General features: G+C 42.9%; 3 protein-coding genes across 10 annotated transcripts in view; 2 read left to right on the top strand and 1 right to left on the bottom strand.

The window, feature by feature from the left end:
* The window catches only part of ldlrap1b (low density lipoprotein receptor adaptor protein 1b), a 46,916-nt gene extending 32,425 nt beyond the window's left edge, over nucleotides 1–14,491 (top strand). For 2 of the 3 annotated variants that reach the window (XM_078423179.1, XM_078423177.1), the window contains 6 exons: nucleotides 198–312; nucleotides 1,525–1,597; nucleotides 3,195–3,287; nucleotides 5,102–5,214; nucleotides 7,347–7,381; nucleotides 10,395–14,491. In XM_078423179.1, the coding sequence (XP_078279305.1) occupies nucleotides 198–312; nucleotides 1,525–1,597; nucleotides 3,195–3,287; nucleotides 5,102–5,214; nucleotides 7,347–7,381; nucleotides 10,395–10,539 (574 nt within the window). In that variant the 3' untranslated portion in view covers nucleotides 10,540–14,491. Of the gene's footprint in view, nucleotides 1–197; nucleotides 313–1,524; nucleotides 1,598–3,194; nucleotides 3,288–5,101; nucleotides 5,215–7,346; nucleotides 7,382–7,503; nucleotides 7,536–10,394 lie in introns of all 3 variants that reach the window. The other variant, XM_078423180.1, reaches the window with a different exon arrangement.
* Nucleotides 14,492–35,487: 20,996 nt separating this feature from the next.
* On the top strand, nucleotides 35,488–46,378 carry kop (askopos). The gene is made up of 5 exons (XM_078423118.1): nucleotides 35,488–36,519; nucleotides 38,996–39,108; nucleotides 40,721–40,815; nucleotides 43,765–43,855; nucleotides 46,258–46,378. The coding sequence occupies exons 1-5, from the start codon at nucleotides 35,488–35,490 to the stop codon at nucleotides 46,376–46,378; spliced, it is 1,452 nt and encodes a 483-aa protein (XP_078279244.1).
* Nucleotides 43,291–139,758, bottom strand: fndc5a (fibronectin type III domain containing 5a). Of its 6 annotated transcripts, none has more exons than XM_078423120.1 (7): nucleotides 139,375–139,758; nucleotides 110,114–110,229; nucleotides 99,508–99,700; nucleotides 84,744–84,836; nucleotides 79,538–79,649; nucleotides 67,035–67,117; nucleotides 65,973–66,148 (listed from the first exon to the last, which is right to left on the bottom strand). In XM_078423120.1, exons 1-7 carry the CDS (start codon nucleotides 139,451–139,453, stop codon nucleotides 66,114–66,116), a joined length of 711 nt encoding a protein of 236 aa, XP_078279246.1. In that variant the 5' UTR covers nucleotides 139,454–139,758; the 3' UTR covers nucleotides 65,973–66,113. The 6 variants fall into 6 exon arrangements, with proteins under 6 accessions (XP_078279250.1, XP_078279245.1, XP_078279246.1 ...); XM_078423121.1 differs by having other exon boundaries at nucleotides 66,097–66,148; nucleotides 79,538–79,671; XM_078423124.1 differs by lacking the exons at nucleotides 65,973–66,148; nucleotides 67,035–67,117 and adding an exon at nucleotides 43,291–43,309.
* Between the last annotated feature and the right edge of the window lie 4,421 nt (nucleotides 139,759–144,179).

Raw genomic sequence — 144,179 nt, 5'->3', positions numbered from 1 at the left:
AAGACATGGTTCCTTTATAGACACACAATGCTGGAGTAACTCAGTGGGACAGGCAGCATCCCTGGAGAGAAGGAATGGGTGACTTTTCCTGCACATGATTCCCATCTAATTCACTTTTCATTTCACTTGTTATTTCATTGTTTGTCTTAAATTTGCCTTCTAACCCTTTCTCTTAAAATTTTTTTTGTAAAAAACAGGATATCCTATTGTACAGCAGACAAAGTACATGATAAAGTGTTTGCCTACATTGCTCAGAGCCAGTTGAACGAGACGTTGGAATGCCATGCCTTCCTGTGTACAAAGAAAAAACTGGTGAGTTCTTGTGTCCTCATGGATGATCCTCTTTTCTTCCATGCTCGCTCCTGTTTATAAATATTTACACTTTTTAGTTTAGTTTAGATTTACAGCAAGGATACAGGCCCTTCGGCCCACCGAATCCGCACCGACCAGCGATCCCTGCACATTAACACTATCCTACACACACTAGGGACAATTTACACTTGTACCAAGCATCCAAACCCAAGCCAATTAACCTACAAACCTGTACGTCTTTGGAGTGTGGGAGGAAACCGAAGATCTCAGAGAAAACCCACACGGTCACGGGGAGAACGTACTAACTCCGTACAAACAGCACCCGTAGTCTGGATCGAACCCGGGTCTCTGGCGCTGTAAGCCAGCAACTCTACCGCTGCGCCACCGTGCCGCCCACAATTTCACCCTAACTAATAGTATATGATATGCAGTTCTAAGCAATCTCCAGACCCTACCACCCTTCTCCAACCCTATTGCGGGTTTGTTTCAAAGGTCACCAGTTGCTGTCCAAGCTGTTAGTTTCTGTGGTGAAGAGCTAAGAATGATACTGTTGAGAGAAAAAAAGCTTAAAACAAATCTTCTCTGATTGTCCGTGTCCTCTGGAGATTCAGTACCGTAGCAGAGCTTTTCGTTTGATTTTTAATTGAATTGTATAGAATGTCTAAGGACACCACATTGTTATCAAGAGAAGATCCCTTGAGAACGGATCAATTTCTGTGCTTGCCACTAATGAACCTTTCAAAGTGTGTCAGTAAAGAGGTAGCAGATGCTGACATTAGTAGCAAAAAGTTCTCAAACTGCAGCTGATGATGTGCAAGCGCATTGGAAATGTTTGTCTTTCTAGGTTCTAAGGTTATTTGTATTCAGGTTCCGTTTTCTCTGAAGCGCAAACCTGGTGAAATGATGAAACTTAAATAATTTTATCTTTCACTTCATTGGTCATGACATCACCAATCAACAATTAAATTTAGGTTCATCTCAAGTTAAGATCTGACATTTTCTCTGTAATCTAAAACTCTGGGTTGTTCTGAATGCGGCAGAAAGTAGCAGCGCTAAATTTAGATCACGTTGTCTGCTCTTTTTGGTCAAACCCACAAAAAAGCCAGATTGAAAAGTTTGTCATGAAAATGCAAAGAGATTTCTTTATATCCATTCTGCCTGTTCTGGATGGGAATTCTACCTGTCTCTAAATAATCTGTTGTCTCCTCCTAGGCTCAAGCAGTGACATTAACAGTGGCGCAAGCTTTCAAAATAGCTTTTGAATTCTGGCAAGCAGCCAAAGAAGGTGGGTTGACTTTCGGGTTAAATCATGAAAATGGACATTTTTTTGATTTTCCTATTTAACTGCCTCATACTTGCAGCAAAATTGTTTTGAAAAACAAGCCGCCCCTTAATTCTGTGTCATCCCTTGTGGTAATTGCCACATTTGGAATATGGTTTTTTTGCAGTGTTTCTGTAGAGTTGCAGCTGCCAGACCCACTGCCTCACAGTGCCAAAGACCCGGGTTTGATACTGACCTCGGGTGCTGTCTGTGTGGAGTCTGCACGTTGTCCCTGTGACTGAGGGCTTCCTCTAGGTGCTCCGGTTTCCTCCCACATCCCAAAGACGTGTGGGTTTAGGGGTTAATTGTGTCTATAAATTAACCTAAGTGTATGGGGGATACACGGATATGAAACAGAACTAGTGTGAATGGGTGATTGATGATCAACATGGACTTGTAGCACCTGCTTTCATGCTGTATCTTTCAGTCAATCCAAAGCATTTCTGCTTCCTTCATCATGTGTGTAAAAGCCCTCTGGTGGAGTTCGTTCCCCAACAGGCTGAGGCTCGTGTTACTCTGCCTGATGTTGTATGCAAGTAAATTTCTGATGCCTCCCATACATGAAGGATGATGTCTTGCCCATCTCCAGCTCTGCCTTTCGAAGCTGGTGTGAATAATTTTTGAGTTTGACACATAATTTCTCTCTCTGCGAGAGGTGGTTAGTGAACAATTGGAGTAAGAGCCATTAGGTCACTGATTTTGCCCAAGTTGTGGATCCATGCTTTGAGTAAAATGAACAGGCCCGCAAAAAATATTCCCACTCTGCTTCTGCCTGTGATCAGTGGTGTTGAGTAACCACAGCTGATGCAATGTATTCTGCCATCCCTGGGGCAATGAATCATCTCTTGTCTCGTCAGTAAAAAAAATACCGATTGTCGTACAATTTCCATTTACTTCCCCTCCCCCCTCCAAAAAAAACAAAGTCCATCCACGAGGAGACAGTTTTCATCCTTTAAATTTTGACATTGACTTTGTGGTAGCATCTTTAAGGAAACAAAGCTTTTTTTCCCTTGCCAGCTAGCTTGCATGTTTGTCACACATTTTGACTTGTTTGTCACACATTTTGACTTGTTGCTGTTTGTAATTGTTTTCCTCGTCTGAAGGTCAGGGTTTAATGATACCGCACTTCATTGATGGGCTGTACACTAACCTTGAACAATAAGTTATAGCTCAAGCCTATTCCTTTGTTCCAATATATTGTTTTAACTTGCTGTTTGTTTTAGTGGAGAGAATAGAACTGGTTCAATTATTATTTTTTCCCTCTTCACTAGTTTGAAGGTCCGGTCGGATGCTTTGAGGTAATTACCTGATGGAGTTGCTTCTGGGTTTCGTTGCATATTTCTTGTTATTATAATTATAACATTTATATTTGTAATTTTCTAATTGTACATTTGCAGTTCTGTTTAGTGTGCCTCGTGATAAGTTTCCACGGTATGCCCTTGAGAATATAACGAGTCTGCCATAGAACGATGTCTATAACGGGTGAAATAGGTAGTCGTTTCTTTTCTATTGTGTCAAGTTTGTGTTATCCTGTACAATTGATCACTTAATCTCTTTGCAGAGAAAGGGAAAAGAGCAGTGGTTGGGTCAGCTGACAGTGGAGCGACTGGGAAAACTTGTTCGGAAAAATCCACCAATAACCATTTCAAAAACGGTGAGGCCATTTTTCTTCTTAAAGTGGTTTCGTTTAGAGATCATACGAATCATAGTCATACTTTATTTGCTGTATATTTTGCAACATACGGGGAATTTGATTTGCCATACAGTCATACCAATAAAAAGCAACAAAACACACAAAGTGCATTTTAACATAAACATCCACCACAGTGACTCCCCCACATTCCTCACTGTGATGGAAGGCGAAAAAAACAAAAAGTTCAATCTCTTCCGTTCTTTGTCCTCCCGCGGTCGGGGGCCTCGAGCCTTCCATTGACGGGACGATCTTGGCTCCCGTAGCCGTTGGTCGGGCACTCCGTATCGGGGCGATCAAACGCCCGCATTGGGGGGATATCAGCTCCCCTGTGCCGGGCGATCGGACCCCGGGTCGGGGTTGGTCGAGCCTCCTGCAACTTTGGAGCTTCCCGACATCAGTCTCTACCCGAGACTGCGAACTCCTCGATGGTGAAATCCGCAGGCCGCGGTTGGAGCGTCGATCCCAGGCAAGGGATTGCAGACTCCGATGGTAAGTCCACGGCCCCGTGGTGGGGCTCCACGTCAGTCTCGAGCAAGGCCGCCAGCTCCATGATGTTAGGCATCAGAGCGACCGGTGATACGACCCAGAAAAAAAATCCCATCTCTGGCAAGGTAAGAGATTGAAAAAAAGTTTCCACCGACCCCCCCACATAAAACAAACCAGAGAACATTAACACATACTTTTAAAAACACACTAAAAATAACAAAAAAGACGAAAATCAGACAGACCGTTGGCGAGGCTGATGGCACCATCTGATACAGCATGGAAAAGGGCCCTATGCCCCACTGAGTCCAAAACCTGTACACGTTTTGGGTGACGCAACGGTAGAGTTGCTGCCTTGCAGCGCCAGAGACTCGGGTTCGATCCTGACTGTGTGCTGTCTGTACAGAGCTTGAATGTTCTACCTGTGACCGTGTGGATTTTCTCCAGGTGCTCTGGTTTCCTCCCACATTCCAAAGATATGCAAGTTTGTAGGTTAATTAACTCTGCAAATTGCCCCTTGTGTTGATAGTGCCAGTGTACGGTGTGATCATTGGCCAGCGCAGACTCGGTGGGCCGAAGGGCCTGTTTCCATGTTGTATCTCTAAACCAACCTAAACTAGTTCTATAATATCCCACTTTCTCTGGCTTAGAAGCAGATCGTGTGCAATAATTGCAGCATATGCAAGATGCTTTGGAGCCCGAAGGTCATAAAACTTTGAACTTACGCTCCACCGCACAGGAAATGACACTGCATTTGTGGATGTGTACCTGAATTTTGGATCCTCCTGAAAAAGGATGAATCAGGCCAGATTTCTTTCAGTAACTTTATTTGAGCTATGTAGTTTAACAGAGACTTTATCTCAACAAAAAAAAAAATCGTTTTGTGTGCTCCATCTGTGCTTCTGTGTCTTGGAGTTGTTCGAGGAATAGACTTCATTGAGGTGCTGGTTGTTGAAGATATTGATCCTTCGGCAGATGTTTGGCAGTAAAACTGATCCTGTTCACAACCATTGAACTGGGTAGATACTGGGCTGATTGAGGGAGGTGTGAATTCTTTTGCGCACAATTAATTTAAACTTTGGATGTGAAAATGTTCTTGTCTGTGGTTGAGCTGCTTTGCAGCGGTGTTCACAGTTGCATTCTTTGTCTGGCAATCTTTCCAAGGTGAGAGAGGGAACTAGGAAGGTCGGTGTTGAGATTCTGTGCACAGAGTCTCATCTTTTGATTCCTGTTGCAGCTGGACTATTTGGTAATAAATAACAAATTAATTATCTTTTTTAACTTCTCTACAGAAGTAGCCACAGGGGATTTGTTGGATTTAACAGAAGGAGCAAGACCTGCAAATCGTAGAAGAGAGCTGTCCGATGCAGATAAAAATTACTCTGTCAATGACAACCTTGTGTGGGTAAGAACACTAGTACCGAGCAAGAAAGCATTGTTATTAATTAACCTATAGTTGTAGAAAGGGACACAAAGTGCTGGACTAACTCAGCGTGCCAAGTCGCATCCTTGGAGAACATGGATAGGTGACGTTTCGGATCGAGACCCTTCTTCAGACTCTCGTTACAGGTCGAGACCCTAATTGAGATCTCAACCCGAAACGTCACCTATGCATGTTCTCCAGAGATGCTGCCTGACCTGCTGAGTTACTCCAGCACTTTGTGTCCTTTTGTGTATTAACCAGCGTCTGCAGTTCATTGTTTCTGTAATTGTAGAAATCTTGCTTCATTTTCATAAAAACAGCTTGCGCATCGATTAAAATCCTTGCATCAGATTGTATAGGACAGTAAGAATCCAGCTGACCAGGTGTGCTTTGGGTGCAACCCTTGGACACGTTTCCGTCAATCCTGATAGTATTCCTCGGTGGTGTCGAGGTAGATCCCCTTTCCGTGGGCGGCACGGTGGCGCAACGGTAGAGTTGCTGCTTTACAGCGAATGCAGCGTCGGAGACTCGGGTTCAATCCTGACTACGGGTGCTGTACTGTAAGGAGTTTGTACGTTCTCCCCGTGACCTGCGTGGGTTTTCTCCGAGATCTTCGGTTTCCTCCCACACTCCAAAGACGTACAGGTATGTAGGTTAATTGACTGGGTAAATGTAAAAATTGTCCCTAGTGTGTGTAGGATAGTGTTAATGTGCGGGGATCGCTGGGCGGCGCGGACTTGGTGGGCCAAAAAGGCCTGTTTCCGCGCTGTATCTGAAATATGAAAAAATATCTGTAGGGTTCATATGATCCTGAAACAGCAACAGAAAGGAAAGTTTTAACCCAGTGAACGAGCACCTGGAGTGTAAATGGGGTGGAATTCTCAGCAGTTGGCACCTTAGAACCAGCTTGCTGAGTTTTACGGAGGCAAATGAGACGAGCCAAGCTGCTCCCAAGGGCAGATTAGCATTTATAATGTAATATGTTGCATTCTAACGGAATTGGTCATGAAGTGCCTGCTTTGAGAATTTCACTCTGAGCAGCCAGTTTTCCCAGACCTGGGGATACATCATGGGTTAAGTGAGAAGAGTAAAGTGTTGGGGGGGAGGGGGGAAGAATTTGAGGTTTGGGAGCGATTATGCTGTCTGTTCTCAGAGCCTCCACCATCACTGCAGTCTGCTTTCATGCACTCCACACCTGCATGTCGATCAGTTTGGCTTGTCGGATACTCCCACCCACCCAATACCTTAGACTTTAGAGATACCGTGCAGAAACAGGCCCATCGACCCACCGAGTCCACGCCAACCAGCGTTCACCCCGTACACGAACATTATCCGACACACTAGGGCCAATGTTCAATTTTACAGAAGCCAATTTGCCTGCAAACCTGTACATCGTTGGAGTGTGGGTGGAAATGGGAGCACCCGGAGAAAGCCCACACGGTCATAGGGAGAACATAAAACTCTGTACAGACAGCACCGGTAGACAGGATCGAACCCGGGTCTCTGGCACTGTAAGGCAGCAACTCTACCGGGGCACCACAATGTCGATCCTGCCATTATAACACAGCTGAGTACGTATCCGAACCCTTATCCCCAGGGTGGCTTTGTGTTCAGTTTACACCGTTGTCCCTGAAACTGTCGGCTACTTCCTTCAGATACGTACTTGTTATTATTTCCTCTCCTGCACACGCCGTCACGTCCCACAACTTGTGCTACGTTGCCAACCCTCCTAGTTTAAATGTGGTCCTTTATTTGAATCCCTGAGCTAGACACAAAATGCTGGAGTAACTCAACGGGTCAACAGCATGTATGGACAAAATGGATAGGTGATGTTTCGGGTCGGGACCCTTCTACAGATGGATTGTAGTAGGGACGGAGGGAGGAGGGGGGGGGGATGAAAAACTGGAAGGGAAAAGAGGCAGAACGAATTACAGCTGGCCTCAGATGACCTCGGGCGAAAGGGATCCCAGATAGGCAGATCGTTGGATTCTACTCTTCTCCAGTTACTCTAACATTTTGTGTCTATCTTTGGTATCAACCAGCATCAACGGTTCTTTTTTATTCCATTAGTTGAATAGATTTGTATAAAAATTATATTTTTGTTTTATTTTCAGGAAATAAATGATGATCTGGATGAAGCTTTTGCAAGGTTAGTTCCCTTTTGCTGTTAATATTTCTACCCTCTGTGTGAAATGTCTGACGGGGCAGCACAGGTTGACCAAAATGATCTTGCCATGTGCCCACCTCATCTCTCCTTTTGACTTTTCCAAGCTGCAAGTCGGACAGCTTTAACTCGGCTAAAGGTAATTGCTGTGAATGCATGCTTTGAAACTCTCAGTCAACCAACTCTGTGTCACCTCATCTCTGCACGGAGTGTAACGACAAATGTACGCACCAGAATTCCGGTTCACTTGACTCGGGTTTCACCCTGCTGAGTTTAATTGCCTGTTGCCAATCAGACTAGGGGAATCATGTTGTGCAGAGAGAATGTGCCACATCTTTGTGACTATTTATTTTGCATTGAAAAATCCTCTTCGCCACCACGTCATTCATTGTGCATTTGGGAATGCATTGAGCATGACTTTTCTTCTTTTGCCTGAAAATATGTCATTAGTAAATCTAGAGCTAAATAAATTGAGAATGCATCATCTGTATCGATAGTAACAAAAATGTGAACGCGCGTTCCTGACGTATGGTCTTTCTTATTTTTGTCGTGATTCTGTTGATTTGCCGTTTCGCACGAAATGTTGTTTCTTACAAAGACTCTGCCAGTCTTGCAGTGTTTTCAGTGTCTACGGATGGCGAGGCAGAGGTAGTGTTACACGGCACTGAACCTGTATCAGCGTTTCGATTTCCAGTTTCTGCAGCATTTTGGAATTGATGATAGCAATCCAAATCATCGTTGGTTGGGGGAGGATGTTGAAAAGTGTACAGTTGCCAAGTTCGGATAACTTTCGTGCTCCTTGGCAGTTAAATTGCGATTCTTGCACATTCATTATTTTTAGTTAAAGAACAGTGAACTAAGAACAGCGGCTATGCAATAACTATGTATCTGTTAAGTAGTGAAAGGAGCTTTTACTTGTGCAGTAATTGTAGTGTAACAACATTATGGCAGTATTTAGCAGCAGAGGAAGCAGGCAAGTTAGATTTTAAAATGCAAACAGAAGAAACTGGGTACAATGTTGATCACTCTTTTGCATAGGTTTAAGGGGGACGTTAGGCAGGTTAGGACTTTATTCCGTGGAGTGCAGAAGGATGATGGGTGATCTTGTAGAGGTGTATGAGGGGAATAGATAGGGTGAATGCACAGATTTTTTTATCCAGAGTATGTGAATCAAGAATCAGAGGACATGTTCAAGGTGAGAGGAGAAATATTTTATATCAGCTTGAGTGGCAACTTTCTCACACAGAGGGTGGTGAGAACATGAAACGAGCTGCCACAGGAGGTAATTGAGGCAACATTTCAAAAACATTTGGACAGATACATTGGATAGAAAAGGTTTAGAGGGATATGGACTAAATGTGGACTAGTGAAGATGAGGCATCCTGGCTGGCATGGGCAAGTTGGGCTGAAGGGCCTGTTTCCATGCTGTATGACCATGACACTATGACTGTATGATTCTGACTCTTGTGTCTCCAATATATTAAATACCTGTGTAAAAAGAGCTGTGCTTTTGGTGACAATGTGCCAAAATAGTTGTTATTGTTATGACACGAGGAAGCAATGCATTTTTCATTGTTTTATTGGGTTGCCTATTTGCTTGATATTCCACTGCTTTCAATTGTATTCCCTTCCTTCTATTCTATAACATTTGCCATTTCAATGCAGTGCATAGATCCGTTGCAGATATGGGTGCAGAAATGGGAGATGGAGTTTAATTTGAGCAAGTGTGAACTGTTGCTCTTTTGGCAGTTGAATGTTAGGGGAAAGTATACAGTCAATGGCAAGACTCTTAACAGCATTGGAGTACGAAGGGATCTTGGGACCCAGGTCCATGGCTCCCAGAAAGTGGCAACGCAAATAGACAGCATGTTAAAGAAGGCATCTGGTAAGCTTCCCTTCATCGGTTGAGGTATTGAGTAAAAAGGTAAGAAAGTCATGCACCTCTATAAAACTTTGGTAAGTCGCATTTGGAGGATTGTGTGCGGTTCCTACCACCCCATCACAGGAAAGATCTAGAGGCTCTGGATAGTTGCCGGAAAGGTCTACCAAAATGCTGGCTGGATGAGAGGCTATTCAGATATAAGGTTGGACAAAGTTGCATTGTTTTCTCTGGAGTGTCAGGCTGAGAAACATGGATCTGATAGAGGTTTGCAAAATGATGAGCGGCGTGGATAGAATGGCCAGTCAGAACAACTTTCCCCAGTGTGAAAATGGTGAAGACTGGAGGGTATAGGTTTACGATCAGGGGGAAAGTTTAAAAGAGATGTGTCGGTAGGTTTTTTTACAGAGTGGTGGACACATGGAGAGCGTTGCCAAGTGTGGTGGTGAAAGCATGCACGATAATGTTTAACAGGCATTTGGATAAGTACATGGATATGCAGGGAATGGAGGGATATGGACCCATATGCAGGCAGAGGGAAATAGTTTAACTTTTCATCATATGGGCCTGTTCTTGTGTTGTACTCATCAATGTTCAAAATTGTCTTGAGCATAGAGTACAAAATTGTCTTCAAAATCTGCCAATCCACAAATTGGCAGATATACATCATTAGGTAAATGAGTGAAAACTCCAGTAGATGGCAACCTATCAATGCTAGATGCCAAAAATGCTCTTGGGTTGCTGGCTGACATGCTGAGTTACTCCAGCACTTTGTCGTTTTGCTGAAGATTCCAGAATTCACAGTTCCTTGTGTTGACATGCTTTTGAGTTCAGTCTGAAGAAGGGTCTCGACCCGAAACGTCACCCATTCCTTCTCTCCAGAGATGCTGCCTGACCTGCAGAGTCACTCCAGCATTTTGTGATACCTGCTTTTGAGTTGTGATGTGCTGGACTCCCTGGTGGAGAGCCTGCAATTGTTTTGTGATTTGCTGTTGCAACCGCGACTGCCGATGGTGGTAGTTTTCTTCGAAACCAATGAACATTTCTGTACCTTGGTCATTTTTTTGTGTCATGGCGAGAGATGTGAAATCCTGATCCGTTCCCACCTTTGTCTTTCAGGCTGGCTCAGTCTCGAACAAACCCTCAGTTTCTGGACATCGGGATGAGCCCCCAGGACATGCAGGCAGAAGAGCGTTTAACTCCAACGGACTGGGAAAAAAGTGACGTTGGAGTCACTGAAAAAGATGACCTGTTTGGGCTCTGATACCTCGAGGGCCATGGAGAACATTTGGCTTGGCCCAAAAGTGGAACTGACCTCCCTGTGTGAGACTAAGCTCAGCCCCCTTCTGACTGTAAGACGAATACTTGAAGGGTCATTTATGGAAAGGAACTTTGATTTGAGTGACTGTGTTGTTGCAGGACTGAAACAGAGGATTCATCTTCTCAATCTTGTGCTGCTGCCTTTAAAGATGTCCAGACCAAAGCTACCAAACGGCCTTGAAATCAACCCATTTCAACCAGTATCTCACATTCCATCCTTGGTTGGTGTTAATTAGGATGTACGTTGCCTATGCATTTGAAAAGTTACTGGTGAAAATAAATTTCATAAAAGACTACATGTAGATAAATGACTTGCAGTAAATATTAACCACTTATAAAATGCCGTTTTACAATAATTATTCTCACTAAATGAACAAGCATGTTATTTTCACTTGGATTGTTCACCTCAGTAACTAAAGTAGCACAGATTCGCACTTGGTAACTATTTTTGTAACCTTTCAGGTCTAATCTTATCACTAAAGATGTTAGGAAAAGTAAGAAGAAAAGTATTGCAGATGCTGGAAATCTGAAAAGAAATTAGCAGGTGCTGGAAACACTCAGCAGGTCAGGCGGTATCCATGGAAAGAGAAATGGCCGTGGTTTCAGGTGATGGCTTCTCTCTCTTGACTTGGGTCTGCATTGTATGAGCTCAGATGATGGGACTTTCAATGGAGTTCTTCCTTCTTCCTGGCTTCCCTTCTACCATGGATGACATCTCCCATGACCACATTTTGTACATTTCCCACATCTTTGCTCTTACCCCTTTTCCTCATGCACAGAGCAATGATGGATTTTCCTTGCTTCACAATTTCCATCCCACAAACCTCTTCATCAACTGATCGTCCTTGGCAGTTTCTGCCACCTTTCTACTGAAAGGCACAATGCTGGCCTTCCTTTCAGCATTCTAACGTGACCATCCCCTTTGATTGTCTATAATTCAACCAAATTCCCCGTGCAACCGCAGGAGATACAGTACCTGTCCTTTTACCTCTTGCCTCCCCATCATCAAGGGATGCAAACAGTCCTTCCAGGTGAAGCAACAATTCACTTCCGCTCCAATGTAGTCTTATTTCATTCATCAAAACATGGTATCCTTGACAGTGGAGGCACCGAAGGTACAATGTGGTACACCTGTGCTCAATGTAAATGGATAACCCTGAACTTCCTATTGCCTGCCACTTTAATTTTCCTTCCTGTTCCCATTGATTTGTTTGCCTTTGGCCTCTTGTACAACTTTAACAAAGCCCAACTGAAGCTTGAGATACTGCACCTCAACTTTCATCTTCAGTTTGGTGTCAATATTGAGTTCTGCAACTTTGGATAACTTACTTGCCTTTTTACGTTGCATCAGAACTGGTCAGTTCTGCTGTAGGAAATATTCCAGCAAGATTATGCCAGAGTTCAGCAACTCTTTGTGTGCTCTTCCCAGAAAAGGAACTACCATCATCTGATTCAATCACTCCACTCTTTTAAATCTCTTCTCTAGTTATATTCTGCACTCTGTATCTTCTATCTATTATAGTCAAGTTTGACTTGATTGTATTTATGTATAGTATCTGATCTGTTTGGATAGCATGCAGAACAAACTTTTCATTGTACCTCAGTGCACATAACAATAATAAACTGAAACCTATCATTACCTCAATTTTTCCCAGCATAGGAAAAGACAGACTGATGTTGTCCTGGGCATTTTCTCCAGTTTAGAACTTTATTGCGTTTACTTTCCATTGTTTGAGTTGTTTTTGAACATTTTCATTAACCTATCAACCCAAAGACTTCATCCACCTATCAACCCAATGACTTCATACAAGGAACTGCAGGTGCTGGAATCTTGAGCAATGGACAGGTGATAATTCCGGTTGGGTCTGAAGATTAGTCCTGACCAGAAACGCCACCTGTCCATTCCCTCTCCAGATGCTGCCTGACCCACTAAGTTCCTACTTGCATTAACTTGCATCTACCACACACTTCCATGGCAATCCTGGCTTTGTCCTATCAGAGATTCCCTTTGACCTACCCATCCATCCCCATGTATTTGCAACATACAACTAATTGCATTCATTCCTGACTGTGCTTCCAAACTGACAAAACGATTCTATTTCTCTCTGCTGAGTGTTTCCAGAAGGTTTTTTATAACCATATTTTGTTTTTCCTTTTGTGTATTACACCGATGAGCCAAAACATTATGACCGGACGAACCAAAATATTACGACCACCAGCCTAATATGCTGTTGGTTCTCTGTGCAGCCCCATAATCAGCAGGGTGCGATGCACTGAGTATTGTGACACATTAAAATGTTCTGTGACTTGTGGCACAATAGACCTTCTGTCGGTTCGGACCAGACGGGATAGCCTTCATTGCCCTCGCGCATCGATGAGCCTTGGGCGCCCAACACCCTGTCGCCGGTTTGTGGTTTGTCCCTCCTTGGACCACTGTCGGTAGGTACTCACCACTGCTGACTGGCAGCACCCCACAAGCCTTGCCGTTTCAGAGATGCTCTGACCCAGTCGTCTGGCCATAACAATTTGGCCCTTGTCAAAGTCGCTCAGGTCTTTACTCCTGCCCATTTCTCCTGCATCCAACACGTCAACTTCAAAAACTGACGTTCACTTGTTGCCTAATATATCCCACCCCTTGACAGGTACCTTTGTAACAAGATAATCAATGTTATTCACTTCACCTGTCAGTGGTCATAATGTTTTGGCTCATCGGTGTATATAGCTAATGTATTACGCAATGCTATTAAGAACATTTCATGCCCATTACATTTCCAACTCCTTATCGCCTTAGCTTATGCTGAATAACAAAATTTCCCCCAAAATGTTTGAAGGGTGAAAACAGAATTTATTCTTCAATCTTTTCATTCCTGTTGTAATAGAATCTGCTTATCACTTATTTAAAAGTGAAGATCAAAAATCGGGCGGCACAGCGGTAGAGCTACTGCCTTACAGCGCCGGAGACCCGGGAACGATTCGGACTACGGGTGCTGTCTGTATGGAGTTTGTACGTTCTCCCTGTGACCTGCGTGGGTTTTCTCCAAGATCTTCGGTGTCCTCCAAAGGGGGAAACTCCAAAGATGTACAGGTTTGCAGGTTAATCGGCTTGCTATAAATGTAAATTGTCCCTAGCGTATATAGGATAGTGCCAGTGTGCGGGGATGGCTGGTCGGCGTGGACTCGGTGGGCCGAAGGGCCTGTTTCCATGCTGTATCTTTAAACTAAACATCTGGTGAAAGCCATTTTCTGAAAATATGCAAAAGAAATAGCAACACTGCAAAAGTGACACTGTCTGTGGAGTGGAGTACTTTTGTTGTAAACCACTTCATATACAATACAGAAAAAGTTATACTCTACAGAGTTGTATTTGGAAGGTAGTTTTTTATTTGTCAATAATTTTCTAATCCTGTTGAGGTTAAAAGATAATTGGCACCCAAATTAATAGAGCAAATGGAATAATTAGACAACTTGCATTTGTAATGATACATAAATCCAAATCATCTTTAAGTTGTTTTCTTTGCACTTATTGGGAGAAAAGGACACTTCACCGCTTTGTCTTCTGTTCTAGAGCAAGCAAGCCAAAGTAGATTACATTTCATAATGTAGCTATGCAATTCTGGTTCATCAAACTGTTCAAGAGAAAAAATTATCTGGAGCAACAAAATGGCCAACATCATAACTGGACCAAACCATCTTTCTTCATCGAATAATTTCCACTTCAGTTATTGTGATTAATTTATTACAAATGACATTTCCAAAAAAACACAATGTGGTTCTCAACTGTACCAATCTTATGATAGACTTTTAATGGATTATGTTTGATAAAGTGGGTTCAGTGGTGGACTTTTTAAAATTATTCCTGTTGTCTGAGTTATTTGCAATAGCCAGTATATGACCTTGGAATGGTGATAACATTGTTGCCATGTCTCACAATGCACAATAAACTCACTGCTGCCAAGTTGGTTGTTTGATAATATTGTAAAAAAAACTGTCTCGTGTACATTTTGTTAGATTGGATTAGCTGGTGTTTAAATGGTCCATGATTCATACTGGATGTTCCTTCGATTTTCTGATTTTATGTTGCTGTTCTAACCTCTACTAGGGAGAGGGTTATATAAACTACAGACTCTGGTTTTTAGTCATCTGTTAATGCTTTGCTTCGGCCATATTGGCTCTGTAGCATGATGTTTCTTGGAGGAGGGTGGTGGTGGCGGCTGCATCCTCACCATTGCCTTTATCTCATTGACCACCAGGGGTCTCCAGCAACCATTTGGCGTTTGTTCAAACGATGAAACAAAGAACTGCAGATGCTGGTTTATACCAAAGAGAGACACAAAGTGCTGGAGTAACTCAACGGGTCAGGCAACATCTTTGGAGAAAAAGGATGGGTCATCCCCTTTTTTGAGTTTGTCCTTTCCAAATGTCCAGTACCTGGGAATATTGATCTCACAATCTTGGTTACAAACTTCTACAGATGTACCATATAAAGCATACTGTCCAGCTGCATCACGGCTTGGTCTGGGAACAGCTTTGCCCAAGACCGCAAGTAATTGTAGAGAGTTGTAGATGGAGCCCACACAGACCGACCGGGTTTCCCATCATTGACTCCATCTACACTGCACGCTGCCTTGGAAAACAGCCAACATAATCAAAAGACTTGTCCAACCCTGGTCACTCCTCCTCCTCCCTGCTCCCATCCAGCCGAAGGTACAGATGTTTGAAAGCATGCATCACCAGACTCACGAACAGCTTCTACCCCTTTGATACCAGGCTTCTGAATGGTCCTACCATAAGCTAGAGTACTGTCCCATAGTGGACTTTGCTCTGTAATGCTAAGAACTATATTCTGCACTCGGTATCTTCCCCTTTGTTCTATCTGTTGTACTTGAGTTTGACGTGATTATGTTTGTGTGTGTATATATATATATCTGATTGGTTTGGATAGCGCAAGCCTGGTTTCCACTCTGTAGAAACAAGAAACCGTGGATGCTGATTTACAAAAAGGACACAAATTGCTGGAGTAACTCAAAGGGTCAGGCAGCATCTCCGGAGAACATGGGTGGGTGATGTTTCTGGTCGGGACCCTTCTGAAGAGATGCTGCCTGACCTATTGTGTTACTCCAGCACTGTATCCTCCCTGATAGTTGCACTGATCATTTGATTTCCTCTTTTTTAAGTTTAGTTTAGAGATACAATGTGGAAACAGGCCCTTCGTGCACTGTGTTCATGCCAACCAACAACCACCCATACACTAGCTCTATGATATACACCAGGGCAATTTACAGAAGTCAATTAACCTACAAACCCAACACTTTTCCTTAACATAAAATGCTTTTATTCAAACAAACACACACAGAGTAGTAACAAAATCAAGACTGCCATTGGCAGTTTACAAACAAACAGTTATCAAATTAATATATGATCAACTTTATCTACTTGACCCCCTGCGGTGACCAGTGTTCACGGAAGGCCTCCAGAGTCTCCATGGACATCCACACATCTCTGGAGTATGGGAGGTAACCCAGAGCACCCATGGAAAACCCACACAGTCATAGGGAGAACGTACAAACTCCATACAGGCAGGACTAGTGGTCAAGATCGAGCCCATGTCTCTGGCGTTGTAAGGCAGCAACTCTGCCGCTGTGCCACGGTGCTGCCACAATGCAGTAAAATGCCTTGAGGAGCTTCACAGCATTGTAAACATACAAAAACAATGCGACTGATTCCTTTGCTCTACATCAAGGTGTAAAACATGTAGGCTGCTGTAGTAACATGGTTTAACTCTGCGAATGTAGCCCCAGAAACAGCTGGCTCCTGGAATTGACCATCAGACTGTGGGAGGAGCTGCAAAATAATTGTACAGCTCATGTAAAACGAAACAAATTGAATAGAAATATAGGAATATGAAAACCATGCTGAGAAGTGATGTGTGGCTGAGCAGCTGTGCGTGGGAGCCAAGGTAGGTTAAGCCCCACTGCTGGCAAGGGAAAGGCTGATTATCTCTGCGAAGAGAGGGGTTACTGCCCTGGTGTGAGCCATTAACCATCAAGAATGTTATGCTTTTCAAACAAAGTCTTGTTTATTTTTGTACTGGAAGCTGAGACGCAAGCTGGGAAAAGCAGCTGATCAGGGAATGTTATTAATGGTATTTGTTTAGAAGGCTTGACAAAAGGGAAAAATTGCTGCCTATCCGAGAGTATTGTGAATCATTTTAAAACCCAAAGTTGATGTAACAGGATTTAGTTTAACATCTTATCCAGATGAGATTACAACTGGAACCTGACTCAGATATAAGGACATTACCAATGAAAACAATTGGGATTCTAGTCCATATCCCTCCAAACATGTCCTATCCATGTACCATGTGTTAGAAGAAGGGTCTTGACCCGCAACGTCACCCATTCCTTCTCTCCTGAGATGCTGCCTGACCCGCTGAGATACTCCAGCATTTTGTAAACCAGCATCTGCAGTTTTCTTCCTACACATGTACCCCGTCTAACTGTTTCTTAAATGATGTGACGGTCCCAGCCTCGATGACCTCATCTGGCAGCTTGTTCCATACACCCACCACCCTTTGTGTGAAAAAGGTACCCCTCGGATTCCTATTAAATCTTTTCAACTTGAACCTGTGTCCTCTGGTCCTCGATTCCCATACTCTGGGCAAAAGATTGTGCATCTACCCGATCTATTCCTCTCATGATCTTATAAACCTCCAAAAGATCCCCCCTCATCCTCCTGCGCTCCATGTAATAGAGACCCGGTCTACTCAACCTCTCCCTATAGTTCACACCCTCTCATCTTGGCAACATCCTCGTAACGTCTCATGTAAATAGTTGGTGTCAGAAACAAAGTGGCTTGTACTGTATAGTAAGAGAAAAAGGGCACAAAGTGCTGGAGTAACTCAGCGGGTCCAGGCAGTATCTCTGGCGAACACGGTTAGGTGACGTTTGGGGTCGGGACCCTCCTCCTTGTGTAGTGAGGATGCCTTTCTGAGGGTGTCGTGTTTCCACACTGAACAATTGTGTTTCTTTTTCAATTGAAGACAACAGTTTAAAACTCTGTTGGAATGTGCGATGTTTAGTATTTGCATTGCAATGGAAATTTTAAATGTGTTTGAAAATTCGGTTTACAGGTAGCTTGCTTCCACAAAGTAGATGCAAGATGGCCTGCACACCATTTCTCATGGTGAGGACAGCTGATGGTCAGTTTAAATCAACCCATTTTGGCGCAAACTCCTCCCCGTGACATTTTACTTCACTACACTTGACACATCCCTTCAAGCCTACAAATGAGGTGTTTTGGCTGGATGATAAGTGTCAGTTTTGATTCAATAGGTGTACTCTTGCTTTTCGGGAAGTAGATTGTAGGTTGGAGAACCTAGACAGTAGGTTGGACCCAGTAGGCTGGACAAGATCCAAAGGACCGCTTCAGTAAGTTTCTGCTGGACTGTTAGAGGTGTAGCTTCGCGGACAAAATGTTATAACAAGGCTCCATCTGCCATCAAGCGTAAAACATGTTGTGGTACTATTCAAGTTACCAAAAGGTACAAAAGTTACTTGTTGCCAAAGCAACAATCTGCTCGAGGAACTAAGCAGGCTGAGCATCTTTAGACTTTAGAGACGCAGTGCAGAAACAGGCCCTTCGGCCCACTGAGTTCGTGCCAACCAGTGATCCCCGTACACTAGCACTATCCTGCATGCTAGGGACAATTTACAACATTACCAAAGCCAATTAACCTGCAAACCTGTATGTCTTTGGAGAGTTTGAGGAAACCGGAGCACCCGGAGAAAACCCATGCAGTCACAGGGAGAACGTACAAACTCCGTACTGACAGCATCCGTAGTCGGGATCGAACCCGGGTCTCTGTCTCTGTAAGGCAGCAACTCTACTGCTGTGCCACCCCTGTGGATGAAAAGGAATGGTTGACATTTCGGGGCAAAATCCTGAAATGAGGGTAGAGAGAGGAGATAGATGGTATAAAGAGAAGAGAAGGAGACTGCAGATGTTGGCAATTTGAGCAAAAAACAAAGAGCTGGAGGAACAAGTTGGTTCAGGCAGCATCTGGGGAGGGAGGGGGTAGGTGACCTTTTAAGTTGGGACTCCTCTTTAGATTCGTCCTGACCCAAAATGTCTCCTGACCATTCTCTTCCCAGGTGCTGCTGGAGCTAGGAAGGTGCTTGGTGGACAGAGGAGGGGTGAAGGATGGTTGGTGTATGGAACCAGGCAGGAGAGGGGGAGGTATGGAGTTGGGAGGTAGAGGCAGGTCGATGATGAATGGAGACAGAAAGAAGAGAGAGAAAACAAAGATGGCAGTGGGGAGGGTGACAGGGAGACAGCTGCTGAAAAGTGGTTGGCAGGAACGCAAAGGCAAACAGTGCAGCAGTCTGGTAAGTAAGAAAGGTGATATTGGGAGACATTGCGAGAGAGGTGAATGATAGATGGAAACAGAACCAGAGGTGGTGGACAGGATGTCGGGGGAAGAGACTGCAGGTGAAATAGGTGTGAAATCAGTGGATGGAACAGGAGGAGGAGCCTTGCACTCAACGGCACAAGATAAAAGAAAGACACATTGTGCTGGAATAACCCAGCGGGTCAGGCAGCATCTCTGGAAAAAAAGGATGGGCTATGTTTTGGGTTGGGTTCTTTCTTCTGAAGAAGGGTCCTGACCCGAAACAGCATCCATCCATGTTCTCCAGAGATGCTGCCTGACCCCTATGAGTTACTCCAGCACATTGTGTCATTCTTTGGTATAAACCAGCTTCTGCCTCAATTTTAAAGGGCGTTCCTATTAGCTTGTAACGATGTCCCTTTATTTGAGACTGATCATCACGATCTAGTCTGCGCTCAAGTTTGTCAACAAATGGGTGGATGGTGAAAAGTTTCAGTCAAATGATGCAACTATTGTCTTTGTATTGTGAAATTGGAAGCTTACATCAGTAAGTATGGCGTTGAATTAAAAGTTGTCTACCCGTCTCTCCACGTAACCTCTAGAAATAAGGGCTATTCAGGGAATGCCCTGGTGAGGATGGCCTGTTTCATCTCAAACAGTGAGTAGCACAAAAAACTAGTCACTGCAAGTTGGTTTCATTTACGTTTTCCTGAGTTTCATTTTCTTTATACCTGAGTTTCATTTTCTTTATACCGGAAGTGCAGAAAAACACAGTGCTGATGATGTGTTTTCTTGAAGCAATGTACTTTATGACTTGTCTGTTGAATGTTTTTTTTTAACAGCATTGTAAGCCAGTTGGAAAGTTTGAAGCTATGAGGTGGCAGAATTAGCTGCCATCCAACTTAAATTAATCTGCAAGTCAACGTCATTTTATTTCACTGAGATCATTGGCCAAGGAAGAGTCGCCCAACCCAACCAGAGACAGTTGGACTCGCCTTTTGCTGCTTTTTGGTTTAAAAAACCCCCAGAAATCGACAGACAGAAGGTAAGACGAGCGATCCCATGGAACAGATCATTTATTTGGTGCTTCTCGGGGCTTGCGTTTATAACATTTGAGAGGGTGCAGAGGTACTGTAGTTATTGGTATTTTCTTCTGAGAGATGGAGCTGCTATGCTGATGGCTTTGGGCATCAAATGGAATGACAGCAACTGCTGCCTTTTCCTCAAATGGACACAGAGTGCTGGAGTAACTCAACGAGTCAGCATCCCCAGAGAAAATGGATGTGGACTGAAGAACGTGGAGTCGCGTATTGTCTTTCCGCTGGCTGGTTAGCACGCAACAAAAGCATTTTCGCTGTACCTCGGTACACGTGGGAATAAATTAAACTCAAACTCGCAAGGTAATGTTTCGGGCCAGGAGCCTTCTTCTGAATGGTTGTAGTGGAGGGGAAGAAATCTACAAGATGGAAGAGACAGGACAAGTTCTGGAAGGTAACAGGTAAATACAAACGAGGTTTTTTTTTTTGATAGGCAGATGGTTAGAACAAAGGCTGGAGATGAAATCTGGTGTCCGCAAGGTAGCCTCCTGTACACCGGCGAGACCAGGCATGGACCGGGCGATTGTTTCGCCAAACATTTGTACTCGGTCCACCAATGCCTACCAGACCTCCCAGTTGTTCACCATTTTAACTCCCCGTCCTATTCCTACATTGACATTTCTCTCCTGGGCCACCGCCATTGCCAGAGTGAGGCCGCATGCAAATTGGAGGAACAGCGCCTCGCATTCAGCTTGGGTAGCTTACACCCCGACAATGGGAACATTGAATTCTCCACTTATTGGTAACCGCCAAACACCCCCCCCTTCTTTTACCCACCCGCAAACCTACCCCCCCTCCCCCTTTCTTTTCCCCACCCCCCAAACCTACCCCCTCTCCCCTTTCTTTTCCCCACCCCCAAACCTACCCCCCTCCCCCCTTTCTTTTCCCCACCCCCAAACCTCCCCCCCTCCCCCCTTTCTTTTCCCCACCCCCAAACCTACCCCCCTCTCCCCTTTCTTTTCCCCACCCCCCTTTCTTTTCCCCACCCCCAAACCTACCCCCCTCTCCCCTTTCTTTTCCCCACCCCCAAACCTACCCCCCTCTCCCCTTTCTTTTCCCCACCCCCAAACCTACCCCCCTCCCCCCTTTCTTTTACCCATCCCCACCCGTGTGCCCCACTTGGGCTTGTGCCTATTTCTCCCCTCCCCCCTCACCCCCCACACACATTCCTTCCTCTGGCTTTGCAATGTGCAACTCCTATCACATCTTCTGATTTGATTTCTGGCCTTTGTCCACAATCTGCCGATCAAAATCACCCTTTCCCTCCCTCCCCCCCCCCCCCCACACACACACACACGAGTATCCACCTATTTCCTGTCAGCCTTGTCCGGCCTCTCCTCACTCCCAGCTTTCCTCCCCCCATCCACAATCAGTCTGAAGAAGGATCCTGACCCGAAATGTTACCTATCCATGTTCTCCAGAGATGTTGCCTGAGCCGTCGAGAAACGCCAGCACTGTGTGTCTTTTTATGTAATCCAGCATCTGCAGCTCCTTTTTTCTACCTTCTCTTCAAAGGTTTCAAAGGTCTATTATTGTCACATGTACCAATTAAGTTTCAGTGATATGCAAATTACCATACAGCCAGGCAAGTTACCGAACCAGGCCATGATGCAACCAATCAATATACTCTCTACTGTACACCTGTAGAAGTTCAAGAGAATCTTCTCTGACATACCAAATTTCCGTAATCTTCTCAGGAAATTGATGCGCTTTCTTTATAATTGCATCAGTGTGCTATGACCAGGATAGATCTTTGGAAATATGCACGCCCAGGAATTTGAAGTTTTTGACACTCTCCACCATCGTCCCGTTGATATAAACAGGATTGTGGGTCCTCTTCCAAAGTCCACAATCAGTTCATTGGTCTGTGTAAGAAGGAACTGCAGATGCCTACGAGATGAGATGAGATGAGAATGTCTACGAACCGAGATGAGATGAGATGAGATGAGAATGCCTACGAACCGAGATGAGAAAGTTTTTTTTCACACAGAGAGTGGTGAATTTGTGGAATTCTCTGCCACAGAAGGTAGTTGAGGCCAGTTCATTGGCTATATTTAAGAGGGAGTTAGATGTGGCCCTTGTGGCTAAAGGGATCAGGGGGTATGGAGAGAAGTCAGGTACGGGATACTGAGTTGGATGATCAGCCATGATCATATTGAATGGCGGTGCAGGCTCGAAGGGCCGAATGGCCTACTCCTGCACCTATTTTCTATGTTTCTATGTTTCTATGCTGGTTTAAGCCAAAGATAGACACAAAAACCTGGAGTAACTCAGCAGGACAGGCAGCATCTCTGGAGAGAATGAATGGGTGACGTTTCGGGTCGAGAACCTTCTTCAGTTCATTGATCTTACTGTCATTGAGAGCCAGGTTGTTGTGCTGGCACCATTTGGTCAGTTGATCGATCTCACTTCTACACTCTGACTCATCACCATCTGTAATTCGTCCAACAACGATGGTGTCGTCGGCAAAATTGAAGATGGAGTTTGCACTGTGTCAGGCTACACAGACATGAGTATAGAGTGAGTAGAGCAGGGGGCTGAGCACACAGCCACGAGGTGCTCCCGTACTGATTGTTATTGAGGAAGAAATGTTATGCACCCAGCACATGTCGTTTTGTGCAAAAGCCATGCATGGTTAAATCATGCACACAGCAGGCATGTATACATCATACATCGAGTAAACATGGACATATCATGCTGTGGGTGGTCTCCGTTACCATGGCTTCAGTAAACGTGGAACATCAGACCCCTGGAGAAAATGTCAATCCATGTACTCAGTTCCTTGTGGTTGACATCTACTTTGCTAGTCTTGTTATTTGGGTCAGGAATATCTTGCATGTTGGCCTGTCGGTGTTGTTGGAGTTGCAGGTTTGAAGGGATTGTTTATAGGGGCTCCACCTGCAACCATTGACGGGGTTTGGACGGTTCAGTGGAGATCTGCGCCATTTTGTCCCTGAAAGAGACCCTTCGGCCCACTGAATCCACGCCGACCCAGCGATCCCCGCACACTAACACTTTTCCACACCCTAGGGCCAGTTTACAATTTTTACCAATGCCAATTTAGCCTACAAACATGTACGCCTTTGGAACGTGGGAGGAACCTGGAGCTCCCGGAGAAAACCCACGCAGGTCACGGGGAGAACGTACAAACTCCGTACAGACAGCACCCGTAGTCAGGATCGAACCTGGGTCTCTGGGTTGCTGTTGTAAGGCAGCAACTCTACCACTGTGACACTGTGCCACACTTTACATGGAGTATTGAGGGAAACCTTATCTTTTTGGTTTAATCGCCTCTTGAGGCAGTCGGTTCCCAACTCAGCAAATAATTGGTCTCTCTGGCAGAAGAAAGAAAACCACAAAATTCTTTGAATTGCAGCGTCAACGAAAGGTGTTTTACAGCTTCCCTCGTTTTGTCTATAAATCTATTTTAAAAGATCAAAATGTTTCTTTTTTGAGTATATTCCCATCTACAGATTTGTGAAAACTGAATGTGCAGAGTGCAGAATCTCTAAAACTCAAAAATAAATCACTGGGGAAAAAAATTGCAGTGTTATCGAAGTGAACAATGCTCACCGATACAAGGGAGATATCTCAACACCTCGATCCTGTGCCACAGGAAGGGGGAGTTTGCTCTGAGACGACCGACGCTGACCACAACTCGATGAGACAGATTTTGACAAACTCCCTTGGGCTTTGTTAGAATGTCTTGATACACAAGGCTGTGGATGCAGGTGTCTCTCTGGCTCTGATCCAGATATCAGAGTCCTTGAATCATGGCCAGCAATTGGATTTTTTGCCAACTCTTGATTGAGGGTAATTCGAGCTCTACAATGGTCTTAGTGTCATAGAGTTGTTCAGCACAGAAACAGGCCCTTCGGGCCAACTCGCCCATGCCAACCAAAATGCCCCTTTTAAGCTAGTCCCATTTACTGCTGAAACAGTCTGGAGTTATGGTGAGAAGGCAGGAGAATGGGATTAGGAGGGAGAGATAGGTTGAATAGCAGAGTAACCTGATGGGCCTAATTCTGCTCCTATCACCTATGAACTGTCATTTGGATCATATTTCTATCAACCTTTCCAAACCAAAAGTCTTTTAAAGGTTGTTATGGTACCTGCCTCAATTACATCCTCTGGCAGCTTGTTCCATATACTGCCCCTCGTGTTTCTAATAAATCTGTCCCCTCTCACTTTAAATCTATGCCCTTGATACCCCTACCCTAAGAAAAAAACTCTATTACTCTATCTATTCCCCTCATGATTTTATACACCTCTATAAGATCACACCTCAGCCTCCTTCACTCCAACGAATAAAGTCCTAGCCTGTCCAACTGTTCACTATACCTTAAGCTCTCAAGACCAGGCAACATCCTCATAGATTTTCTTTGCAGCCATTCCAGCTTAACAGTCAGTGTCTTTCCTATAGCAATACTCCAGGTATGACCAGCATGTTGTACAACTGTAACATAATGACCCAACTACTATACTCACTCAGTTCCTTGACTGATAAAGGCCAGTATGCCAAAAGCCTCTTTCACCACCACATCTAGCTGTGATGCCACTTTTAGGGAATTATGTTTAAGTTTAGTTTTATTAGTGTCATGTGTACTGAGGTACAGTGAAAAGCATTGCTTTACAGTATATCCAAACAGACTAGGTACGCCATACATAAATACAGTCGTCAAGCTCAAATACAATAGATAGACCAAAGGGTTTTCAAATGCTTTCAAACCAAACAAGTTAGGGCAAATATTCAGTTCAGTTCAGAGATACTGTGCGGAAACAGGCCCTTTGGCCCATGGAGTCCACACACGGACCAGCGATCACCCCCGTACACTAGTACTATCCTACGCACTAGGGACAATTTACCATTTTTACCGAAGCCAATCAACCTGCAAACCTGTGCGTCTTTCAATTGTGGGAGGAAACCGGAGCTGCTGGAGAAAACCCACGTTGTCACGGGGAGAATGTACGAACTCCGTACAGACTGGATTGATCCCAGGTCCCTACAGCTGCGCCACTGTGCCACCCCGACTCTCAAAGTTCAGTCCAACACATTGGTGACCATGACTTCATTCTTGAAGTCTCCTGACGGAGCAAAGTTGTTAAGATGTTCCAGCTGACCCCTCGTGATCGGACTCATCAGTTGTTGTTGGTCCACCTCCCTATTCTTCACTGACGCTGGCTGTGCAGTTTCCTGGTTTTAGATTTCTTCAGGACGCCAACCTATTGTGATTCAGGATCTCACTGTGATGCACAGCCTGCTGCCTGAGCTTGCTCTGTGATGTCATGGTTTGGATTTTCCTCATTCACCAGATTATTTCTGAACGTGGCGGGCAAAATGCCGTGGGCTTTAGATTAAAATGTTGATGCAAAAAGCAGATTTCCACAAGGCTAGGAAAGTTTTAATTTTTATAGTTTTAGTTTGAGAGATACAGCCTGGAAACAGGAACGTCGGCCCACCGAATCCACACAGACCAGAGATCACACCCGTACACTAGTCCCATCCTACACACCAGGGACCATTTACAGAAGCCAATTAACCTACAAATCTGCACGTCTTTGGAAATGTGGGATCAGACCGGAGCACCCGGAGGAAACCCACGCGGTCACGGGGAGAACGTGCAAACTCCATACAGACAGCACCCGGAGTCAGGATGGAATCTGGGTCTTTGGCGCTGTAAGGCAGTAACTCTGCTGCTGCTCCACTGTGCTGCCTGAGATCACGGGCAGTGATGGTTGTCTTCTCTTGGTCGAGGTTGGCAGCAGTTCTCGAATGAGCTCCGAACAGCATCTCAGTTTTTGGGTTTCGGAGTATGGGAGATAATACGATATTATTTTATACATTAGACATTGTACTATTTTATACATTGTTACTGCTTGGGCATTAGGCCTCTCTCTGTAACTAATGAAGGCGCTCTAGACATTCCTTGCCCTTGACACGTGTCTGTAACTGCTCAGTGGCATTCGACAAGATTCCTTTGCTTTTCGCCTTTTACCTACCCCCTGTCAAACGATTATTAATGGTGGAGCGAGGAGGAATAAACATATGAGTTGGAATGATGGATGAACCAGAATAGAAGATATAAGGGTGGCAGAATGTGAAGAGATACAGGCATTCATTAATGAGTGGGGTGAGACTTGGAAGTTTAATGGTGGCAGGGTGAAAGGTGAAATGTGAAGAGATACAGACATTCATCAATGAGTGGGGTTTAATGGTGGCAGGGTAGACAGGGTGACTGCAAAACGATGAATGACTGTAAAAAGGAGTATGAGTGCGAGATAAGGTAAAGAAGATAAGGCTGGAAGAATCCTATAAAAGTAGGCTGCCCGATGTACTAAGTGGGCAGTCAGATGGTTGACATCCTGACTGTTCCAGCCGTTGTTTGCAAATAAAGGCTTTTAACTTCTTGAAGAATTCTCCGTGTCATCTGCTTCATTTTGAACACCGGTAACCACGACAGGAGCACCTTGGAAAATGGTAGCTACTTCAGGTCACTGGTGTGGAAATCCAGGAGCAGATCTGCGACGGTGCTGGAAACCATCCACCAGGCCCAACTGCTGCACTGTCAAGAGACAGGGTAGCTGGGAGTTAGTTGGGAGGGGCTTAAATCCAGCTCTCGCCGCACTGAACTTCAGAGGGAGACTTTCCCGAGAGAGTGGCCACGAAAGATAAAGCAGTTCTTTTAATCTCTATTATGTCTAGTGGGAAATTTCTTCACAGGGTGCAGTTCAGTAAACAATTCCAACTCTTGGCTAGCTCCAAACTATTCTGAACCAGAGATAAGAAGACTACCGATGACAAGTACTGGTCTATGATTAAAGAACAAGGTGGCGTGCCACACTTGAGGGAGGGGAGGAGCAGTTCTGCTGAGGGAGTGAAAATAATGCTCAGTAACCATGTTTAACGGTTCCAATTCCCGTTACTAAAGGCACAGGAGAACTACCTTTGTTGGAATAAAGGCTGTGCATGCATCCGTGTTACTGTATCAATCAGCTCACATATTTGGGACAAGATAAATGGGGTAAGACCGAGCTCTTCAAATTCTCCACTTTACAGTCTAATGTTTTGGCCAACAATGTTCCCATTGTTCTCATTTCAAACCAAAACAGCTCAGATGTTTGCACTGCCTTCACTCCTGGAATAGGGTCTCTTCCCTTTCTTGAGCACGAACTGGCCGCAAACTGGTGTACCCAAGGTAGCAGCCTATTGTGATGTGTGTGATGTGCAGTGGAAGGGAGAAGCTTCCTCACTGATGTCACGGTTTGAGTTGTTGCATTACACAGACCACGTGCCGATGTAATCTTGCTTGACAAAATCTTTGGACTGGGAAATGTCGTGCTGCAATAAAAGTTAACGAGCAGCCAGTGAACAGGGTGCTGGGCAGAGTTGGGTTTATTTCCATTCTGCAAATTAAATAAATGATAATGGCATGGTGGTGTAGCAATAGAGCTGCTGCCTTACAGCACCACAGACCTGGGTTCGATTCTGACTATGGGTCAGAATAGTTCCTCTGTCCCTCTCTTCCCCTCCTCCTTCCCAGATCTCCCTCTATCTTCCTGTCTCCACCTATGTCCTTCCTTTGTCCCGCCCCCCTGACATCAGTCTGAAGAAGGGTCTCGACCCGAAATGTCACCCATTCCTTCTCTCCCGAGATGCTGCCTGACCTGCTGAGTTACTCCAGCATTTTGTGAATAAATACCTTCTGACTATGGGTGCTATCTGTATGTAGTTTGTACGGGTCTCCTCGTGACCGTGTGGGTTTTTTTTCAGGTGCTCTGGTTTCCTCACAATAGACAATAGGTGCAGGAGGAGGCCATTCGGTCCTTCGAGCCAGCACCGCCATTCAATGTGATCATGGCTGATCATTCTCAATTAGTATCCCGTTCCTGCCTTCTCCCCATACCCCCTGACTCTGCTATCATTAAGAGCTCTATCTAGCTCTCTCTTGAATGCATTCAGAGAATTGGCCTCCACTGCCTTCTGAGGCAGAGAATTCCACAGACTCCCACACTCCAAAGACTCCACAGACTCCCACACTCCAAAGATGTACAAGTTTGTAGGTTAATTGGCTTTGGTTGAAAGAAATTGTAAATAGTCTCATGTGCAGGATAGTGTTCGTGTGTGGGGGGGGATCGCTGGTCGGCGTGGACTCAGTTGGCCGAAGGGCCTGTCTCTCTAAAATCTAAAGTCTAAATGCATATATTTATAACTTCAGGATGCCTTTGGAGACATTTAATCAGATCATAGTCAGGCATAACCACACTTCATTCTCCACAACATTACTCATGATTACACCTCTCTCCCGGAATGTAGAAATGATCCGTACTCCCCGTTTTCCATGGCCAAGTGCTGCCATCACTCCCTTCTCTCAGTGTCACATCTCAAGCAAGCAGTGTAAGGGCTGGTTGGTTTTGTCACAAAGCTAAGTGATTTATGCAGCTGGTTACAGTGTCCTCCCTTTCCCCCTGCAGCTGGGCCAGTCCTGCCTGTGACCCTCTCAAGGTTGTGAACAAGGCCTAGGAGAGGTGAATCTTAAGCTGTGAACTCATTGTTTACTGTGATGTAGGTTGCTCGGATACTGTTTGTCAAAGGCACTTCTGAATCAAGGCATAAGCTTGTATTAAATTTTAGGGACATTTTCCTTCACTATGTCAATCGATTGTCGTGGTCTCTGCATGGCAGGAACACCCCTAGAACAAGTCTTGAGTAGATATCATCAGAGATTTCTTTCTAAAACTTTACTGAGAATTATTGTGGAATGCTTTGATATAAACGGCTACAGTAACTCAGTTCATTTATTGCATTGGTACTCTTATGTTGATGAAATCTGGTTTGGAAGTGTGCTCCTGTGAAACAATAGGAGATTATTCTCCAGTAATTCATTTTAGAGTTATGTTTGGATACGTTCTACATTAGTTCCACATTACCTGAAGTGACGGAGTAAAGATTTAAGTTTTGGTTTTACCTATTGAGGCTGTTGTCGGACAATTAATGTGTGTGAAGATTGTATGAGGAGAGTGAAGTTTCATGTAACAATGGGGGTTATTGTGCAGTTTTCAAAATGTAATCAACTGTATCTACTCCACTCTCCAGAGTTTAAGAAAATTATTTTGAATCTTCATTAAAGTTCTTTAACAAAAATTCTGATCCCTCAGCTCATCGCTGTATCCTTTTTAATTTTATTTTCTTCCAGTTTGTTAATAATCAAAGTTGTAATGGATAAAGAGTAATCATTTGCATTTTTGGGAGATTTTTTGTGTATCATGATCAGCAATATAAAGACCACTATCGTTAATGGTGATATAATCTAATCTTTAATCTGATCTCAGGTGTGACTAATTAATTACTGGTGTGTTGAAGTGACAAAACCTTTCTTGTGTAGAGTGTTGTGTTCAGTTCTGGGCACCGTGTTACAGGAAAGATGTTGTCAAGATGGAAAGGGTACAGAGAATATTTACGAGGATGTTGCCAGGACCAGAGGGTCTGAGCTGTCGGCAGAGGTTGAGTAGGCTGGCACTCTATTCCATGGAGCGCAGGAGGATGAGGGGGTGATCTTATAGAGGTGAATAAAATCAAGATGGGAATCGATAGGGTGAATGCCCATAGTCTTTTTCCCATGGTAGTGGAATCGGGAACTATGTTTGAGGTAAGAGGAAGAAAATTTAATAGGAACCCGAGGGGCATCTTTTTCACACATATACTGTTAGGTAATTGGAATGAGGTGCCAGAGAAAGTAGCTGAGGCAGGTAAGGTAATCACATTTAAAAGACATTTGGACAAGGACATGGATAGGAAAGGTGTAGTGGAATATGGGAAATATTCTGGCAAATGGAACTAGCTTAGACGAGGCACCTTGGGTGTTGTGGATGAGTTGGGCTGAAGGCCCTGTTTCTGTGCTCTATGACCCTATAACTTTTGAATCACTTTTTTTCTAGATGTTAAGCAGTAGTGTAATGAAGTTTCCAGTGAGTCAGGTGAGTTTAATGGGACCATGGGAACCTTGCCCCATTGGGTTTAAAAGAAATTGGTTGCATTTAAAGGGAATGTAGAAGAAAAACAGGTGAGCCAAATGCCAAACCAGCAGGATTTCTGATAAATTGAAGTTTTATTACAGTGGGCATACGTGTGCGAGCTTTGGCAATCTGTGCAGTCATTGGAACTTGGTCTATGTATGGTCATTTGTCTAACATATTTTTGTGTTTTTTTACCAAATTTCAAGGGTGAATTATCAGCCCTTTTTATTAATGGTGTTTTATATTCACCAATTAACACCCATTTCCAGATGCTATTTTTTCCTCAAATATTGATAACCTGAATAATTCACATGTGAAAAAATGATATGTATATATGTGTATGTATGTATGTATATATCTATGAATACTGACTTCTCTAAATTCAAGTAACCCTTGCTTTCCCTCTCTCTCCAACCCTCCCCTTCCCAGTTCTCTGACCAGTCTGACTGTCCCCTTGATTAAATGTTATCTGTTTTCTTCGCTGTCACCTTCTTCTAGCTAACAATGATCTATTCTACATTTTCCTTCAACCACATCCCCTTTGATGTCTCGTTTTTACACACACTTCCTTATCTCTGCGTCTCCCTCTCCCCTGACTCTGTCTGAAGAAGGGTCTCGACCCGAAACATCACCCATTCCTATCCAGAGATGCTGCCTGTTCTGTTGAGCTACTCCAGCATTTTGTGTCTATATGTGTGTATCTAATTCTATATTTTCTACACACACACACGCACTGAGCTTTTTTTTCTCGTTTATTATATTGCTTACAGAGTACTATGTTTACATATTCTGTTGTGCTGCTGCAAGTAAGAATTTCATTGTTCTCTCTGGGACATATGACAATAAAGCACTTGACTCTTGAGAATGGAAATCTGTGACTTGGATTTCTGATGACCTGTGAGTGAGGTGCCTTTAAAATAACAGAAAGGTGAGTCAGTTACTAAAGGTGAGAAATGCTTGTGGAATTGGAAGTGTTGTCTTTAATTGCACCCTGAGAACAGCCTGGAGCCACCATTAGTGGTCATTCGTAAGACACAGGTAAAGCAGGAGCAACATCCCTAAATACAATTAAGTTCCTTTTATGTTGATTTTGAACATTTTTACCTCTATTTCAATAGAGTTTTGATGCAAGGAAAATAAACCTCGTCTTTTTAAAAAGTAGATGCAAAGGTGAAGCACTAAGGATAATGTAACTCAGTGCAAGAATTAGAAGCAGGAGTGAATCTGCTTTATGTTCAATAAGATCATGGCTGGTCTTTTACCTCAGGAGCACTTTTCTTTGCTTCATTAAATATCCAAGCATTGATCAAGCTAGTGTACTGTATGGGTGTATCTTTCCTTCAGTTCCCCAACACTTAATCCCTTCTCCAACCCCCGATCCCCCACTTGTTAATGCCCCCTACTAATTAACCCCCCCACCCGTTCCCCCCCGTCTCCCCAAATCCCCCCCCCCCCCCCCACTAGCTTAGATGAGGCATCTTGGGTGTTGTGGATGAGCTGGGCTGAAGGCCCTGTTTCTGTGCTCTATGACCCTATAACTTTTTTATCACTTTTTTTCTAGAAGTTAAGCAGTAGTGTAATGAAGTTTTCAGTGAGTCAGGTGAGTTTAATGGGACCATGGGAACCTTGCCCCATTAGGTTTTAAATAAATTGGTTGCATTCAAAGGGAATGTAGGAGAAAAACAGGTGAGCCAAATGCCAAACCAGCAGGATTTCTGATAAATTGAAGTTTTATTACAGTGGGCATACGTGTGCGAGCTTTGCAATCTGTGTAGTCATTGGAACTTGGTCTATGTATGGTCATTTGTCTAACATATTTAGACAGAGTTGGGCTGAACGCCCTGTTTCTTTCCCACCCCTTGAACCACTTATCTCAAGCACATAATTAGGATTGCTGGCAACAGACAGTGCAACATGAGTTAGTTGTAATTGCTGGAGTACATGCAGTTTCATTCAGGAAAATTGCTGCAAACAAGAAGGTTGTTGGTGAAGGGGATCTCAATCAATGCGATGACAATAATCAGCCATGATCACATTGAATGGTGGTGCTGGCTCGAAGGGCCGAATGGCCTACTCCTGCACCTATTGTCTATTGTCTAATTGGCGGCACAGTGGTGCAGCTGGCGGGGGTACATACAGTCTCACAGCACCAGAAACCTGTGTTTGATCCTGACTTCAGGTGTTGCCTGTGTGGAGTTTGTACATTCTCCCTGTGACTGCGTTGGCTTCGTTTGGTTGCTCTGATGTTCTCCCACATCCCAAGCATGATTTCCTCTTCATAAATCCATGCTGACTTTGACCAATCCTGTCACTGCTTTCCAAATGCGCAGCTATAACATTTTTAACGATCGACTCGAGCATCTTTCCCACTACAGATGTAAGGCTAACTGGTCTATCATTGTAAAGACCTACAAATGACCTACATTTGTCTGGCAGCATCACTGAGGGGAAAAAAGGATGTGTGGCATTTCGGGTCAGGACCCTTCTTCTGAAAGTACAGAGTTGGTCCATTGAGTTTTGCTGGAGCAATTAGAGGTCAGAATCTGAGTGAGCAAAGAAGGACTGTACTTGCGATTTGTAGTTTCAGCTAATTCCTAAAGCTTTTATTTGAATATGCAGAGTATGTCTCTGCGGGACATTTTGATGTATTTTATATTATATTATAATCTCAGGTAATTTTTTGTAATGTCTCATGTTACAGTAATGCAATTTGCAAAACAATAAAGTATTTGTAACATCTGCTCAGTTTTAATACACGCCTAAGAGAGTTATGGTTGTGCTGTCTTGCGCTCCCTGCCATCAAAGGAGTCTGCGTGAGTCGCTGTCTCAAAGGCAGCCGCAATCATCAGAGACACACACCATCCTGGCCACATCCTCCTTTTCACTCCTGCCATCGGGAAGAAGGGAAAATCTGTAACACCTGGTTCAGAAGGCCCGAAAACTGTGACATCCGTGTTCACGAGTAGCTTCTTCCCAACAACTGTCAGACTGTGCAACGCTGCAACCTACAAATAAGCTCTGAACTGCGTAGACTTTGGGACATTGCTTTGACCTTTGTACTATTATTGTTTGTTTGTGTGGTTATGTATATGTATGTGTGTATGCCAACAAGAGACACAAAATGTCGGAGAAACTCAACAGGTCAGGCAGCATCTCTGGAGAAAGAGAAAAGATGACGTTCCGGGTTGGAACCTGAAAAAGACATATTTTTCTCCAGAGATGCTGCCTAAAATGCTCAGTTACTCCAGCATTTTGTGTCTATCTTCGGTATAAACCAGCATCTGCAGTTCCTTCCTGCACATTTTGCATGTGTGTGTCTGTGTATACCCACTATGTATGTATATACGTGTATATGTATGTGTATACATATATTCACAAAAACTGTTTGCACTCTTTGTCATTGATTTGCTTTACTGAGAATACTTCTGTCCTGCCACATGCATTTCTTATTTGCCTCCATTCATTATGTTCAAGTAAATCATAAAATAACTGGCTCATCATTCATTGATGTTGGTGATTGGAGCAATTCTAATTGTAATTGGACCCTGGGGCATCCTGACATTATAAACCTTGCATATTTTAATTGAATGTCAAGTTTGTTTTCACCTTACAATGATCTTTGTTGAAATTTGTGTCAAATTTATACTGGAATATACAGTAATAGTATTTTACTGATTTCATCTTTGAGAGGTCTTTTGAGATTTGCATGTCACTACATAGATTGTCAATACTTAATTGTTTCACATTGACAGTGTGGCCATTTTTACAGTGTTAGTAGAGAAACAGGCCCTTCAACCCACCGAGTCCGCACCAACCAGTGATCCCCGCATATTAATACTATCCTACACGCACTAGGGACAATTTTACACTTATACCAAGCCAATTAACCTACAAACCTGTACGTTATTGGAGTGTGGGTGGAAACCGAAGATCTCGGAGAAGACCCATGTGGTCACAGGGAGAATGTACAAACTCCCTGCAGACAGCACCCATAGCCGGGATCGCACCCGGGTCTCTGGCTCTGTAAAGCAGCAACTCTACCGCTGCGCCATAGCTATACAGCAAATTTTCTTTTGGAAAGAGTTTACATTTGAGGGATTAAAATGACAATAAGATGCAGTCAACTCCACATTCCAGCCTAAAATGGACGTCCAAGACCTACTGTGAGACAGATAACTCCCAACATGTCGTTCACTACACTAGGCTCCACATTGAATCCAGCAACAAATCCCACTCTTGCTTGATGGTTCACGCCTTGACATCACTCCTTGAATACGGGCTAGACCTGGCAGAACATTTGAGACCGCACGTTTATTTATTTCTAAAGTTTTTAACGAACTACTTTTTTACTCGAATGACAGGTCATTTTAATTTTATTGTATATTTCAATTTTTATAATTTGTAAATGTCTCAGAATGCAAATGATACTTAATAAGTTGAAGCCTTAGAATCATACCGCATGGAAACAGGTTTTTCAAACTTTGACGGAAGGCTTTGCCCCAGGAAAGACACAAAACGCTAGAGTAACTCCAGCATTTTGTGTTTTTTCCTTGGTGAACCAGTATCTGCAGTTCCTTGTTTCTACATCTAGGCTTTGCCCCAGCTTTGCCTTCTCTCTAAACCTGCCAGGAGTGTGTTGGGAGGAAAGCACCTGCATGACCCCACCAAGGGGTCACTAGAGACCATCCATAGAGATCAGCCTTTCACATCCAGACAAGGTGAGCATTTGGGTGAGTGGAGACCATCGGTGGTTCCCATTGTGCCTGCGTGGTATCTGTACTTTGGACACCTCAGCTGTGCCTCGTATTATAAAACAGTTGCAATGTAGAAGGATCTCTTGGCGAAACGCCAATCTACTCCTTCTCTCCAGAGATGCTGCCTGACCCGCTGAGTTACTCCAGCATTTTGTGTCTATCTTCAGTTACAATGTAGTAGTGGGCTATTCAGCCAATTGTGTGAGTACCAGACATAAGCCACAATAGTGAATGGTTCAGCTTCGAACTAAGCCAAGTTTGTCAGATTCATGCAGCGAGTTCAACGTTGCAAGCGTCTCTGATATTAATTACTCACTATTAACACCTTGCATCCCTCTGACAAAGTCTCCTCACTGTCAACCTCTCTTTAATCACCTTCCCTTCATGAATCCCACTTTGAGTACACTATTCTCACCTAATGAAATCAATGTTTTTTAGAACATGAGTTCGTATACAGTTTGACAGAACTCGTGTGAAGAAGTAACTTGGATTATTTAACTTTGGTTAAACGTGCGATATAAATGTAAGTTGCTGCTAACACAATATCTGTTTTTTGTTAAAAGCAATATGATAAATTTATCAATGAATTGTGTATATATATATATATATATATTGTTTTAGGGGGACAAAACAAATCCACTATGAAAGAAATAATGGATGGAGCTCAAGATGGTATAATTTGCAATCTGGAATTGAAGATTGAAGATAATGACAATGCATCCGCTGGTTCTGCTGCAGCGAAAGAATTGCGCTTTGCTCGATGCAAGAGAGGGATTCCACCCATTCCTCACGTACGCGCTGCGTTCAAGCGACCAAGAGTCGTTGAAGAAATGCATTCGTTGCCTTGCGTTAAGAAACCTCGTACTAAAAGCATGGAATCTCTGTTGGGGTGGCAACGTTCTTTTCAGTCCCACAACTGGAAAGGAGATGCTGGTGCAATGGTGGCCGCAGACAAGGGACAGGGCACTTCATCTCGTGCGTTAGATGAGAGCGAAGACCTCGATGATTCCTTGCTGGAGCTGGAGGAAAACGAGATCGATGGGGACGATCTACGTAACCTTACATCTGAGGAAATCGATAAGTTTCTCCAGGAATCAGACAATGACATTGTTGATAATTCTGATTCACTCAGATTTGGCGATGCACTTACTGAGCATAAACATAGGGATAATAGTCAGCTCTCTGTGTCTCTCCCAAATATATCAGAGTTGCCCAAAAGCTGCCTTGTTGGTGATGAATTGGAAACAACTTGTTCAGGTAATGTCTTGTTGACAGATTTTACTGTGTTGAAGTTGAACGAAGAGGTTAATCAAAGTCTCGAGTCTGAACAGCGTAATCTTAATTCTCTTTGTGAAAATACTGAATTAGTGAAATCAAAACAGCCTTATTATCTATCGGCTATCGAGGTAGCTGTGATAAACCCTAAGCAAAATGGTGTAGATGAAGAAAGTGAGAGGGAAAACCACGAAGCAAGCAGCAGTGAAGCAGAACCTGATGTTCAGGATAAGATGCCCAGAACAGTCTTGACGAGCTCTTCACCAAACGTGCTCAACGCCAACAATAAGTTAACGTTGAGAGAGCAAAATATTCCTGAAGAAAAGGCTGATGATGGAAGGATAAAAGAACCCACCAGCATTCCTGGATCGAGTAAAGAAGTAATTCCTGACCTAAAGGTAAACAGGCTAGATGTGATTTTTATGTCTTTGCATTACTTAACAAGGTTCTATTGGTTACCTAGTGAGTTTGTCTCACACAGTTAGAGTAAATTAAATAATATGTGGAAGTCTTCATTGTAGAATTTTATCATAACCATCACTGCATTTAATATGGTTGATTTGGCACACATTTTTGTACAAACCCAAGGACAAAATTGAAGGTGAGAGAGAAAAATACGAACACTGGTTTATGTGACATTTTGCGTAAACAGATTTGTTCATGTGTCCATGTAAACGATCCCAAGGCCCTGTTTTGAGAAGTGCAAGAGTGTTAACAGTAGGCAATATTAACCCTCGATATCACTCAAATACGAAAGTATAAAGAAGAATTTATAAATTAGATCTAAATTAAATGATAGTTGTGAAGTCAATTCAAAGATTAGAAGGTACAAACATTTAGAAAATTGCACCTCCCACATTGTGCTGCAGAATCGCGAGTCACATCTGTTGTGGGTCTAATGTGATATGGGATCCATGTCTCCATTGAGTTTACTGTTACTTATTTAATTGTACTGCTAATAAATGTTTTAGCTCTGTGTTTAAAAATGATGAAAACCTCTTGAAAAATAAGTTGTCCTTAGCTACTTAATTTTAAATTGTTTTTTAAGTTTCTCTTAAATGTTAATGGCAATCAAAAGATCATCTTTTGAAGACCATCTCCATCTTGTACAGCTAGTGAAACAAGTAGGGAGGGGCAGGGCAGCAGCCAAGCAGTTTGAGGACTGGATCTTATCTGTTAATTCATCATTGGAGTCTGGGAGGTGCAGCGCAAACCAGTGTAGTTGCCGATTCCTCGTTGCCCTTGCGAAGGAGGTGCCGAACCAACTTCTTGAACTAGGGGCAGCACGGTGGAGCAGTGGTAGAGTTGCTGCCTTACAGCGCCAGAGAGCCAGGTTCAATCCTGACTACGGGTGCTGTCTGTACGGAGTTTGTATGTTCTCCTCGTGTCCGGAGTGGGTTTTTTCCGGGAGCTCCAGTTTCCTCCCACACACCAAAGACGTACAGGTTTGTAGGTTAATTGTACAAGGCTTGGTTAGGCTTGGTTTAATTGTAAATTGTCCCTCGTATGTGTAGAATAGTGTAGTGGTGTAGAAATGTGGGGATCGCCGGTTGGTGTGGACTCGGTGGGCTGTTTCCGCGCTGTATCTCTAAAGTAAATTAAACCAAACTAGTCCAGAGGAAGGGAGTTCCACTGTTCAAACCCAGCAGGGATGAAAGACCAGCAATATATTTCCATAGACCAGCGGTATATTTCCAAACTAAAAGATTAGAAATGACAAAAGATTAGAAAATTGCAAGCATAACTTATCAGAGAACCTGCAGATGATGCACTATCTTTATCTTACTATCTTACTATCTTTATATCTGGTGGTAGAGATTGTGGATGTGAGAGATGCTGCAGAAAATAACACAGGCAAGCTGGTGTGGACTGCAACTACTGTGTACCAGAAGTGCAAGGAATGAATATTTAGTGTATTTTTTTAAGGTGTCAATGAAATGAGTTGCCTTGTCTTGGATGGTCATGTACTTAAAGAGAGATGTAGCATGGAAACAGGTCCTTCAGCTCACTTAATCCACACTGAGGATCATGCATGGTATCAAACCTCAGGGGCGTCATCAAGGCAAGTGGAATATATTCCATCACTCTCTTGATTTATGCCTTGTAGATGTTGAAAAATGCCTTGACCCAAACAGTCTGTCCAGGTGAGACAGAGGTTTATCTGCACCTCCTCCAACCTCATCTATTGCATCCGCTGCTCTACATGCCAACTTCGTTACATCGGCGAAACCAAACGCAGGCTCGGCGATCGTTTCGCTCAACACCTTTGCTCAGTCCGCCTTAACCAATCTGATCTCCCGGTGGCTGAGCACTTCAACTCCCCCTCCCAGTCTGTCCTTTCTGTCATGGGCCTCCTCCAGTGCCACAGTGAGGCCCACCGGAAATTGAAAGAACAGCACCTCATATTTCGCTTGGGCAGCTTACAACCCAGCGGTATGAACATTGACTTCTCCAACTTTAGATAGTTCCTCTGTCCCTCTCTTCCCCTCCCCCTTCCCAGTTCTCCCTCTATCTTCCTGTCTCCACCTATATCCTTCCTTTGTCCTGCCCCCCCTGGCATCAGTCTGAAGAAGGGTCTCGACCCGAAACGTCACCCATTCCTTCTCCTGAGATGCTGCCTGACCTGCTGAGTTACTAGAGCATTTTATGGTTTCAGGTGGTGAGTAAACAGCACGGACAAATGCATGGCACAGGCCCGGTGGGCTGAAAGGCCTATTTCCATGCTCTCTCTGGAGTTAAATCTAAAGTCTTTATCTTCCCCTATTTCCATTGTTCTTGGAGATGGGCGGAATATGGTGAGCGTGGTGTTGCAGTTTGTGTGTTATGTTTTTTAAAAATTATCATGATGCAAAACTCTCTGTCGTTTTGTGCCAGGCTGTCAGTCGGCATCAGCAGAGTATTGCAGAGTCTCCAAAAGCGAAGGCATCACGGAAATGTACGACAGCTACAACGCCCAGAGTGCGTCCAGAAACAAGACAGCAGACAAGGTAAACAGTCGCACGTGAACTCACAGAATGCAGGAAACGTTGTTGTTATTATATTTATTGTAGACTGCATTCACCCGGTAAACCACAGATTATTCACTTCACATCAGCAAAGGGTGATAGTGGAAGAGTGGGTTTCTAACAGGAAGACTGTGACCAATGCAATGAATGAATGAATTAATTCATACTTTATTGCCAATTGTGGCAAGTCACAGTGATTTTTTTTTGCCTGCATACCCAAGGTATGCAAATGGTCATCAGATAAGGGCGCTGACAACGTAACAAAGTGTACACAGTATCCACGGCAGCTCCCCCTTTGTTCTCCCCTTTCCCCGGGTCCTCCATTGCCCATTGTTCTCCCCCCCCTCCCCCCTTCCTCACGGCGCCCCCCACACCGGCTCCTCCATTGTTCTTCCCCCTCCCACACACCAGTCCCCCCGCGCCGGCTCCTCCTTTGTTCCTTCCCTCAGCAGCGGCTTCCTCACTCCACGTGGTCCGTCCTCGTCCGTCGGTAGGCGCCCCCTTTCATTGCCGCACCGACCTCTCCACTATTGCTGCTGGGTCCTACCCGGACACCTCCGTGACACCGACCCAGGCCCCAGCCGCATGGTTCCCTCGACTGGCCACGGGCTCTGCCGACCCAGGCTCCATCAGGCATGGCACAAGCATCTGTGCTGGGACCATTGGTATTTGTTATATGTCAATGACTCCGATGAGAATGTAGGTGGACTGATTAGTAAGTGGAGTGGAGGTTAGACAAGAAGATTATGTAAGGATACAGAGGGACAGAGATCAGTTGGGAAAGTGGGCAAAGTGATGGCAGATAACGTTTTATCCAGCCCGAGCGGAAGGATTTTGGGACATCAAATACTAACAGGATATGTATGATGAATAGCAAAGACCTCAAGCGTGGTGATGTACATAGGGACTTCGGAGTGCAAGTTCCTAGCTCCCTAAAAATGGCAACACTCTAGGATGGAGTGGTTAAAAAGACATTTGGCAGGTTTGCTTTCATGTGCCGAGGTGTTATTGAGTTGGGACATTTGACATAAAACAGGCAAGTAGGATGTGCAAATAGGCTTCATGGTCGCCATGGATGAGTCTTGCTGTTCAATTGACCATAAGAAAGCAATTACACTGCTTTTCCACTTTTTTGATCTCGATTTAGTTTGGAGACCAATATTTGTATGTCATCAATGAAACCGGTGGGCAGAGCTCATCTTACAAGAAACATTTTTTTGGGGAGTTTATTCCCAAACAATAAACTTTTAAATACTGTATTATTTTGATACTTTTTTTGATTCCCACATATTAACGGAAATTTAGTTTATTCTCTGTCTTCGATGATTGCTTCCAATATTCTGGGCAGCCTCTAGATGGAAGCATTGCATTGTTCATAGCCTGGAGAATTTACTGGCGCTTCAGTTGAGGCTGATATATTGGCAGTAAGTTGCTAAGTTTCTTTTGCATTCCTCACACGCACATAGTCTAGGCTATTTGTTTGGAATGTTTCCAGTCGAGATTGCCATGTTTCCTCAGAAAACAATAATTGAAAGGGAGAAAAGAAACAAGTCTTTTGACCAGGATGATTAACCGGTTTATATTTTCTTTTCAGATTGAATACAATATTTGATGAGGAGATAGAAAGGCAGAAACATACATATTTTAAGCATGTTTCAAACCACTTGAACGAAAATTATAAGAATCAAGGTAACCTGTAGTGTGTGGAATAACAACAATTTGTTGGAAAAGTTTGAAATAAAGTCTGTGAATTCCTGAAATGTGTTGTAATTTTGAATTGTCTTCTAAACAACTAATGCTGCACTATTGTAGGAGGTGGAGATCAAAGTATAATCTATATATCTAACATGGAAATCTTCCATTTGTAAAATGATTTATAGTTGTTGGCGGGAGGCAAGTTTCATTGTTACAAGTGGCAAAATCAAGATGCACAAAAAAAAAGCAAAATCACATTCTTTGCAAATTGAACTGCACAGAATCTAAAGAGGAAATACATTTGCTTCAATATTTTCTTGGTCTTAATGGTCCATCTCCTTGTCCTTTTGGGCGATCAAAGCCTATTCATTAAAATGCAACTTTCGATGCAAACAATAAGGGGAATAATTAGTAAGTGTATTGCTTTCTCCTTCCCTGCATTTTATGCATTATTGTTCAGTTATTTCTGATCTTGCACCATATCAATGTAATTTTAGAATGTTTTACATGGGTCCTGTTTATCATTATTACAGATAATGTAATGGTAAGGAATTTGGACAACAGCAATAAGATCCATATCTATTTCCATAGCTGCCATGGACATTTTTGTTGTTGAAAGCAATCTTGTTTGTCAGCATCCTATGTATCTCAAACATCAGACAATGGCGGTGGGGAACAGGTTGTCATTGATCCTATTGAATAATTTTGCTTATGGAAATGTCGAAAACACCATTGGACCATTTGGCGTTTGAGATGACAACTTTATGTAGTTCACTATGCTGCAAAGATTCTACTACTGTCACAAAGAACATTTTTGATAGGTTCCCTTCCCACGCCATTGACACTGTCCATTCTTCCTCTACATTCCTGGCTCCATCTGCCTAACTTTTTTTCTTTATCAGTTTCTTTCTATTTCCCACCAACCTCTCTCTGTCTCTTAACTCCTCTCCCAGTCTCCCCCACCTGGCTTTATCTGCTCATCCTCCCCATCTCCCTTGGCGACATCCAACACCTTCCAGTCCCTGTTTCACTCCTCCATCTCAGTTCATTATACTGGCTCTCTTCCATCTCCACTGTCGGGTCTTCACCCGAAATGTTGACCGTCTCTTTGCCTCCACAGATGCTGCTTGACATTCTGAGTTCCTCCAGCAGTGTGTGTTTTTTCTTAAATCGAGATTCCAGCATTCTGCTTTTATATCTGTCTCCTCTCTGCATTTCCTTGTTAACCAACTGTATGCTCAAATGCCACCATTTGTCATTATTATAGGCATCACGAGAGGAAGAAAATAAACTCTGTTGTCACTTAATCTGCATTTCAGTTTATTGAAAGTACTGTTCACATTTTAGTGAAGTTCTTTTTGATAGTCCTGATGCCTTAAGTCATACCTGTGGCCTCCAAGACTCCTATAGTTGTTGCTTATCCAAGTTTACTGACATGATATAACCCTAGAGTTCAGAAACTCTTGGTGATAATGCTTCCCATGCCCAAAGCAGTGGCAAAAAATACACCATAGACTTTTGATAAGAGATATGATGTTACTTTAATTAGCTACTTTAAACGTGTTGCCATTGAATGGCTTGTGCTGCAATGGTGTGCACACAATGGGAAAACACATGAGAGAATATCAACAACTCTGACAATATAACAACATTAAACATTGATGCTGTGGTTGGCATTCAGACTAAGGTCTTAGCATTTACAAAAGATATCTTCACTTGTCCCTAAATGAAGTGTGCAAAGCAATTGTATCCCTCCAGTTCCCTCCATCCCTCTGTATGATTAGCTGATGGACAATGGCTGTGGATACCTGGTCAATGTCCCTCTGTACTCCACTGGCCTTGGATGTAATTTTAAGCAGGGTAGCTCTGGAAGTTAATCAGAGTCTGAAGAAGGGTCTCGACCAGAAACATAACCCATTCCTTCTCTCCAGAGATGCTGCCTGTCCCACTGAGTTACTCCAGCATTTTGTCTATCTTCGATTTAAACCAGCATCTGCAGTTCTTTCCTACACATGGCCAATTCCCAAGTCAAGTTGGAAGGAGCATATTTAAATTATTGACCCAACTGAAGAAGCTGAAATAAAGGGATCAATCAAATAAATGATTTGAATTCTTGAACTTGGGTTCTGAACTGATATTAAATTTATCAATCAAATATTTATCATATTCCTGTCTCATCTTGTTAAACAATTTCACTAATTATATTGACAATATATGGCTCATTTAATTGATTTAATTGGTGAAAGGTGTTAGATAATTTGCTTTACAGATTGGAATATTCTCCAGTTTGAAATATAGTCAGGTGGTTTTTTAACATACATGGGGATATTTGCTTAGTGAATGTTTCTTTGCTTTTTTTAACCATTTGGGTTCAGCGTATGGTAGCCTTTTAAAACATATGATAGCCTTTGTCCACCATAGATTTTATTGTTCAAGTGCTTGAGTGGGTCTTCAGTTGGTGTTGTCTACTACCATTCATTGTATATCCCTGGGGAAACACAAAGTTAAAATACATGAAATATTAATCTGACTTTATCAAAGATTAAAAGTTTTTTCCGACAAAGTGGAGAACTGTTTGCAAAACCTAGCACACACGCACACAGACACACAAACACGCGCACACACGCACACACAGACACGCACACAGACACACAGACACGCGCACACACGCACGCAGACGCACGTCAAGCAGCATAAAGAAGTGCCTAAGATATACAAATAAGTGTGAACTAACTATGCCGTGAGAAACACGTGACTGCGGATTCGAAACGCCTATTCTATTCCGTGAAGTTCAACAATAATTGGGTTTCTTTGCTTGCCTGTTACAAGACAACAGTTTCAAGCATTTCCCAAATGACTGCTTCGTCTTGACACTTTGGAAACCTGATGAAACATGAGACATGATTGTAAAATAACCTCAGTTTAACAGTATTTATTTTGCAGGATCGATACCAGAATTACTCTCTTTGATGGATGAGGTGGCGATTGAAAATCACTTCAGTTTTCAGCAGCACCCTTCAGACCTCACAACCAGGTAAACCTGGACTGTAGAAGCATAATTTTTAAAAAAAACCATTTAGAATTAGACATTTTATTAGGTGGCACAGCAGTAGAGTTGCTGCCAGACAGCGGCAGAGTTGCTGCCAGAGACCCGGGTTCGATCCTGACTACGGGTGTTGTCTGTACGGAGTTTGTACATTCTCCCTGTGACCTACTTGGGTTTTCACTAGGTGCTCCGGTTTCCTCCCACACTCCAAAGACGTACAGGTTTGTAGGTTAATTGGGTTGGTAAAATTGTGAATTGTCACTAGTGTGTAGGATAGTGTTAGTGCGTGGGCATCGCTGGTCGGCGCGGATTCGGTGGGCACAAGGGCTTGTTTCCGCGGTGTATCCCCAAACTAAAGTAAACTCATTTTGTTACATTTAGCAGCATTAACTGAAACCTAGTTGCCACCTGCACAGGAGTGGACAAAAGACAGGTTTGAGATATAATTGGTTGAAAGATGGAAACAGGCCCTTCGACCCACCGAGTCCACGCTGACCATCAATCACCCGTTTGCACCAGTTTTATGATATCCCTCTTTCCTGACATCTCCCGAAACAATACGGGCAATTTACAGAGGCTAATTAACCAACCTACTAACCCTCACATCTTTGGGATGTGGGAGGAAACCGAAGAACCCAAAGGAAACCCTAACTTTGCAGTCACGTGGAGAACATGCAAACTCCACACAGACAGCACCCGAAATCAGGATTGAAGTTGGGTTTTTGGCACTCTTGAGTTTACCCGCTCTGCCACTATACTGCCCTTAAACTAATATTACATAATACATTAGAAGCGATGGCATCTCTTGCTAGCTCAAGATCTGGTACAAGGCTCATGGATGTGGTGTTCTAATGAGATCACAAGGAACAGGAGAGGTCTCTTGGGTCCCTCAAGTGTGCCCCCACACATCATCACGGCTAACCTGTCCCTGACGTCACTTCTTATTTTGTGCCAGTTCCCTGTGGCCCTCAGTTCCCTGATCTTTCAAATAAAATGCCAACCCCCTTAATTAAGCCAAATGGTCGAGCCTCCGCAATCCTCTAAGGTAGAGGACTCTCGAGAAGAAGTGTCCACACGTCAGATTTAAATGGCTGCTCCCTAACCCAGAATTGTGTACCCTTGTTCGAAATTCTCCCTGTTGTGAAAACCTCCTGATATTTGTTCTGTCATGCCCCTTTAAGATCTCAAATGTTTCAATACAGTTTACCTCATTCTTTAAAGCTCCACACTGTAGATCCAATTTGATTAGTCAACTTTGCAAAGAGGGCATTGCTGATTCTTTGAAAGATAAACGAATGTTGATAATAATTGGCTGGAAATTGGCAGATTAAATATAATTGCAGCAAACATTAAGCAGTATATTTTCAGTAGAAATTAAATTAAGTGAATTTGGTGTGGATATTCAGTATGATTAGAACTGTCTATTCTCAGGGCATTGATGGTAGTATCTCTAATAATTGTGAGAAAAGCTAGTGAAATTGAATTTTATTGTTAGCTATAGTGTGTATATAACAGTATAACAGAGCTTTATTTGTCGTTCGGTACCGAAGATCTATATACACTATATATATATCTATATATATATATATATATATATATATATATATATATATATCTATATATATATATATATATATATATATATATCTACTAATATAAAGCAATAGTGCCCAACTATGCTGTATTGGGTTTCATATTGCAATAAAAATAAAAATCCTTGCTTTTGCACACAATGCTTTGAGTTATAAGATGAAGGATATCTCCTCATTTTAACCATGTTATCAATCTTTCTGCTGCTCCCAGAAGACAGACAGCATTTGTGGAAAGTGAAATACAGTTAACCTTCGTTTTGCAGACACTTTGTCAGAGGGTCTGTGTCTTCCACAGATGCTGCCCGACCTGCTGTGTGTTTCCAGCAATTTCTTTCTATTTATTTTGGATTGTCAGCATCTGCAGTATTTAATTTTGATTTTTCAGTGCTATCATCTGTTCCTGGAGAGTAGGATATGTTTAAAATCTCGGTCACTATGTTACATTATGTTAAATGTTGGATCATTGCTGCTAATTGGATCTGTGTAGGCCAAGGGAGAAAGAAACAAAAGTGCGTAAAAACAGGAAAGAAACCGAGACTCTTCAATGAGAGAAATCCTGAAAAAGTCTATGACTTTTTTAAAAAAAAGTCACTTTTCAGATTTTATGGACATGTGGTCTTGAAATTGTGTGCAGTGATTTTCCATAACGAATTGGCAATGCAAACAAATAGCTTTAATCCAGAGTCCATGAATTTGAGGGGTGCCTAGAAACATCCTATTGTAGCTGCTGTGTTTTATTTGCAATGAAATATTTTGCAAATCTCTTTTAATGTTGGAACGCTTGTTTCTATTTTTCAGAAATTATATGGAACGGCATAGGTTTGTTGAGACTGATCTCCATGAATGGGCAAGAAGGAATGGGGATATTCCCCGTTTTGGTGACATTGCATTTTCTCTCCAGCGTGACCCTCTCCCTTAGTTGCCCTTAGTGTTCAATCGGTTACATCTCTAGGACTTTCAAAGCACAGAGATTCAAGTTCGATCTGTGTGGATTTGTTTTTGGCAAGTTTCGACTGGATGTTTGTACTCTGCAGTGTGATCCTGTGCTTATTGGAGAAAACACCGTATTTAGTCTTAACAAGGTGTGTGTCAAACTGAGAGTACAGCTGTTTGCAGGAATTGGAGGAATGGAGAGATATCTACTGCTGCCTGGCTAGAGAATCAAAAGAATCCCTGGAAAGTTGTATGAACAGGAGCAGTTGTAATTTTAGTTTTGAGGCAGTTTACACAGTTATAAGCCTTCATTAATGTCTAAATTTGATTGCCAGCTGAAAGAGTAGGCAATCAAGAGACATATTTTAATGTGTTGTGTTTAATCTGGAACACAATAATCACAATAATGATAGACTCAAAATGCTCGAGTAACTCAGCGGGTCAGGCAACATCTCTGGAGAAAAGGAATGGATTATATTTTCTATTCCTTTTCTCCAGAGATGCTGCCTGACCTCCTGAGTTACTCCAGCAATTTGTGCCTGTTTTTGGTGTAAACCAGCATCTGTAGTTCCTTCCTGCACAATAATGCCTGTACTTGCAAATGATACCCTCCAATCGTAGATTGACTGAAATATTTGAGTCTGTATATGAATGAGGACATTTAAGGTAAATTTACTGTGCATTTATAAGCGAGGGTTGTACAAGTCTGAAAGTTGCTTTTCATCGTTTCACTATTTCGTGAAAATACAACTGACAATACAGTCAGTTGCTGTCTATATGGAGTATTTACAGTCTCCCTGTGACCACCTGGATTTTCTCTGGGTGCTCCGGTTTCTTCCCACATTCCAAACACGTGCGGATTGATGGGCCTGTGCCCACACTATACTTCTAAACCCTAAACTACACTCTAAACATACCACGATTCTGAAGAAATTTTGCAGTCCAGTGTTGTGATAGCGTATTGATTTATGTCACATAATTAGTTTACAGTAAAAAGTGCTTTGCATGCAAGACTAATTTATCTTCAGACTTCACTGAGAGAACTGAATGTACAGGAAACTCTATTTAGTGTGCCTTTAGCGAAAGAATTATGCATTTTCTATGTTTTGAAATGTCAAACAGTTCATTTAAATTGTTAAGCTTTTATATTTTCTATGACAACTGATTAACAAGTCATTAATTCACACTCTTAGTAACTGCCAATAATGTGAAAAGTGCTTAATCTTCGATTATCTTACCTTTTTCTTTCACTCATAATCTATCTTCAAGCTGCATTTTCTGGCAACATTTTAATGTCATCTGTATTTATGTATCAGCTTTTAGCTGATCGGATTGATAGCAGCATCGCTGAGAAGCGGCTTTGCATTTTGCAGGTATTATTGGAGTACAATTTAAAGGTTCAAGATTCCAACTATCATCTGACACTAAATCATGCATTTGTACTGTAAAATTCACTTTTAGCATACTGTGAACCAAAATGAAAATAGATGATGCACACTGGCATCAAAAAGTTTAAAAACTAAATTTGGTAATTGTGTGGGTGATTAAGGTACCGCGCTAAAGTTTTGTTGTAATATTGCAGTGTTGTGTAGTATTTTAATTATTGGTAGGAAAATAACTGCAGATGCTGGTACAAATCGAAGCTATCACAAAAGAAGGGTCTCGACCCGACCCATTCCCTCTCTCCTAGATGCTGCCTGACCTGCTGAGTTACTCCAGTATTTTGTGATACCTTCGATTTTAATTATTGGTGTCATTTATTTGGATGTGAGTGGTGCTGTTATATTACTCCAGTCATCAGCCCCTGAAGGAAGAATTATATATCATTAGAACAGTCCTCAACAAGTTATCCGTATGGTTCCAGATGCAGTCTAAGATTCAGGCTTCCAACTCTTATCCTCACCTACTTGAATTTTTTCACATTTTAATGTAGAGAAATTCATGATCTTGAGAGTATTGTCAGAATCAAGAACAATCATTCAAAGTGGGTTGGAATCTCTTCCTGGGGCATCAGAGAAGTGGCGATTAGTGGATCAGCCAGGAGTAGTGTTCCTGTCAACGGGGGAACCTGGAATGGTGCAAACTGTCCTAGCTTTCAGTTGGTCCAAGACACTTCGTGATTATTGTGAAAGGAAGGCAGTGAAGCCTGCTGATTTTGTGAAACATTTCAGTATTAAGTTACAATTGCTTTGATTGTGACTCGTGTACAAATATATTGATAAATGACTATACACTCAGAAGGAACGTTTAACTTGCTCGTTAGCTCGGCTTTGCAGTTCAGATCCCAGTTTGAGATGAGCATAAGTGTTTAATGTGCCTGCACGTAATCCACGGTTGGGAGTTATTTGAGTGGAAATTCGTAACATCACAGAAAAGGCAGAGAAAGGAGTCGTACTCCCACAGTAAATAATGTGCTGGTTCGAACCATTAAAGGCGCTAGAGGAGGTGAGTGAGAGATATGCAAGTTTGAAAGATAGTTTGAAAATATGTTTGAATACATTTCACTTTTGAGCAATTTAATGGCACTTTGTTTGAAGTGAAGATTTGTTGCAATTATTTAATGCTTTGATGCATGTCCTGGCAACAACGTACGTTGATTAGCAATAAAGGGCTTGCTTTTTGTGCTGGCAATTCTAGATTAGCTTCCAGAAAACTACTTGATCGGCTGTGAAATGCAAAGGGTTTTATTTGAAGATGCCATTTGTCAACAATACAGATTGTGTGATGAAAACTTGCCATTGCAATCCTTCATTGATAACAGTTTCTTGTTGTTTCTGTCAGTTTTATATTTTTTCAAATGTTAAATTAAAGAGGTTTTCATTAAATTTGCCTTGTGTATTTTTCAGCTGTTAACTGAATAAAACCTTCTGTGGTTTGCAACAGTTTATTCTGACCAAATAGTTTTGTCAATTTACACTCTGATAGCCTTCAGTGTGATGGATTACTGCAAATAAATCAAAATTTGCATCATCCAAAGAAGCTACAATTGTTGTGGCGGCCATCTTGATTGTAATCACGTATAGTCTTTCCCCTGACTAGATAGCACGTAACAAAAAGCATTTTCACTGCACCTCAGTACACATGATAATACTAAACTAACCTGGGGCAGCACAGGAGCTCTGAGGTAGACTTGCTGCCTTACAGCGCTTACAGAGCCAGAGACACAGGTACGATCCCCACTGTTTTTTTAAAATATATATAAAAATGTTATTCCAAAGAAAAACATACAAAGTGAAATGTGATCAAACAAAAGCCGCCTGTATCGGCAGTTTACAAAAGAAGCAATTATCACATTAAAATCCCGCCATCTCTGTCAACAATACATTCGACCCCCCGCGGCGACCAGCATTCATGGAAGACCCCAGAGCCCCCAGTGGACACCGTGTGTTCCCTCTCCAGGGACACGCGGGCACGGACGTAAGCCCGGAACAGGGGTAGGCAGCCGACCTCTGAGAGGCCATCGACTGCCCGCTGCCTGGACCGCGGATGGCCATCTTGGCCAGGCCCAGGAGCAGACCGACAGGGAGACCCCCTCCTCCCTCCCGACCCTCCCCCCTCTGTACCGGGTGCCCACAAATTAAAAGCGTAGGGCTAAAATGGAGCCAGAACTTGAGGAGCATCCCCTTCAGATACTCAAACAGGGGCTTACGATCCCCACTGTGGGTGCTGACTATACGGCGTTTGTACCTTATCCCTGTGACCACGAGATCTTCGGTTTCCTCCCACACTCCAATGACATACAGGTTTGTACTGTAGATTAATTGGCTTGGTATAAAGGTAAATTGTCCCTAGTGTGTTAGGTTAGTGTTAATGTGCGGGGATCGCTGGTCGGCGCATACTCGGTGAGCCGAAGGGGCCTGTTTCCGCACAGTATCTCTAAACTAAACTAAAACTAAATCCGTAGCAACTGTTCCCTGGGACATGACATTCATGAGGATCTCCTGAGATGTTGCTCGTAGTGACTTAGAGCATGCAGTTTAATGAGTTTCAGTAATTCCTTCCGTGACACTCTCCTATTTCTTGTTGCAGTTGTTTCAACAGGCAGTAAAAGTAAAAATATCTCCCCACAACTAAAATAATGTTTTTATCCGTATGCTTCCTTCGGTACCACGTAATGCATATCCATCTTGTACTTTGTGCCTTTTTCTTATGTTGAGTTATCAATGTTCCTTACCTTACGTTATTATGGTTCATTCTGTCCTGAAGTCCATCATTTTCTCACGTCGGAAAACTCGTGGAACTATTGTCAATAGAGCCGGATAAATAAATACGCCTGCATTGAAAATCTGTTCATTTGAGTTCTTTAAAAACATTTTAATGTGCTGTGAGTTGTGGCCGACATTAACCTGCTGCCCTTAAGGGTCCCGACCTGAAACGTCATCCATCCATGTTCTCCAGAGAGGCTGCATGATCTGCTGAGTTACTCCCGCACTTCTTGTATCCTTTTGCATTAACCCACTGCTGCTATCTCCTAGCTCTCATCCTAAGACACTTGGAACTCATGGACAAATGCATAAGTCCAAACTTGCAGGTGATGCTTTGCCAGCTATTTCCATGCTGAACGTCAACTTTGAGTTCCTTTGCATTACAAATCAGCTCTATCACGAGACATGGAAGAGGAATTGTGAGTCATTCACTTCAATTGGGAGTACCTGCTATGGAGGTGAGTGAGTAAAACCAAATTCATATTTCCTTTAAAGTAATTGATTTTCCTGCAATGTATTTTTACATTTTCAATTGATCTGTAATAGCATTTCAGAGATGTTCCGAAACATTCATAATCCTTGCTAGATTTGACAGCTGGCAAAGCCTAGATCATTGGTTAGTATCTGTAAGTGGTGAGTGATGGTGCCTCACAGCCAGCAGGAAATTCTGGCACATTGCATGTGACCCCAAATGACTCTTGGTCAACTGATAAGGTGTGATTGACATAGGTTGCAGTAAATGGGTATTGGAATCCTCTCAATTTTTCCAAAGATAATGCTGGAAAAACTTACAATGATGGGAATATTATATTAAAGCACTAGGCATTTATCGTGGGACTCATTACTGCAATAACTTCCCTATCAAAACGATGGACAAATTATATATGGTATTATCTGATTTATTTGGATAGCATGCAAAACAAACCTTTCCACTGTATCTAGGGACATGTGACCACAATAAACCTGAAATACTGTAAATCAAAACACTGGGTAGTTCATTAAAGCATATGAATGCAGTAAAGCAAGTTTATTTTTCTAATTGCAAGTTTTAATTTTATTCCGGTTGTATTCATACTGTCCTTTAACTGCATTTCCATATTCGGTTACAAGACCATACAGTTCCAAATTATAGTGCCTACAAATTCCCCAAATGAATAACCGAATCAGAAGTATTTGTAGTTTATCTCTTGATGTTTGTAAAGGGCGGCACGGTAGCGCAGCGGTAGAGTTGCTGCTTTACAGCGAATGCAGCGCCGGAGACACAGGTTCGATCCTGACTACGGGTGCTGCACTGTAAGGAGTTTGTACGTTCTCCCCGTGACCTGCGTGGGTTTTCTCCGAGATCTTCGGTTTCCTCCCACACTCCAAAGACGTACAGGTATGTAGGTTAATTGGCTGGGTAAATGTAAAAATTGTCCCTAGTGGGTGTAGGATAGTGTTAATGTACGGGGATCGCTGGGCGGCACGGACTTGGAGGGCCGAAAAGGCCTGTTTCCGGCTGTAGATATATGATATAATATGATATCGTGCAATCATAAGGGTGGATTAGGGTGTCAGGGGTTATGGGGAGAAGGCAGGAGAATGGGGTTAGGAGGGGGAGATGGGTCAGCCATGATTGAATGGGGGAGTAGGCTTGATGGGCCGAATGGCCTAATTCTGCTCCTATCACATGACCCTATTATCTTATGAGCACAGTGGCTATATTAAGTCCTTCAATAACTGTACAATGTTTTCTGTGTCAGATATAATAGTAAACTGGGATATTAGTTGCAAATATTGCATGCAAGTAATCTGATATACAAATGATATATTTGTTTGATTTTGATTTCAGTTACAATTCATTGCAGTTAATCATGACCAAGCAGATTGACAATACTTGTCAAATAAATCTCTTCTGATGCATGACACTAGCATCAATGGTCATCATATCTACTCATCTGAAAGTGAGTCAACATGCAAGAGTTGAGTAATAAAGCTTTTTAAAAAAAGATTTGTCTTCACATACTCTTACTACCACAATTTTATGAAACTTCAAATTACACCGACAATATAACTCCAGGCAGATTAAAGAAACTTTAGCACTTATCTTTTAAATAAGAATTATAGATTGTCAATGATGAACATTTAAGATAATTTCTAAGATGTCTAAAGTGAGGAAAAAATAGATTAACAGTAAACACAATAAAATTGTATCATAGTTTTTATTTTGAAAATATGCTCATACATTTGTATCATTTTACAATATGTAAAGTTATTTTTAAAAATGTAAAATCCTCTAATTTATATACAGCAATAAATAATCATGCTAGCTCTCTTTAGAATTAATAACACTTAATATATTATTTGCAAAGTATAAAACTCTTGATCCCCTTACATTTTTGTTAAACTAATTTTTGTTTGTTTAGCCATCATGCCAATATTGTTCTTGACAAACAATTCAGATATCAGATGCAACTTTAAATGATAGAAGTTCATGCATCAACTTATGGAATGTACATCCAAGTTCGGATACATTGGTCAAAGATCACAGAAATGGAAAGTAAACCTTGGGACTTTAAGAGAAGGTCATTTCTGTTATCCAAGAGATTCAAATGATCAAGTTTAATTACATCCTTTTGCTTTGTTCACTGTGCATTTTATGTTATAATGTATTTATTTAACAGTCAAGAATATTATTGAACTTCCTCCTCCATGTTATTTGTGGTAACATATGATTGTAATAAGCCATTGGATGCTTTTTGTCTACCAGTTTGTTCTAATCCTACATTTTGCCCCTCTTGTAATTGGTTCAGTGATAACCTTTCAAACAAATTCTTTAATGAGTTTGAACACTTCCGCCAGGACTTCAGCTGACTCTAGTTCCCGATACAAGGACATGAACTCCATTCTGAATGCTCCTCCATTTTGAGCAGTCATGGGCCAGAGATTCCAAAGAATTCCTGAATTGCCACTGGGATGTTGCATTTCTCTCAAGAAAGCTTTGTGCACATCTTTAAACCTTTTCCTCTGTATGTCTGATTGTCTCTTTCCCTCGTCACAACTCAAGACAAAGTAACTCTTTTGAAAAGTCTGCTGCTGGTCATGTAAGTTCATAAATGGTAGGAGCAGAATTAGGCCTTTCTGCCCATCAAGCCTACTCCACCATTCAATCATGGCTGATCTATCTCTCCCTCTTAACCCCATTTTTCCTGCCTTCTCCCCAATACCCCTGACGTATTAATCAAGAATCTATCTATATCTGCCTTAAAAATATCCATATATCTATAATATATAAATGACGTGGTCTGGCCAAAAAACCAACCATCAATGTGCTAATCAACTAAGCCACCAGCTGGAGAGAGAATTCCAAAGATCCCCTACTCTCTGTGTGAAGAAATTCTTTCTCATCGCTGCCCTGAATTGCTGTAATAAGCCATTGTATGATTTCTCGACTCCTAGTTTAAGATTCCTCTGGTGGTGGAAATATCAACTCTGTATCTTCCCTGAGGTTTCATGTCATCTCTGTCCTATAGCTTTTCATAAGGCCACCAAACAATTTTTCTATGACTAAAATATAACTCTGGTCTGCAGCTAGCAAGCTATTCCCCCCTGTCATTTTTTGTTTTTGTCTTTGAAGAACATTACAGCATTTGCCATTCTCAACATCTTTAGCTTGATCCCTGTTTTTTTTAAAGATACTTTAGAAAGTTACTCCTGGTATGTGTTGTCAAGCCTCTCTTTAATGGGTGACCCTGAAAAACATTTTACCCTTGAGGCTTCCTGCATAACTTTCTAAAGGTTTTGTTTCATGTACGCCTTGTGAATAAATGCTTGCATAGCATCTTTTCCATGCTGGCATTATTCCTCAGTCATTTCTTTGATCTTACATTTAAAAGTCTTCCTTGTATCTTTACATTGGCGACTATCTTAAAGTAATAATCATGACTCTCCTATTTGTATGTTCATTTCTCCTCCTCTTTTATGGGTAGCAGTGTTTATTTGTATTACCCTAATTTAATCTCCTTATTTATACATAGTTATTTGGACATTCATGCCACCATGTCATACCTGGTGAAGATATTCTCAGCTTTGCCACCTGATCACCATTGCATCATAGAGCTGTACAGCATGGCAACAGGCCCTTTGTCCCACCTTGTCCATGCCGACCAAGTTGGCATACTAGGCTAGTCCCATTTGCCTGCATTGTGAGATAATTTAACGGGTGGAAAAAATCTGATTCCCTTTATACAAAGGTTTTTCCCCTGGTAAGATGGTATCTGAACCACAAGCCCAAGAACATTTTATAAGGGCAGAGTAATTTGACTTATAATACCATCAGAGCAATGTGAAACTAGTACAGCTTAAAGCAGAGAACAGTAGCCCACTTTGCAGCAGATGAGAATTTCCTCAGACGTGTTGTCCACCAGCTTCTCTGAACATGTAATTGGAGTACATAAAGTGGAGTTTCCTTTATCAGGCAGCTCTGGAGAAATCACATTTTGGACAATCCTAATGCTTTAACTTAATACATCACCCGAAGGACTAGGAACGATCATGTATCGCACACGAGGACCTGAACTGATCCAAGCACAACTCCTCATAGTGAGATACAAAATGCTGGAGTAACTCAGCAGGACAGGCAGCATCTCTGGAGAGAAGGAATGGCTGGCATTCGGGTTGAGTCAGGATGGGTGTATTAGGAATTATAGTTTGGCATCCATGTACTTTCTAGGTACTCTGAGAAATACTCTCATTCTGTTATCTGTAAGCAGTAACAAAATAGCTGAAAATAACAAACCATTCCCTTTAAGATCAGTAGTAGCTTAATCACGTGGAAAAAATACTCTATTTCCAAATGGCAGCATACTTTGCAATGCAATCTGTTTCAATAAAAGTACTTTTGTTTTGCCAGCTACAGATTGGTATCAATATTACTATGCAAATAATATTAATACCACAGAGATCAGATTTGAATTAGAAGTAGCTGTCTCCATTTTAATTGCTGCCATTTTAACAGCATGGACCATAAGAAGTAGAAGGGGTCACTGGTAGAGATGAAGGAAGGCACTTCATGAGGAGGGTTTATTGTATATGAAACTATTTAATTTTGATCTCCCCTGAAATGTCTACCAGAATAATTTATTTATTTTAATAGAGGGAATTTGCATGGAATTTGGGATAACATTTGTGCAGGTTGCTGAGGTACAAAGTGTTTTCCATTTGCATTTTCCTTCAATTATTTTCATGAAATATGACATTTTTAGATTTTAGCATCTGCATTGACTTCTGGTCCTGTGTACCGTGCTGTAGAATCCTCTGTTCATTCTTTCCAACAGTCATAAATTCTAACACCAGTGAATTAAAATTCTTACATTAATATCGAAAATTAGGATCATGTTTTAATTGTTTCAATGAACTTTTTTATGTTTCTGCCTGCTATTATTTTGTAATTTGACTCTTACATTTGCTGACATTTTGAATAGGTTCCTGACAGAATCTCTCTTTAACATGTAGCTGTAAGCAATGATTATAAATATGCAAACGTAACCATTGTGCATACTTGTATGGGATAATTATCCAGCTTCTGAAGGAAATTTAAAAGACATTGGGAAATATTTTGTGCTTGATAGTAGTAAAAAGTTCATAATTGGACCATATTTTAAATTTAATTTACTCTTTACCCTTGCTCTCTGGAACATTAGTATTAGCTTTCTGTGCAACACGGTCATTCCATGATGATGGTCTGTGCTCGGGTCTTTACCATTTTCACTTTGAAAGGAACTGTTCGAATCAGCATTTTTTGAAAGGAATTGTTCCATGCTGCAAGGCTTCTATGACTATAGGTTTAGAGGAATATGAGCCAAATGCAGGCAGGTGGGACCAGTGTAGATGGGGCATCTTGGTCAGCATAGGCAAGTTGGGCCAAAGGGCCTGTTTCCATGCTGTAAGACACTACTCTGAGTCTCTGCTTGGAATTAATCTGCAGCAGCACTGTTCAGTGATCAGGTAAGCAGGAGTTGTAGGTACTAATGCCAATTATTAACAGGACAACATGAAACTGAGTGCCACCAGACATTTGATTCTCAAATTGTCTAGATTATTTTTCAAATACTGTAAAGTGCAATTAGTTAACATGAATTATGAGTATAGTGGGGTGGTTTTCAGGGTTCCAACACAGTCCATATACTGTGGCGAATATAAATAACTTGTAGACCTCCTTAACGGACCCTTGTGCTTCTGATTTCTAAGAACTGTCAATGACTTCCTACAAATCTTATTCCCTCAATGGAAGTGAGAAGTTCATAAAGTTAGGTAGTATAAGATAAAGATGCATCTGCATTGAGGCTGGGACTATACTAGCTGTAGTGTTGACCTGTACTTGGTACTATATTCTCTTGGATAACAATTAACACATCTTCCTGATATTGAGGAGAAATCCGTGACTGGTCACCAATGCCAAATGCGTGCATGAGTATTGGCTGCCAATTGACTCACTTTTGCAACTACCTCCACTGAAGTGCATGAAATAGAACTGCCCAGGGGGCATTCTTATGTGTGCACAGTAATGGCAACACTAGAGACATTGTATACACTGGAATTTAGAAGGATGAGAGGAGATCTTATCGAAACGTATAAGATTATTAAGGGGTTGGACACGTTAGAGGCAGGAAACATGTTCCCAATATTGGGGGAGTCCAGAACAAGGGGCCACAGTTTAAGAATAAGGGGTAGGCCATTTAGAACTGAGATGAGGAAAAACTTTTTCAGTCAGTGAATCTGTGGAATTCTCTGCCTCAGAAGGCAGTGGAGGCCAATTCTCTAAATGCATTCAAGAGAGAGCTAGATAGAGCTCTTAAGGATAGCGGAGTCAGGGGGTATGGGGAGAAGGCAGGAACGCGGTACTGATTGAGAATGATCAGCCATGATCACATTGAATGGCGGTGCTGGCTCGAAGGGCCGAATGGCCTCCTCCTGCATCTGTTGTCTATTGTCTATTTCAACTTCAAATTATCCAACCAAACAATGTTTGCTACAAAGTACTAAGAGAGCACAGGAAAAGCATGTATGTGCAGAAACCTTAATAAATAGTTTAGATTATCTAGAACTGTGACAAAGAGAAGTACAGCATGGGAACTGGCCCTTTAGCCCACTTATTCTGCACTGACCACTCACACTAATCTTATGCTGATCCTACTCTCACTACTTCTGTCCACTCTCCAAATTCTACCACTCACGCACGCACGCACAAGGAACAATTTGCATTTGCCAATTAACCTATTCCTTCTATCCAGAGATGCGGCCTGTCCTGCTGAGTTACTCCAGCATTATGTGTCTACCTTCGGTGTAAACCAGCACTTGCAGCCCCCTCCCATGCAAACCTATCAAACCCTCTGTCTTTGGGATGTTGGGGGAAACCCAAATGGTCATGGAGAACTTGGGAACTTCACACAGTGATCCCCAGGATTGAACCTGGATATCTGTTGCTGTAAGGCAGCGGCTCTACCTTTGTACCACCCCTGCATGTCACTTCAATGAGTTGTAAATTTGAAACATCACGTGGATGTGTACTTGAGCCGTGACCTGCGATGTTTATGGACCAAGTAATGGACGATGGGTACAGAGGTATCACTTGCTGAATAATCTCCTTCAATGCAAATATCCTGGCTGGCTGGAATAACCTCCAAAGCCTCACGGCATAAAGGTCAATTGGAGTCTGTACTGCAATAGTACTGCCATTTTCCCCACTATCTGAGTTTGGTGATGCAAACTAAAGCAAGTTTACCGTTTTACTACCTTTTCTCCAGAAATGCTGCCCGACCCATTGAGTTACTCCAGCATTTTGTGTCCATCTTCAGTGTAAACCAACATCTGCAGTTGCTTCCTACACTTACAGTTTATATATCTATTTTTGAAGACTGAAAAAGGGTTATATTTTGGATATAAAAAGACTCATTAAAATTTATCTTCATTATATCAAGATATAGGATCTCGCAATGTGCAAATTGGCCACCATATTACAAACAGTATTCACACTCCACAAGCTGTAAAAATGCGCTTTTTTTAAATGAAAATATTTTCCATAGAAATTCATGAAAATACTGATCGGGAAAAAAATCTTGACAGATATTAATAGCATACAATCTGGAGTGAGTGAAATATTAATGAAAATCTACTGTTGAATTGCATTAATGCAAATGAAGCCCTCTTGTATTATAAATTATAAAGCTGGACATTTTCCAGCTAACATTGTTAAAACTAATCGAACTGGCAGAAGTCATACTCTGCAATTTACAAAGCCCGCAAGCAGTGTGTAATCAGTAGATTACCACACCAGACACCAGTGAAATATGGCCTTTTTTTTTGATGACTCGTGCAAGCTCCATCGAACAAACTGCAAACCAGTCTTAAAAACATGTATACAACATCTGTTTTTAGGTCATGACTAATGGTCTGGAATATTGATATGTTAATAAATATTTCAAAAGATATTTGGTCAGGTGTATGGTTTAGGGACTAGCTCAGAATGCCATTTTGGTCAGCGTGGATAAGTTGGGTCAAAGGGCCTCTTTTCCATGCTGTATAAATCTATGACTCTGATAAAATATTAGCAGATTTTAAAGGTGTTGCAGGAAATCTTTATTTTATCTTGTAAACATTACCTGGAAGAGTTTGGAAAGTGTTATGCTTATGGTCTTTTTCATTCCCCTCCTGCTGTGTGCTGCAGTAACTGGGATCTGGTGCAGTTTCTGAACTTGCCTCAGATGCTTGGGCAGATTAAGCTGTCTACCAACCCCTCCCCCCTCCCCCCCCCTGCCCCAACTCCTGTCAAGTAATTAATGAAAGGCATCTGAAACTGTGACTGAGTCAATCATGTATCTGGAGATAGACACAAAAAGCTGGAGTAACTCAGCGGGTGAGGCAGCATCTCTGGAGACCTCGACCCAAAATGTCATCTATTCCTTTTCTCCAGAGATGCTGCCTGTTCCGCTGAGTTACTGCAGCTTTTCGTGTCTATCTTCGGTGCAAACCAGCGTCTGCAGTTCCTTCCTGCACATGTATCCGGAGAGATGGTTTTCCTAAGTACTCAGCAGAACCTTTTAATATATTTCTTACAGAATTAATAAAATGTCACAATTTTGACCAGGTAACGTTAATCTCCTCTGGAAGGCAAGCAAGAGCTATAAACCAAAAGTAAAAGTTGACTCCTGTGCACTTACAGAATGGATGTTAAGATTTGATACATCAATAGTCCATCTATTCCACAAACTCTAAAGTATTTCTGCTGAAGGGAAATATTGGTCAAGATCTTACATACATAACTCATTCGGATGGATGTGCATAATTATGATATATAATAAAAAGCTCATAACACTAAAATGAGCAGAGTTGATGTCAAATTATTTTGTTCTGGTTTCTAAAAAACATGTCCGTGTTTCCTTTTAAGCCTTAATCTCTAACGATTGAAGAAGGCTGGAGGAGAGAGTCATAGATAATCACTGAACATGGTCATGCAAATAATGAGACTCAGTTGAGATGACAGTTGAAAGAACACAATTCAGTAACAAGGAACTTAAATGAGAAATGACAGAAATGACCTTCAATCTATTCCAAAAAAAGACACAAAATGCTGGAGTAACTCAGTGGGTAACTCATGCTGGAATAATTCAGGCACAATCTCCAGAGAACATGGATAGATGACATTTTGGGTCGGGATGGTCCCAACCCGAAACGTCACCTATCCACGTTCTCCAGTGGTGTTGCTTGATCTGCTGAGTTACTCCAGCATTTTCTGTTTTTCCTTGATATAAACCAGCAACTGCAGTTCCTTTTTACTACATTGGTTCTACCCTTTTATTTTGAGTGGCAAACATTCCTTGTTTTCTCAGTTATATGGTTTGCTTAAGCACATAAATGATAGAAGAAAAATGATCTGCAATTGTTGTATTTACTGCATGCAATATAAATTTCAGAAATTGCTCCAACACAATTTTGAAGTGAATTATGTTGTCTGGTGTTATGCAGTGAGGCAAATATAATTTTACTACAAGTAGCTCGTTCATCAGAGATATTTTATCCTGCACATATTTTGCTCAAAGGTATTTTGTGCGTAACAGCAATAATGTGAATGACTGCAAGGAAAATGGTCCATTGTTAAAATAATAGCTTTTGAGTGGAGTGCTGTAACATTATGATATAGTTAAATCTAAGTTATCTTAAATCTGAAACTTTGATGATTATAATCAAGCTTTGTCCCATTCTTGAGGAAGGAGTGTTGTTTCAGCGAAATTGGATTTGAAAAAATAAATATTTTATTAAAAAAGAAGTATGTTTGGGAATACTTCAATTATTTATGCTTGGTTTTCTAGAGGTCACACTTTCAGAGTTTAAATCAATCATAATGCAATGGTGTAATTTTGCCTCGGGAAAATTTAAATAATAATAATACGATGTTGCAGGACGATTCAGTAGGAATGTGAAAAAATAAGCTAAATCTCTTCCAAATTCTCAACAGACACATTGTGGACTAGGTTACAGATTGCCATGTCTACTGGAATTATCAGCAACATTTTTGTGTGAGATTCATGGAAAGCAGCTTGCATTGAATACAGCTGGCTCACCTTTTTCTGAAAATAATTTACATCGTACACAGACGATGCAAATGATTGGCATATTTGTAATACTTTTGATTAGCATTATCATGCGTATTTGAGGAAGGATTAAGATTTTTTTTAAATAGCACAACACCTAACTGTGACGTTCCCCAATTCAAAAGGATATGGAATCCTTGTTTTTGAACTAGGGGTTTAATATCAAGAGACAAATTGAGTTTACAAAGAGTTAGTCGTTTTCCCATAAGTTGATGCTATATCTATTTATGAAGCCATAAACTGTAGACACAGGGAACTGCAGATGCTGGTTTACAAAAAAAAGCAAAGTGCTGGCGTGGCTCAGTGGGTCAGGCAGCATCTCTGGAAGACATAGATAGGTGACATTTCAGGTCGAAAATCTTCTACAGACTAATTGTGGGCCTCGAGCTGAAATGTCACCTGTCCATGTCTTCCAAAGATGCTGGCTGACATGCTGAGTCACTCCAGCACTCTGTATTTTTTTTATTTATGAAGCTACATCGTTTAAACAATTTCACCCCTTCTTTAATGTTTGTTTCATTTTAATCCACTGTAATCATACGGTGCATTTTCATTCTCCTGCATCTAGTTGATCAGAACTCTGAAGAGTTCTACTTGACTACAAATAAGGAAAGTGATATGTGGGTGTTTGGAAAAGGTGTGTTTTGTGGACACCTGCAAAGAAGAAAAATATGCATTCATCTCCAGTACACATCCAAAGTGTTTCCTGGGTTCCCCTGGCAATGCAATGTTGGTCTGCACAGACTCACCATGTGTAGAAAATAGGTTTCACTGAGATACATGAGAAAGACAAGAATCCCAGCCTCCATCTTTTGTGTGTGTGTGCGTGTGTGTCAAAGGATGGTGTCTCTTAAGTTGATAAGTTATAGGAACAAGATTAGGCCAATCGGCCCATAATGTCTACTCCGCCATTCAATCTTTCCCTGTCAAGCCCATTCCCCTGCCTTCTCCCCGTAACCCCGGACACCCTTGCTAATCAAGAATCTCTTCATCTCCGCTTTAAAAATATCCATTGACATGGCCTCCTCAGCCGTCCGTGGCAATGGATTCCACAGATTCACCACCCTCGTGGTGGGTGACCTTTGAAGGTCAATTCAGCTATGTTTTATATTGGTCTGAGGGGCTTGTTGCCAACAGCTGGACTCCAGCAGCAGACCCAAGTATGGGGCATACCAATGCAAGCGATGCATCCCATTAAATAAATTGCCGTGCACAGGAAAGCAGCAGGTCTCTTCCCTCTGTCATTCTGTAAACATCGGACATGGCCATTCAGTCACAAGAGCTGCTTGTACCATTCCAGTAGATCTCGGCTGATCTACACCTGGGCTCTATTCACCCAACTTTGGCCATAAACTTAGGGCGGCACGGTAGCGCAGCGGTAGAGTTGCTGCTTTACAGCGAATGCAGCGCCGGAGACTCAGGTTCGATCCTGACTACGAGTGCTGCACTGTAAGGAGTTTGTACGTTCTCCCCGTGACCTGCGTGGGTTTTCTCCGAGATCTTCGGTTTCCTCCCACACTCCAAAGACGTACAGGTATGTAGGTTAATTGGCTGGGTAAATGTAAAAATTGTCCCTAGTGGGTGTAGGATAGTGTTAATGTACGGGGATCGCTGGGCGGCACGGACTTGGTGGGCCGAAAAGGCCTGTTTCCGGCTGTATATATATGATATGATGATGATATGATGATAAACCTTGCAATTACTTATCCTAATTAAAGGCTTCAGCCAGAAAGGCAGTCCACACTTGAGGAAAACAAAGTGCAGAATTGCCACTTTGAATTCCGTGTTTTGATGGACTGTTCTGTACTATGAATTTAAAACTTAGTTTAGTTTAGAGATACGGTGCGAAAACAGGCCCTTCGGCCCACCGAGACCGCGCCGACCAGCGATCCCCGCACATTAACACTATCCTACACACATCAGGGACAATTTTATTACACTTACACCATGCCAATTCACCTTCAAACCTGTGTGTCTTTGGATTGTGGAAAAAAAACAAAGATCTCAGAGAAAACCCACACTGTCACGGGAAAACTCCGTGCAGACAGCACCCGTAGTCAGGATTGAACTCAGGCGCTGTAAGGCAGCAACTCTACCGCTGCGCCACCGTACCTTAATTTAGAACGCTCAAAATGGAATTTGATGTCCCTATTTAACTATTTGTCTGCCATTTTAACATGCAAATTATACACAAAATAGGAGCAAGAGTAGACTACCTTGCCCTTGTCCCTCCGTGACCGTGGCTGACCTCAATGGTTCAATGTTACTTTGCCACATTAGAGCCCTGTTCCAAGCCTCGTTGTCTTCTGTGCCACCAGCACTGAGTCCTCGATTCCCTGATCTTTCAAAGCTTTATCTACCTGCTCTTTAAATGCCTACGGTAATCTGGCTCCCACAACCTGTCGGAGTGGAGCTTTGGAGATTTTCCACCCTCCGCAACACCAAGTCAGTTTTAAAAAGATGCCCCTCATTCGAGACTGTCTCACGAGTGGAAATATTTCAACATCTACCAACTCATGATCTCTTTGGATGCTGTATGTTTCAATAAAATCAGCCCTCATTCTTCTAAACTCCAAAGAGATCTTAAAAAAAAATTACTATCAAGCTTCAGTATTTTTGTATCGACACTTATTGCTCATCAACCACATAAATGTCAATGAAATGGTAGGCAGCACAGACATCATCACAATTCACTTGTACTGATAACTACAGAAACATACTGTGGACAGCACCACGTCGAAGAGGAACATTAATGCAGGCCTCAAAAGCATTGGTAGTTTTAAAAGCATAGCAATAATTCTGTCCAAAGATCCCTCCGATTAATAATTCACTTCAATGAATTAGATGTTACTAGTTTGCCATTTACTTACGGGTTATGTCACGGGAGACGGCCATTCGGCCCATCAAGTTCATGCTGGCTCCCAGCTGAGCAATCCCATCAGTCCCAGTCCCCTCCTTATCTCCCCACAGGCCTGCAACTTATCCCCTGTCACGTGCCCGTTAATTTCCTCGGTTCAGGATTAAAAGAAAAGAAAGACAATATGTATTTTGAGATCACTCTATACGCTGCAGATGTGGTGTGAAATATGCATCGGGTCCAGAACCTAAATTGCATTAATGGCACTCTGAAATATGACCATGTTGCTTTAATAATGAATACAAATCAGGAAGCCTTTACCGAGTCTTCTCCGTTCTCTAGTTTGGTAAAGCTTCACGCTGCTGTTAAGAAGGAAAAGATGAAAGAAAATTCTCAGCATGTCTATTTAGTTTCACATCTACGAGTTTGGTCACCTTTGACTTTAAACAGTGCTTTTTTTTAATGACGGTACAATATACCGACATCATTCAAAATTTAAACATCATTTTTTCATTTTCCGGCCACGTATGTCTATTAATCATGCGTACCGATACCTTTTTGGGTACAAAAAAAGACCCATCTTTAAAGCTTCATTGATATTGGCCATAAAAATAATGAAATAAATCACGTGAGCTCTTTGCACTGGCCGATGCTAATGGTTTGTTGGCAGAGAAGACTGGAAATTTTAAAATGTGCCATTTCTTTCTAGATTAAATTTCATTTTTCACATTGCAGACCTTACGTTATAGGAAATAACTTGCTTGCAAGCCAGAAATCATTCGTAAGCAAAACAGAGATTGAATCCCATTGAGTACCATTGGGACTTTACATCGCTGGTGCGGCTCGGCCGCTGGACTTAACAGTGCCCGGTGTGGCTCGGCCGCGGGGCCTAACATCGCCCGGTGCGGCTCGGCCGCGGGGCTTAACATCGCCCGGTGCAGCTCAGTCTCGGGACTTTTCATCGCTGGTGCGGCTCGGCCGCGGGACTTAACATCGCCCGGTGCGGCTCGGCCGCGGGGCTTTACATCGCTGGTGCGGCTCGGCCGCGGGACTTTTCATCGCTGGTGCGGCTCGGCCGCTGGACTTAACATCGCCCGGTGCGGCTCGGCCGTGGGACTTAGCTGCGCAAGGCTCGGTCGCGGGGCCTTCCATCGCCCGGCTCGGCCGCAAGATGTTTCAGTGCCCGGTGCGACTCGGCCGTGGGGACTTCCACCCCCTTGCGGGGACTGTGCGGGTCGGTCGGGGACGAGCTGTCTGTCCGTGGGCGTGGGGAAGAGAGTGGAAGTTTTGTTGCCTCCATCACAGTGAGGGGGTGTTTGGAGTCACTGTGATGGACGTTTGTGTTGGGGTTATGTGTCTTGTGTTCTTTGTGTGACTGCTATGTAGTTTCGTTCGGTACCTTGGTACCAAATGACAAATAAAGCTCTGTTGAACTGTATGGGAATAGAAATATAATGATCTTTGCAACAAAAAAGTTCTCGATGAACTTCAAAAGACGTCTCGCCACGATCCGATCCTTGCAGAGAAGTTTGCTTGTGCGGAGATCACGAAGTGCTGTCACCACAGACAGTGAGTGGTCCAAGTCATATTCCTCATTGTACCTTTACCAGTGTTTTAATATCCTGTTGTTTGCATTTCTTTCTGCGATGGCTTGTGTCAACTAATAGTTCGTCCAAAGAACAGTCAGTGTGTGAACGTTGAGGCTTTGCAGCCATTTCTAGCAGTTTGTTTCTGCGTTGGAATATCCATCCGTTCACGGGAATGTAGAGGTGAAACCTTGGGTAAATTACCTTTTGCTGCAGCGTACAGAAATCCTCAAAACCGTTGCACCTTCTCCACATGTGAGGAATTAAAATGCCCCTTGCCCTTGTTGAAGATGACCATTCCCAGGAACTCTTGATTCAAGTGTGCTTTGAAATCTGTTCATGAAGCAGGGCGCGCACAGTGTTCCACTGGAGGTTGCTGCTTCTTCCCAGGAGAGAGTTAATGGGTCAATTAAACCATCCTCATTGGCCGCATAAAAGTCAGGCTTCAATGATGTGCACAGAAGGCTTGTTCTTCGGGAACTGAATAAAAGGATGAAATTGTTATTTAGGACAGCGTTTTGTTAGCATGTGACGTTATCACGACCGGTTCCATAGATGAGGATGGTCTGCCCAGTGACTGGGAACATCTACTCCCCTTCCCATCCCCACATCGACCTTTCTGCCCTTGGCCTTCTCCACTGCCAGACTGAGGTCAGATGCAAACTGGAGGAACAGCACTTCATATTCTGCTTGGGTAGCTTACAAGCCAACGGCATAAACAGTGAATTATACAACTTCAAGTAATACATCCCCCCATTCCCTCTTTCTTCCCCGCACCCAACATCCCCATCCTGGTGCACTTCCATTTCTCCCACTATTTCCATCACCCTAGTCCCCCCCCTTCTTTTATACACTCATCTTCCATTCCCAAGTCCCTCATTTCCCTCCCCCCCCCTTTTTTCTCCCCCTCTTTCACCATCCTCCTGCCCCCTTCTACCAATATCCCTCCCTCTGGCTTTACATTTCATCCCTCCTTTTCTCTCCTTATCTTTTCCAGCTCTTTTCCTCCCTTCAATCAGTCCGAAGAAGGATCCTGACCTAAAACATAGTCTTGTATTTTAATTAATTTATGAGCCGTATGTAAAAACATACAAGGAATTTGATTTGCTATACAGTCACACCAAAAAAGCAAGACACACAACTGCATGTTAGGCCGCAGTGCGGACGGAGATATGATACGGAAAAAGTCGCAGGAGAGAGATTAAAAATAGTTTCCCCCACAAAACTAAAGATACACTAAAACATATATTTAACAACAGACTAAAAACAACGAAAGAAGAAAAGGACAAGACAGACTGTTGGCGAGGCTGCCATCGTACGGCGCCACCCTGTGGACAGTCCAATCCCTCTCCAAACGCTCTCTGACCCGCTGAATCACTCCAGTGCTTTGTGTTTTGTTCAAGATTCCCGCGTCTGCAATCTCTTGTAGATACAAGGTACTGCAGATGCCTGTTTGTACAAACAAAAGACACAAGTGCTGGATTAACTCAGTGGGTCGGGCAGGAGTGTCTTGTGTATCCGTAAAACAAAGTTACATTTCTTTGGTCATTCCTCATTGAGACCCTAATTTATCAAGCAGTTCTACAGAACAATTAGAAGCCTTTCAATGATAATCTGATATTGATATTCTTTAACAATTTCAGATTGAATGATGATAACAACATAGAAAATAGGAGCAGGAGTAAGCCATTCGGTCCTTCAAGCTTGCTCCACCATTCAATTTGATCCTGTCTGCTTTGCCCCCATCCTCGTCTCTGCCCGATGTGTCAAAAATGTATCTTTTCCCTCTTTAACTACTCCTTCCCTCCCCTCCCCGGATCTACCCATCACTTCTAAAGGTTTCAACCTTTATCATTTGCTATTCCTTTTTATTGCTAATCATAAACAATGACTTTTAAAGCGTTCATTTACTCCCCCTTTGGGCGTGTACGGGCATGTGATATTACACACCTTCTCAGCTTGAACAGCTGGACAACATTGAACGACGTGCAGCCCAAGATTCGCTGAGACGACATCAAAATTGGACTTGTATCCACCCAAGCATTCTCCTTCTTAGAGCCACTATCCATGCGTGAGGCAGATAATCTGACTTGACTGACTAATGTTCAGATTTGGGACTGGTCAATACATTCAATGAGGAAGCCAAATTAAATTTCCAAAGTATAGAATAGAAAGCAGAAGTCACAGTGTCCTGAAGAGCTGCTTTAATTATTCCCTATTCTATCAATTGCAGCAGATGGCTGGTATAGTCATTTTGTTTTTACGCTTAGCTAAGCAGAGCACAACATACATCTAATTTTCAAACTGTCATAACAATTATAATTCATGTGAAACCAAGGCGCACACAGTAAAAGCCTTGACTGTTTACATTGTTCCTTCTTCTCTTTGCTGACAGGGTGATACCACCGGTAACAAGAGCATTATTTTAGGATGTCACATTAGCAGCATTAATGCAACCTGCATACCCTTTGCGTTATCAGTTTAAACAGTTAATGGCTTGCAATTAGGTCTATTTCTTGGAACTTGTAGCTGTTTTAAAACAAGTTGGTCTTTATATTATACAATTCAGTGTAATCTAATCTGATCTTAATATAAACAAACAAAGTGATGATTTCTGTTTCTAATGCTACATTTCATTGCATTTTGACAAAAGATCTTTTACCTTAAACGTTAATACATCTACGCTACGATTTGGCTGCGCCTAACGGCTGCGGCTCTCTGGCAGTCTGTTTGTCTTTTTTTCTTTTTTTTGTTTGTGTCGGTGTTGGGATGGTTTTTGTTTCTGTTTTTGGCTGTGTATGTGTGGGGGGGGGGGGGGGGGGGGTGGGTGTGTGTGGGGGGGGGGGGGGGGGGTGGGTGTGTGTGGGGGGGGGGGTGGGTGTGTGGGGGGGGGGGTGGGGGGGCGGGGGAAACCTTTCTTTTATTAGGTCTCTTCCCCGGGGCGCAGCTCGCCCGCGGGGCCTTCCATCGCCCGGCGCGGCTCGGCCGCTGGACTTAACATCGCCGGCGCGGCTCAGCCACGGGACGTTTCAGTGCCCGGTGCGGCTCGGCTGCGGGACTTAACATCGCCGGCGCGGCTCGGCCGCGGGACGTTTCAGTGCCCGGTGCGGCTCGGCTGCGGGACGTTTCAGTGCCCGGTGCGGCTCGGCTGCGGGACGTTTCAGTGCCCGGTGCGGCTCGGCTGCGGGACGTTTCAGTGCCCGGTGCGGCTCGGCTGCGGGACGTTTCAGTGCCCGGCGCGGCTCGGCTGCGGCTCGGCTGCGGGACTTAACATCGCCGGCGCGGCTCGGCCGCGGGACGTTTCAGTGCCCGGTGCGGCTCGGCTGCGGGACGTTTCAGTGCCCGGTACGGCTCGGCTGCGGGACTTAACATCGCCGGCGCGGCTTGGCTGCGGGACGTTTCAGTGCCCGGCGCGGCTCGGCTGCGGGACTTAACATCGCCGGCGCGGCTCGGCCGCGGGACGTTTCAGTGCCCGGCGCGGCTTGGCTGCGGGACGTTTCAGTGCCCGGTGAGGCTCGGCCACTGGACTTAACATCGCCCGGTGTGGCCGCGGGACGCTTCAGTGCCCGGGGCGGCTCGGGGCGGCTCGGGGCGGGGCCTTCCATCCCCTTGCGGGGGCTGTGCGTGTCGGTTGCCCCGGTAGGGGTCGAGCTGTCTGTCCGTGGGTGCGGGGGGAGGAGAGGGGAAGTTTTGTTGCCTCCATCACAGTGAGGGGGTGTTTGGAGTCACTGTGATGGATGTTTGTGTTGGGGTCGGGTGTCCTGTGTTCTTTTCTTTTTTTGCTGTGTCTTGTGACTGCTGAAATTTCGTTCGGTGTTGTGCCGAGTGACAATAAAGTTTTGTTATGTTATGTTATGTTATGTTATGTTATTATCATTCATTATATTTACTTTATTTACAGGCCTGTTGTGTTGTTGCTGCAAGAATGTCACTGTTCTGTTATCGGTACATGTGCCAGTTAAACCCCCCCCCCGTGACTCTCCTCTCAAGTTCTGGTGAATTAATTCTCAAATTTTCTTTGCTTGTTTCAAAAAGTGCATTGTTTATGTTTTAAATACCAAAAATACCAGAAGCGTAGCCACACGTGAAAGCTGATTGCCGTGCGGGTTTGATGCTTGGCCTGGACCCTTTGTTACTTCAGCTGGAGGAAAGGCCCAGGTGTACGTGAGGTAGAATGGGCCATACACATGCAACTGGGCCATATGGACCATTCCCCTGCAAGCTCCTGCCCTTCTGGTGAAGGGCGATCACAGAGACAATGTGGTGGGCGGCAGATTGAGGGTGGGAAGGAGATGATTACCAGCAAAGATGGGAAATTGGTAAGAGGGTCCCGACGGCAGTTTTGGTGTAGGAGATCAGAGGGGAAATAAGGTAGATATGCGGATTAGCAAGATGAAAGGAAGAAGAAACCCATCTTTACACAGATAGGAAATCTAAGACTCATCAATATTGACCAGGTGAGGATGGCAGTTTTAGGTCATTCCAAATAGCCCTCAACCATCTGGTTAAGCCCTGCTTCAGTATTCAAGGGAAGGCACAAAGTACTGGAGTAATTCATCAGGCCATGCAGCATCTCTGGATAACATGGGTAGGAGTCATTTCAGGCTGGGAACAGACACAAAATGCTGGAGTAACTAAGTGGAACAGGCAGCATCTCTGGAGAGAAGGAATGGGTGATGTTTCGGGTCGAGACTCTTCTTCAGACTAATCTGTCTGATGCTGGCTGAGTTACTACAGCATTTTGTGTCTGTCGTCGATTTAGACCAGCATCTGCAGTTCCTTCCTACACGTTTCAGGTTGGGACCCTTCTTCAGACTGAAGTCTTGAAATGTCACCTATCTATGTTCCCCAGAGATGCAGTCTGATTCACTGATTTACTCCATAGGAAAATAACTGCAGATTAAGGTATCACAAAATGCTGGAGTAACTCAGCAGGTTAGGCAGCATCTCTAGAGAGAAGGAATGGGTGACGTTTCGGGTCGAGACCCTTCTTCAGACTGAAGAAGGGTCTCGACCCGAAACGTCACCCATTCCTTCTCTCCAGAGATGCTGTCTGGCCTGCTGAGTTACTCCAGCATTTTGTGATACCACTGATTTACTCCAGCACTTTGTGCCTTTTCTAAGATGTCTAAATGGAACAGCATCTGCAGTTCCTTGTATCTCAGCATTCAAGGCTTGTGCAATTTCACATGGTTGGATTTTGTGCAAACGACAAGACCCATGGGTCTTTCCCTGGCTGATGTCCCTGCAAGCATCCAGCAGTCTTTGTAGTTGCATCCTATTTACATAAATGTACCACTTGCACACAATGTTTTAAACATAATCGAGCTTTGGAGAAAATTCTCTTGTGTGATGCATAAAAACTTGGCATTGCCTGAGAGAAATTAGTGTTTTTATCTTTTAAGCATTTTACTGGAAATATTAGCTTAAATATCCTTGGGCAATGGTGAAAGATTTTCTTTTGATACAAGTATATTTATCTTTGGTTTTACAGGTAAGAAGGAGAGATTGTGAGACAATTACTTTAAGTAGCTGGAGAGCCTGATACATCATCTATCCTAAATGGTTTGTCTATAGAATTCATTCTTTCCATTATTCTACCTATGCTTATTTACTCTCTGATCTTGCTACTGCAGTGTTTCAAGCCATTGGCAATGATGGTGCTTCTGCTTGGGTACAGTACATGGCATTGTTGACATAAGGAATTGCAGATGCTGGTTTACAAAAAAAAACGCAAAATGCTGGAGTAACTCAGCAGGTCAACCAGCATCCCTGGAGGACAAGGATAGGCAATGTTTCAAGTTGAGACCCTTCTTTAGACTGATTGTAGTGGGGTCAGAAAGCTGAAAGAGAGGTGTGGTCAAAGTCAGGCGAGTCATTGATGGGTGCAGATGGGGGGTGGGGTGGGGGTGGACTGGGATTTGGGTGGACAAAGGCCAGAGATGAAAAGACCAAAGACTGTAAGGTAAGGAGTGGAGTCAAATGTGAAGAGGAAGGAATGCAGGTGGAAGGAGAAAGGGGAAGGGGACAGGATAATTGCCATTGTTGTTGAGTATAGACACAAAAAGCTGGAGTAACGCAGCAAGACAGGCAACATCTCTGGAGAGAATGAGTGGGTGATGTTTCGGGTCGAGACTTGACCCAAACCATCAGCCATTCCTTCTCTCCAGAGATGTTGCCTGTCTTGCAGCGTTGCTCCAGCTTTTTGTGTCTATCTTCGGTTTCAAGTCAAGTCAAGTCAAATTTATTTGTCACATACACATACACGATGTGCAGTGAAATGAAAGTGGCAATGCCTGCGGGTTGTGCCTGGGGTTATAAAAGTTGACAGTCCTGATGGCCTGTGGGAAGAAGCTCCGTCTCATCCTCTCCGTTTTCACAGGGTGACAGCGGAGGCGTTTGCCTGATCGTAGCATCTGGATCAGTCCGTTACTGGGGTGGCAGGGGTCCCTCATGATCTTGCTTGCTCTGGATCTGCACCTCCTGATGTATAGGTCCTGCAGGGGGATGAGTGTAGTTCCCATGGTGCGTTCTGCCGAACGCACTACTCTCTGCAGGGCCATCCTGTCCTGGGCAGAGCTGTTCCCAAACCAGACTGTAATGTTGCCGGACAGGATGCTCTCTACAGCCCCAGAGTAGAAGCAATGAAGGATCCTCAGAGACACTGAATTTCCTCAGTTGTCTAAGGTGGTAAAGTCGCTGCTTAGCCTTACCCACCAGTGCGGCAATGTGCGTTGCCCACGTCAGATCCTCTGCGATGCGGACTCCCAAGTATTTAAAACTGCTCACCCTATCCACAATAGACCCATTTATCTCCAGTGGCGTGTTCGTCCTTGGATGTTTAGCCCTTCTGAAGTCCACAATCAGCTCCTTTGTTTTAGTGACATTCAAGAGGAGGCTATTGTCCTGACACCAGAGTGCCAGATCAGCCACCTCCTCCCGGTAGGCCTTCTCATCATTGTTGGAGATCCAGCCCACCACCACAGTGTCATCAGCAAACTTGATGATGGAGTTTGAGCTGAACCTGGCCCAGCATCTGCAGTTCCTTCTTACACATTGTTATTGAGTTCTTCTCTTACTCTAATACTACTGCTCTGCAGGTGTTCGTAACTTTATGCCTCCTTAAAGGGTGCATTGAACCTCTAGAAAAGTAATGGATTGTATTTCAGAAGGAATGTGTCAGTTTTGCAAATGATCTCAGATGCAGAAATGATATTGTCTGAAGAAGGGTTCTGACCCAAAACGTCACCCATCCTTTTTCTCCAGAGATGCTGTCTGACCCGCTGAGTTACTCCAGCATGCTGTGTTTATCTTTGGGATAAATCAAAGATGGTTTCATATGCAAAACTGCCAATGAAATGTTCCACTTATATAATATACTTTGCACGTTATATTATGTATGTACTATATAAATACACATATACCATAAACAGGATCTCTGACAATGGAGGAGTCCCAGGACAGAAAGGTCAGCGTGGGAATGTTTGGGGAGTTAAAGTGTTCCTGATCTCCCAATTGCTGAACAGGTTTAACTCCCCCTCCCATTCCCACGCTGACCTTTGTGTCCTGGGCCTCCTCCATTGTCAGACCCAACGCAAATTGGATGAACAGCACCTCGTATTTTGCTTGGGCAGCTTACATCCCAGCGGTATGAATATTGACTTCTCTAACTTCAAGTAGCCCTTGCTTTCCCTCTCTCTCTCCATCCCATCCCCTTCCCAGTTCTCCAAACAGTCTGACTGCCCCTCTGATTGCATTGCATCTCTGTCTGTTTTGTTGTCACCTTCTCCTAGCTAACAATGGTCTATTTACATTTTCCTTGATCTGCACCTCTCTTGATCTCTTACACTTCCTTTTCTCTGTAACTCCCTCTCCCCTGACCCTCAGTTTGAAGAAGGGTCTCGACCCGAAACGTCACCCATTCCTTCCATGCCTGTCCCGCTGAGTTACTCCAGCATTTTGTGTCTATCTTCGGTGTAAACCAGCATCTGCGGTTCCTTCCTACACACTATCCATGTACCTGCCTAAATGTTTCTTAAACGTTCTAATTGTTTCTTCGGCTGTAACCCAAAAATGCTGTTGTGGCAATCGGTTTGCATGATACCAGTTTCATTATATGTGAATGTTTTCACAATTTCCTTAAAAATCATAAGCCGAGACTATTTTCTCATCATTCGCCTGTCACCACGCTGCCCCAATGCCAGAGAACACACACTTTTCAGTTTGTATACAAAGGGATCGCCAGTTCTGCAGTTAGCAATGAAGGACATAGCCACAGGAAAGCCACTGACCGAGTATGGAACAGATTGTTGCTCTTCCCACATGGGTCAAACTCAGGATGAGTCTTGTCCTGTACAGTAAATGGATTCACCCTGATGCACTGCACATTGTTCCAATAAACAACAACAGCTTGGATTTGTACCGCACTACTAGTGCAATAAAAGCTCCCAAGGCAACTCGCAGGAATTTTATCAAACAAAATATCACACTGATCATCTGTTGCATTACTGTAGATGATAAAATGCTTTGTTAAAGAGAGATTTTAAGGGGCAATTAACATGGGGCAGAGCCGGAAGATATTAACTGGAGATTATTCATTGTCAGCAAGTACAATTATCAATGTGACATAAAGTATTTATTTATGCTTTTATCCATCATTTGCACAGTCAGGAAAACAATGCTGAAATTCCTTTTTTGTACAACACAAACACCACCCCTTTTATTAACAATGCCAATGATTACTGTGTCCTGGCAATAGACACTGGAATCAAAAAATCTCAAGGCTGCCGCCCAGTCTGTTGCTGGTAATCATTTTGACAAAAATATTTCTTTTCTGGAATATGTACACTGTTTTGTTGATGATGTGCAGTCTTGCTCAAGAAATCAGACTCGGATTCACAGGTGGCACTCGGATTCACAGGTGGAGAGCAAGGAGGGGTTTGACAATCTATAAAGTGAAGACATGTTGGTACAGAGATAGAAATTATTCTTCAGCAGTAACACAAAATGCTCTAATTGCAATCGATTTGTATGGTACCATTTAAGTTGGTGTAGAGGCATGGTCCAACCTGATACAACACTAGAGTCATAGAGTCAAGAGAGTTTTATTGTCATGTGTCCCTGGTAGAACAATGAAATTCTTACTTGCTGCAGCACAACAGAATATGTAAACAGTACACTGTAAACAATCTGATAAACGAGATAGAAAAAACAGTGTGTATATATGCATATACACGCTGTCTGAAGAAGGGTCTCGACCCAAAACGTCACCCATTCCTTCTCTCCAGAGATGCTGCCTGACCTACTGAGTTACTCCCACATTTTGTGATACCCTCGATTGTACCAGCATCTGCAGTTCTGCAGTTACACACACACACACACACACACACACACACCTACACACACTACAAACACTACACACACTATACACACTACAAACACTACACACACTACACACACTACAAACACTACACACACTACAAACACTACAAACACCACAAACTACAAACAATAGTAGTGCAAAAATAATAATAGTCTATTGAGGTTCAGAGCTTATTTGAGGTTGTGGTGTTTAATAGCCTGATGGCTGTGGGGAAGAAGCTGTTCCTGAACCTGGACGTTACAGTTTTCAGTCTGAAGAAGGGTCTCGACCCGAAACGTCACCCATTCCTTCTCTCCCGAGATGCTGCCTGACCTGCTGAGTTACTCCAGCATTTTGTGAATAAATACCTTCGATTTGTACCAGCATCTGCAGTTATCTTCTTATACAGTTTTCAGGCTCCTGTACCTTCTTCCCGATGACAGGGGTGAAATGAATGTGTGGCCAGGATGGTGTGGGTCTCTGATGATGCTAGCTGCCTTTTTGAGGCAGCGACTCCGATAAATCCCTTCAATGGTGTGGAGGTCAGAGCCCATGATGGACTGGGCAGTGTTCACACCTTTCTGTAGTCTTTTCCGCTCCTGAACGTTCAAGTTGCTGAACCAGGCCGTGATGCAACCAGTCAATGTGCTCTCTACTGCACACCTGTAGAAGTTCAAGAGAATCTTCTCTGACAAACCGAATCTCCGTAATCTTCTCAGGAAGTAGAGGCATTGATGTGCTTTATTTATAATTGCATCAGTGTGCTGGGTCCAGGAAAGATCTTCGGAAATATGCACGCCCAGGAATTTGAAGTTTTTGACTCTCTCCACCATCATCCCATTGATATAAACGGGATTGTGGGTCCTCATCCTTCCTCTTCCAAAGTCCACAATCAGTTCATTGGTTTTACAGATATTGAGAGCCAGGTTGTTGTGCTGGCACCATTTGGTCAATTGCTCGATCTCACTTCTATACTCTGACTCATCACCGTCTGTAATTCGTCCAACAACGGTGATGTCGTCGGCAAACTTAAGGATGGAGTTTGCACTGTGTCCAGCTACACAGACATGAGTATAGAGTGAGTAGAGCAGGGGGCTGAGCACGCAGCCTTGAGCTGCTCCCGTTCTGATTGTTACTGAGGAAGAAGTATTTTTGTCAATTCGAACAGACGGTGGTCTGTGGATGAGGAAGTCGAGGAACCAATTGCAGAGGATTGCGCAGAGACCCAGTTCCATGAGCTTGGTAACCAGCTTCAAGGGGATGATGGTATTGAACGCTGAGCTGTCGTCTATAAACAACAGTCTGACGTAAGTGTTTTTATTGTCCAAGTGGTCCAGTGCAGAGCGGAGAGCCAGTGAGATCACATCCTCCATTGGCCTGTTGTGACGGTAGGTGAACTGTAATGAGTCGAGGTTCTTGTTTAGGTAGGAGTTGCTCTGCACCACAACCAGCCTCTCAAAGCACTTCATCACCACGGGCATTAGTGCCACTGGTCGATAGTCATTGAGGCACGTCACCTTACTCTTCTTGGGCACTGATATTATTGATGCCCTCTTAAAGCAGGTGGGAACCTCAGACCTCAATAATGAGAGGTTGAAAATGTCCGCAAAAACTATGCGATGGCACGGTGGCACAGCGGTAGAGTTGCTGTCTTACAGTGCCATTGAGCAGGTTGCAATCCTGACCATGCGTTCTTGTCTGTATGGAGTTTGTACGTTTCTCCTGTGACAGTGTGGGGTTTTCCTGGGATCTGCGCTTTCCTCCCACACTCGAAAGACGTGCAGGTTTGTAGGTTAATTGGCTTGGTAAAATTGTAAATTGTCCCTAGTGTGTGTAGGATAGTGTTAATGTGTGGGGATCACTGGTCAGCATGGACTCAGTGGGCCAAAGGGCCTGTTTCCCCACTGCATCTCTAAACTAAACTAATCGTTGGTACAGAGAATAGAAATTATTCTTCAGCGACAGCACAAAATACTCTCATGGCAATTGGTCTGTATGGTACCACTTAAGCTGGTGAAGTCCGACTTAATACAACACTAGAGTCAAAGAGAAATGGGGTTATACAGCATGGAAACAGGCCATTGGCCCAATATGCCCATGCCTCTTACCCCCACAGATGCGGCCCAATCCACTGAGTGCCTCCAGCAGATTGGTTTTTTTTGCTCCAGATTCCAACATCTGCAGTTTTTTTGTGTGTCTCCATAAATACTGTCTGAAACGCTGTATATGGTCAGACTTGTTTATTTCCGGTTTCAGCACCTGCACTGTTTTGTACATTCGTGGGTTGCAGAAGATGTTTTAGCAGAGACATTGTTTGTAAAAGTAAAGAAATTATGATAAAATTTTATGATCCATTAGACAATAGACAATAGGTGCAGGAGGAGGCCATTCGGCCCTTCGAGCCAGCACCGCCATTCAATGTGATCATGGCTGATCATTCTCAATCAGTACCCCGTTCCTGCCTTCTCCCCATACCCCCTGACTCTGCTATCCTTAAGAGCTCTATCTAGCTCTCTCTTGAATGCATTCAGAGAATTGGCCTCCACTGCCTTCTGAGGCAGAGAATTCCACAGATTCACAACTCTCTGACTGAAAAGGTTTTTCCTCATCTCCGTTCTAAATGGCCTACCCCTTATTCTTAAACTGTGGCTCTTTGTTCTGGACTCCCCCAACATTGGGAACATGTTTCCTGCCTCTAACGTGCCCAACCCCTTAATAATCTTATACGTTTCGATAAGATCTCCTCTCATCCTTCTAAATTACAGTGTTTACAAACCTAGTCGCTCCAGTCTTTCAAAATATGATAGTCCCGCCATTCCGGGAATTAACCTAGTGACTTAGGTGACTTTCAACTGGAGAATATTGTTCATTTCTGTACAAGAAACTTTAGGTCTAAATCTTAGTGATAGCTGCACCGTATTCTTACCATCTTCAACACTGAAACAAATCTGTCCCAAACATATAAGTATAAATCTGTAAGCTAATAATATAACTGTCAAATAAGGCAAAGGATGACAAATTTTAGTTGTGCGGTAAAACTAAAAAGCTGCATCTTGTGGCAGAGAAAGATAAAAGGTGTTCTAAATTGTAAACCATTGTGTTAAGGATATATGAGACAAAGCCTGCTGATCCAATTTAATAGCTGGAGATGTGTGGAAACTTTTATTTGACACAACGAGTTGGTCTGGCCTGCAGTACTCTTCCTGAAAGCAGATTTAATAGCAACCTGCCAAGGGAATGTGATAAATAATGAAAAGAAAATATGTAGGCTGATAAAAGCTTCATATTTTGGGAGTGATGGTATGGCCTTCTCTGTGATGTATTATTCTGTTATCCTTAATTACCGTGAGAAGTTTACCAATGCCTAACGGGTGACTCCAGTTGGTGAGTGTGAGAAATTCTGAGGGATAAAATGTAATTTCAGTTTTACTTTTCATGAGTACCTGACTCAGTTTTCATTTTCAATCCTTTTCTTCATGATATTTTTTAAGAGGGAGTTAGATGTGGCCCTTGTAGTTAAAGGGATCATGGGGTATGGAGAGAAGGCAGGTAAAGGTTACTGAGCTGGATGATCAGCCATGATCATATTGAATGGCGGTGCAGGCTCGAAGGGCCGAATGGCCTACTCCTGCACCTATTTTCTATGTTTCTATGTTTCTATGATATAGATCCCAATAACTCACTTGACGTGGACACCAGAGATTATAATTTTCTTTTTACATATCAGAAGATGACCACCAGAATGTTTCTATTAGGTCCAAGAATTATGGTTATTACCCAGTACCCAGACAAATCCTCTTTTCTACAATTTTATCTACGTGTTAAAATGCAAAGCATCACTCCTGACTTTTAAGGTCACTTGATTTGTTTTATAGCTGCATGAAATCTCCAGTATAATAATAGTGCAAACTGTCATGTTGCTTGTTATCACCCTCAAGGCATTTTTGTTAACTTAAATAAAAGCTTGCTGCCAAAAAGATCAATGCCATGGCTTTATTTCCAACATGGATCGGACAGATTTAGAGGGATATGGGCTGAACGTAGGCAGGTGGAACTAGCGTAGATGGGACATGTTGGTCGGTGCGGGCAGGTTGGGCCGAAGGTGCTGTTTCCACACTGTATGACTCAATGAGTCTACTAGGATATCACGTCTGATTGTTCATCAGTTGGCACGTTTGGCAATGAAACGTTCTATCTTTTTGTAGGAAACACATCCTGCGGAGCAGAGAAAAGGAGTGATTCCCAGCTACATCAATGAAGCAAATAGTTCGGTAGAGACCTGGTCTCTAGGTCACTATACAGAGAGAGATTGGCAAAGACAGACAGACATGTTTTCAGACTGAGGTGGATTGAAACTGGTACATAATTTTAAAATTCAAGTACATTTTGCTTCTTCTGTACACATCTATCTATTCAGCCTTAATATATGCTGGCATGTTATTTGTTTTGTCTTTGTATGAGCCAGGATGCCAATAAACCCCCTGAGTATGGCAGCCGGCCTCCCCTACCTTGCTGCGTAACAGGCCTCCTGTTGGATGCTCCGGAGTGCTGCATTCTGAAGAGCTCTTGGCTTTGTCCTTATTGTTGTTGGGTTCGTTGTCTTTGATGATATCATATTGCCTACAAAACAAAGCTATCACACCTGGCAAACAGCAGAAAAGAAATAATCAATTGTCAGTCAGTGTCAAGGATGTAGTACTAACGACGGGTGGCACAGTGGCGCAATCGTAGAGCTGCTACCTTACGGCACCAGGGACCCGGGTTCGATCCTGACCACGGGTGCTGTCTGTACGGAGTTTGCGTGTTCTCCCTGTGACACCATTGGGTTTTCTCCGGGTGCTCTGGTATCCCCCCACATTCCAAAGATTTCTAGGTTAATTGACCTTTGTAAAAGAATTGCCCCTAGTGTGTATAAGAAAATAACTGCAGATGCTGGTACAAATCGAAGGTATTTATTCACAAAATGTTGGAGTAACTCAGCAGGTCAGGCAGCATCTCAGGAGAGAAGGAATGGGTGACGTTTCGGGTCGAGACCCTTCTTCAGACTGTGTGTAATGGGTGATCATTAGTTGACCCAAACTCGGTAGGATGAAGGGCCTGTTTCCACGCTATATCTCTAAAATAAACTAAACTAATTAAGCTACATTGGTAAAGCATGTGCAAGAAAAACTAACACCTACACTCCATTTCACAACAGCAAAAATCTTTCACACCTACTTATCACATCATTTAGTATTTCTGTTAGCTCTTAAATACCCACAGGATGGGGAGTTGGTAGATTAATGGGGTTTATTGCTTTGAGGGAGGGCATTTTGCAGCATCTGAAAAAGATCAATTCAGCCCAATACCACTTCACTGCCTGACCCGCTGAGTAACTCCAGCACTCTGTGTTCTCTGCAAGATTCTAGCATCTGCAGTTCCTTGTGCTTCACTGCTCACACCTTTGTGTGTTTAGCATATCAAGTGCTCATCCAATTAATAGTTAAATGTCCTATTATCTTTGGTCTAACTGTTAAGGGAAACACATTTATCCTACATACTTAATGTTGACTTTTCATAATTTTATAGGATTCGATTAGTCACAGAATACAGCATGGAAACAGGCACTTTAACCCAACCTGCCCATGCCCACCAAGATATCTCATCTACACTCGTCTCACCCGCCCTCATTTTGCCGTTATCCCCAAAACCTTTCCTATCCATGTATCTGTCCAAATGCCTTTTAAACATTGTTATTGTACCAGCTTTAACCACCTCCTCTGGCAACTCGTTCCATGTACCCATGGAAAATCCATGAAAATGTTGCGCCTCAGATCCCTGTTAAATTTTTCCCCTCTCAATTTAAACATATGACCTCTGGTTCTGGATTCCCCTACATTGGGTAAAAGACTATGCATCTACCCTATCGATTCTCCTCATGAAATCTCCCCTCCGCCTCCTCCGTTCTTAAAAGAGAAAGCCAATCCCATATTTTTCTGATAACTAAAATTGTGGTAAAATTCTCCCATTCTCATAAACCTTCATTGCCCCCTCTCTTGAGGAATCACGACCTCTTGTTATGTCTGCACACAGTAATCTAGGTGTAGCTCAAATGCCCCTCTAAGGACTAGAGCACAAGGGGGGTGCTGCATTATTGGAACTACTGCAGTTGACGTGCTTACTCAAGGCCCCTTTTGCTCCCCCGGGTAAATGCAAAAGATATTGTGACACAATCATGACGATGAGGTTCATTCTCCTTGGCAGACCAGCCAATATTTAAACCCCAATCCAGATGAGTGCAAATTCCAGACTTGCCACATTATTACAATAGCCACGGCATTTAATTGACCTTAAGCCACTTTGACAGATGCTAAGGCTCTGTATAAATGCAAGTTACTTTTTAATTGTCTTGGACACCTGTATAGTTTTAACATGTTGCTGTTTGCTTATTATTTGTTTGCTCTGTAATTGTGTAATTTAGCTTGACCTTATTGGTGACACTTCAGTGATGTGCAGCTATCTGTTAAAGAGCCACACAAAACTAAAATTGTTTTTGCATGAAAACGTATAAGTTTCAGGAATGTTTTCTTCCCCTTTTCCAGAGTTCTGCTGCACTTGTTTGGTTCGTATATTTTTTGTTATCTACTTAATATTACTCGTTAGGATATGTAGCAACTACTTCATTCAATTTAGAAGGATGAGATGGGATCTTATCGAAACATATAAGATTATTAAGGGGATGGACACGTTAGAGGCAGGAAACATGTTCCCAATGTTGGGGAGTCCAGAACCAGGGGCCACAGTTTAAGAATAAGGGGTAGGCCATTTAGAACGGAGATGAGGAAAACCTTTTTCACTCAGAGAGTTGTAAATCTGTGGAATTCTCTGCCTCAAAAGGCAGTGGAGGCCAATTCTCTGAATGCATTCAAGAGAGAGCTAGATAGAGCTCTTAAGGATAGCGGAGTCAGGGGGTATGGGGAGAAGGCAGGAACGGGGTACTGATTGAGAATGATCAGCTATGATCACATTGAATGGTGGTGCTGGCTCGAAGGGCCGAATGGCCTACTCCTGCACCTATTGTCTATATAACCTACAGTAATTGATGAAAGGGGGCTTTGGAGTTCTTATCTGGTTTGACCGGTGAGTTGCTATGATTGCTTCTTTAGCCAAAGGGAAATGAGACCCAGGCATCTGAGGGACAAGGATTTCACACGGAGGAGGATGGTGGTTATTTGGAACGAGCTGCAGTGCAAGTGGTGGGGCCATGTACAATTGCGGCATCAAAAGGGCATTTGGCTATGTACTTTGGGCAGGATAGGAGTGGAATGGAGGGACACAGGTCTAATGGGATCAGTGTAGGTCGACACAATGGTTGGAATGGACAAGATGGGCCGAAGGGCTCGTTTCCAGTGCTGTACAACTCTATGACTCTCTCCGTCACTCTGTGACATAATACAATAGGTCACCTGAAAAATGCCCCGAGTCAGTCTGTCAGAAATGGGAGAGTGAATCGTACTTGCAGATCAATCCAGCAGGTGGAACTGCCTAAAATAGCTGGAGGCATTGGTGGGGAAAAGTAGAATTGCTAAAGCACGTGACTTTTGTCGCTCATAACTCAGTTGACATCGCAGCAGTGACTCGGGTTCCTGTCTGCAGGTGTTGTGTTTATCAGGAAAGGATTGCGCTGGAATGCATTCTCATCCTTTCAAAATAAAGCATGAAGTAATGAAGACTGAGGGGGGATCTTATAGAAACATATAAAATTCTTAAGGGGTTGGAGAGGCTAGATGCGGGAAGATTGTTCCCGATGTTGGGGGAGTCCAGAACCAGGGGTCACAGCTTAAGGATAAGGGGGAAGTCTTTTAGGACCGAGATGAGAAAACATTTCTTCACACAGAGAGTGGTGAGTCTGTGGAATTCTCTGCCACAGAAGGTAGTTGAGGCCAGTTCATTGGCTATATTTAAGAGGGAGTTAGATGTGGCCCTTTTTGCTAAAGGGATCAGGGGGGTATGGAGAGAAGGCAGGTACAGGTTACTGAGCTGGATGATCAGCCATGATCATATTGAATGGCGGTGCAGCCTCGAAGGGCCGAATGGCCTACTCCTGCACCTATTTTCTATGTCTATGTCTATGGATCAGCATTGAGAGAGTGACTGGGTGGAGTAATTTACCACTGGAGATCATTATCCACGAACGACAAGAAGGTTCAAATCTACACCTGGGTCATTAGCTGCCGGAAAGAAAGAGCTAAATTGATATTAGGTTTGTCCAATCTATGTCAGAATTCACAACCCCAACTAACAGGCAACCGAAATGTAGTAAGTGACCCAGTGCCATTAATAAAGGTGGGCTGGGCAACTGCAGAATTAGTGGAGGCAAAGGAGAACACAGGCGCAGCTACTGTGAAAACTTCTGAAGGAGGAGAGGGTGGTAGCTATGTAGAGGAGTTTAGTGAGTGGATTATAGAAGGCAAAGGGCCAGACATCTTAAGGGTCTCTTATTGTTTACAGGTTATAGGGTGGATTCAGTGGAGCCAGGGGGTGTTTAGTTTAGTTTAGCTTAGTTTAGTTTAGTTTAGAGCAAAGTGTGGAAATAGGTCCTTCAGCCCACCAAGTCCATGCTAACCAGTGATCACCTTTACACTTGTCTATGTGTACACCTTCGCATCCTGCATGCTAGAGCAATTTACAGAAGCCAGTTAACCTGCAAACCTGAAGATAGACCCAAAAAGCTGGACTAACTCAGCAGGTCTGGCAACATCTCTGGAGAGAAGGAATGGATGACGTTTTGGGTTGAGACCCTTCTCCAGTCTGAAGAAGGGTCTCGACCCGAAACGTCACCCACTCCTTCTCTCCAGAAATGCTGCCTGTCCTGCTGAGTTACTCCAGCTTTTTGTGTCTATCTTCACATTAAACCACCCTCTGCAGTTCCTTCCTACACATCCTGCAAACCTGCATGTCTTTGGAATGTGGGAGGAAACTGGAGCACCGTGCAGTCCCAAGGAGAACGTACAAACTCTGCACAGAGACCACCTGTAGTCAGGATTGAACCTGGATCTGTGGCGCTGCGAGGCAGCAGCTCTACCACTGTGCCACCGTGCTGCCGAATATCAGTGGGAGTAGAGAACATCAGTGGGGTGCAAGAGGTCTGGAGTGTTGGCGTAATGATTCTGTTGGAAAATTGGAATTTTTAATTTCACGTGTTTGAGGACACGGTGGAAAGAATACGAAGAGGAAATTAATTGCAACATGGGAGACCGTTAATGAGAACGTTTCAGAAGCAAAACTGAGAAGTGATAAATGAATTAAGCAGTTTTGTCACAAGGGAAGCAGTAGGAATGAGACAGAGGTGGTGGGGGAGTGTGGAATTATGCGCTGTAATGATGGATAGGTACCAGGTGGGATTACAAGTGATACTTAAGTGGTGTAATTGGTACATGTAAAATAATTTGCAAATTATTAGGTCTGAACTGGTTAACAGGTTAGTAAGCATATGACCCACATTCAACACGCATCTAATAATATTCTTGAATAGGACAATACAAATATTAAATGTCGAACAAAGTGGTTGGAACAATGTTTGCCGTATTCTTTAAGTGCACGTGAAAAGTTTTTGTATTTGAAGTGTAAAGCTCCGACCTTGTCACAGAGTCAGACTGAACAGTGAACCATGCAAGAACAATGAAATATTTCCTTGTTAGCCAGGAGGATGGCAAGAGCAAAACAACCCCTCACCTGCCCACATGACTAGAACGACCACTATGATGATCATCTCTCCTGTTCTTAATTGTGTGTTTCGTCGCTGCAGTGTCTTTGTTGTCACCTCATCTGGAAGATAGAGAGTGAAAAGACTGAGTGACAGACATTAGATTAAATTAAGGAGTCGATTAATGAAATATCCGAACATTTATCCTGGATGTGCTATAGTTTCTATTTCCCAAAATTACAGAGCACCTTCCCAAAAATATTAAAAATGCATCGTACAATTATTAAATATATATTAGATATATGGGTGTTTCAGTAAATACAGCACTCAGTAGTGAAACTCACGGTCTCCAAACTTCCAGGTTATTTTCCTGTTTTTTAGGTAATATTCCTATTGTTTCATATCCTGTATTTTAAGTAATATAGATCATGGTGTATAGCCAAATTAATGAGGTGAAGCAAAAATAAATAAACCGGATTTTACAAAAGAAAAATATCAGATTTGTCCCTGTGTTTTCTTCCTTTTTTTCTGACATTTTTCAAGCAGGATTTCATCAAATCCTTAGACGAATTTATACTGGAAAGATTACATTAATTTTGCAAGTAAATAACTCTACATAAGCCAAATTCTGATTATGCTTATGATTTTTATCATTTATCACCAGATAAGATGGATTTTTTTGATGCCAATTAAAAGCAGAGTAACCGTTTTTATGTTTCTTTTTTTATTGTTTATATTTTGTGTTTAAGCTTTCCATTGAAATAATAATGAATAGAACTTAAAATCATGAAATAAAAATCGAGTTTGCTCACCTATTTTAGCTATGTCTCATTCTGTTGAGTAAAGTCGTGAATGCTATTTATAGCGCTATAACATTTTTGTTGCACTCATCGCGATTAAAAGAAAACTAGACCAAGTGGACCCGTTGGGCCCAAACCTCTCCTGCATTGGTGCAGCACCCTCTCCTCCCCCCTCCTCTCTCCCCCCTCCCCCTCCCCCTCCTCCCTCCTCCCTTCCCCCCCTCCCTCCACCCCCCTCTCCCCCTCCCCCTCAACCCCCCTTGTCCCTCCTATCCCCTCCCTCCCTCCCTCCCTAGGAGATAGATTTAAACTTAAAAATGTGAATAACCATAAAAATATAACACCGATTTCAATGAAACTTCTTCCATTAGCACCAAAGGGACAACGGTGAGTAAGGTGGGCCTAAAATTGTCGCGCTATCGTGAACCGTTTTGGCTGTAGTTCAGGAACAAACAAACAGACAAACGAGAGTTTTAGTTTATAGATTTAAACAACACGATTATAATGACCCTGGCGTGATCTACAGGCCTTGTGGTGGATTAGATGCCGACATTTCAGAAGGGAGCTTAGAAATCAGTAAGTATCCTATATGTCTTATATGGCTTATAAATATTTTTTTGTCTAGATTTGTTTTTCAGATTTTGAAAATATTAAATTTTGGTCAAATTTTGTTCACAAGTCAGCTCAAAAGAATCATAGGTAGGTCAATTTTTAATGCTGTGGTATTTCATTATGATTTGATAACTTTCAAATTTGGCCACCCATGTCACAGGTTGGTACCCTTACTTATGCAAACACTCATATAGAGACCCTAAAGGTATGTTGAAGACTGGCACACAATTATAAACTGTGGATGTGTGTACAGTCACAGGAAGAATTGTAAAAATACTGTAATTGGTATTAATTTGATAAAATGTATACTTTGTATGCAGATTAGAGATTCTGATGAATTTAGCAAATTCAATAGGTTTTTTCCTCCAGCTATTGCCATGTTACATTTATTTCCTAATTTCCTCTCCCTGCCTCCGCTCCATCTCTTTATCACTAACCATCTGCTTCCTTGTCATTGGAGATATTTGTTTCCAGGTTTGACTGCACCCCACTAGTGGGACTAACTTAGCTGCAACATGGAAATTGTTTTTCATTTTGAAAGAGAAAGAGAGAGAGAGAGAGAGAGCGGGAAGGGGGGAGGGGAGAGAGAGAGATACAGAGAGGGAGGGAAGAGAGAGAGAGTGTGAGAGTGGGAGAGATTGAAAGATTGAAAAGGTTTAATGGAGTGGTTTGAAGTAATGCTTTTTATTGTTTGGCATTTTAACGCAAATGTAGATGCATGCAAACAGAGATGAGGTGCATGCCAGAAGGTTATTTGTCCATTTAATACAGTTCTGGGAATTGTTCTTGTCCAAAAGAATCTGTAAAATTAATAAGGCAGGGAAATAAACAGATGTTGTTAAGAGGCAATCAAGAGAAATGCAATTTAAAAGGCAATGTTAAATCCAATCATCCCTGCCATTAGAGCTTAGTTTCTTCATGTTTACTTCAGTCCAATGCTGAGAGGAGCAGATGTAATATTGATGGCAGCCATGAACTGCCTACTGTCCATCCCCACATACAGCCTGTAGCCCAGCCCAGCATCATTGCCAGCAGCTTTAGAGGGCTCAGCGATTCAGGACACCCACCCACCTTGATATTATAGTTATAATTTAGGAGGAGGTTTTGTGGATTCATTTCTGGGCCCTTGCTCAGGCCTCATGTTCTCTTTCCCCAGAAGCTGGTGTAAAGCCAATGGCTTTGACTCCACCGCAAAGCCAGGGAGAATGCTTAGTTTAGTATATTGTCACGTGTACTCAGATACAGTGAAGAGCTTTTGTTGCGTGCTCACCAGACAGCTGAAAGAAAATACATGATTACTATCGAGCCAACCACAGTGTTCAGATACATGACAAAGGGAATAACATGAATAACTATTAATGCAAGATAAAGTCCAGTGAAGTCAACGATAGTCCTAGGGTCTCCAATGAGGTAGATAGTAGTCAAATAGTAGCTCAGGACTGCTCTCTAGTTGTGGTAGGATGCTTCAGTTGCCTGATAACAGCTGGGAAGAAACTGTCCCTGAATCTGGAGGTGTTGGTTTTCACACTTCTATATCCCTTGCCTGATGGATGAGGGGAGAAGAGGGAGTGGCTGGGGAGAGCCTCATCCTTGATTATGCTGCTGGCTTTGCCGAGGCAGCGTCAGGTGTAAATGGAGTGGTCAGGATATTAAAAAAATTGTATGACTGTGTGTTTCCCGGTTGCTTAAAAGACTTAGACTTTCTGTTAACTGTGGCCATCTGTATGCAAATAAGACATGCGAGTCTATAACATAATGATTTCATACCGGTGATGTATCTCCTCGTTAGTTTTTGTCAGTTTGCTTTTAAACGTACATTTTGTTCCAAATTTCGTGGGGATTAGTTTAGTTTAGAGATTCAGCACGGGAACAGGCCCTTCGGCCCACCGAGTCCGCAGCGACCAGCGATCCCCGCATATTAACACTATCCTACACACACGAGGGACAATTTACACCTCTACCAAGCCAATTTACCTACATACCTGTGCGTCTTTGTAGTGTGGGAGGAAACCGAAGATCTCGGAGAAAACCCACGCGGTCACGGGGAGAACGTACAAACTCCATACAGACAGCGCCCATAGTCGGGATCAAACCCGGGTCTCTGGAGCAGCAAGCGCTGTGAGGCAGCAACTCTATCACTGTGGCACCATGCCGCCCTAATTAGAATTGATGAGCGCTAAGACAGGTATCAAGCATTGTCACAACAACCAGCCAATATCTGCTCTGGTAAAAAATAGTGGTTTAACCCTTTTTTTTTGCTGTACTTAGTGATAACTGCTAATTGATGGCTTTCACTGTAGGACCTCAAGGTTCAAACTTCATGGACTTCCTGGGTGCAAGGTGAGTAGATAAATTTGTGCGGGTGGTGATAATTAAACACATAATGCACAAACCTAGGTCATATGTAGAACAGAGAGAAATTCTGATTATGGGAGAAATAAATACACTGGGGATGAGTGCAGCAGTGTTACAGTTAGTTTTAGTTTTAGATATACAATATAGAAACAGACCTTTCAGCCCACTGAGTCCGCACCGGCCAGCAATCACCAACACACTAGTTGCATCCTAGACACTGGGGACAATTTACAGAAGCCAATTAACCACGTCTTTGGTGTGTGGGAGGAGACCGGAACACCCAGAGAAAACCCACGTGGTCACAGGGAGAACAGTGTGGATGCAGGCTCTTTGGCCCACAGAGTCCATGCCAACCAGCGATCACCTGTACACTAACACTATCCTACACACGAGGGACAATTTGAAGAAGCCCATTGACCTACAAACCTGCACGTCTTCAGAGTGTGGGAGGAAACTGGAGCACTTGGAAAAACCCCACACGATTACAGAACGTACAAACTCTGTACAGGCAGCACCTGTAGTCAGGATCGAACCTAGGTCTCTACTAGTAGCAACTCTACTGTGCACCCTTTTAAAAAGACCACTTATAGGAAGGTTAGGTAGGAAACGGGACCAGACAGTGGCTCAGGCATAGACCAGCTATCTAGAGTGGTGGTGGTGTCTGAGTGATTATGAGAGTGGTTCATACAGTAGCTTGTGTGGTCGGGTTGTAGTTCTTTATGAATAACAATCCTCTTGAATCTCAGGCTGGAGAACATGCAGGCATGGAATACTGCAGTAAGAAAGCATATGATGAAAATCATTTAAGGAGATTTTTGGAGATCATCTCTGAGACTCTTTGCAATCTTGATATTCTTTGAGCACTACAGTGAGCTACTGCTGTTCACTTTAGAGAGATTGGAGGAATAGCTTAATTCACAGCTGCTGGAGATGCAACTTTGGCACAGGGAATTAAAAAACCTATGTTGTTGTGTTCAAAAAACCCTCTGGTCATTGAATCTTTGGCAATATTCAAACCACACACACTGAAGGGTAGATTTATGCCCTAAACGATGAATGGATTTGGATAAAGTTGAAAGACACCAAGAGCTTTTGTCTGATCTGGCTCGCATGACTATTTTTTGAATGAAATGGTAAACATAGAAAATAGGTGCAGGAGTAGGCCATTCGGCCCTTCAAGCCAGCACCGCCATTCAATATGATCATGGCTAATCATCTAAAATCCTGCTTTCTCCCCATATCCCTTGATTCCATTAGCCCTAAGAGCTATGTCTAACTCTAACAAAAATTTGCCAAGGAATACCAACATTGCCAAGCACAGAAGTGACCATTGTTATAGACAATAGACAATAGACAATAGACAATAGACAATAGGTGCAGGAGTAGGCCATTCAGCCCTTCGAGCCAGCACCGCCATTCAATGCGATCATGGCTGATCACTCTCAATCAGTACCCCGTTCCTGCCTTCTCCCCATACCCCCTCACTCCGCTATCCTTAAGAGCTCTATCCAGCTCTCTCTTGAAAGCATCCAACGAACTGGCCTCCACTGCCTTCTGAGGCAGAGAATTCCACACCTTCACCACCCTCTGACTGAAAAAGTTCTTCCTCATCTCCGTTCTAAATGGCCTACCCCTTATTCTCAAACTGTGGCCCCTTGTTCTGGACTCCCCCAACATTGGGAACATGTTATCTGCCTCTAATGTGTCCAATCCCCTAATTATCTTATATGTTTCAATAAGATCCCCCCTCATCCTTCTAAATTCCAGTGTATACAAGCCCAATCGCTCCAGCCTTTCAACATACGACAGTCCCGCCATTCCGGGAATTAACCTAGTGAACCTACGCTGCACGCCCTCCATAGCAAGAATATCCTTCCTCAAATTTGGAGACCAAAACTGCACACAGTACTCCAGGTGCGGTCTCACCAGGGCCCGGTACAACTGTAGAAGGACCTCTTTGCTCCTATACTCAACTCCTCTTGTTACGAAGGCCAACATTCCATTGGCTTTCTTCACTGCCTGCTGAACCTGCATGCTTCCTTTCATTGACTGATGCACTAGGACACCCAGATCTCGTTGAACTCCCCCTCCTCCTAACTTGACACCATTCAGATAATAATCTGCCTTTCTATTCTTACTTCCAAAGTGAATAACCTCACACTTACCTACATTAAACTGCATCTGCCATGTATCCGCCCACTCACACAACCTGTCCAAGTCACCCTGCAGCGTTATTGCATCTTCCTCACAATTCACACTACCCCCCAACTTAGTATCATCTGCAAATTTGCTAATGGTACTTTTAATCCCTTCGTCTAAGTCATTAATGTATATCGTAAATAGCTGGGGTCCCAGCACCGAACCTTGCGGTACCCCACTGGTCACTGCCTGCCATTCCGAAAGGGACCCATTTATCCCCACTCTTTGCTTTCTGTCTGTCAACCAATTTTCTATCCATGTCAGTACCCTACCCCCAATACCATGTGCCCTAATTTTGCCCACTAATCTCCTATGTGGGACCTTGTCGAAGGCTTTCTGAAAGTCGAGGTACACCACATCCACTGACTCTCCCTTGTCAATTTTCCTAGTTACATCCTCAAAAAATTCCAGTAGATTTGTCAAGCATGATTTCCCCTTCGTAAATCCATGCTGACTCGGAATGATCCCGTTACTGCTATCCAAATGCTCAGCAATTTCGTCTTTTATAATTGACTCCAGCATCTTCCCCACCACTGATGTCAGACTAACTGGTCTATAATTACCCGTTTTCTCTCTCCCTCCTTTCTTAAAAAGTGGGATAACATTTGCTATCCTCCAATCCACAGGAACTGATCCTGAATCTATAGAACATTGAAAAATGATCTCCAATGCTTCCACTATTTCTAGAGCCACCTCCTTAAGTACTCTGGGATGCAGACCATCAGGCCCTGGGGATTTATCAGCCTTCAGTCCCATCAGTCTACCCAAAACCATTTCCTGCCTAATGTGGATTTCCTTCAGTTCCTCCATCACCCTAGGTTCTCCGGCCCCTAGAACATTTGGGAGATTGTGTGTATCTTCCTCAGTGAAGACAGATCCAAAGTAACGGTTTAACTCGTCTGCCATTTCTTTGTTCCCCATAATAAATTCCCCTGCTTCTGTCTTCAAGGGACCCACATTTGCCTTGACTATTTTTTTCCTCTTCACGTACCTAAAAAAACTTTTGCTATCCTCCTTTATATTATTGGCTAGTTTACCCTCGTACCTCATCTTTTCTCCCCGTATTGCCTTTTTAGTTAACTTTTGTTGCTCTTTAAAAGAGTCCCAATCCTCTGTCTTCCCACTCTTCTTTGCTATGTTATACTTCCTCTCCTTAATTTTTATGCTGTCCCTGACTTCCCTCGTCAGCCACAGGTGTCTCTTACTCCCCTTAGAGTCTTTCCACCTCTTTGGAATAAATTGATCCTGCAACCTCTGCATTATTCCCAGGAATACCTGCCATTGCTGTTCTACCGTCTTCCCTGCTAGGGCCTCCTTCCAATCAATTTTGGCCAGCTCCTGCCTCATGCCTCTGTAATCCCCTTTGCTATACTGTAATACCGACACTTCCGATTTTCCCTTCTGTCTTTCCATTTGCAGAGTAAAACTTATCATGTTGTGATCACTGCCTCCTAATGGCTCTTTTACCTCTAGTCCCCTTATCAGATCAGGATCATTACACAACACTAAATCCAGAATTGCCTTCTCCCTGGTAGGCTCCAGTACAAGCTGTTCTAAGAATCCATCTCGAAGGCACTCTACAAACTCTCTTTCCTGGGGTCCATTTCCAACCTGATTTTCCCAGTCTGTTATGGTTAACAAACCACAGTGAAAGATCCATTCCAGAAATGGGATCACCACTGCATGGATATAAATGGTACAAAGCCATGTTCCATATCATATGATTTGCTCCTAGACCACAATGACTATTGTTTCAGTATTACACACTAATCAACGATCTCGATATAACTATTACAGTCTTTAGGCCTTGCAGCTTTACAACTATAACAACAACTTGCACTTATGTATACGCTTCAATGTGGCAAAACATCATAGTTCAAGCATGTTAACAATAAAACTTAGAATAGTCAATAAATGCAGATATTGCCATGAATGCCCAACTTTTTCCTGTGGAAAGTTAAAGCATAACTTAAAGCATATTCCTGCTGTGTGAAAGTGGATAATTGGTGTATATTCAACTGTCACCATTGATTCCCAACCTTACCAAATGTTTACAGGTGTTCATTTTCAATGGTATCCATTTGACTATGATTAGGAATAGATGTTGTGGCTAGTTATTCTCTCTCTGCAGCCTGGGAACATTAATTATGGTATCTTCACATCGTTCCCCCTCATCCCTTCTCCTGTTTTCCCCACAATGTCTGAAGTGACCCAACTGATGATACAAAGGGTGAACCTAGCTTTCACAACATAGTGCAGGAGTTGCATCAAAACAACTACATTTAGTTTAGTTTCGAGATACAGCACGGAAACGGGCCCTTCGGCCCACCAAGTCACTAAACTAAAATGTTGGATGTTCATGCCTTCTATTTATACTACCATTGTGGGATACCAATGTATAAACAAATAATGCATTGTCTGAAATACTTTCATTTTTTATTATATTGGATTGTTTTAAATGATTGCCTCTGATAAAGCAGAGAGCTAAATATCACAGAAAACGCAAGTATTTATACATTAACATGCCACGGTACTATTTCAAAACCTTTCGAGTTGAATGCAGATTACTCATGTTCAGCAGTAAAGATTCCTTCTGTTACAATAGCTTTACTACTTGATAAATAATCAAGAATCTCAGTGCTTCAAAAGGTTGCCCTTTCATGAAATCTGTAGATCAGGCAGTATTACCAGAGGTACTAGTTAAACAATAATGCAGGAAGCAAGGCAACGATAACACTCACATTATTACTGATTGCACATTAATATTCTAATTGGTAATCATTTTATATTACTCAGAAAAATAACTCAATTATGCAAGATGAATAAATCACAATTTGTTTTACGCTAAGTTATTGGGTATGTTCAGTTCAGTTCGGTTTAGTTTATTGTCACGTGTACCGAGGTACAGTGAAAAGCTTTTATTGCGTGCTAACCAGACAGCCGAAAGACAATAGATGATTACAATCGAGCCATTCACGTGTACAGATATATGATAAGGGAATGACGTTTAGTGCAAGGTAAAGCCTGTAAAATCCAATCAAAGATAGTCCGTATGTTTCAGTTCATCCATGCATTTTGATCATCTAATTGATTAGTATATAATTTCATCTAAATCCCTCCATCTGCAGTACATTTTTTGTTGTCTTGATGCCAGCACTTTGATTTATTATTCCGAACTAATAGAGAATGCTATAGGTTTATAAAATAGATTTATAACGGGAGCAAAAGTAATTCAATTTAACAGCTTTCTCCTTTGGTCTGCTCTTCCAAAAACTTATTATTGCAGCACTTACCTCTTGGGTAATGGTTATTTCCTTTATAATATTTCCAAGGGCAAGCATATGCTTAGGGCATAATTGCACTACCCAGCACATTTGGATATGAAACATGCACCATAAAAAACTTAAATGGCAAGGGAATGAAAATATGTAGAATTGAATTCAATATTACAGTGGAAATTGAGGATCACAGTTTAAATGTTTCATAGCCATTAGTACAATGAGATTCCTAGTAATAAACTGGTTGCTTTGTGCTTATTATTATTGCTTTTGTACATTGCTTGTACTTTATTGCAGCAGAATCTGCGGGAACATTGCAGCCCAGTGTCGAGTAAACTCAGTCACAGAACCAGGACATCCTCCACAACTCCATACAAGGAACTGCAGATGCTGGTTTACAAAGAAAGACACAATGTGCTGGAGGTAACTCGGCGGGTCAGGCAGCATTTCTGGAGAGGTGAGGCTTCAGGTCAGGATCCTTCTTCACATCACACTGTCTCTAAATGACAGGATGTGGTCGAAGAAATGTCACCAGGCCACCTTAGCCAATGACTGCGGAATTCATTGCGACAGAAGGCTGTGGAGGCCAGGTCAATGAATATTTTTAATGTGGGGATTGATAGGTTCTTGATTAGTAACGGTGTCGGGGGTTATGGGGAGAAAACAGGAGCACGTGGTAGGGTGGCAGTGAATGGCGGTGAATGAATGAAATTCACAATGAATGGCGGTGCTGGCTTGAAGGGCCGAATGACCTCCTCCTGCACCTATTTTCTATGTTTCTATCTATGTGGTTGAGAGGGAAAGAAAGATCAGCCATGATTGGATGGCACAGTAGAATTGATGGGCTGAATGGCCTAATTCTGCTCTTGCAACTTATGAAATTATGCCTCAAAGTCCAACATTTAGTACAAAGATAGTACTACTTATTAGAAGGGTTCTGCATTATTAAGATTATAATCAGTTTTCCTTAACGTCAATTTCCACGGATTATTCACAAACCTTCAGCAATCCAGGATGATATAGAGAACCGATTTTGGTTTCATTATCAACATATTTTTAAAACCATAAATAACATTTGAAACCTTATTTTCATCCACAATACCAATTAATGAATTAGTTCATTTGTGCTAGATTCTATTTATGGGATTTTTTTTGCCTTCTTCTAGATCTTCCTCCCTCTCCTCACCAATTTTTGTCCACTTTACCCAATCTCGAAACTTTAAACAAACTAATCTCCTGTTCACTTAATCTGATTCTTAGTGATTTTCTAATCACTGAGCTTCCATTTCTACCCCCCCTCCCTGATAGCTGACATTGTCAAGACGCCCCTCACGTTAAATACATTGGGGGGCTCCTTTCAAAGCCACCATCTTAACTGAAAATAATAATCAATGGTTCCTTTGATCTTGTGAGGTCCCTACCAATCGTTTACTGACACTTCCTTTCCAAGGTTGTTCTCTTCCAAATCTTTCTGATTTTTCCAAATAATCCTTGTGTGGATCTCACCAATTTTATACTTTACTTTGGACTTTAGAGCTAGTCAATTTGACTATCTAGAATAGAAAATCTATTTGATTTCCCCTTGCCTGACACAGCAACAAAGCAAGTTCAGTCAGAGCCACAAACCTACAGTGTATGCAGTGACTGCTTTTGTCACATTTTTAATACCATATAACCATATAACCATATAACAATTACAGCACGGAAACAGGCCCGTTCGGCCCTACCAGTCCACGCCGACCACTTTCTCTGACCTAGTCTCATCTACCTGCTCTCAGACCATAACCCTCCAATCCCCTCCCATCCATATACCTATCCAATTTACTCTTAAATAATAAAATCGAGCCTGCCTCCACCACTTCCACCGGAAGCTCATTCCACACAGCCACCACCCTCTGAGTAAAGAAGTTACCCCTCATGTTACCCCTAAACTTTTGTCCCTTAATTCTGAAGTTATGTCCCCTTGTTGGAATCTTCCCCACTCTCAAAGGGAAAAGCCTACCCACGTCAACTCTGTCCGTCCCTCTTAAAATTTAAAAAACCTCTATCAAGTCCCCCCTCAACCTTCTACGCTCCAAAGAATAAAGACCCAACCTATTCAACCTCTCTCTGTAGCTTAAGTGCTGAAACCCAGGCAACATTCTAGTAAATCTCCTCTGTACCCTCTCCATTTTGTCGACATCCTTCCTATAATTTGGCGACCAGAACTGCACACCATACTCCAGATTCGGCCTCACCAATGTCCTGTACAATTTCAACATTACATCCCAACTTCTATACTCGATGCTCTGATTTATAAAGGCAAGCATACCAAACGTCTTCTTCACCACCCTATCCACATGAGATTCCACCTGCAGGGAACAATGCACAGTTATTCCCAGATCCCTCTATTCCACTGCATTCCTCAATTCCCTACCATTTACCCTGTACGTCCTATTTTGATTTGTCCTACCAAAATGCAGCACCTCACACTTATCAGCATTAAACTCCATCTGCCATCTTTCAGCCCACCCTTCCAAAAGGCCCAAGTCTCTCTGTAGACTTTGAAAATCTACTTCATTATTAACTACACCACCTATCTTAGTATCATCTGCATACTTACTAATCCAATTTGCAACACCATCATCCAGATCATTAATGTAAATGACAAACAACAGTGGACCCAACACAGATCCTTGGGGTACTCCACTAGACACTGGCCTCCAACCTGACATACAGTTGTCAACCATTACCCTCTGGTATCTCCCATTCAGCCATTGTTGAATCCATCTTGCAACCTCACTATTAATACCCAACGATTTAACCTTCTTAATCAACCTTCCATGTGGAACCTTGTCAAATGCCTTACTGAGGTCCATATAGACAACATCCACAGCCTTGCCCTTATCAATTTCCCTGGTAACCTGGTAATACATTGACTTTTCTGCACCTTTGACATCCTCCTTCTTCAATTCTTCTCCACTGTTCGGTCTGGTGGAACTGTCTATGTGCTGCTTGCTCCCCGCCCATCAGAGGGGAGCCAGTGCACATCCAGCAGTCTGGTTACAAACTCAGACTGCATCAGCCTGTTTGCAAGATGTATTCAAGAGAGAGTTAGATGTAGCTCTTAGGCCAAACGGAATCAAGGGGCATGGGGAGAAGGTAGGAACAGGGTACTGATTTTGGATGATCAGCCATGATCATATTGAATGGTGGTGCTGGCTCGAAGGGTCGAATGGTCTACTCCTGCACCTATTTTTCATGTTTCTGTTTCTAAATCCATCATCACATGCAAGTGCAAGCTCGGCCCATGTCCTCCCATGTGTAAACTGTCTTCTTTAGCTGTCCTGATACAGGGGATAGAACATTTGCCAATTCCTTTCCCTCCTACTCAGATGCTGCTCAACCTACTGAATTCCTCCAGCAGCTCATTTGTTGCTCTGGATTCCAGCCTGATTCATATCCCTCCATGCCCTGACCATGGATATGTAGGAACTCGAGGGATAAGGATCATGTTTAGGCAGATGAGATGAGATGAGTTTATCTTGGCATCATGTTTGTCACAGATGTTGTTGGTCGAAGGGCCTACTCCTGCGCTGGACTGTTCTATGTTCCACATTCTATCTGTAGTCTCTTGTGACTCCGGCCTTCTTTCATTGATGTAAAGATGCCGTTTTCACCCCTATCTGCGCCAGAGACCCGGGTTTGATCTGACTACGGGTGCTGTCTGTGCGGAGTTTGTACGTTCTCTCTGTGACCGCGTGGGTTTTCTCCAGACGCTCGGGTTTCCTCCCACACTCCAAAGGCGTACAGGTTTGTAGGTTAATTGGCTTCGGTAAAATGATAAATTGTCCCCAGTGTGTAGGATAGTGTTAGTGTACAGGGATTGCTGGTCGGCATGAACTCGGTGGGCCGAAGGACCTGTTTACATGCTGATTCTTCAAACAAAACTAAACTATCCCATTTAGACAGGTACACGAACAGGAAGGTAGTTTGACATCATATTCAGTGTAGCCATGGTGGGCCAAAGGGCTTGTCCTGTGCTGTACTCTTCTATGCCTTGTGAGAGTCGCATAGGTGGTGGGAATGAAGCCCCTTGTCCATGTGAGCATAAGACATTCCCCTTTGCTTTGCCTTCTCTGCTCGGCCTCCAATTCCCTCCTTGAGCATCTGTGCCATACATGTTATGGTCCGCAGTTAGTTCATGTTCATAAATTCCAGGAGCGGAATACGGTCACTCGGCCCATCAAGTCTACTCTGCCATTCAATCATGGCTGATCCATCTCCCCCTCACAACCCTATTCTCCTGCCTTTGCCCATAAGCCCAAGTCTAACTGCACCAACCCCATATTACAGAATGTTGTATGCTCTTCCAATCCTCAATGGACGTTGTTGTGTGGCTAACCCACATATACCACCAATAGGGATTGTATCTCACCAGCTCTTGAATGCCAAGCCTGCAGATTTCTGCTTTAGCATCTCCATCTTTAGCAAATCCACATAATGTTAATCAAAAATTACTTGTGTGCAAATCCTGATTTTCAAACCAGTGAACTTCATTAGAACTGCAAGTATTTTGCATCCATTTTCATTCACTGGCCAAAATAAAATGTTTCTGGTGATGCTTCAATAAAGAGAATATCTATGAAACTTCTGTGTAGGAAGGAACTGAAGATGCTGGTTTACATTAAAGATAGACACAAAATGCTGGAGTAACTCAGCAGGACAGGCAGCATCTCTGGATAGCGGGAATGGGTGATGTTTCAGGTCAAGACCCTTCTTCAGACTGATCATTATAGACAGTAGACAATAGGTGCAGGAGGAGGCCATTCGGCCCTTCGAGCCAGCACTGCCATTCAATGTGATCATGGCTGATCATTCTCAATCAGTACCCCGTTCCTGCCTTCTCCCCATACCCCCTGACTCCGCTATCCTTAAGAGCTCTATCCAGCTCTCTCTTGAATGCATTCAGAGAATTGGCCTCCACTGCCTTCTGAGGCAGAGAATTCCACAGATTCACAACTCTCTGACTGAAAAAGTTTTTCCTCATCTCAGTTCTAAATGGCCTACCCCTTATTCTTAAACTGTGGCCCCTTGTTCTGGACTCCCCCAACATTGGGAACACGTTTCCTGCCTCTAACGTATCTAACCCCTTAATAATCTTATACGTTTCGATAAGATCTCCTCTCATCCTTCTAAATTCCAGTGTATACAAGCCTAGTCGCTCCAGTCTTTCAACATATGAAAGTCCCGCCATTCCGGGAATTAACCTAGTAAACCTACGCTGCACGCCCTCAATAGGATTATAGCTCCTGTCAATGATTTTTCCATTGAAGGTGGACACTTACTCCCGTGACACACTTCACTATGTTATCAGTTGTGAATTAGTTTGTTGTTGTAGTTCGGCTGAAATGAACGATTAATGTCAGTCAACAAGCTACACGTTTTAGGCAATTTATCCACATATACAGAATCAAACTTTATTAAAAATCCTTGCAAATAATTTGAATTGTTCACGTGTTGTAGAATGCAGTCGGACTGAACTTCAAAATGGTAAAATGTTCTGTTACCTTTTAAGGCCAATTTCTCAGCTTCTTTAGCGGTCCTAAAGGAGATGGGCTCACTGGCTGGACTGACACCCGTCAGGCTGATGGACTGCACATGGACAGTGTACTCTGTGTCCTCCTCTAAGTCCCACAGCATGCAGGAACGCGTTGTGGTATTCACCTCCTGGATAAGACGTAACATTCGCACATCCTTTCTCTGGAAATCAAAAGTATTCTTTCAATACTTGAATGAAATAAAACATTTCAATTGAACATTTATCATTTATTTGAACATCAGACTCCTGAACCTATCATCTCTTTCTAACCCAGAGGTGCTGCCACATACACTCGCTATTAACTTTATCTCATTCTGTTATTGCACTTCAGTTTTTATTTTGCACTGCTCCCAATTTCGCTAGAACATTCTGCTGGCGTGCTGTCGTCATTGTATTTATTGTTCCTTACCAAACATACTGATGGATATTAGCTGGACTTGAGGGTCTGAGCTTTCGAGTGAGGTTGGGCAGGCTAGGATTTTATTCCTTGGAGCGACGGAGGATGAGGGGTGATCTTATAGAGGTGTATAAGTTCCTGAGGAGAATAGATAGGGTGAGTGTACAGAGTTTTCTTTTTAACCAAGAGTTGGGAATCAAGAATCAGAAACATAGCTTCAAGGTAAGAGGGAAATAGTTTAATGGGAACCTGAGGGGCAACTATTTCACACGGTGGCTGCTGGGTATATGGAATGAGTTGCCAGTAGTTGAGGTAGGTAGTATAACAACATTTAAAAGGCATTTAATCAGGTGCATGGATAGGAAAGTTCAGAGGGATATGGGTCAAACGTGGACAGGTGGGGCTAGTGTAGATGGGGCTGCTTGGCCAGCATGGGCAAGTTGGGCTGAAGGGTCTGTTTCCATGCTGTATGACTCTATGTCAGGGACTCAATGATTCTCCATGTGTATTCCATGAACTCCCCGGGACTGAGGAAGTTCATTACATCCTGGCGTATACGAATTTGAATAAATAAACAAAATGAGATGACAAACAAGTTGAGAATTTGGTCACAATCCCTCAATAAGTGCTCTTTAAGTTCTGCAAGTAATTATCTGATTACAGCCAGATTGGTGATGTAAGATGGTTAATATGCAAGATATCATGAACCCAGTAGCAAAGGGTGGAAGATCAGAAACAAGTGTTCCCCTTTATTGATAAATGGTACCATCTCTGAAGTCTAGTTTACGATGGCTGTAACTGTAATCCTCTATAAGAACATAAATACACAGGCAGGGAGCTACTGTGCCTGTCAGATTCCACCGAATGATATGTTGTATGGATAGTTGTGCATAACAACATCCCAAATACACTGGAATTTAGAAGGATAAGAGGGGATCTTATCAAAACATATAAGATTATTCAGGGGTTGGACACGTTAGAGGCAGGAAACATGTTCCCAATGTCGGGGGAGTCCAGAACCAGGGGCCACAGTTTAAGAATAAGGGGTAGGCCATTTAGAACGGAGATGAGGAAAAACCTTTTCAGTCAGAGAGTTGTAAATCTGTGGAATTCACTGCCTCAGAAGGCAGTGGAGGCCAATTCTCTGAATGCATTCAAGAGAGAGCTGGATAGAGGTCTTAAGGATAGCGGAGTCAGGGGGTATGGGGAGAAGGCAGGAACGGGGTACTGATTGAGACTGATCAGCCATGATCACATTGAATGGTGGTGCTGGCTCGAAGGGCTGAATGGCCTACTCCTGCACCTATTGTCTATTGGTTGTGCATAATAACATCCCAAATTGGAAATGTTCCAATTTAATGAGATTGAACAAGAAAATGGGCCAATGGAAGAGCCATTCAGCCGCTCAAGCCTGACATGGCAATTAATATATTCACTTTAAACTATAGGCGTTAGAGATAGCGCATGGAAACAGGCCCTTCGGCCCACCCTGACCCCGCCGACTAGCGATCACCTGACTAGCACTATCCTACACACTAGGAACAATTTACAGAAGCCATTTAACCTACAAAACTTTGCATCTATGGAGTACGAGAGGAAACTGGAGTGCCTGGAAAAAATGGTCCAGGGAGTATAAGGAATGTAGGAATTCACTAGGAGGGAAATCAGGAGGACAAAAAGAGGATATGAGATAGGTTTGGCAGATAAAGTAAAGGAGAATCCTAGGTGATTCTACAACTATATTAAGAGTAAAATGGCACAAAGTGTGAGAATAGGGCTCCTTCAGCAAAAACGTAGTTGACTATGTGTGTAGCCAAAGCAGTTGACAAGGTCTTAAATTAATATTTCTCATCTGTATTTACTGTGGTGTTGTTCATTGAAGCTAGGGAAGTGATTCTAGGAGAATGATGGGTGACCTAGTAGTTTATATAATCACAAGGAGTGATTCTCTCTATTCTCTGAATACTGCTGTGCAAAACGAGAAGGCATAGATCTAAGATAAGAGAAGAAAGATTTAAAGGAAACCTGAGGAGCAACTTTTTCACAAAGGCGGCACTAGGTTTACGGAACAGGATGCCAGATGATGTGGTGGAGCAGATTTGATTACAATGCTTAAAAAAAAATTGGACAGGTACATGGATAGAAAAAGGTTTCGAGCGATGTGGACCAAAGTCAAGCAAGAGGTATTTGCCCAGCTTGTCAACTGTTTGGCAAGGACTATATAGTTCTATGACACTAAGATTTGATTTCTTCTGAAATATTGATAGCATTGCACACAGGGAACTCAAGATGTTTTTTTAAAAATTGTTCTAGATAAATAAGTGAGTAAATAAATAAGCAAATAAATAAATAAATGGATTGATGAATTGATAGATAGATGGACAAGTAAGTAAATAAATGATGGTTAGGAGAACTGCTGTGAATTATCACTACATTCATATTTAATTAACCGGATTTCCTCCCAAAGAAATTCATTACGTTTATAGTTTGTTACATTAATGATGACTTCAGACACATCTCTGTGTTTTTTCATTTTATGTTCAAAGTACAATGCAAGTTTACAGAGCTGTGCCCCTTTGTAACTGTGGGGGTTGTATTTGGAATGATGTTATTTGTAAGCATCGATGAGATGTGCAGGAGAGTGGGCTGTTGGAGGACTAAGGTCATGTGACAGTAGTAGTATTAGGCCATTCGCCCATCAAGTCTACTCCGCCATTCAATCATGGCTGATCTATCTCTCCCTCTTAACCCCATTCTCCTGTCTTCTCCCCATAATGCATGACACCTGTATTAATCAAAAATCTATCTATCTCAGCCTTAAAATCATCCACTGACTTGGTCACTACAGTAGGGTTGCCAACTGTCCCGTATTAGCCGAAACATCCCGTACTTTGGGCTAAATTGGTTTGTTCCGTACGGGACCGCCCTTGACGCGTATTAGGCCTGGACGGCGCTGTAGGCCCTGACTCTGTAGGCCCAGACACTGCAGGCCCGGGCACTGTAGGCTTGACACTGCAGTCCCGGACACTGTAGGCCCAGGCGCTGCCTAACGGAGGTTGCACAGCAACCCGCCTCCCAGCCCGGGCGGCCGCCATTGGTGGAGCGGGAGCGCGTGGCCGCTGACTGGGTGAGGTCACGTGGGGCACGGGGCGGTGACGTCACCCTTTGTCCATTATTTGGGAGTGAGGAAGTTGGTAACCCTACTCTACAGCTTTCTGTAGACTAAGCTTGTTTAAACTGCCCAAACCCCCATTTGGCCATGACTGACACCCAATGAGGATATATGTAAGAAGGAACTGCAGATGCTGATTTAAACCGAAGGCAGACACAAAAAGCTGGAGTAACTCAGCAGGACAGGCAGCATCTCTGGAGAGAAGGAATGGGTGATGTTTCGGGCCGAGACCCTTAGCTATAAGGGAAACGAGAGATAGAGATGTGATGTGGAGAGATAAAGAACAATGAATTAAAGATATTCATAAAAGTAACGACGATAAAGGAAGCAGGCCTTTGTGATAAAGAAAACAGGTCAATGAAGATGAATCTATTTGATGGAAGAGGTGCTGGTCAGATGTTCTCTGGACATTAAACATAGAGGAAATGTTGAAAAGATGGTTAAAATGGAAGTCCCATAAGAAATGCATAGGATTTTGAATAATACAGGTAGTGAAAATAGGATTTTCCATAATATGACATTGGATGACTAAAGTTCTTCAGTGTATTCATGCCTGCCAGAGAGTCAAGGAAAGAGTGTTCATGTCGCTGACCTATTTCCACCAATCTTTCCACCACTACGCACAAGAAGCACAAGAAGTGCAAGACGCCATTGTATGCAGATGCCGAGAAGTGTGTTCAGCTCTGGCTGAATAATTTCTAATCTCGTGATGTGGACTCGATAAGAAGAATGACTGCCAGAAGCTTCAATTAGCGAGTCAAAGGTGCTCATATCCACCTACATGGTATTTATTCACAAAATGCTGGAGTAACTCAGCAGGTCAGGCAGCATCTCAGGAGAGAAGGAATGGGCGACGTTTCGGGTCGAGACCCTTCTTCAGACTGATGTCAGGGGGGCGGGACAAAGGAAGGATATAGGTGGAGACAGGAAGATAGAGGGAGATCTGGGAAGGAGGAGGGGACGAGAGGCACAGAGGAACTATCTAAAGTTGGAGAAGTCGATGTTCATACCATTGCGCTGCAAGCTGCCCAGGCGAAATATGAGGTGCTGTTCCTCCAATTTCCGGTGGGCCTCACTATGGCACTGGAGGAGGCCCATGACAGAAAGGTCAGACTGGGAATGGGAGGGGGAGTTGAAGTGCTCGGCCACCGGAAAATCAGTTTGGCCAACGCGGACCGAGCGCAGGTGTTGAGCGAAGCGATCGCCGAGCCTGCGCTTGGTTTCGCCGATGTAAATAAGTTGACACCTGGAGCAGCGGATGCAATAGATGAAGTTGGAGGAGGTGCAGGTGAACCTCTGTCTCACCTGGAAAGACTGTTTGGGTCCTTGGATGGAGTTGAGGGGGGAGGTAAAGGGACAGGTGTTGCATCTCGTGCGGTTGCAGGGGAAAGTGCCCGGGGATGGGGTGGTTTGGGTAGGAAGGGACGAGTGGACCAGGGAGTTATGGAGGGAACAGTCTCTGCGGAACGCAGAGAGGGGAGTGGATGGGAAGATATGGCCAGTGATGGGGTCCCGTTGTAGGTGACGGAAATGTTGGCGGATGATTTGTTGGATCCGCTGGCTGGTGGGGTGGAAGGTGAGAACGAGGGGGATTCTGTCCTTGTTGCGAGTGGGGGGAGGGGGAGCACGAACGGAGCTGCGGGATGTAGAAGAGACCCTAGTGAGAGCCTCATCTATAATGCAAGAGGGGAAACCCCGTTTCCTGAAGAATGAGGACATCTCTGACCTACATGGTGCTGTTTCCTGTGAGTAAGCTTGTGCTGATTTTCATATGGCTGTTAACCACTAACATGTGTTAATCAGGGTTGCATTTGGACACATACAGGACCACGATAAACAAGTCAAGTATTTATTGTCACATGCACAAGTGAGGTACAGCTACAAATCCCACCCTGAGGAATTCTATATTCTCCAGAGGTTTACTGAAGGGCATTTTGTCTTTGTCACTCTTTAGACTTTAGAGATACAGTATGGAAACGGGCCCTTCGGCCCACCAAGTCCACGCCAACCAGCGATCTCACCATGACCAGCTACCACCCCGTGCACTAGCGCCATCCTACATACTAGGGACAATTTACAGTAGCCAAATAACCTACAAACCTGAAACTCTTTGGAACGTGGGAGGAAAACAGAGCGCCTGGAGAAAACCTATGCAGTCATAGGGAGAACGTACAAACTCTATATAGACTGCACCCGTAGTCAGGATTGAACCTGTGTCTCTGGCGCTGTAAGGCAGCATCTCTACTACTGTGCACTGTGCCACTCTGACCACAAACTCAGTGCTGGCTTTAATATATCAGCTGCAACCATCCTTATTTCCCACGGGAACAGAGAAACCACTACTTAACAGAACAAGTGTTGACCTAAAGAAACTGATCAGGACTGGGGCAGACTCAGAGCATTGACCTGTAGAAGAAATCCACGGCCGAGAACCACAATGGATTATTCAGAAGGGGAGGAACGAGAGAGAGTTGGCAGTGTAGACAAATGGAAAGACACGAACAGGTGGAGTAACTCTGCAGGTCAGGCAGCATCTCTGGAGACTCTTGAAGGGCTTCGATCCGAAACGTCACTTTTTCCTTTTCTCCAGATATGCTACATGACCCGCTGAATTCTGCATCGTTTTGTGTCTGCCTTCAGTTTAAACCAGCGTGTAGGGTTCCTCCCTGGACAAATCGAAAGATGGAGCAAAGAAGAACGGTCTTTTACACCAGTTTTATAACATAGTAGTGTTCCTTTGATGGACTGAAATTGAAGGGTTGAGGCTTGTAGCTTGATATGCTTTCATGGCATAAAATAAATAATTTACATGAAAGTGAACACACTTGTATATTACAATAAAAGTATGAAGGAAAAAGGAATAAGAAAAGTTTAAGGGCAAACATCCAAGTTTCAACTTCTCTGCAGAAATGATGTGAACTTCCAAGAGCCATTCCATTCTGTGTGATGATTGCATTATCAAAAAAAAAAAAAAAGTGCGATAATTATTTCAGGGATTGAAAATGGTTCTGAGAGAATGCAGCATGCTGAGTAACTCCCTCTGCTGCCTGCACTTATTAAGTTGTTATCTCTGGTGCATTGCCCTCCCGGCAGGCAGTCATTTCACATTTCTATTCTTCAATTTTCTGCAGCTCATTATTGTGCTTCACCGCTCGCCCTGACACCGTGGCATCCACTGCCTAACAGGTGAGGCAGATAATGTGAGGTGCCACCGTTACTGGCACTTCATCATCCAACTTTGCGATTCGCACTGTGCCGCAAGACGACTCCTGATTTTCGCTTCCCCTTTCAAATAACAATGCCTCGTCATCTCAGTCTGTTCACGCACTTTAAAATTCATCCAGAGAGAACGGCAGAATGGGATGTTTGGCAAGGCTTGAAATGAAGCTGGTTGAAAGACGCATTGCACTGGCAACCTAAAGGCCGGGGCTAAAGACCGAGAGGACAACTCCCATAATGGCATGAGGGGGATTTTATTAGATCATCTGGAATGGAAGGCTAGTATTTGTTTCACCATTACCATGGCTACTAACGTTGGAAAAAACTTATCTGGTTCATTGAGCTCCATCAGGGAAATGTGCCTTTCTTTCCAATCTTAATAATAATAATAATAATAATGTATTACATTTATATAGCGCTTTTCATACACTCAAAGACACTTTACAGGGATTTAAAGAACATAGGGAAGTGAATAAATAGATAAATAAGTAAACAAACAGAGAAAGGAGACAGAAGGTGAGGTGACCTTCAGTGGTTGAAGGCAGTACTGAACAGGTGAGACTTCAGTGATGTTTTGAATGTGGTGAGTGAGGAGTCTCTGACGGTTTGGGGTAGTGAGTTTCATAGGGGGGGAGCAGCGATGGAGAAAGCCCTGTCCCCCCAGGATCTGAGTTTGGTCCGGATGGGGGGGATAGGAGATTGTCTGCCTATAACACCTATAATCTTGTCTGCCTATAACACCGCACCCTCAGTAATATGGTTGACCCGCTCCAAAATGGCTTTGCAACAGTGCCACACTTCATCTTGGGAGATGTAGCACAGCAACACAGCTGCTCCTTCCTGTTCCTGTTAGAGTGGGGCAGGTAGGAGGATGGAACTCTGGGTAATGAAAGAAATTGAGGCTGTGGTCAGGAAAATGGGGGCATGGGCATTTAGGAAATGGGCAATATGGTAGTAATTGTCGATGTTTCTTGAGATCGGGTGGTTTAGGAAAAGAGTTCTCAACCTTCCATGAGGGAATTTATAAAAAACAAAATGACTCCACTGTGGGAATGACATTTTATGAAAATACCTGTCACACATTTACAATGCACTGTTGACAAGCTGCTTCACGGGCCTTACCCGTCTATGTGTTGCAAGTTTTGTACCTGGATTATTTTGTTTTATTGGTGTCATGTGAACTTTGCAATAATACACGACATTCCGACATCACAGGCAACCTTAAAATTGAACTGATATTAACTCAGCGGGTAGATGTCAAGTGTTGGCATTCCGTTATTATTACATTTCAGTGAACACAAAATAGTGAGGTTCTGTTCCAAAGTTCTGAGAAACCTATTGAAGCATTCTTATTAATATGAACCATATCATCCAAACTTGATCAACTTCTTCATACTGGCTGAGGAGGCACAACATGTCTGTTCTATCATCTAACGGAAAATCCGGGGTTCTTTGATATCCCCCCCTTTGCGAACATGGATAGTGAATAAAAACTTGAGTATTTTTGGAGGAATGAGCAATGGGCACCTTGACTTTGATAGGATGACAGTCAATTAAAAACTCAATCAAATTCATGAGACATGATCTCCCACACATAAAACGATCCCTCATCAACCTCCGTCTTTCCAAATGCATGTATATCTTGTCCCTCAAAATTCTCTCGAGTAACTTTCCTACAACAGATGTTAGGTTATGGTCTGTAGATGCCGGTTCTTCTATGATGCCCTTCTTAAATAGAGGCACAACATTAGCCACCCTTCAGCCTTCCGGCACCTCACCCATCATTGGTTAAGCCCACCTCCAGAGTTCAGTTTTGGTCACCCTGCTACAGAAAGATGCCGTCAAGCTGGAATGAGTGCAGTGAAGATTTACGACGATTTGGCCAGGAACCAGGGAAAGGTTGTACAGGTTAGGACTTTGTTCCTTGGAGCACGGGTTGCAGGGCGACGATCTTATAGAGGTGCATGAAATCATGATGAGAATATATAGGGTGAATTCATGTCTTTTATCCAGCATAGGAGAATCACGAACTAGAGGACAGAGACTTTCGAGGAGAAGAGAAAGATTTAATAAGATCCTGGAGGGACAGAGGGTGGTTTGTATATGGAACAAGATGCTACATGAAGTCGTTAGTGCAGGTACAATAACAACATTTAAAAGACATTTGGACAGGTACAGGGATAAGAAAAGTTTAGAGGGATATGGGCCAAGTGAAGGACTAGCTTAGGTGGGGCATTTTGGTCGGCATGGACAAGTTGGGCTGAAGGGACTGTTTCTGAGTGTTTCTGTGTTGTGTGGCTCCATGACAGACCTGCTATCCCAGAATCTTTGCTAGACCGTCTACACGATGCAGTGTTTTTCTGTTGGCAAAACAATATTTTTGTCATATTAAAAATCAAAAACATTTGAAAATCTAGTTTTTAACAGTGTTCTGGCCCTGTTGTCACAACAATGCACCTATACCATGTATATCCTTGGGTAATATAATTTCTTGATTAGTACGGGTGTCAGAGGTTATGGAGAGAAGGCAGGAGAATGGGGTAATGAGGGAGAGATAGATCTGCCATGATTGAATGGCATAGACTTGATGGGCCGAATGGCCTAATTCTACTCCTATTCCTTATGACCTTATATTGACCCAGTCATTTAAAAATATACTCAGACCGTTTGTTTTTTTCTGACCAAAGTAGACAATCTCACATTTTCCACATTATATTCCACTGGTTATGTTATTGGTCACTCAATTAGCTCATGCATATCTCTTTGAAGCCTCTTTGCTACCCACATTCGCATTATATTTCATGTCACTGTAAACCATAAGATGCCAATCTAGTGCCAATTGGCATTTTCACTACCCACACTTGTGCACCATGGTTACCGGATGTACCATCTACAAAATGTATTTCAGGTGGAATGTAATGCAAGGGTTAAACAGACGATGTCAGCTAAAATGGTATTTATTCACAAAATGCTGGAGTAACTCAGCAGGTCAGGCAGCATCTCAGGAGAGAAGGAATGGGCGACGTTTCGGGTTGAGACCCTTCTTCAGACTGATGTCAAGGGGGTGGGACAAAGGAAGGATATAGGTGGAGACAGGAAGGCAGTGGGAGATCTGGGAAGGGGAGGGGAAGAGAGGGACAGAGGAACTATCTAAAGTTGGAGAAGTCAATGTTCATACCACTGGGCTGCAAGCAGCACCACATTTCAAACCCTGCTTAGGAAAACAAGTAGATTTTTTTGAAGGACACCTAGACTAACTCGACGGGACCAGTAAGTCATGAGGCCACCCACGAGATCACTGAGAGGAGCTTTGGCTTCCGAGAGACATCTGAGACTAACGGATTAGTAAATCCAACAAAAAATCCTTCCGAGGTACTTTTATTTCTTGTTTCCCTCTCACAGTATGAGGAACATAGTGGGTGGCACGGTGGTGCAGTGGTAGAGTTGCTGCCTTACAGCGCCAGAGACCCTGACTACGGATGCTGTCTGTACGGAGTTTGTAAGTTCTCCCCGTGACCGCATGGGTTTCCCACGGGAGCTCCGGTTTTCTCCCACACTATAATCACGTACAGGTTTGTAGGTTAATTGGCTTTAGTAGAACTGTAAATTGGCCCTAGTGTGTAGGACAGTGCTAGTGTACTGGCCGGCGCGGATCAAATAACTGATCGGTGGGCCGAAGGGCCTGTTTCCGCGCTCTAAGCATCTATACTAACCTAGAGGCACAACCGCAATGCAGGAGTGAGACATTTGTATCCAAGAGTTCTGATAGATCAAATACAGTGATACCTGCTGCGATATAGCGTAGCCGATGACAGCATCTCCATCAGGAACCTCCCATGATACCACTGCTGAGTTGGCCTGCAGATGTCGCACTGTGACATTGACAGGAGCTGCTAATATGTCTACAAATAGAGAAAATAATCATATTTAAAAAAAATATCTTCAATTGGTACTCTTCACATCTCCTTTAAAACAATATTAATCATAAATTCATAAGGAATAGGAGTAGAATTAGGCCATTTGGCCCATCGTCTACTACGCCATTCAATCATGGCTGATCCATCTCTCCCTCCTAACCCCATTCTCCCTGCCTTCTCCCCAATCGTTAAAACATTCCTCTGATTGCTTGAATTTGCAGAATATCCATCCAAATTATATCGTTCCCATTTTTGTTTATAATTGGGCGCAGCAGTAGAGTTGCTGCCTTACAGTGCCAGAGTCCCGGGTTTGATTCTGACTATGGGTGCTGTCTGTATGGAGTTTATACGTTCTCTCGGTGACCTGCGTCGGTTTTCCCTGGATATTCTTGTTTCCTCCCACACTCCAAAGGTTTGTATGTTAATTGGCTTGATAAAATTGTAAATTGTCCCGTGTTAGTGTACGGGGATCACTACAGTGCGGACTCAGTGGGCTGAAGGGCCTCGTTCCGTGTTGTAAATCTAAAACTAAATCTCATCATTATGAGGATGACAGCACTTAAGAAAATAGTCAGATAAAATACAACTCAACAGGTCACACAGTTTCCATATATATATATATATGTCCATATAATGAATGGTTAGTTTAGTTTAGTTTTTATTGTCATGTGTACCGAGGTACAGTGCTTTTTTTGATGCGTGCTATCCAGTTAGTGAAAAGACTATACATGATAACAATCAAGCCACAGTGTAAAATGCAGAACTGATATGTCAGTGGCAACTTAGGGTAGTTTTTCTTCTGATCTCAATCCTTCCACACAGATCCCATTTATTAACTCAGACGCATATACGTTGATAACTATTTTAGTTTCTCTCTGGCAGTACTATCATGACTTACAAATGACCACCTGAACAGTAATCCGCAGAATAAGCCCTTGTTGGTAATAATGAATAAATAAATGTATTTCTGACTGAGAAAGAAACATTTTTACAAACTTTAATCTGTATTTTGTAACTTTTAAAAATTTGAATAATATTTCCATTGCTTTAAATTTCTGTAATGAAGTGATTTACTCGTTAACAAATGGATATCTATCCACTTTAAGGCATACAATTCAGGTGCAAAGGATATAAAACCAGTCCCATCATGTGGATTTGATGCTGTTTTTCTCTGTGAATCCTCATTGAAGATTTCGAAGGTATCACAAAATGTTGGAATAACTCAGCAGGTCGAAACGACCTGAAACATCACCTATTCCTTCTCTCCTGAGATGCTGCCTGACCCGCTGAGTTACTCCAGCATATTGTGATACCTTCGATTTGTACCAGCATCTGCAGTTATTTTCCTACTCATTGAAGATTTGGCATACAAAACAGGGCAATCTGTAACTAAGCAGCAAAATCGCACTCTGGTCACTTAATTTCCTTAGGTATATCTTTCCCAAAGGTATATTTATACACAGTACAAAAGGAAAACCACGTTATGCAAGACAGATAAGAACACAGGAGGAATAATATTTCCTTCTCTGGGATTGGGGGTTCATGTATGCTTTCCAATGGTGCAACAATCAATGATCCAAAATATTCACAAAATGGTGGCTAGTCACCGATCTGCCGAACCCACTCCTATCTGGAGCACGGTCAAACTGCACAACTTTCCTTTTGGGGGAACTCGCTGCGAGTTAAAGATATTGTTCTCCAGCAGCTTCTCTCATCGGCAACTTAGATGGCTACCTGCTGCTTCCCCCGTTTAGCTCCCTGCCTGTTGTCACTGGGGGTCGTAGCCCCATTTACAGTTCAATAACTGAGTGCTTTGGCCTCAACGTTTGACATGGCTCACAATTTGACTATTGCAAATTATCAGGGACTTAATTTGTCAGACATTAACATCATTAGTTGGCTTCTACAGGATTCGAACAGAAGCTGACGTTTATCTCCCTAACTACCATATTGAAACTGCTGATTTTACAATGGAGTAAATTAACTTAAATTATAACTGTGTCTAAATTAGCCCTGAAGTAGCGTTGGATTACTTTATCAGTTCCTGACAACATATGTAAATGCTTCATGTCTATTAATTTCACTATTTAGAACACACTTTTTGCCGCAAGGTTGTATCCATTCTCTTGCCATCTATGAACATGATATCTCAACAACATTATTGCTTCATCACAAAATGGTCCTGGGAAATCAAACTGACTATTAAAAATCCAATAGCAACATCAAATGTTTCACCTGATTTTCTTTAGTTCATTTAAAAAAAAAAATGTTACACTACTTTACCTTTTAAAGTATGTACAGTATCTGAGAAGAAAATATTATCAGAATCAAACTTGTCCAAAATACAAAAGGCAGGAAAGATCAGTGGTACATCACATCCCTGTAACCAGACTTCAGTTCTGTCCATGTGGAGTTTGCACGATCCTCCCGTGAGCTCATGAGCTCCCGTATCCCAAAGATGTGCAAGTTAGTAGGATAATTGACTCTCGTGTGAGGGGCCTGTTTCCACACTGTGCAGTTTTAGCTGTGCACTTATCTAGCCGACCTGAGCAATTTAATAGATAAAGTTCTAGTTTTCATTTTGGTGATACAGCATAGAGACAGGCCCTTCAGCCCACGAGGTCCATGCCGACCAGCGATCACCTGGACACTAGTTCTATCCCACACATTAGGGACAATTTACAGAAGCCAATTAATCTGCAAACCTGCATGTTTTTGGGAAGAGACCAGAGCGGCCGAAAAAAACACACGCGGTCACAAGAAAATTTACAGAGAGCCCCCACAGTCACGATCAAACCCAGGTCTCTGGCGCTGTAAGGCTTTCATACTGATGCGTCACTCTGCTGCCCTGGTGTCTCAGTAACAATGTTCAATTTTTCCAAAATTTCTTTATTCTGTATAAATTCCGTTTCATGTCTCTGTTTTCCTAATACTGCAATGGTTATTTCAGGCTGTGATTATGCTGATTAAAAAGTGCCCTAAAACTGATGGAGTACAATCGGTGCTACGTGACATCCCATAAGCTCTAAGCAGCGATGCAAGAAACAGATGTATAATAATATATTCCTTTATTCGTCCCGCACGGGGGAAATTTACAAGATTACATTGCATTCTAATATTAATCATAGATATAATTGCCTGTTCAAATTTTCTATTAAAAAATATAAATGAAAGTGAAAGATATTTCTCATAATAGAGGGATTTATTCCCAAATCACTCCAATCTAAATCAGTGGGGAATCTCCAGACTCCACGACATCTACAAAGAAGAGTACAGTTCAGTGTTTAACTCAGCTACCAAGTAGCTTATCCTCAGAACTGCAGATGCGGGAAACTTGAGGGATGCAAAGTGCTGGAATTACTCGGTGGGTCAAGCAACATGAATGGAGAGAATTGATAGCCATCTTTCAGTTCGGGACCCTTCTTCAGAGCCTCCAGCTTCCCACAGTGTGTCCTCGGATATATCTTATCAGGTCCGGGAGATTTATCTACCTTCACAAGTCTTAGAATGCTTAGCACCTCCTTGACCGTAATACAGACTGCCCTCAAGACATCTCTGTTAACTGACCTAAGTTCCCCAGTCTTCATGTCTTTCTCTACTGTAAAAACAAGGGTGAAATACTCATCGTGGTCCTTTCCCATCTCCTACGGCTCCCTACAGAGGTGACTGCTTTAGTTTTTGAGGGACCCTGTTCTCTCTCTGGTTACCCCTCTGTCCCTTAATGTACTTATAAATTCCCTTTTGATTTTCCTTAATATTATTTGCCAGAGCTATCTCTTGCACCCATTTTGCCCTCCTAAATATATTGATACATTTTTCGATCTGCTTCTGAGAAATCTTGTATAATATTCCACCTCACAACTCTATTTGTCGAAGCACCAGAGTATCGATGATCACAACACCTTAGTGCAGAAGGAGGCAGATCATCGAGAATGTTTTCTTCTTTGTGTAAGCCATTTCAGTCCGATCTCTCACTCTATTTGTGCGCATGTAAATTTATCTTTTCCAGAGAGGCACTTTATTGGCGCAAGATGATTTAGATTTAGAGATACAGCGCGGAAACAGGCCCTTCGGCCCACCGAGTCCGCGCCGCCCAGCGATCCCCGCACAGTAACACTATCCTACACACACTAGGGACAATTTTTACATTTACCCAGTCAATTAACCTACATACCTGTATGTCTTTGGAGTGTGGGAGGAAACCGATGATAGATGATGGCAAACTGGTGATTGGGTCTGCAGACTCATTGCAGTCGCACCGGCATATTCTATTTGGGATATCCTTCACCCAGCAGTAGAAAGAATCCTTTGTGACTGTGTACCATAAAATCTTACTTCAATATTGCACAGAGTTATCACTAAGAGCATCCTGAACAGACTAAGAGCATCCTGAGACCTGAACAGTGTGCATACCTAAATGGCATCGTTTGTACAGCATTTGCTCAGTTGCTGTCTGCATCCATTTTCAGAAATCCCCAAGCTTCCCTGTGGGCAGTTCAAAGTCTCGCCCTCGCCCTCACTCTGGCAGAAAATCCCTTCAAGTTATCATAAGTTCATAAGTCATAGGAGCAGAGTTAGGCCATGTTGCCCATCGAGTCTACTCTGCCATTCAATCTTACCTCATCTATCTTTCCCTCTCAACCCCATTTCTCCTGCCTTCCCTTGACACCCTTACTAATCATAGATCTGTCAATTTCCATAAAAATACCCAATGGCTTACTGTCTGTGGCAATGAATTCCACAGATTCACCACCCTCTGACTAAATAAATTCCTCCTCATCTCGTTTCTAAAGGTGCATCCTTTTAATCTGTGGCTATGCCCTCTGGTCCTAGACCCACCAGTGGAAGATCCCCTCCACAACCACTCTAAACCTTAAAGGCAGTGGATTGTGAGCTCTCTGGTTGCTGCACTCTCCCAGTCCACCCTGCCTGAGGTTGGTTCTATGAGCACCAATGTAAATAAGAGCACCCTATAGATCAGCCTGAGGAAGGGTCCCGATCCTAAACATCGCCTATCCATTTACTCCACAGACGCTGCCCGATCCGCTGAGTTATTCCAGCACTCCGTGTTTTGCACAAGATTCCAGCATTTGCAGTCCCTTGTGTCTCCAATGCTACATATTTGATGGATTCAAACACAAAGTTGAAATAGTCACTGCAGAATTTTAAATGTGGGGAAGCAAGTGTGAAGTGAAAGCCTTTACAGCAAAGAATAACAAAGCATTTTGTGAATAAATCGATTTGTACCAGCATCTGCAGTTATCTTCTTATATTATATAACAAAGAATGATGCACTTTCCCACATTTGGATTGCCATTGCCATTTTCGCATTTCAATGTAAATGCTTATACAAATCTGGGAAGCTGGATCCTCCCCAATATACACGCACCACCTCTCTGGGGTCCAATCTTTAGACACCTTCACCTTCACAAGGATTGATGTCCTCAAGGTGTCTGGTTTCTCTCTCCCATTCCTCTGTAAATCAGAGCTTTCATTGGACCCGGTCGCTGAGGTTATTCCCCACTGCTGCTCTCATTTAATTTCCCTGCTGTCTTTTTTCATGTCATTTGTTCCTTCCCAGGCTGCACAACATTCACAAAAGGCCAGTCAAATGTTTTTTGTCAAAATGGTTTCCTCCCACACTCCAAAGGCGTACGGGTTTGCAGGTTAATTGGCTTGGTAAAAGTGTAAACTGTCCCTACTGTGTGTAGGATAGTGTTAGTGTTAGCGTGCGTGGATCGCTGGTTAGAGCGAACTCGTGAATTCGTAGGGCCAAAGGGCCTGTTTCCGCGCTGTATCTCTAAACTAAACACCAGAGTGCTCACTGAACCGTAGGCAATAGCCATGTCTCAGTCTTCATCTTTCACAAAGGAACTTGTAGAAATTGTTCCCATTGGTACAGAGGTCAAGAATTTCAGAACATAAAACGTAGAGGCAACTTTCCGAGCTTGCAATAAATGTCTTGTTTCCTACATTACAATAGAGACTGCACTTCAGAAGGACTTCATTGCAGTGAAGTACTTTTACATTCCCCAAGCGAGCAATGATTGGTGTACAAATGAAAGTAACATCTCATTTCCAGGCTAAGAAATTTCTCTTGACCTCAGAGAGCTGAAACTGCAGCTCCACTGTTGTGTTCGGTAAATCACTGGATTCAGACAACAGAGTTTGAATAACAAAGTATTTAATAAGGCACATAGACCCATGTATCCGTGTACGCACGCGCAAACCCTGAGTTCACAGCAGAGCAAGCCGCAGGATGTTCCTGTTGTTGATCACCTGGCACTTTTCACGACACGGTCCAAGGCTGGGGCTCTCTCCTCCTGGAAGGGCGCCCGACATCATCCTTTATGGCATTTCTTATCTGATCAGAACGTGCCATACCGCTTCCCGGAGTCAATCATAAGCCCCCCCTGTCTGCAGTGCTTCTGCACTACTAGCAGTAGGGGGCGAAGGTGGTCTGCCCAATGTGTTCTGCTCAGCAAACAAGATGTTGGCAGACATTGTAAGTTCCCAGGCATGAACAGGTGCAGAAAACATCTCCCACTTGTCTTGGGATCATCTTGTTTTCGAAGGGTTTTGAATGCTATGCTGCTAATTTGGCCGATATCTCCATTTTACATATTAGCTGACATTGTCTGTTTAACCCTTACAATAGATCCTCACAGACTTTAATGCATACTCAAAGGAGTTCTTGTATAAATAGATTTTAGTCGGCTGAGCCTCTCTCCTCACGTGCTGGATGCTTGAAGGACTTGAGAAAAATGTAAAATGCCACGTTTGGAGATGTTGTTAATCTGGGTGGTGGTGTGAGTTCTGGAGAGGAGGCAGAGAGGAGTCAGGGGGATGTAGACTGGCCAAATAAAAGATCAAGGAGAGATAGGGGAATGTGAAGTGATTCACTTTGTTAGAAAAAATCCCAAAGTGGAGAGACAATGGTGAGAGAATGATTGCTGTGGTGTTCATGTCCTTGTACATGAGTCAGTGGAAGGTAACATGCAGTTAGGAAAGCAAGCCATACCTGGACGTAACTACAAGAGGATTTGAGTAAAGGACTAAAAACACCTGATTGACGCTGCCTAGCAGCCTTATGAAACCTGACCTGGAATATTGTGTCTCCCTATAAATGGAGTACAATGAAGATTGATTTCTTGGATGCAGTAATTGATCTTGAAGGAGAGATTAAACCACATGCATGATGATCACATCATTCTGAAAAAATGTCTCAATTGAATACTTACTGCCAGTAAAGTGTGTGTTAACCACAGGGAAGGAAAAGAGCAAGTCTTTTGTTATTGCTAGATGAATCATTCTCAGGTTGAGGCTGAGTTTATTTCTGGGATGTGAACATGTTTGACTAAAGGCTTTTGTCCATTTAGAGTTATTTAGTACTAATTATAAGCAATGAAGTAAGAGTGGCACAGTGGCATAGCGGTAGAGCTAATGCCTTACAGTGCCGGATACCCAGGTTCAATCCCGACTACGGGCACTTGTCTGTACGGAGTTTGTACGTCTTCCCCCTGACCTTTATGGGTTTTCTCCGAGATCTTCGGTTTCTTTCCACACTCCAGAGACGTGCAGGTTTGTAGGTTAATTGGCTTGGAGGAAATGTAAATCGCCCCTAGTGTGTGTAGGATAGTGTCAGTGGGTGGTCAGGGCGGACTCGATGGGCTGAAAGGCCCATTTCCGTGCTGTATCTCTAAGCCTAACAAAGTGGACTTGGGAGAAATTGGAGATTCTTGTCCACTGGACAGTGTAATTCTCCTGCAATAATCTTTCCCTCAATCAACGTCACTAAGACAGATTAACTGATCACACTTTGTTGCTGTTCTTCGGACCCCATAGTGAGAATACTGTCTGCCTCTTTTGTCCACTTAATAGTGGCTATGCTTCATAAGCTACCCAGTTACCTTTAAGCATTTCCAGGGTCATCCCGAAGTTGTGAAAGACACTACATGTACACATGCTTTCTTTGCTGAAACCGTGTTTAATAACCTGTTGAATTTAGACAATAGACAATAGGTGCAGGGGTAGGCCATTCGGCCCTTCGAGCCAGCACCACCATTCAATGTGATCATGGCTGATCATTCTCAATCAGTACCCCGTTCCTGCCTTCTCCCCATACCCCCTGACTCCGCTATCCTTAAGAGCTCTACCTAGCTCTCTCTTGAATGCATTCAGAGAATTGGCCTCCACTGCCTTCTGAGGCAGAGAATTCCACAGATTTACAACTCTCTGACTGAAAAAGTTTTCCCTCATCTCCATTCTTATCGAAACGTATAAAATTATTAAGGGGTTGGACACGTTAGAGGCAGGAAACATGTTCCCAATGTTGGGGGAGTCCAGAACCAGGGGCCACAGTTTAAGAATAAGGGGTAGGCCATTTAGAACAGAGATGAGGAAAAACTTTTTTAGTCAGAGAGTTGTGAATCTGTGGAATTCTCTGCCTCAGAGGGCAGTGGAGGCCAATTCTCTGAATACATTCAAGAGAGAGCTAGATAGAGCTCTTAAGGATAGCAGAGTCAGGGGGTATGGGGAGAAGGCAGGAACGGGGTACTGATTGAGAATGATCAGCCATGATCACATTGAATGGCGGTGCTGGCTCGAAGGGCCGAATGGCCTTCTCCTGCACCTATTTTCTATTGTCTATTGTCTATTGTCTATTCTAAATGGCCTACCCCTTATTCTGGACTCCCCCAACATTGGGAACATGTTTCCTGCCTCTAACGTGTCCAACCCCTTAATAATCTTATATGCTTCGATAAGATCCCCTCTCATCCTTCTAAATTCCAGTTTATACAAGCCTAGTCGCTCCAGTCTTTCAACATACGACAGTCCCGCCATTCCGGGAATTAACCTAGTAAACCTACGCTGCACGCCCTCAATAGCAAGAATATCCTTCCTCAAATTTGGAGACCAAAACTCCACACAGTACTCCAGGTGCGGTCTCACTAATTTATACTGGATTTTAAAGTTTTCCTTAAATTTGGGTTTAATAGACTTAGTTTCCCTCAGACATAAAAGGGGTGATTACCAGACCCCACAATCCTGCAGCAAATAATAATTGCAGAGATCGGCGGCTGGTCATAAAGTAAAAATAAAATAAAATTGTAGTAATCTGATGTCCACTACAAACCCACCAACCTCCAGTGGTGTATGGACTACACCTCCTCTCACCATGCCTCTTGCAAAGAATACTATACCCTCATCTCAATTTCTCTGTCTCTGCCACATCTGTTCCCAAGATGAGACTTTCCATTCTTGGTCATCCGAGATGTCCTCTTTCTTTTGCAAATGTGTCTTTTTGTTTGTAAACCAACATTTGCATTTCCTTGTGTCTCCATAACGTTAAAATCCCTGTGCATCAGTAACTTGGCTTTTCGAATGTATTTCAGATGTCTACCATGGCAAATACAAATTTGTTTAACATATGGCTTTAGGAATAACAGAATGAGTTATGGACAAGTTTATACATCATAAGAAAAATAAAAGACCCTGAGAGCAGGCTTCTTATGTGCAATGAATCTTGACTAATAAATGCAATGAAACTTAATGGTGTATTGAAAGGGCAGTTAGACTATATATAAGAATACGGAAGGAGGGATTTGTTCATTGAGAAATTAATAGCTGAAGATGCCGTAATTCAGAGAAATGGAAATCATGCTGCAGCAACTTGAGAGGTCTTGGGCAAATGGCAACGCTTGTGGGAGGAGAATGAAATAAAGATCATGAAAATTAAATAGGGATAAATAAGGATATTCTTCAACATCAAGAATGGAGAGGTGGAGGTGGCAGTGAGAAAATGAGCACATAAATCAATGGAAGTAGCAACCTCGGTGAGTAAAGTAATAAAATAAAGAATGCACTGTCACCAACAATAAAGCAATAGAAATGGCAACACTGATTTAAACTTCGATAGAACTTAAATTCAATCACACATACAAATCTGAATTTAAATAACCATTGTACCAACTTTGCAGTGCGCATTATTTTTTTCATTTCTCCGCATTTACTGTATTATGCACAGTTCCGATTTTCATGCTGTAAAATGGTTAGAGTGGGATGGTAAAGATTCAAAACACATTAGCAAGGACAAGAAATGCTGGCAACTCCCTAACAGGAAAGGTTGGGGCAAATTCCTCCGGAAATGGGAAGTGGATTGGGAAAGGCCTTTCAGATCACAAATGGTTCAGATGCAATAAGTGCAAATTTCCACTTGTCTGTAAACAAACTGAGCAGGAATAGACGTGAGATGTCGCTAATAATGGAAAGAATTCAGGAGAAATATCCTTATTCAGATATGATTTATAACTTCCGACTGACAGTCACATGCAATGGTTGAGGCTATTAGCATTGATAGATTTACGGAGCAGGATGACATATACAGTGAGGTTAAAGTCTAGAAGGTTAGAAGGAAGTGGAAGGTAAAGCAGCGAGGGGTAAGTCTTATGTGGAATGTAAGCATTAGCTTTGATCAATATGGCTGAATGGACTTGTTCTATGTTGAGACAATGGGCTGATTGATCTATTCCTGAAGCTTTGATTGTGTACACCCTTTGTCAACTTCGTGCTGAATTCACAAAGATAAGGACAAGGATATTCTTGCTATTGAGGGCGTGCAGCGTAGGTTTACTAGGTTAATTCCCGGAATGGTGGGACTGTCATATGTTGAAAGACTGGAGCGACTAGGCTTGTATACACTGGAATTTAGAAGGATGAGAGGAGATCTTATCGAAACGTATAAGATTATTAAGGGGTTGGACACGTTAGAGGCAGGAAACATGTTCCCAATGTTGGGGGAGTCCAGAACAAGGGGCCACAGTTTAAGAATAAGGGGTAGGCCATTTAGAACTGGAATGAGGAAAAACTTTTTCAGTCAGAGAGTTGTGAATCTGTGGAATTCTCTGCCTCAGAAGGCAGTGGAGGCCAATTCTCTGAATGCATTCAAGAGATAGTTAGATACTCTTAAGGATAGCAGAGTCAGGGGGTATGGGGAGAAGGCAGGAACGGGATACTGTTTGAGAATAATCAGCCATGATCACATTGAATGGCGGTGCTGGCTCGAAGGGCCGAATGGCCTCCTCGTGCACCTATTGTCTATTGTCTATTGATTGCCTAATCTCGTTGTAAGCATTTCCGGAAATTTGATCACATATCGTTTGACAATATCAATATATCTGACCCCTTTAATGCTGGGCCCAACCCTTCGAGGATAGACACAAAATGCTGGAGTATTTCAGCAGGTCAGGCAGCATCTCTGGAGAAAAGGAATAGGTGAATGTGAAGTGATTCACTTTGGTAGAGAAAATCCAAAAGCGGAGAGGCAATGGTGAGAGAATGATTGTTATGGTGTTCATGTCTTTGTACATGAGTCGGTGGAAGTTAACACGCAGTTAGGAAAGCAAGCTATACCTGGATGTAAATGCAAGAGGATTTGAGTAATTGACATTGCAGAGCAGCCTTGTGAAAGCTCACCTGGAACATTGTGTCTACCTTTAATGGAGTACAATGAAGATTTAACAGATTGATTTCTTTAATGGAGTAATTGATCTTGAAGGAGAGATTAAACCACATGCAAGATGATCACATCAGTCTGAAAAAATATCTCAATTGAATACTTACTCCGGGTAAAATGTGTAGGAACATAACTGCAGATGCTGGTACAAATCGAAGGTATCACAAAATGCTGGAGTAACTCAGCAGGTCAGGCAGCATCTTAGGAGAGAAGGAATGGGTGACGTTTTGTGTCGAGAAGGATCTCGACCCGAAACGTCACCCATTCCTTCTCTCCTGAGATGCTGCCTGACCGGGTAAAGTGTGTGTTCGTTCAGTAAAGTGACGGTTCAGGTTGAGACCCTCCTTCAAGAAACGTCACCAACTCTTTTTCTCCAGAGATGCTACTTGACTGCTGAGTTACTTCAGCTTTTTTTGTGTCTTTCTTTGGTGTAAACCAGCATCTACAGTTCCTTCCTACACATGTGTGCTTAAGGGTTTGCATGTCCTACCATCAGCCTGAAATGTAGACACAAGGAACAGCAGATGCTGGACACAAAAGAAAGACACAAAGTGCCAGAGTAACTCAGTGGGGCAGGCAGCATCTCTGGAGAATATGGATGGGTGAACATGAAGGATCAGCACCTCATATTCCACTTGGATAGCTTACAGCCCAATGCTATGAACATTGAATTCTCCAATTTTAAATAACTAACCAACAAACAACCCCCTCCCCCCTTACCACCCCCTCTCTTCCCTGCGCCCCACCTGGATGTGCGCCCATTTATCTCATAATCCCACCGTCCTTCCCCTCCTCCCATCCCCTTCCACCTACATTCCTTCATCTAGCTTCACAATTTATGCCTCTACTCTTCTTATCTCACAATCATTTATCTGTTCATCTCTGGCCTTTGTCCAACCACTGTCAATCAAGTGTGCAGAAAGGAACAGCAGATGCTGGTTCAGACCAAAGATAGACACAAAGTGCTGGAGTAACTCAGCGGGTCAGGCAGCGTCTCAGTGTCAATCACCTGTGACTCAAACCACCCTCACTTGTACCCGCTCATCACTTGCCAGGCTTTGCTCTGGCCCCATCTAGGTTCCAGCCTTCTTCCCACTGATCCAATCAGTCTGAAGAAGGGCCCGATCCCGAAACATTGCCTATCCATGTTCTCCAGAGACACTGCCTGACCCGCAGAGTTACTCCAGCACTTAGTGTCTTTTTTTTGCCTGAAATGTTGTTTGGTCATCAGAACTCTTTCACTTTGCCCGTTGTCTCTGATGAAGATAAATTCAGCCAACGGCAACAGAAACCAACCAGAACAGTACGATTTAAAAGGCAGAGCCAAAGAATAGTGAAATTCTACATCTGTATTTCACTTCAAAAGTCCTCAGAGTTTACATAATATTGCCCCAGAGAATCTACTGATGAGAGACACTCGGATCTGATGAAGGGTCTCGACCCGAAACATCACTCATTCCTTCTATCCTGAGATGCTACCTGTTCTGCTGAGTTACTCCAGCATTACGTGTGTATCTTCGGTGTAAACAAGCACCCTACACATATCTACTGATGACAATTTGTTAGTCATTCACAAAATGTTGGAGTAACTCAGCAGGTCAGGCAGCATCTCGGGAGAGAAGGAATGGGTGACGTTTCGGGTCGAGACCCTTCTTCAGACTGAAGAAGGGTCTCGACCCGAAACATCACCCATTCCTTCTCTCCCGAGATGCTGCCTGACCTGCTGAGTTACTCCAGCATTTTGTGAATAAATACCTTCGATTTGTACCAGCATCTGCAGTTATTTTCTTATACAATTTGTTAGTCAATAAGTTGGAGGTGGAGTATGATATGCAAGGTTGTATTGCAAACAAATTCAATTTACACCTGAAGGAAAATTTAAGCAGAAATTATTACCAAAGCAACAGCATCTTCTCCTGTTCAGAGATTTCTCCAGAGTAATTGTAGACCCAGACTATACTTATCCTTAGTAGCCAATTCTGGGGTGCCGCTGGTACCATTCAGCTCATCCTGACAAACCCCGTGTCCCGAGGTGAGCTAGAGGTCAGATTCTGATGCACCTATTGGCCAGTTCCACCAGTGGACTCAATGTTGGCCTACATTGAGTCCAGAAGCAGTGCACTAGAACTGCCGCCACCATTTTCCTTGCAGCCCTGAGCTGGCTGGCCAAGGCAGAACGACACATTCGATGATTGAATGGGAATGGTGACTGAGAGTAAACCAGTCACTGCAGGTAAGACGTTTACCTATTTTTATTTACTTTCAATTAATATTTTTAATTAAGCTCCAGGATTTAACCATTTTAAAATTATTTTTATTTTACTTATAATTGACATTTATTTGTGAGCAGTTTTAAAATGACATTCTAAAGCCATTGACGACAGTTAAGTGGGTCATTTTGAGGCTGGTCCTCAGGATCTACTGACAGTGGCTTTTTAAAAAGTTTAGTTTGGTTTAGAGATACAGCGTGGAAACAGGCACTTCGGCCCACCAAGTCCATGCAGACCAGCGATCACCGCACAGTGACACTATCCAACACGCACTAGAGACAATTTACAATTTTATCCCGCCAATTAGCTTACAAACCCGTAGGTGTTTGGGGTGTGGGAGGAAACCGGAGATCCCGGAGAAAACCCACGCAGGCCACGGGGAGAACATACAAACTCCGTACAGACAGCAGCCATGGTCAGGATCGAACCTGGGTCGCTGGCGCTGTAAGGCACCAATGCTACCGCTGTGCCACTGTGCCCACTGTTGGCACTGTGGCCTTGCTGGAAATTCCTGGACTCACATGTTGATTAAAATGAGTTTACAGCTACAATGAAAGATTGACAAAAGAATGAAAGTCCACAGAAGCAATCCAAGATGTGAACTGACCATGTGCAAATCAGCAAGGATAAATGAATTAAATAGAAGGTTGTCACTTCTCTTATTAATATCTTATTGAACAGATAGTCAACGAAAGCCATGAAACAGTTTGACACACATTAATACCATATTTTAATCCATAGTCTGAGTTGGGAATTAATGCAATGGAGCCCATTTCCACAAGAACTTTATATCATTGGACAGGATATTACTCCAGTAGTCACAGCTAAGTCTCAGTTCTGCAACTAGAATTTCCTTTTCCAATACATAGTTGGAATTGAATTTCAAAAGATAAATTTGGCTCTCACCTCTCCAAGATGAGAGAGGTTAGCCTGAACTGCCTGTTGTTGGTAGGTGGGACACAGTTGCACACTGACATGATGATCGTTGGAGGAGGAATGCTCAAAACCAAAAACTGAATCCTTGCTACGTCCATGGTGTTGAGAGTCTGCAGTGTCTGTGCTCCTGTTGTTGCTTGGGGCTACAACTGGTCAAGTCAAGAACCGGTGTCTGTTCATTGAACTACTCCCTTTGCGGCCGTGGGACACCATTCTGCTTTAGTTAAACATTTTGTTCAAGATGGCCGCGCCGTTGTGTTTGGCTGCCTGCCACTGTATGTTTCTTTTTTTTTTTTCCTAATCAGATGTGCAGCACTTTGGTCAACGTGGGTTGTTTTTAAATGTGCTATACAAATAAAATTGACTTGACTTGACTTGACTTGTAAACATCGGCTAGATATCATTCCACCTGCATTAAGTCAATTCACTGGGTTCAGATGATCATGTATGTCGTTTAAAACACACTGCAGATTTTGACTCAAATCCCATTGCCTAGGAGAGTGAGGCCAAGCGATTACAAAATCACATCTTGAAAATTATCACCCCACTGTTAAAGTGGTATCAGGTTGGATTGCTGCAGAGTTAAAGGGGAGGCACATAAGAATGATATTCTATTGCAATGGTATCACACATGATAGAACAGGCTTTGAAGTCATGAACACAGAGTAAAAGGCCCTGTACTTGTGAATGTACACCATTGCCAAACTTGCAGAGGGAGTGAGGTTGAATCAGGGGAGAAACATCAGGGAATAATCATATTTGGATGGACAATGGAGTGGGTTGTGAAGATAATGTGAACAGAAGAGAAATGGGAACTAGGGTCATGCAGGGATAACTTAGACAAGGGGTAGACTAGAGGTTACAATCAGATCAGCCATGATCTCATTAAATAGCAGAGCAGGGTTTGGAGAGGAGAATGGAGGGGGTAAGTGGGCTCCACCTGTTCCTAATTCATATCTTCTCATTTTCTCAGGTTTCAATGAGATGATTGGGATAGAGTCCAAAGTAGAATTGGTGGTTAGGAGCAATCACTATGAAAAACATTGAAAGGAGAACCTACCTGAAGGAGGATAGCTGCTTCCAGTGTAGTTTATTGTCACGTGTACCAAGGTACACAGTGAAAAGCTTTTGTTGCATGCCTTTTACAGTGTATAGATACATGGTAAGGGAATAACGTTTAGTGCAAGGTAAAGACAGCAAAGTCCAATCAAGGATAGTCCAAGGGTCACCAATGAGATAGAAAGTAGTTCAGGACTGCTCTCTGGTTGTGGTAGGATGATGTAGTTACCTGATAACAGTTGGGAAGAAACTGTCCCTGAATATGGAGGTTTTCATACTTCTATATCTTTTGCCTGATGGGAGAGGGGGGAAGAGGTAGTTGCCAAGGTTTCAGACTGGTGTAGTGACGTTGGGTCCCTTTAATCTACATCAATATACGGCTTAGCTCTTTAGTTAAGGGTGGCTTTTGTGTGTGTGTGTGCGCACCATTTGCTGATGTTGAATGCATGAAACATCTTTGGCCAAATGATGGCAAAACGAACACTGTGCATGGTGTGATTTCACTTCTGCCTTTCAGATGTACCTATATCATGTCCCTGGAAAATCCAGAATAAAATTTCAGAGGCATTGTATTGATTGACTGAGTGTCTGATCACATTTAGTAAATGGGTTTTTGACAAAATACCACCTTGTGATACATTGCTAGCCAATGGATTCTCCAAGGTATTCAGATTCTTTTTCTCGGGAATGGAAATGTCAAATATGTACATGGGCATAGGTTGTAGGTAAGAGGGCGAAAGTTTGAGAGATTTACAATGCAATGGGACTTTTTGTACACAGAGAGTGGTTGGTACCTGGAGCGTGCTGCTAGGGGGACGTGGTAGAAACAGATAGAATAGCAATGTTTAAGAAGCATTGAGACAGACCCATGAACAGACAGGGTATGGGGGGATACAGACCATGTGCTGGCAGATGGGATTAATTAGTTTGGAACATGGTCAGCACAGATGTAGTGGGCTGAAGGGCCTGTTCCTGTGGTGTAATGTTCTGTGCTCAAGCTATTGTCCTTTTGGATTTTCGGAAGTGCTCTGTTGCTACACTAAAATTCCTAATTTCATTTGCTACAACTAATTAAAATGAGTCAAGGGCAAGAAATAATCTGGATTCCTAAAACTGGATTCCCAGAAGTCTGGTTCTCCATGGAACAAAATCTAATATCTGTTGCCAATTTAATTTTCAACAAACCTAATTTGTCTACTGGTCCTGCAAACTGTACTATTTTGTAACAGTCAGTACTATAATTAACTCTTTGAGAAAGCTTGCTTTGTTGTGCTGGCTCGAAGGGCAGAATGGCCTACTCCTGCACCTATTTTTCTGTGTTTCTATGTTGTCATAGAGTCATAGGCTTATACAGCATGGAAATAAGTCCTTCGACCCATCTTGCCAAGCTGATCAAGATGCTCCAACTACACTAGTCCCAACTGCCCATGTTTGGCCAATATCCCTCTAAACCTTTCCTATCCACAATGCAGTCCAAATGTCTTGTAAATGTTGTTATAGTACCTGCGTCAACTATCTCCTCTGGCAGCTCATTTCATATACTCTCTATCTTTGTTAAAAAGTTGCCCTTCAGGTTCCTATTCAATCTTTTCCCTCTCATATTAAACCTATGTCATCTGGTTCTTGATTCCCCTACTCTGGGTAAAAGACTCTGTGTGTGCATTCGCCTCTGTACGATCACACTTCATCCTCCTGCTCTCCAAAGAATAAAGTCCTAGCCTGCCCAACCTATCCCAATAGCTCAAGTCCAGACAACATCCTCATAAATCTTCTCTGCAATTGTTCAACCTTAACAATATCCTTTCTATAATAGGGTAACCAAAACTGAACACAATACCCCAAATGCAGCCTCACCAACAGTCTTGTACAACTTTAGCATAGCACCCGAATGTCTATTCTCAATAGTCTGACTGATGAAGGCTGATGACTGTACCAAAAGCCTTCTTGACTCCCCTCTATATAACTGTGACACCACTTTCAAGGAACAATGCACCTGCATTCCTCGATCCATCTGCTCTACAACACTCCCCAGGGTCCTACCATTCGATGTGAAAGTCCTGCCCTGGTTTGACTTCCCAAAATGTAACACCTTGCACAATCGTTGATATAAACCACAGACAGCAATGGGCCCAGCACCAATCCCTGAGGCACAGCACTAGTCATAGGCCTCAAGTCCAAAAAACAACCATCCATCATCACTCTCTGCTTCCTTCCATGAAGCCAATTCACTATCCTCTCGGCTAGCTCTCACTGGTTCCCATGCAATCTAACCTTCCAGGGCAGCACACCATGCACCACTGACACCTTGGCTCTAAACACCAAGAGGAATAAAAAGAACAGCAATCACACACAAGAAACAGCAGACTATCTTTACTGTGCGTCCTCCTCTGCTCAGCCTCCTTGCCAAAGCCTCTTGAGCCAAAGCCTTACACTGACCCTCAACATAGCACTTAATTACCCTCATAGCACAACCCTTTGATTAGTACGGGTGTCAGGGGTTATGGTGCGAAGGCAGGAGAATGGGGTTAGGTGATAGATCAGCCATGATTGAATGGCGGAATAGACTTGATGGGCCGAATAGCCTAATTCTGCTGCTATCACTTATGAGCATATAAACGTGTGAACGTATAAACATGTGAACGTATAAACATGTGAACATATAAACATGTGACCGTGTGACCACAGCACTGCCCCTACTCACAGCCTCTCCCTCAACGGCCACTCTGTTACACCTTGGCTTCTTTTTATTAGCTGCTCAATTAGCCAAATTTGATCACTCAACCAATCCAAGGGCTGCCTTTTGAAACCTCCCGCTGCTGCAACTCAGTGAAAAGGTTGTAAAACTGCTCCGTTAATTGTCTTCCTTGCCTGTACCACTGAGCTTCAAATATCTCTAATTTCTTTACATTTGGATTTGTTCTAGTCAGTTTTATTTGCTTGCAAAATCCAGTTCAAGAAATATTGTGCACATTTCACAAAACAGCAAAATACCATTTGGCAGCTATTGGTGATCTGAAATAAAACCAGAAAATGCTAGCAGTGGTGAGTGGGTCAGGTAGCATCTGTGGAGAGAAAGACTGTGTTCGCATTTCAGGTCAATAGCACTTAAATAAGTATCTCCTTCCCTCCCTTTCTATCCCACTCCCTCCCTCCCTCCCTATCTCTCTCCATCCCTCACTATCTCCCTTCCTTCCTCTATCTTCCTCCATCCCTCCCTCCCTCCCTCTTTTTTTTAATCTCAACCTCCCTCCTTCTCTATCTGCCTCCTCCCTCTGTCTCTATCTCCCTCCCTCTCTCCATCCCTTGATTCCCATGCGGATGTCAAATGCAATCCATTGGTTTGATAATTAACAAGCCATCAGAGTTAGCCATCTCTGAAGAGCACAGAGGTGAAGTAGCTAAATGCATGGTCTACTTCTAGAATAAAGTATTGCAGTTCGCATTCAGAGCAGAAAGTAATCAGAAGACAGATACTCAGTCATTATTTCCCCTTGGAAATGGACAGCTCCAAAGACACTGGAAGGAGATAAAGTTTATGGAATGTAAAAAATGAAAGAAAATTACACAGGTAATATAAAATGAATTCATTGGGCTGTGACATCTGGTCAGCTTACCAAGCCTTTTTAAGGTTAGTCACACTAATTAAAGGGCAAGTCTGAAGCTCAACCATCCAAAGGAGCAGGTTATCATTGTTTCCTTGCCTCACTGCAGATAGTCTTAAACACTACTTTACAATCATGGCTGCTACTGTAATGGAATGCTGGGTTCAGTTTGTCGTTGACTTGTAAATACTGCGGAGAAACAGTTCCGCAATCCGTGGCCATCCTCGTTGGAGTCACAGAAAGCTTTTTTTAATGAAAGAATCCACATACAAAAAACCCCCAAGTGGAAATGGACCTATTGATCCATCAACTCATCTCTTACAGGGATATCTTAAGGGGAACACAATGGCGCAGTGGTAGAGTTGCCGCCTGACAGTGCCAGAGACCCAGGTTCGATCTTGACTATGGGTATGGAGTTCATACATTCTTCCAGTGAACAGCACGGGTTTTCTCCAGGTGCTCCAGTCTCCTCCCACATCCCAAGGACGTGCAGGTCTGTAGGTTAAATGGCTTCTGTAAATTGTCCCTAGTGAGCAGGATAGAACTAGGCTACGGGAGACCATGGTCGGCGCAGACTCGGTGGGCCGAAGGGCCTGTTTCCACGCTGTATCTCTAAACTAAACTAAATTTATGAGACTTTCTGAAACACAGCAGATATGATTTGCATCTAAATTAGAAGATGGTTCAATGCAGATAAAAACCAGTCCAGTGAGCACGATAACAGTGGAGAATTGCTTGCAGGCTTCCTTAGTGAAAGATAAATCCAGAAAACTGTAAGAATGCAGGAAGAGCAAGCTGGATTCATTCAACCTGACCCTCGTGTTCTTCACACAGAGTAAGATTGCAGTTCATTTTGCACCTCATCCCCAGTGTCTTGTGTAATCACCATTTTCTCTTGGTGTTGAAAAGTCTACTGACTTCACCCTTGAATAGAGTCTAGAGCAGTGAATTCCATTGATTTACAACAATCTAAGTGCAGAAACGATTCCACATCTCATCCTAAATGTGCCACCCTCTTACTGCGAGAACACACCCTTTAGTTCTAGATACCCCAGCCAGAGGAAACAAGCTCTCTGACTCTAATTTTCCACCAACTTGCCATCCCAAATCCATGACCTGGCCCATGTCCTCACACACTAGTTCCCTTCACCCCCACTGGAACCCACTGAGATGTGGCTCCCTGATCAAGTGGTCATTGAGGTGCCGCGGTACAATCCTGAGATGCACCTTTTCGGCTGCACGTCAACTTTTAGTTGTAATCTCTGCACGGCCATCTTGTAATCACATTAGTGCCTCATGAACCAGGAGCTGATCATCCCTAAGTCAGTGCTTTTCTAAAGTGTGAAAAGCAAACTCTTTGACTTGCCTGTTGAGTCAATTGAGTTGCTTCAGTCTGAGAATTCTCTTTCACCTCCGTCTTTGCCAAAGCCTGAAAGTAAACCAACTAGTTCAGGCCAAACTATCTAATTCACGATTATTTAGAGAAAGCAAAAGATATGAACAAATTAACATAAGGATCTCCCATAAAAGGGAGCAGAAGCCAACTCATTAAATAGATTCAAGCAGGACCACATACAAGTCTCAGGACTAAAGGAATCAAGGGAGAGAGAGGAACAGTCATGGGCAATCAGCGATGGTCATATGGAATGATCTTGAAGGGCCGAAGGGCCATCTAATGCTACTATTTTTTGTTTCTACAGTCTACTAATTTTCAACTGTATTTGGGAAGATTAATTAACATTAATTGAAGAAGTTTTTTTAATAAATAAAACATCAGCTTGCACATTAAGTTTCAGCTAGCTATGGGAACTTATACTCTAGGTTCTCAGCCTCTTGTACACCAGTCACAATAGGCAAGAGCTTGTTGGCAGGACAGTCCCAGCAGCATCACCTGTTATAGACGTGACCCAGGCTCTCAGTTACTCTGTAATCATTGTTAAAACGCTTACAGCTGGGTGTGAGAGCATTGGGACATCATTTTATTTACCTTGCCGGAATCAAGGCAAACCTGTTATTTACGTTTTGTGTGTGCCCACACAATGTACTGCAGATCAGTCATTAGAAATCAGAGCTTACACATTGACGCATTATGTTGGAATGCTTGTATTTAACATGCATGGGTCCAACGTAGGTCCATATTTCAAGCAAGAAAAAGGAAGAGGAATAAGAGAACGAATGAAAGAAGGCAGGCACTTGGCCAAAATTCGAGTTTCTCGTGTTGTTATCAATTCTCTTAGAGATCCATACAACCTAAAGCTACGTAAATTTGATTGCATTGCTCTGGCCTCCTGTGGCTGATGGATCCGGGTGATGTGTGTAAGCAAATGTTTTGTGGACATTCGCACTGAAAATTAATGATGCTGCATTTATAACAGCACAAAAATAAACAAAATTCTCGGCCACCAGCTCAGCTGGCCATGTATAGGAAATAATTTAACAAGCAAATCGGGACATAGTTTTCTGTACAGATTTGCCAGAGGTTATATAGCAAAATGACAGAATATTCAACCAAATCCAAACCACCATAAAATGTATGTTTCAGAGGATCAATTATTTCAATGATGAAAGTGTCACCTAGTTAAAATCTTGTCTTGGGGTTTTACTATATTTGCTTAGTGATTTTTATTAATAACTTAGTTTCTTACACCATCACCTTTCCATCAACAAGGCTCCTCACTTCTCTCTTCATGACTTCACCTCTCTCCATTCCTGTTCTATCTTATCTCCTTGAATGCTATCTTGATTAGTTTCAAACTTCAGTCCGTCAAATATTCTGTTGCCCATTTTCTTTCTGATAAGGAGTCCCATTCTACCAAGACTTTTGCTTGTTAATTGGATCAGCATCTGGGCCAGCATGTTTTGATCTAAATTCCACATCCATGCTTTCCAATTCTTTTTTTGATCTTACCCATTCTTATCTACTGTTCTACGAACCTCGGTGGTCTCTGCAGGACTCCAATTCTGGCCTCTTGCATATTCCTGATCACTATTGCTCCAGCATTAACCATTTCTGCCTGTACATGCACTAGTCTTGAACCCAGGAATTCCCTTCATTAACCCCTCTGCTTTCTCCTCATTGAAAATACTCTCCAGGCGCTACACCTGATTTCTTACAGAGGCTGCCTGATCTGCTGAGTATTTCCAGCATTTGTAGGTTTTATTTTAGCTTTGTGGTTTTGGGTATTCCACAAAAAAATGTTTGGAAACAACCAGAAAGTAGAAGGAAGAACTTATGCCAAAGATACCTCTGAATCTTTGTGGGAAGTATCTCCGTGGTTGACAATGATATCCTCCCTTTGCTACTGACCAGAAAATGTATACTAAATGTATACTGTGTAAAACTAAGGAAATATTTTCAATATGTAAAGGTTACTCAAGCATCAAGAGTCATGAGTGTTTTATTGTCATATGTCCCAGATAGAACAATGAAATTCTTACATACAATAATAGTGCAATAATGACAATAATAGCCTATGTAGTTCAGAGCTTATTGGACAGTGTAATGCTCCAGAGCCTGATGGCTGTAGAGAAAAAGTTGTCCCTGAACCAGGACATTAGAGTTTATAGGCTCCCGTACCTTCCAGATCGTATGGGTGAAATGAGTGTGTGGCCAGGGTGATGTGGGTCTCTGATGATGCTGGCTGCCTTTTTGAGCGACTCCTGTAAATCCCTTCGATGGTGGGGAGGTCAGAGCCGGTGATGGACCGACCGCGCAGTGTTCACAACTTTTTGCGGTCTTCTTCATTCCTGGGCATTCAAATTGCTGAACCAGGCCACGATGCAACCAGTCAACATGCTCTCTACTGCACACCTGCAGAAGTTCAAGAGAATTATCTCTGACATACCGAATCTTTGCAATCTTCTCTGGAAGTAGAGGCGTTGATGGGCTTTATTTACAATTGCATCAGTGTGCCGGGTCTAGGAAAGATTTTCAGAAATATGCACGCCCAGGAATCTGAAGCATTTGACTCTCTCCGCCATCGTCCCATTGATATAGACAGGTTTGTGGGTCCTCATCCTTCCTCTTCCAAAGTCCACAATTAATCCCTTGGTCTTACTGACATTGAGAGCCAGGTTGTTGTGCTGGTCAGTTGGTCAATCTCACTTCTATACTCAGACTCATCACCATCTGTAATTCGTCCAACAACGGTGAAAGCCAGTGAGATCGCATCCTCCATTGGCCTGTTGTCCTTCGAAATTCTGAGAAACAATCTTCTCAAATACCAGGAAGCAGTAAAGTCTGCTAGAGCACAATACTTCTCCGACCTTATTTCCAAAAACTCTCATAACTTCAAGGTCCTATTTAGAACAATTACCTCGGTCATATGTCCCGCCCCCAGTACCAGCTTAGTTGGGTCCCCTGCTAAGTGCAAAGAATTCGCTAAATTTTTCACCAACAAAGTTGAGAATATTAGAATGAACATTTCCCCTCCCACCCGTGACCTAGCTGTCTCACTAGTCTGTTCATCTAAATTGGACTGCTTCCAACCCGTCACTCTATCCTCCCTTGCAAAGCTTGTCTCCGCTATGAAACCTGCAACCTGCCCCCTTGATCCTGCCCCCACTGCCCTTCTGAAGGATGTCATTGCAATAGCCGGTCCCAGCATCCTCTCTATTATCAACAGTTCTCTGGCCACTGGCACTGTTCCAACCAGTTTCAAGCACGCGGTGGTCCAGCCCCTACTGAAAAAACCTAACCTAGACCCCACCTTGCCTAGCAACTACAGACCCATTTCCAAACTGCCATTCCTGTCAAAAGTCCTTGAAAAGGCAATTCTAAACCAATTAGTGCCCTACCTGCACCAAAACACCATCCTGGAAAGTTTCCAGTCAGGTTTCAGAGCCCACCACAGCACAGAGTCTGCCTTGTTGAAGGTACACAACGACCTGCTTCTCGCCATCGACACCGGCGACTGTGCAATCCTGCTCCTTCTCGACCTCAGCGCAGCGTTCGATACAGTGGACCACACCATCCTTATTGACCGTCTCCGGTACGCGGTTGGCATTGATGGCACTGCCCTGAGCTGGTTCGCTTCGTACCTCAAAGATAGGAGTTTCGCCATCAACATAGGCAGTTATTCCTCTGCTCCAGCTAGCCTCTCCTGCGGAGTTCCACAAGGCTCCATCCTAGGCCCCATTCTCTTCTCTCTATACATGCTCCCCCTTGGCCAAATCATTCAAAGGCACGGCATTTCTTTCCACTGCTATGCCGATGACACTCAGCTTTACCTCCCCCTGAAACCCAACAACCAGTCAAATTTAAACAGCCTCTCACACTGCCTTGAGGACATAAAATGTTGGATGGCACAGAACTTCCTCCAATTAAATGAGAGCAAGTCTGAGGTCATCCTATTCGGCCCCCCCGACTCCATCAAATTGATAACAGGCAGTCTTGGAAGTCTATTCTGCCTAGTCAAACCGCATGTCAAAAACCTCGGCATGATATTTGACTCTGCATTAAAATTTGATAAGCAAGTCAACGCTGTGGTAAAAGCCAGCTTCTTCCAACTTCGAACCATAGCTAAAATCAAACCTTTCCTCCAATTCGACGACACAGAAAAAATCATTCACGCTTTCATTTCCTCCCGCCTAGACTACTGCAACTCCCTATACACTGGGATCAGCCAATCTTCCCTGTCCCGCCTGCAACTGGTCCAAAACGCTGCAGCGAGACTCCTGACGGGTACCCGTAAAAGGGACCACATCACCCCGATTCTGGCCTCTCTCCACTGGCTCCCTGTACGGTACAGAATCAACTTCAAGCTCCTCCTATTCACGTATAAAGCCCTAAATGGACACTCCCCCCCCTACATCAAAAATCTTCTAACCCCCCCTCTCTAACTCCAGGTCCCTCAGGTCGGCCGACTTGGGGCTACTCACTATCCCGCGGTCTAGGCTTAAGCTCAGGGGTGACCGCGCTTTTGCGGTTGCAGCTCCTAGACTGTGGAACAGCATCCCTCTCCCCATCAGAACTGCCCCCTCCATCGACTCCTTTAAGTCCAGGCTCAAAACCTATTTCTACTCCCTAGCGTTTGAGGCTCATTGAGGAGGCGCTGTGAACTGTTTGCGTGCTACTGTATGTTTCATTTTTTTTTCCATTGGAACCTAATCAGATGTACAGCACTTTGGTCAACGTGGGTTGTTTTTAAATGTGCTATACAAATAAAATTGACTTGACTTGTTGTGGCAAATTGTAGCGGGCCGATGTTCGTGTTGATAAGCACCATAACCAGCCTCTCAAACACCTTAGTGCCACCAGTCGATCGTCGTTGAGGCACGTCACCTTACTCTTCTTGGGCACCGGTATTATTGATGCCCTCTTAAAGCAGGTGGGAATCTCAGACCTCAGGTTGAAAATGTCCGCACAAACTCCAGCCAGTTGGTATAGACAGGTTTTAAGAACACGACGGGGTATACCATCAGGTCCAGCCGCTTTCCGAGGGTTCACCCCCCCACCGAAGGATCTACTGACGTCGGCTTCTGTGACTGTGATACCATCAGAGAGTATAGTGGCTCAGAAAGACACATCAGCGTTCTCCCCATCAAAACATGCGTAGAACGCATTGAGCTCGTCAGGGAGTGATGCTTCACTGTCGCTTGAGCTGCCCCCTGATTTCGCCTTACAGGAAGTGATGGCATTCAAGCTCTGCCACAGTTGCCGAACATCTGCCTCATCCTCCAGCTTAGAGCGAAAGTCCCTTGTGGCCTTTTTGATGGACTTATCAAGGTCATATCTGGATTTCATGTGGCCAGACTTGAATGCCTGGGATCCGGTCCTCAGAAGAATGCAGATCTCCTGGTTCATCCAAGGCTTCTGATTAGGAAACACTCCTCCACACATTTCCTTATGAAGTCTGTACCAACAGTGGCATATTAATTCAGGTCTGTTGCCGAGTCCTTGAAAGATTGCCCAGTCTGCTGACTCCAAGCAGTCCCGGAGTTGATCACAGTAAATGATCAATAACAGAAAATACCAGAAATATTCAGGAGGTCAGGCAGCATTTAGGAAGTAAAGAATGAAAATGAACAGTTCAGGTCCATGGAAGGTTGTTGGCCTGAAATATTCATTCCCTTGCCAAATGTTGTTGGACTGTTGAATATATCCAGCATGCACAGTCTTTATTTCAGATTTCCTCTATATATTTGAAGTGTTTAATTCCTGGAAGCAAATGGTTGAGATCTTAAAATAACTATTTTCTAACTATTTCTATCAATTGGAGAATATTTTTAAAATGTGGATGCAATATCTTTAACGTAAAATGTCATACTGATTAACTTAACGGCAAACATGGCGGTTATGGAATTAGGAGCTTTCAGTTTCTTTAATGTGGCTTTGATTAAAGCACAATCTTCATCATGTGCTGTGTTAGGTGTTCATATTTTGTCAGCATAAGGGTGGAAATCCCAGATAGGGTTTGGTGCATTAACACTGTTATGGACAAATGTTTCATTGCTTTAGCAGGTCTACTGCATTGCTGATTATTTAGCTGGCTGACACACCAAACAATATTCATGTTCTATGCTCGATGGAATCGACAATAAAAACGGCAATACCCAGTTACTGCAATTCAAAGATAAAATTTATTTGAAAGAGCGTTTTATAAATTTCACACTAAATTGTTCATCTTGAGTTTTGCTATTATAATTGTCTTTAATCTTTACTCCACAGGCAAAAAGGTTCATGCTGGTTTTAATTAAATAAAATATATTGTGATTGGATTTTTAAAAATATCAATGAAGCCCATTGTTACAGAATACATATAATTTCATTTAGTCATATTCTATGGCAAAATAAAGATCATGTCACAGTCAATTCTCTTTCTCACCAATGATCCATTATGATTTTATTCAGATTTGCTGTGGAAGTCATTTTATTATCATTTAGGGAATTAATAACTGGTTAGGGATCATGCTTGGCATCTATCCTGTGTTAAAGCATTGCCAATGTTATGGTAGATTAGCCCGAGGTCTTAACCCTTTCAAGGCTGTGTTGGAATTTATCACAAATTAGAAAGACTGGAAACGACAAACCAGGCAAGTACATCCACTCCTTTTTAATATAACAAGAAATAGTAACTCGGATATACTTGGAATATTTCTTCACTTAGTTCCTATCAAGTGGAAGTGTGCTTTTTAGTACATAGTCCCTGCTGTCCACTGGGATATTGAGGCTATGTGCCATGATAAATCATCTTTTATTAGAAATCTGAACCATTTATTTTCAAAGCTCGGTGATAAAAATCAATACAAGTCAGGAAGTGAAGCAGTACTTTGTTAAAATTGGTATTTCAAACATGTTCATATTTGGTTGTATTAAATTTACATTTTGAATAAAGTTTTTTTTAAAATTCACATCAAATAATTTACCATTGCATGCAATAGTTTATTTTAGAGAAGATAGTATCAGGATGGTTGTGATCAGGAAACTTTATATTAAAATGTAATCTATATTTCATTGATTAGAGATGTAAACTCCTGAAAATAATAACCATCTTATCATTCTTCCGTTGCACCCCAGACTCACTCGCATTTTCTCGCTTCTTACTCTGCAAGATTGCTAACCTTGTTTTCCTTGCCATTTAATATTCCGCAATGCATTGGAAATAACAGACAGGTAATGCTCCATTGATTTCCCCTTCATTGTTATGCTACAACCTCCACCGACAGTCACCACAGGCAAATATCCGCTTCAGGTAGCTCGCAAAGTATGCAACATGCTGCAATGGGCAATTGTGTGTAGAATGCTGTTGTATTGCACTCCTCATTACATTGTCAGAATGCACCACCGCCGCAACAATTCATTTCTGATGTACAGATACAGGCGGCAACTCGGCTACCGCATATGGCTTGAGCGATTTATAATAGGAAATGTAATAACTTAAGGTACCGTAGATTATCTTTGCATCCCTCCCTTCTGATATTTGTCTCTTCCTAAAACCATATTGAAATTGTGCATGCCCGACCGTAATGCACATGTGCTTAAGTTGTAAGCGCCCTGTTGACAAAATATGTGGACGTTGAACTGGACATATGGCATATGAGCAAATTCATTACAGGTGTGTTATATACAATCCAATCCCTTCAACGTTTGACTCCTTCTAATAGAGCTTGGTGCATTAACTATCTGAAAGGTCCTCCGATGGAAAGCTCTGCAACATGCTCATACCAACATGCCCTGTTGCAGATTCAAATTATATTGCACTATCACAGATCAGGGTCACGTTTGCACAAGTAAGTCTAGTTTATTTCTGCAGAAATTGAAAGAATACGAGCCCACCTTATAATAACGGTATTCTAATTTGCTGCAGCATTAAACGCCGTGGTCAGTGACGGGTTAAAACACACAGAGGTTTGGTAGTCCGTCTGCTTCCCATTGCAATAAAGAGTACAACATATGTACAGCGACATATGTTCATCGATGTGCAGATCTAGGCAGGCAGCATTTCTTTAATGGATTAATGGCATGGGGTAGGAAAATAAACAGAGCCGTTAAACGGACCAACTCTTTCTAAGGTCGATCAACCCTCGTTACAAGTTTCCTTTAAACAAAGGGTCTATGTTTAAGATTGGTTTTAGCAAGATTGACACCTGTTTCGGAATAATCCATGTCGACACCCAACCTGGTCCAAGACTAATTATCCAATGCCGCCACCCGTTTTAAAAACATTAGTAGATAAAAAAAATTTAAAAAGAAAACGACTTAAATACATGGAGCAGGACATCTCTTGACAAACTCACTTTGACATACCTGCTGTGGTCAGGCAGATGTTGAAATAGCCGAAGACCAGTAGCACCGTTGGTTTTATATACAGGAGAAAACGGCCCATTCCGTCAAACCCTGCCACGCATCCTGGAAGCAACTGGGCATCAGAAGTGGAGGTTTTCACGTGCCATTGCGCTAGAAACTGCAATATAACTTCCCAGCGGCGATCCCGACAGCCGAGAAACCAGACCGCATTTCAGCACCTTGGACAGAGCCGCGTTACAATCACAGACAGCGGCCGCAAAGTTTGTTTTTTCGTGTCCTTGCCAGCAAATAGAGAAAGCGAGAGAAAGCCCACGGAAAGGATTGCAATAGAAATCTCGCCCCAAAAAGCCCAGTGCAATCGTTTCCTAGAAGCTGCCGCGTCCCCTGCTTCCAACGCAAATGATCGGCGGCTGTGTTTGTGCGTCTACTTGTTGTACAGATGGAGGGCGGAGCGTGCCAGCTATCGAGGAATGCAGGAAATTGCAGGCCAATTGATCACCTTAACGCAGCTGCCTTGTGAAATGATTGATCCACCCAACTTTGCAATTCCTTTATTGCAGCTAATCAAAGCGCAAAACCCGCCAGAACAAAGATGGTTTAAAAAACAAAACAAACCCAAACCCAAACTGAGCCTTTGCTCAGTTGTTGAAGCTTCAACAATTCGTAACCCGAGTTCGTTTTTTTTTAATGCCGAAATCTGTCAAAGTGCGGAGGCGGGAGTAAGAAAAGTTTTCTGCAAAATCCATTTGGGATAAAGAAGTCCTATTCAGGTTTTTGCACCTCTACCCAAAGTACACTTGGAGCGAGTACAGTTAAATAAAATAAGGTTAATAAAATAATTGAGTCTTTCCCAAAAGTAAGGTAATCGCAATCAATGTAAGTAATGGGCGTCACTATCGCAATATTTAAGAAACATTTAGTCAGGTACATGGATAGGGTAGGATTAGAGGGACATGGGTCAAAAGCAGGCAAGTGGGACTAGTTGAGAAGGGGCATGTTGGTGGGCATAGGCAAGTTGGGCCGAAAGGCCTGTTTCCATGCTCCATGACTCAATGGCAATAACAGGCCAAAGTTGTATTTAAGGTTTCTGGACAGATGTAGTATATTTCTATGTAATTACTAAGATTGCAAAAAACTTGGTGCAGGAGGTGACACGTTAAGGTGGATAGGAGACAGGTTGGCTAACAGGAAACAGAGTAAACAGAATGACTCTTTTTCTGGTGGGTAAAATGTAACAAATGGTGCTGGGCCTCAATTTGAGTCATGACCCTTCTTCAAATTGATGTGATAGGTGTTGGATGTGGCTGGGAGGTTTGAGACAAGCAGTGAACAAGTAGCTTCTGATGATCATAAGATCATAAGTATAAGAAAATAACTGCAGATGCTGGTACAAATCGAAGGTATTTATTCACAAAATGCTGGAGTAACTCAGCAGGTCAGGCAGCATCTCGGGAGAGAAGGAATGGGTGACGTTTCGGGTCGAGACCCTTCTTCAGACTGAATACTCCAGCATTTTTTAAATAAATACATAAGATCATAAGTGATCAGAGCAGAATTAGGCCATTCGGCCCATCAAGTCTCCTCCGCCATTCAATCACGGCTGATCTATCTCTCCCTCCAAACTCAATGGAGCAATCCTTGGATTTGAGCAAGGGGATCATAGGATAGGAAGAGAGGACGTCAGAGAACAGTGCCAACCACTGACCCTTTTAAAGTCAGCATCACGGAGTAACCTGTCAAACTGTGACAGGGATGAACTGAAAGGAGTAGGGCATAGTGTTGGCCTGAGCATGTTGCAGAGCTTTACATGGGAGGACCTTTCAGATAGTTAATGCACCAAGCTTTATTAGGAGTCAAACACTGAAAGGATTGGATTGTATAAAACACACCTATAAAGAATTTGGTAATATGCCATATCCCTAGTTCAACGTCCACGTATTTTGAAATAAAAGGACGACAACAAAAGGGCGGCATGGTGGTGTAGCGATAGACCTACTGCCTTTCAGTGCCAGAGACCCAGGTTCGATCCTGACTACGGGTGCTGTATGTAGCTCATACATTCTCCCCATGACTTGCGTGGGTTTTCTCCGGGATCTTCGGTTTCCTCTCACACTCCAAAGACAAACAAGTTTGTAGGCTAATTGGCTTGGTATAAATATAAAATTATCCCTTGTGTGTGTGGATAGTTAATGTGCGGGGGTCTCTGGTCGGCACGGACTCGGTGGGCCGAAGGGCCTGTTTCTGCGTTGTACCTCTAAACTAAACTAAACTAATTTGTTGTCAAATGCAGTCAACAAATTAAGGGTTCAGATGGTGAGGATACTGCAACATCTAAGAAGTAGGCCAGGTCTACTAGGAATGAGGGAATAAACAGAAATGAAAGGGGTAATAATGTGGCCAATGCAATAGAGGCATTTTTGAAACAGATGCAAAGTAGCGATATGGAAGCGTTAAAAAAAACTGTACAGGAATAATGTTCTAACAGAAAGTAGATGATTGGAGTAATAGTAAATTCAGATGGGCTGTAATAAAGCAAACCTGCAATATTATATCCTTGTGTGTCGGAAAGAACTACAGATGCTGGTTTAAATCGAAGGTCGACACAAAATGCTGGAGTAACTCAGCGGGACAAGCAGCATCTCGGGAGAGAAGGAATGGGTGACGTTTCGGGTCGAGACCCTTCTTCAGACTCCTCTATTTTAATTAGCTTTGCACTTACTGTCTAATTTGTTAGCAAACGTCAATGGCATCAATTTATTATCTTGTCATTGTAGCATAGTGGTCAGAAACAAGTAGCTTGTTCTATGTTGCAACATTGTACCACAAAAATGCACAAAGACCAAAATGACACTGGGGTCATGATCATATGGGTGGGGTCCAGAGATGAAGAGAATGTAAAGTTTTACTTCAATTGTGTGGCAAATTACATTAATTTACATGATACAAAAAACAAATGTAAATAATATTTAGAAGCCATTACTGCACTTTGCAAAATGGAAAATGTTATCACTACAAATATTCAGACTGGAAAGTTGCGATTTCGGTTGAAATCAAAGTGATAATCCATCTTACAGGAAATTAAAATAAAACTTCTATAATTAGTCCATCACTCATGATTCATAGGCAATGTGATAATTCAAATGAGAAATTAATAGAGTGTACTGAAATGAAACATTTTGTTAATGAGATTATTATTATAAAAACCTAGTAGAATAAGGAAAAGATAACATGCTCCTTAAACTAGCATGTACCTCTAAGTTTGTGATTTAGGGTATTTAAAAGAGTTAATTATGATAAGGTACATTTGTTTGTATTTTCAGTTCTACTTCATTAGAAGATTGAAGGGATTTATAGTATGCTGACAAATACTCTCTGGAACTTCTACAGGTGAACGATCATGGGATTATTGGCTGGTTGGCTCAGTAACTCGAACATTCAGGAATTAATGAGATTTAGAGAGCAGTAGACACTGCCTTACCCATCACTGGTACTGATTTCCCCACCCACACATCAGTACATTTTGTTTGTCTATATTCTTAAGCAGTCATCAATGTGCAATCAATTGCAAAGGATTACTAAGTCAGAAAGGCTAACTTCATTGACTAGAATCTAACTATTTCAGTCTGAAGGGAAGCTTCTGTGCAAATAAAAGCAGAATGCTAATTGGTCTTATTTGCAAGTACCTTGGAACTGAAGAATCACCAATGGATACTTAATCACGAATGTCACAGTTTAATGGCATTTGCTATCTTTCTGGGTCACTGCAGTATAAATCATGCTGTTCTTTCTCTATAAACTGCAAATGCAGCCAAAAGGATTAAAAATAAAATTTTAAAGGCCCTCTGCAACTGGATTGTCAGGGCACAAGGTGCTGGAGTAACTCAGCTGGTCAGGCAGCATCTCGGGAAAACATGAACAGTTGACGTTTCGAGCAATGTTTCCAATAGGTTCATCTGCTCTGCCTTCGTTTATTTTTTAATTTTTAAATTTCAGATGGTACAACAATAAGGAGTTATCTTTTCTTGTTTGTTTCTTCAATACAAAATTGAACAACCAGAACCAGGGGACACAGTCTAAGAATAAAGAGGAGGCCCTTTATGTAAAACTGAGGTGAGAAGAAACTTTTTCACCCAGAGAGTTGTGAATTTGTGGAATTCTCTGCCACAGAGGGCAGTGGAGGCCGATTCACTGGATGAATTTAAAAGAGAGTTAGATACAGCTCTAACAGCTAGTGGAATCAAGGGATTTGGGGAGAAGGCAGGCACGGGTTACTGATTGTAGATGATCAGCCATGATCACAATGAATGGCGGTGCTGGCTCGAAGGGCCAAATGGCCTCCTCCTGCACCTATTTTCTATGTTTCTATGTTGATTGGGATGAATAAAAAGGATTAATAATGTTTTTATGGACAAATCAATCTCCAGGAATATGGCATGTGTAAAAATGGAAGATAGACATCAAGTGTTGGAGTAACTCAATGGGTCAGGCAGCATATCTGCAGGTAAAGGATAGGTGACGTTTCAGGTCAGGACTCTTCTTCAGACTATAGAGGGAAGGGAACTGGAGGTAAGAAAAGGCGAGAAGAAAGCAAGGCCGGCAGCAAATGACCAAGAAAGAGTGGAACCCATAGTGGCCCATTGTGGGCCACTATCTGTCCTGGCTGTGTGGAGTTTGCACGCTCTCCCCTTTGACCACTTGGGTTTCCTCTGGGTACTCCGGTTTCCTCCCACATCTCAAAGATGTGCAGGTTTGTAGTTAATTGGCCTTGGTAAAATTATCCCTAGTATGTGGGGAATGGATGAGAA

Source organism: Rhinoraja longicauda, chromosome 27, assembly GCF_053455715.1.
Source record: "Rhinoraja longicauda isolate Sanriku21f chromosome 27, sRhiLon1.1, whole genome shotgun sequence".
Taxonomy (NCBI): domain Eukaryota; kingdom Metazoa; phylum Chordata; class Chondrichthyes; order Rajiformes; family Arhynchobatidae; genus Rhinoraja; species Rhinoraja longicauda.
The sequence above is the reverse complement of the archived record's forward strand: the minus strand, read 5'-3'. Positions and strand labels throughout refer to the sequence as shown.

Excerpts from the sequence above, each read along its gene's own strand:
- kop (XM_078423118.1), top strand. The coding sequence starts at position 35,488 with ATGAAAGAAATAATGGATGGAGCTCAAGATGGTATAATTTGCAATCTG. Across the intron at positions 39,109-40,720 it reads GAAACAAGACAGCAGACAAG|ATTGAATACAATATTTGATG; the intron begins GTAAACAGTCGC and ends TTTTCTTTTCAG. Across the intron at positions 43,856-46,257 it reads CCTTCAGACCTCACAACCAG|AAATTATATGGAACGGCATA; the intron begins GTAAACCTGGAC and ends TCTATTTTTCAG.
- fndc5a (XM_078423119.1), bottom strand. The coding sequence starts at position 139,453 with ATGGGCCGTTTTCTCCTGTATATAAAACCAACGGTGCTACTGGTCTTC. Across the intron at positions 110,230-139,374 it reads CATCTGCCTGACCACAGCAG|ACATATTAGCAGCTCCTGTC; the intron begins GTATGTCAAAGT and ends CTCTATTTGTAG. Across the intron at positions 99,701-110,113 it reads GCTACGCTATATCGCAGCAG|AGAAAGGATGTGCGAATGTT; the intron begins GTATCACTGTAT and ends TTTGATTTCCAG.